The 141,105-nt window shown below is 43.9% G+C and overlaps 2 protein-coding genes across 7 annotated transcripts; one reads left to right on the top strand and one right to left on the bottom strand.

Annotated features, from left to right (window-relative positions):
* Positions 1-19,433: 19,433 nt before the first annotated feature.
* txn2 (thioredoxin 2) lies at positions 19,434-56,184 on the top strand. Of its 2 annotated transcripts, none has more exons than XM_072588472.1 (4): positions 19,434-19,679; positions 33,443-33,746; positions 49,326-49,449; positions 52,575-56,184. In XM_072588472.1, exons 2-4 carry the CDS (start codon positions 33,472-33,474, stop codon positions 52,683-52,685), a joined length of 510 nt encoding a protein of 169 aa, XP_072444573.1. In that variant the 5' UTR covers positions 19,434-19,679; positions 33,443-33,471; the 3' UTR covers positions 52,686-56,184. The 2 variants fall into 2 exon arrangements, with proteins under 2 accessions (XP_072444573.1, XP_072444572.1); XM_072588471.1 differs by lacking the exon at positions 19,434-19,679 and adding an exon at positions 30,212-30,434.
* A 13,276-nt stretch (positions 56,185-69,460) lies between these two features.
* foxred2 (FAD-dependent oxidoreductase domain containing 2) lies at positions 69,461-121,350 on the bottom strand. Of its 5 annotated transcripts, none has more exons than XM_072588467.1 (10): positions 121,254-121,350; positions 119,928-120,023; positions 118,317-118,871; positions 107,856-108,107; positions 101,979-102,254; positions 95,389-95,555; positions 86,957-87,122; positions 84,370-84,611; positions 76,562-76,732; positions 69,461-75,646 (listed from the first exon to the last, which is right to left on the bottom strand). In XM_072588467.1, the coding sequence occupies exons 2-10, from the start codon at positions 119,999-120,001 to the stop codon at positions 75,546-75,548; spliced, it is 2,004 nt and encodes a 667-aa protein (XP_072444568.1). In that variant the 5' UTR covers positions 120,002-120,023; positions 121,254-121,350; the 3' UTR covers positions 69,461-75,545. The 5 variants fall into 5 exon arrangements, with proteins under 5 accessions (XP_072444568.1, XP_072444567.1, XP_072444571.1 ...); XM_072588466.1 differs by having other exon boundaries at positions 121,199-121,318; XM_072588470.1 differs by having other exon boundaries at positions 101,979-102,116; positions 121,199-121,318.
* Positions 121,351-141,105: the final 19,755 nt, after the last annotated feature.

Here is a 141,105-nt window from a genome sequence, read left to right as displayed (position 1 = left end):
CCTATTTTACATCTCTGAGCCTTGAATGGCTTGAAAAGGTGATAGTTTGAATGAAATTTTCTGAGAGAGATGTGTGAAATCATCACTGATTCTGTCCACTCACTCACAAGATAAGCATGACTAATCTGTGCAGGGTTGGCCATATCACAATCCTTGCACATTGTTTTTAGCCTCAGTGTTGATCACAATAAAATGTAATACTTTAGCTGTAATCATCAATATTATTGTTTAAGGACCTGTGACACCAGAGACTATTTGTGGTCACAGATACAGTTGCTTGTGAGAGATGAACAATACTTGGCCATTGCAACTTTCATCCTCAGGATATTCAATTAGGATGCCCAACTTCACCAGACTCAATGGTGACAAAGTGGACACTTTAAGAGTGCAAGTGGACATATATTTACAGAAGTGCAAGAAACTTTACAACTTTGTTTTCCCCATGCCACCTGTGTACCATGAGTAGGATAAATTTCTTCCTTTCCCTCCCACTATGTCTACGTTCAATCACAACTTCCATAGCTGTGGTGAAGGACGTATCTTCTGTAGTTGGTCCTGCACGCCTGGAGGACTCAGCTGGTCCCGGGAGTATTTGAGCCTGGAGTAGCCAGATCCACTGAGCAATGTCTAGTCCAAATACAGGTAAACTGTCCTTGGCTTGGACATCTGCAGGCTATGACATCGCAGACAGGAGAAAGATCGAGTGGGTGGACATGTCTGCAATATCCTGAGAGGAAGCTTTTGGGATCCAGTGTGTGGCTCCTCCTTATTGGTGTCTACTGGCACTACTCTTATCTCCCTGAGAGGAAATTGGTACCTGGGATGAGGTTGAGGATCCTCCACTATTCATATTGCCATTGATATTGATCATCTAATGACCATAGTGATGAAGTGTGGGTCTGTGCACATATCTATGCAAACACTGTGGAGGCAGCCAAATGCATGAATGTCAGAACCAATGCAGCATTCAGAACCTCGGTGGACTCTTCCAACCTTTGATCCAGCTTACGAACTGCGTCTGAGAAACCTGTCAGCCATCCCTGTCGGTGCATTTTGACAAAATGGCCAAGACCATGAAATCATCTTCTACCTGGGACCAAGCAGATGCCTAGTCTCTGGCAATCCTTTCAGTGCCAGAGACCTGGACATTTCTTCCTCAACCAGCTGAAGATACATGTCAGTGATGTGCACATCAGATTATAACCCCAAGTCTAATAATGACAAAGTATCATCTGAGATGAAAGGTACAGGTGAAATCTTTGCTGGTGTATTATGTCAGCATTCTGAGAGGTGTAAATGGAGCTGGGACTTCCAGCACTGGCCACTTCTTAGCAGAGATTCCATAGGTGTCACTCGTGCCTGCATAAGAGATGCAGATTAGTTCTGTAAGTGGGGTAAAAGCTGGTCCAGGTTAAGAATGAGTTAGCACTGGTGTTAATGAGAGAGCTGCACAATGAAGTTCACTGGGTTGGTTGCTTCAGGTGAGCTTTGCATCTGCACATGAGTGGTTATGCTCTTCTCTGACCAGATCTAGCATAATCTCCTTAGATGGAGTGAGGAGCTTCATATCCACCATCCCACCACTAGCCTTTTCCCTCTTGGCCCATTTAAGAGATATTTTGTCCTGCAATTATTCAAGAGGAAGATTGATTATGATGGAAGTGGAGAGGCAATTGTGGTGATGCAGGGCAGGAGCAATGTCCCAATAGATTGACTAGGAAGCACAGAGAAAGGAAGAGTTAGTAATTTGGTGATGATGTGGCTGAGAGCTGAGGAGTGGATTTGATGCAAGCAATAGTGAGTGTGAGGTAGCAGAGAGAAGATGGTGGCACATACCCTTACGGAACACAGAAAATAATTTACTTTCTGCCTGCATCAGGACCAGGGATGGAAGTAACAGGTCCTGGAGTTCCTTATGGTCTGGGCTCCGGTCCCTAATCAAGCATAGCAACTCTGCCCCTAATCCAATCAGTCGGAAAGGCCCCCTCCCCACCCCTGACCTGAGCACAGTGGCCCCACCCTGATCCAAGCACAGTGGGAGTGACCTCTTTCCTGACCTCGATCTAAGCGTGGTATCACAGGCCCAACTTGAGCAGTGTTGGACACTGCACTGACCCAGAGCACCATCTCAGTCCAGAATGGCTGTGTCTAGTGTAACCAAGCAGCATGAAAAGATTGGCTTTCCTTCCTGCTAGGTAAAAACAATGACTGCAGATGCTGGAAACCAGATTCTGGATTAGTGGTGCTGGAAGAGCACAGCAGTTCAGGCAGCACCCAAGTAGCTTCGAAATCGACATTTCGGGCAAAAGCCCTTCATCAGGCACTTCCAGGTTCTTTTCCCCAAAGCATGGAGCTAACTTGCTTTTCAGGCTATTTTCTCAAGAATAGCACTGGAGTATCACAATGCGAAGGCCAGTTCTTGAAGTGGGGTTTAAATATAGTGCCAATGCATGAACATAGCAAAATCCTGGCAATGGCAGTCACTTCTGCCTCTCCTGTGGCACAGTTCCAACAGACAGGTGCCAAAGAGGCTAGTTACATAATTAATGAGATAAACATGGAACAGTACAGGCCCTTCGGCCCTCGATGTTGGACCAGCCATTTATTCTAGAGTGGAAGATTGCTTGAGAAGAGTCAACATAAGTCATGGCAGGCCAAGTGTCATGAATCTCACTTAAAAAGATACTTTCCCAAAAATGTGGAAAAATCAATTCAATGTCTTTGTCAGCAGTTCATAAGATTTCCAGTTAAGTAGCAACCACTTCCTTTACATTCAATGTTAACAGAGATCTTCTCCTTCAGAGGAATTGAATCCCAGCCACAAAACCTAAGTACAAGATCCACCACAAAACTTTGTCCCTGAAGGTACAGCGTTAACAAGGAATAGCCCTTAATATTTTGGAAGCTGCAATTATCAGTCCATGTGCTCAACAAGTAGGACTCAAATCTTCAACCTTTTGACTCAAGTAGCAAGAGTGGAACCCACTCAACCATTGCTGACTAACCATGAAAGACCTCAAACAACCATATTAAGTATCAACACTGAACTTCTAAACTGAAGTCCCAATTTGGATCTGATGTCAATTCATCTTAATATGAATTTGATCTCATTGTGCAAATGTTACTAGTTCTCATGAAAATTAACAGATTAAATTGTTTGTCAGTGTATAGAGAGCTTGAGTTATATTTCCCCATGAAACCCAGCTTGCATCATTGCTAGTTGACTAAAAAGCAGTGTTTTTACTAGTCCTCCCATCCCACACTACGGCCCAACCCATCCCAGCTGCTCCCTGCCCTAAAAAGGGAAAAATATACATAGCTGAAAGAACTTTGAGGGTGATATCACAACCAATGACAGGGCTGAGCAAATGACTTAGAAGCTACGGTTCCCAGCTGCACCAGGTTTGGAATGTGAGGAATGCAGTCAGTGTGTCATAGTAAGTCTTTAGCAGTCTGGGAGAGTCCTGCCAATGAGTTGTGTCAGAGGTTCATTACTTTTGATTTCTGAAATGATTGTTGTCAGTGGGAACAGTGTTCATGCAGAAGGAAACCACAGTCCCTCCCACATGTTGCACACGGCATACAGTCTTTCGACCATAAATGGAAGAAAATGCATTCAGTGTCTGCAATATTAGGCAAGACATTTGGATAATGTTAAAGAGGTGAATTTGTATCTTTGTTTTTGATCTACTAAACTATGTAATCAAAAATTACATGCAATTAAAAAAAAATCAAGGAAAAATGCTTTAACATCTGAATTTAAAACAAAAATTGTCATTTTTTTTCTTGCAGGTTTTGTATAAATAGTTGCCAAGTTATACAGCTGCAGGAGCACCTCAGCTGAGGCCTCTTTCTACATTCTAGTAGTATTGCTAGATATCTTTCTTACTGTTGTTAGCTTTCCCTTGTTCTGTTCCTTTTACACGTTCTTTATCTGTAATATCTGTATTATTCCCTGTTTCAGGTGGTCACAGAATTGTTACAGCACGTAAGGAATCATTTATGTAAGTAATTTAGATAAGAATACATAAGGCATGGTTAGTAAGTGGGTGTGGATGACAGCAAGATTAGTGGTCTAGTTGACAATGAAGAAAGTTACCTAAGATTACAAAGAGATCTTGATCAATTGGGTCAATGGGCTGAGGAGTGGTAGATGGAGTTTAATTTGGATAAATTCAAGATATTACATTTTGATAAAACAAACAAGGGTAGGTGGAATAACTGGACAGATGCTTGTGTCCCATCACCAAGTCATCCTTTATGTGTATACTGTACATAGGCTTTTACCAGCCAGCTCAGAGCCAGTCCCTAGAATCAGGAGACTCTCCGAATATCCTGTTTTTATCTGTTATCCAAGGCTCCATGATTGGCCCAGGTTAACAACCCCAATCAAGGATCTCATAATAACTACAGCAGGACATATACAACTAAAAAGAGTAGTGTTGTAGAATAGAGAGATCTAGGGGTTAAGTTTCTTATTTCTTTGATGTTTGTGTCACATGTAGACAGGGTGGACTGGTTGAACCAAAGGGTTTGTTCCATGCTGTATGACTCTATGGCTGTATGACATTATGATCTGGATCTCCCTTACTTTCATCTGTTTCAACTGCTCAATGAATAACTGGAGATTGGAGAAAGGTTCAAATTTATATGTTTTTTTTCTAAACAATCTGTTCTGAGACAATACTATGCACTTCTGGAACAGATTGGAGATGAGCCCAGGCCTCCCACCTCAGAGGCTTCCCACTACCACAGCATCACAAAAGTCCTGTATATCAGTTAAAATTTATAAGCTAACTTGCAATGTTTCGAAACACCCAACATGCAGCAAATTACCTTATAATACAGCGATTACAGTTGTCTAAGGTCTTTCGAACCTTGTAGCAACCTTGCAATGATGTCAAGGAACTGTTCCCCATTGGACATTAATAGCACAGAGTGGGCAAAATTTAGAGAGAGGCAAGAAACACATGGTTTGCGAGGCAGAAGCCTGATGTCTAGATTTATGAATGTTAGAAACATGTTTTAAAAAGCATGAGTAGACCTCCTAGCATTAAATGGTCGAATTAATGGAATAGTCTTTCAATAATGTAAAACATACCATATATACTCATGGATAGGTTGATCTCATATATAAGTCAGCACTTCATTTTAGCCACAAAATCTGGTATTTTTCATATACCTCATGTACAAGTCGACCTTAGTTTTTCAGGGGTCTCTTCCTGACTATCCATTAATATTTGTGATATATAGTGAGAAGAGTTTTTTGCTGTGAATGTCAATTTTTTGATCTAAAGTGTTTGTCGTATATGATTAACAGTTTCATGCTATTTATTTTGTTTTTACTGCTCCTCTGTTTTTATTTCATGAATTATGTGTTGTACAAATACCCTGGTAGATGGCCTGACCACCTGCTGTTATGCCTATTAACATTTGTACTTATGTGTAGACCTACATGCACTTTATGGTACTGATAACTGGAACACTGTATGATAGTACCATTCTACCACAGCAGGCAGAATAGAGACAATTATTTTGCAGATAAATATTCAGTAATGGCCATAATTATTTTCCCTTTTGTTGTTTATTATTTTATATAGAGATCTGGCTCTTTTATGTCAATTTTTTGACCCAAGCCAAGCATGAATTTCATCCCCTCGAAAACAATACCTTATGTGTAAGTTGATACCCTAATTTCAGCCTGAAAAAGTCTTCAAAACTCAACCTATACACGAGTATCTACAGTAATCAGAGCCCTATATGCCTCAGTGCACCATGCATTGTAGTACTTAATCTACATATGCAATAAATATTATTATAAAGATGCCCAAGCTTGAAGATAGCTCTTGACCTTACCTTCTCCTCAACCAATCTCTTTTGAACACAGACTCATGGATGTAGGCATAAAAACTACATAACAAAATAATTATACACAGAGCAGCTATTTTGTTCATAAAAGCACTGAAATTAATGACGAGTTTAAAAAAAGTATTGGGTGATATCAATTGAAAGAATAATTAACCTAAACAGGTTAATACAACATCCTATCAAGTAATTCACAACATTTTAAATATCTAATCTGAACCTTGGTTAAATGTTTTATCTGAATGAGAGTACTTCTATTGCTGCAAAATTCCTTCCCTGAAGTGTCAGATCAAATTAATCAAATACCAGCATGGAACTTGAACCCACAATGTACTGATTTCACAGTTACCAACCAGCCAAATTATTACTGCCAGCTTTGAAATTGAGTAATTTGAAGTGCTTCAATCAGAGTTTGTCAGCTGAGTATCGGTGAGACCAAAGTCATTCTGTATTTTAATATGTTACTGCATCCTTTTCTCAGTACTTCATTTTGGTTAAACCTGACATTGTTAATTTTTGGTGCTTTTTTCAACTGTGAACTGTGTCTTTAGCTTTAAAGATATCCTCCACTTCAGTCCCTGAAAGTCTTGAAAGTTGTTGAAAGTCTTTTTCCCCTTAACCCCAGCCATGGCACTCAATGCGTACGTAAATTTTCTCACCAGCCTCCACTTTGCATAAACTCCAAGTCAACTGGAGATCCATCTACTTTCACAATAAATCTCATTCACCAGCCATTCCTGTCTTATTGACTTCAAGGTCTTTGTCTTATTTTATACATCTGTCCATTATTCAGCCTTACATCCTAGCTCCCTCAACTCTTAAAAATTATTTTAAAAAATTAAGCTGGACTTCCCTGTGCTTTTCTTTCCTTCAGTCCACAGTCATAGCTAAAACTTTCAAGTAACAGCATGCTGTGTGGAGTTCTTTTGAGCATAATTGCTCCCCCACTTCTTATTATTCCCCCAGGTATTTTCCAACTTTTTTTGTTGGTGTCTGAATCTCTTGAGGAGTGTCTTAATATGTTTCAAATATTTAGTTAAAAGGAAAAGTAAATTGTTAACCTCCATTGAAGTGATAAGAGTGGTAATTGACCTTTGAGCTCTGAGCTGATGATAGGGAAATAATTAACCAGAATTCCTATTAAATCAGTATCCAATATTAGATCATGTGTGAGTGATGTCAGATTATGGCAGTAATCCCTTTTACTATGATTAGCCAGCCAACACACACACTGAAAAGTAGCCAGAATTAGAGCTACTTCTCTCTTTCTCTCACACATGCACTCACTCACATTCATGGGGAGTTTTGAGGAGTGGGTTAAAATCCTACCATAGCAGTTAATCGAATTTAAATCCAATTAATAGTTTATCTTTTTTTAACATAGTGTGTGGAGACAGATATGTTAAGTAGTGATTGACATGCCACCCATAGTACCACAAACACTTGCTGTGTTGTGTGCCAGCCAGCCCATCGAGAGCTGAGAGGCAGATAGTTAAGTTTCTCAACATGTCGTCATTTAGAAGCTGACAATATCTGGGTGCTAAGGACCACCCGCCAAGGACCACCCTTAGGCAATCCAGCAGCCAGAATGTACACTCTTCATGTAGGATGGAATTGCAGGGAGAGGGTAGTTCAAGGGAATCCGAGTCAAGGGGGTTAGCTTTCAGGAGGCATAGCTCCCCTTCCTGAATGGAACAACTGAAAACACTCCCTCAATCTGGTAAACAGATTACCCTGATTTTGCAGTCAGGAAAATAGCTACCTTTCTCACCTGCTGGGATGGCAGATGATCAGGGGTGTGGCAAGTTGTGGTCCTTACGTGACCATCAATTGACCACTTCAGTGCTGTAATTGGTGGGTGTCAAGAGGGACCTTCCCTACCAAAACATACATCAGGACCAACTCTCCCAATTACTTCCTTCTTGTCACTTTCCCTCCGCCTCTTACAGGGTAAAATTGCATCCTCAATGTCACAATAGTGATAATCAATTATCATTTAAAACCCATTTGGTTCACTAATGTCCTTTAGGGAAGAAAATTACTGTCCTTATCCAGTCTCATCTACATATGACTTCAGTCTCATAGCAATATGACTAACTCCCAACAGCTGAACAAACCATTCAATTCGAGGGCAGTTGGGGATGGGCAGTAAACGTCAACATTTCAATGAAAAAATAATTCAAGTAACCAACTCGCAGCAGTTACCTGCACTCAACCTGAATGGGTGGAGGCAGGGTGAGGCAGGAAAAAGAGCTGTTGTATACAGCTTGTACTGCATTACACTTCAGGGTGTGGGATAATTAGTGAATAAATAAAATGACTCATTGTCCAAGAAATTAAAAATGTCCATGTGATGAAACAATAAACATATGTGGTGCTGGTTTTTGTCAGTGTCTGCAAGGCTATCATTACATACAGGCTACACTAACCTGCAAGGTGACTTAGTTCTTGCCAACAGAAATATGATCCCAGTGGAGGTTTGTATAACTGTCTGACCACACCTTGAACTGAAGACGTCATTGTGGAAAGTTGAACATGTAGTTCCTATTTAGCTTATTTATATTGTTTATGAGGCAGGTACAGGCAATAAACGCACTTGCTGTATGATATTCTATAGTTAATGGCAGCTAATGAGCAGACAGGAAATTACAACGAAAATTAATCTTAAATAAATGTTATCAACATCCTTCACCCTACCTCTCATCACCACATTTCTTAGTGAGGAATGCTATGACTAACCCTTTGATGAAATCAATAAATCAACACAAACCAGAAATTGCCCTCTCTTTCATTTTCTCAGCTCTGTAATGAATGTGCTGGTTGCTGGCATGGCTATGCCAAGTCAAGTATATATATTTAATTGGGGTTTCATCACGTACCAAGAAGTTGATTTCTTCCCTGTTGTCACAGTAAATGCTTAAAACACAAATGTAAACTATATATAAACATTGGGGTCAAAAGGTGTGGCACTGGAAAAGCACAGCTGGTCAGGCAACATCCAAAGAGCAGGAGAGTTGACATTTCAAGCATACAGTCTTCATCATGAATTTTGGTGGGGTGGGCGGGGAAAACAAGGGAGCGGAATGGTGGGTGGGGCTGGGGGAAAGGTGGCTAGGAATGCGATAGGTAGATGAAGGTAGGGGTGATGGTGAAAGGTCGAAGTGGAGGGTGGAGCAGATACGTGGGAAGGAAGATGGACAGAAGGACAGTTCAGAGGGCAGTGCCAAGATGGAGGTTTGGATCTAGGATAAGGTGGGGGGAGGGGAGATGAAGAAACTGGTGAAATCGACATTGGTACCAAGCAAGAAGATGAGGTATTCTTCCTCCAGTCATCAGGTGGCTAGGATTTGGTGGTGGAGGCGGCCCAGGACTTACATGGATTTTGGGGGAGGGGGAGGGGGAGTTGAAGTGGTCGGCCACAGGACAGTGGGGTTGATTGGTGCATATGTCCTAGAGATGTTCTCTGAAACATTTCACAAGTCAGCATCCTGTCTTGCCAATGTGGAGGAGACCACATCAAGTACAATGGACAGTGGATGAGGTGTTTGGATGTGCAGGAAAATCTCTGTTGTATTTGGAAGGATCCTTTGGGGCCTTGGATGGAGGTGAGGCAGGAGATGTGGGCGCAGGTTTTACACTTCTTGCAGTGGCAAGGGAAGGGGCTGGGAATGGAGGGTGGATTGGTGTGGGGCATGGGCCTAATGAGGGAGTCTGGATTAGTGGTGCTAGAAGAGCACAGCAGTTCAGGCAGCATCCGAGGAGCAGTAAAATCAGGATGCTGCCTGAACTGCTGTGCTCTTCCAGCACCACTAATCCAGAATCTGGTTTCCAGCATCTGCAGTCATTGTTTTTACCTAATGAGGGAGTTGCAGAGGGAACTGTCTCTGTGCAATGCTGAAAGGGGTAGGGAGGGAAATATATATCTAGTGGTGGGGTCTGACTGTAGGTAGCGGAGGATGATGCGTTGTATCCGGAGTCTGGTGGGGTGGACAGTGAGGTTCGGGGGTTCTATCCTCATTGCTTTGGAGGGTGGGCTCAAGGGCGGAAGTGCAGGAAGTGGAGGAGATGCGCTGGAGGGTATTGTTGACCATGTGGGAGGGGAACATAGAACATAGAACATAGAAGAATACAGCGCAATATAGGCCCTTTGGCCCTCGATGTCACATCGATCCTAGCCCACTATCCTCCATATGCCTATCCAATGCCCGTTTAAATGCCCATAAAGAGGGAGAGACCACCACTGCTACTGGCAGGGCATTCCATGAACTCACGACTCGCTGAGTAAAGAATCTACCCCTAACATCTGTCCTATACCTACCACCCCTTAATTTAAAGCTATGCCCCCTCGTAATAGCTGACTCCATACGTGGAAAAAGGTTCTCATGGTCAACCCTATCTAAACCCCTAATCATCTTGTACGCCTCTATCAAGTCACCCCAAACCTACTTTTCTCCAATGAAAACAGCCCCAAGTGCCTCAGCCTTTCCTCATATGATCTTCCTACCATACCAGGCAACATTCTGGTAAACCTCGTCTGCACCCGTTCCAGTGCCTCCACATCCTTCTTATAGTATGGCGACCAAAACTGCACACAATACTCCAGATGCGGCCGCACCAGAGTCTTATACAACTGCAACATGACCTCAGGACTCCGGAACTCAATTCCTCTACCAATAAAAGCCAGTACGCCATATGCCTTCTTCACCGCACTATTTACCTGGGCGGCAACTTTCAAAGATCTGTGTACATGGACACCAAGATCCCTCTGCTCATCCACACTACCAAGTATCCGACAATTAGCCCAGTACCCCATCTTTTTGTTACTCTTACCAAAGTGAATCACCTCACACTTAGCTACATTGAACTCCATTTGCCACCTTTCTGCCAAGCTCTGCAGCTTATCTATATCCCGCTGTAACCTGACACATCCTTCCTCACTGTCAACAACTCCACCGACTTTCGTATCATCCGCAAACTTGCTCACCCAACCTTCTCGCTCCTCCTCCAGGTCATTTATAAAAATGACAAACAGCAATGGTCCCAAAACAGATCCTTGCGGAACACCGCTTGTAACTGCACTCCAAGATGAACCTTTACCATCAACTACAACCCTCTGTCTTCTTCCAGCCAGCCAATTCCTAATCCAAACCTCCAACTCCCCCTCAATGCCATACCTCCGTATTTTTTGCAGTAGTCTACTATGGGGAACCTTATCAAACGCCTTACTAAAATCCATATACACCACATCTACCGCTTTCCCCTCGTCCACCTCCTTAGTCACCTTCTCGAAGAATTCAATAAGGTTTGTGAGGCACGACCTGCCCTTCGCAAAACCATGCTGACTATCCCTGATCACATTATTCCTATCCAGATGTTCATAAATCCTATCCCTTACAATTCTCTCTAAGACTTTGCCCACAACAGAAGTGAGACTCACCAGCCTATAGTTACTATGGTTATCCCTAATCCCCTTCTTGAACAAGGGAACCACATTTGCTATCCTCCAGTCTTCTGGCACTATTCCTGTAGACAACGAGGACATAAAAATCAAGGCCAATGGCTCTGCAATCTCCTCCCTTGCTTCCCAGAGAATCCTGGGATAAATGCCATCAAACCCAGGGGACTTATCTATTTTCACCCTTTCCAGAATTTCCAACACCTCTTCCCTACATACCTCAAAGCCATCCATTCTAATTAATTGTGACTCAGTATTCACATCGGCAACAATGTCCTGTTCCTGAGTGAATACTGACGAAAAGTATTCATTCAGTATCTCCCCAATCTCTTCAGCCTCCACACACAACTTCCCAATACTATCCTTGACTGGACCTATTCCTACCCTAGTCATTCTTTTATTCCTGACATACCTATAGAAAGTCTTAGGGTTTTCCCTAATCCTACCAACTAAGGACTTTTCATGTCCCCTCCTTGCTGCTCTTAGCTCTTTCTTCAGAACCTTCCTGGCTACCTTATAACACTCAATCGCCCCAATTGAACCTTCATGCCTCATCTTTACATAGGGCGCCCTCTTCCATTTAACAAGGGATTCCAATTCCTTATTAAACCACGGCTCCCTCACACGACCCTTTCCTCCCTGCCTGACAGGTACATACTTCTCAAGGACACTCAATAGTTGCTCCTTGAACAAGCTCCACATATCAATTACGCCCTTGCCTTGAAGCCTACTTTTCCAAGCCACGCATCCTAAGTCATGCCTCACCGCATCATAATTTCCCTGCCCCCAGCTATAACTCTTGCCCTGCTGTGCACACTTATCCCTCTCCATCACTAGAGTAAAAGTCACCGAATTGTGGTCACTGTCCCGAAAGTGCTCACCTACCTCCAATTCTAACACCTGGCCTGGTTTGTTACCCAGAACCAAATCCAGTATGGCCTCACCTCTTGTTGGCCTGTCTACATATTGTGTCAGGAAACCCAACTGCATACATTGGACAAACACCGACCCATCTAACGAACTCAAGCTATAGCATTCCCAATCAATATCAGGAAAGTTAAAGTCCCCCATAATAACCACCCTATTACTTTCACTCTTCTCCTGAATCTTCCTCGCAATCCTTTCTTCTATGTTTCTAGGACTATTAGGAGGTCTGTAAAAAACTCCTAACAGGGTGACTTCACCTTTCCTATTCCTAACCTCAGCCCAAACTACCTCAGATGGCGAGTCTTCATCCATCACCCTTTCTACTGCTGTAATACTATCTTTGACAAGCAATGCCACACCTCCCCCTCTTTTACCACCACCTCTGACCCTACTAAAACATTTAAACCCTGGAACCTGCAACAGCCAATCCTGTCCCTGTTCTACCCATGTCTCTGTAATAGCCACAACATCAAAATCCCAGGTACAAACCCACACTGCAAGTTCACTTACCTTATTTCGTATACTTCTTGCATTGAAGTATAGACACTTCAAGCCATCTTCCTGTTTACAGGCACCCTCCTTTGAGATTGATGCCTAACCTCCCTACACTCCAGGTCCTGCACCCTAAAGCTACAGTCTAGGTTCCCATGCCCCTGCAGAATTAGTTTAAAACCCCCCAAGAGCACTAGCAAACCTCCCGCCAAGGATACTGGTGCCCCTCAGGTTCAGGTGTAGACCATCCTGTTTATAGAGGTCCCACCTTCCCCAGAAAGAACCCCAGTTATCCAGATACCAGAATCCCTCCCTCCTGCATCATCCGCCACGCATTTAACTGTTCTCTCTCCCTATTCCTCGACTCTCTATCACGTGACACGGGTAACAAACCAGAGACAACAACTCTGTTTGTTCTAACTCTGATCTTCCAACCTAACTCCCTGAAAGCCTTTGCAGTCCTTGAAGTTAGAGGCCATCTGGGATGTTCTGGAATAAATTGCTCTTTCTGTGAGCAGATGTGGTGGAGGCAGAGGAATTAGGAGTAAAGGATAGCGCTTTTACAGGAAGGGGTGGTGGGAGGAGGTGAAGTCCAGGTAGCTGTGGGAGTGAGGGGGTTTGAAGTAGATGTCATGTTGAGTCGGTCACCAGAAATGGAAATGGAGATCCAGGAAGGGGAGGGAGATGTCCAAGATGGTCCAGGTGAACTTGAGATCGGAATGGAAGGTGTTCATGATGTTGATGAACTGTTCAATCTCCTCATGGGAGCATGAGGTGGCATTGATATATATAAATGTCACCTTATGAGCTAATCTTGCTTTCTTACTTTCAGATAAGTGTTTAAAATTTATAATCTATACTCAACATATACCAAGAATAAGACCTATTTTGCATTTTAATCTTTTTGCATATCTTCTTCTGTCAGCTTGTCCTGCAGATAACCGGTATTACTCAAAAAAGCTTTGCATACACACAGCAGGTTCTGCAATTTTTATCTTCACCTCCTTCTTTCTTCCATTCCCCACCCCATCTAATGGTGCAGATGTAGTGAGAGCTGCTGGATCTGGATCAATGAGAGTTGCCTTTTCTCCTGTACCTCTGTACTACTGTTAGGGAATGAGGTCATTGAGAACTGAGCAGGAGGGGAAAGCTTCACTGATTTTGAAGTCATTCTTGACCAACCCTACCATGGTGGCAAAGTGGTTTGCAATGCCACTTCACAGTACCAGGGACCTGGGTTTGATTCCAGCCTTTGGTGACTGTGTAAAGCTGCACATTCTCCTTATGTCTGTGTGGGTTTCCTCCAGGTGCTCTAGTTTCCTCTCACAACCCAAAGAAATTAATCTCCATCTGCCATTCTTCAGCCCACAGCCCAGTTGATCAATATATATCACCAATTTTGTGTCATCCACAAACTTACTAACAATGCCTCGTCCAAATCAGTTATATAAATAACAAACAAGTGGTCTTAGTACCGATCCTTGTGGCACACCGCTGGTCACAATCCTCCAGTTTGAACAACAACACTCTACCACCACCCTTTATCTCTTACAAAATTGGCTTGATTGTATCTACCTGGCTAGCTCTTTCTGGTTCTTATGTGATCTAATACCACTAATCAGGCAACCATCTGGAATTTCGTCGAAGCATTTGCTAAAGCTTATGTAGACAACGTCTACTGCTCTGCCTTCATCTGTCTTATGGGTCACTTCAAAAAATTCAATTAGTTTTTGAGGCACAATTTCCCATGCGCAAAACCATGATGACTATCTTTAATCAGTCCTTACCTTTCCAAATGCATTTAAATCATGTCTCTCAGATTCCATCCAACAACCTACTCACCACTGAAGTCAGGCTCACCAGTCTGTAGTTCCCTGGCTTTTTCTTGCAGCCTTTCTTAAATAATGGCACAATTAGTCACCCTCCAGTTTTCCAGCACCTCATCCCTGGCTGTCAATAACATAAATATCTCTGCTAGGGGTCTTGCAATTTCTTCCCTAGTTTCCCACAATGTCCTGGGATACATTTGATCAGGTCCTGGGAATTTATTTCTGTTTATGCATTTTAAGACCTCCAGCACCCCTTTGACTGTAATGTGGGCTCTTTTCAAGACATCAGTATTCATTTCCCTTAATGCCCTAGCTTCCATGTCTTTCCACACAATAAATACTGACATGAAATATTCATTCAGAATCTCATCCATCCCCTGTGGTTCCACACATAAATGATCTTTAAAGGACTCTATTCTCACCTAGTTACTTTTTTGCCCTTAATATACTTGTAGAACCTATTTGGATTCTCCTAAACCTTATCTGCCATGTTCCCTTTGTGTTCTCCTAATGTCCTTCTTAAATGTACTCCTACACCCCCTATATTCCACAAGGGATTCACTCATTCCCAACTGTCTATACCTGATATATGCCTCCTTATTCTCGACCAGAGCCGCCTTACCACTAGTCATCCATTGTTCCCAAATCCTGCCAGTCTTACCCTTCACAGTAACAGAAACATGCAGTCCCTGAACTCTCGTTATCTTGTTTTTGAAAGGCTTCCGCTTGCTAGACATCCCTTTACCTATGGGCAGCCTCTCCCAATCAACCTTTGAAAGTTATGTCTAATACCATCAAAATTGGCTTTGCCCCAGTTTAGAGCTTTAACTTGTGGACCAGATCTATCTTTTCCAATAACTATTTTAAAACTAATAGAATTATGGTCACTGGTCCCAAAATGTTCCCCATTGATACCTCAGCCATTTACCTGCCTTACTTCCCAAGAGGAGGTTGAGTTTTGCACCTTCTTTAGTAGAGCTGTCTACATATTGATTGAGGAAGTTTTCTTGAACACACTTAACAAATTCCTCCCAACCCAAGTCTTTAATACTATGACAGTCCCAGTCTATGTTTGGAATGTTAAAATCTCCTACTATTTAACCCTATTATTCTTACAGGTACCTGCAATATCCCTACATATTTGCTCCTCAGTTTCTTAGTGACTACTTGGGGGGTGGGTTATCATAAAATCCCATGAAGGGGATCACCCCATTCTTATTTCTCAGTTCCACTCATATAGCTTCACTAGAAAATCTCCCAGGAATATCCTCTCTAAGTACTACCATGATGTTTCCCGTAATAAAAATAACACTCCCCTCCTCTTTTGCCTCTGCTTCTATTCTTCTATAGCATCTGTAACCCAGAACATTGAGCTGCCAATCCTGTCCCTCCCTCAGCCATGTTTCTGTAATAGCTGTGATACACTAGTCCTATGTTCCCAGTTCATCTGCCTTATCTGTCAGGCCTCTCGCATTGGAACAAAAATAAATGCAGTTTAGTTCATCAGTCTTCCCTTGTTCTTTGCCATACTCTTGCCTGACTTGTCTATTTAGCTTCCTCTCATTTAACAGCCTCAACCTTCTCTCTTGTCTCACTACTGTTTAGGGTGCCAACCCTCTTAAATCCTCCCAAGTAGCTCTCGCAAATTTCCCAGCCAGGATATTGGTCCATCTCCAGTTCAGGTGACCTCTTGTACAGGTCACTTCTACTGCAGAGGAAATCCCAATGATCCAAAAATTTGAATCCCTGCCCCCTGCATCAGCTCCTCAGCCACGCATTCATCTTCCTTATCCTCCTATTCCTACTCTCATTAGCATATGGCATCAGGAGAATATTATCTTTGAGGTCCTGCTTTCTATATTGTGTTTGGATATCCAATGAGATCAAGGGAGTTGAGGGTACATAAGAGGGTATCCATGTAGGAAACCCCTTTGCTGACAGAAAAATGGCACAGAGGGTACTTCTGAGAGAAAGTTCCATTAGTGGAACTGAGCCTCCTGTGTGATGTTTGGGGTCTGGTACAAGTGAGAAGTTCTGTTAAAATGATTGAGGTCAGCATGCACAACAATGGCTCATCTGCCTGAGCCAATTAGAATTGGGCTGAGCACCACATTCTTAAGGATCTTGATGGTTTTGGCAATGGGTTGGATGCTACTCAGGAATGTACTTTGTGCCAGCTCTTCCAGTGGCATTTGGCCCCTTCCTCCAACATCCAACACATCTTCAATTCTACTCACTTTGGACAACCCACATGCCCCCCTCCCCCAGCCACATAAATTTCTACAGATGGAGGTGTAGGTTCCTGAGCAGTGACTCCTGGACGTGCACTGCCAGTCCTGACTGAAAAAAACTGCAGGTGGCAGCACCTATGACCAGACCTTTATCTGTTCCTGGTAAAAGCTCTTGCAGATATATGTAAATCGCCTCCCAAATTAGTAAACTGGAACTGCAGGCTAAACAGTTGATGCAAGAAAAATACTGGGTGTGAGAACCAAGAAGACGTACAGGTCTCCATTCAGAGTCTGAAGGTTGAAAGTCATTGCTTAGTAAACACCATCATCTGAATACTATCCCAAAGTGGGAGACTCAACACCAGAGCAGACACACTGCATTTTTTAAAAAATTGACAAGCCACCTTTTTATCTTGGTGTAAAGTAACAAACCAGTATCACAGCACATCAACTATTAGTTTATTAGCGCACTCAACCCCTTCTCATGCAAGTGGCTCATGGCCAAAATTACTTAAGAGATATTGAACTTTCAAGTAAGATACGTCATTTTTGCTTATGTATAAAAGAACAGGCAAACAGAGGTGGTTGAAAATAGAATTCAGTGACTATTTGGAAAATTCCTGTGGGAATTACACCCAACATCAAAAGTTAATTGAATGTCAGCCTCAGAACAGATCAAGAAATTTCAAAGAAAACTTTCAAAGGAACAGCTACAATACAAAAACCTGAATCATCTTTGGTGAGTTTCATGATGCTTAAAATGTGATGTAAATGAAAGTAATCTGACACTGATGATTTGTACTTTGACTTTCCAAATGTTCCAATACTGCTTTAATAATGAAGGCTAACAATTTCCCAAAGACAGACATTAAACTAACTGATCTATAGTGTCATACGAGAATAGAACCTAAGTTATACCCTTAATCTGTCAAGGTTCCCCAATATAGATTCTCAGTCTAGCATACTTAAGGGTTGGAGTCCAGAGCTAATTTTTTAAAGGCTTGTTCTGCAATCAACAATACAGCCACGCTGGTATCAACTCCCAATAGAACCAGGTGACCATTTATGTTTCTTTTGATTGTTTCTAATTCAGAGGTTCGATTCCAGCCTTGGGCGATTGTCTGTGTGGAGTTTGCACATTCTCCCTGTGTCTGCGTGGGTTTCCTCCGGGTGCTCCGGTTTCCTCCCACAGTCCAAAGATGTGCAGGTGAGGTGAATTGGCCATGCTAAATTGCCCATAGTGTTAGGTGCATGCGGGAGATGGGTCTGGATGGTTTACTCTTCGGAGGTGTGGACAGGTTGGACTGGTTGGGCTGAAGGGCCTGTTTCCGCACTGTAGGGAATCTAATCTCAGCAGTTTAACTGTTCCAAATCAGATGTAGGTGGACTGTCCAGGGTGTGCACTCTCCTGGATACTGTCCTGTGAGTTCTATTACTCAATTTAGGCATAGTCTTTTGCTGTCTAGAGTCTGCATATTGGCAGTAACTACAATGGCTTGATGGCCAGATCCTGAAAAAAAGTGGTAACCGATCGGCTAAGACTTGGCTTTGTTTTAGGGTTTTGCTGTGGACTCACCTATTCCCTCTATTCAGGAAATGTCCTGAAGGAGGCTATGCAATTGTCTTCACTCAAGTGGTGTTCCCCAAGCTTAGTTGACCTAGTGAGGGTGTCCATTTCCATTGGCATACCCTGTAACTCATATGCTCCATTTGCCGCATTTTCCAATGATAGCCAGTTGTCGTGCCTGTTTGAAGTCCAGTTCGGCTTCAGCTAGTAAGCGTTTTTGCATGATTACATCATAAATCCCACATATAAACGATCTTGCAGCATCTCATTAAGGGTTAAACCAAAGTCACATGCATCTGCTAGCCATCTTAATCCATGAAAAAATCTGATTTGGATTCCCCTGGTTCTTGAATTGCCGAGTAAAACCCATAGCATCTCAGAATTAGAGTAGGCTTGAGGTCATAATATTTCCTTAACTAAATCCATCAACTCTTCAAAGATTTTAGTATCTGGTGCCTTGGGAAACATTAGGCTCCTATTAAGTGAAAAAGCTCCTGGTCCACAAGCTGCCCCAATGTCATTTGCCAGGGAAAAGTAACCACTGACACGTTTGTTTATATCTGTCGGCCAGTGCTCCTGACTGGACCAGGTTAACAGCCCCAATCAGGGATCTCATATTCTGTGAGGTTCACCTGGCTGACCTTGTTACAATCATTACACAGCTGAAGATGGTTGGACACTATACTGAGGAATTCCTGGAGTTGAGATGACTGCTCTCCAATGATAGCCACCATCTTCCCTTGTGCCAGGTATGACTCTAACTTGTAAAGAGTCCCATTTTGCCAGGAGTCCTTGCTGCCACACCTGGCCTTGATGTCAAGGACAGTCCACAGTCACGTCACCCTGGAATTCAACTCTTTTGTCCATGTTTGAACTAAGCTTGTAATGAGGTGAGCAGGGCTGAGTGGCCCCGACAGAACCTGAACTTAACATCAGTGAGAAAGTAACTGCCAAGCATGTGTTGCTTCTTAGCACTAACAATACCCTCCATACTTTATTTATGATCAGCAGGAGACTGATGGGGTGGTAACTGACCAGGTTGGATTTGTTCTGCTTTTTGTGTATAGGACAATCCTAGGCAATTTTCCACATGATGTGGGTTATGACTTGGACTCCAGGGAGAACACGTCTGCTCCTCTTTAAAATAGCGCTATGGGATCTTTTACGTCCATCTGATCATGCAGGTGGAGTCTTCGTGTAACATCTCATTCAACCAGCAGCATCTGGCAACACAGCACTCCTGCATTATTGTCCTAAATTATGTGCTCAAACTTCTAGAATGAGATCTGAGCCCACAACCTTCTGACTCAGAGGTGAGTGTACTAGCACTAAGTTATGACTGACCTTTAATCCTGCCTTAAAACTACAAGTGTAATCCACTGAATGTCTGTGTTTCTTTTGCAGTACAGATCTGAATACAGGTTTCCTCTTTCTGTCATTTTGCGATTTATTTTTCTATTTCTCTTGAATTGCAAGTTTTCCACTATTTCTTAATTCACACACTGAGCACATTAACCTATCACTTGGTTTCTGCTGGCATTTTCTATCTATACCATTTTACCATTCCAATTCTTCGCTGTTCTATCCCCAAGTTGACAAGAGTTCCATGGGCATTGTAACATCTTCTCAAAGTTGCCTTCTTTCAGTCATACTGGCAAGTTGGATATTCAACTATTTCACTTTGCAGTTGCCGTGAAATCTTTCCTGACCCCTCTCAAAGTTCATACACAACATAGTACTAAATATCAATCAGCATGAGAAACTTTTCTCCTTTATTCTTTATTAAGATGTGAATTTTGCTGGGAAGTCTGGAATTTGTTGTCATTTCCTAAATCTCTCTTGAACTGAGTGGCTTGCTAGGCAGCTAGGCCTATTCAGAGAAAAGTTAAGAGACAATCACAAGGGACATGGAGGCCAGGTAAGGATGGTGAATTTCCACTGCCAAAACGCATTAGAAAACCAGATGAGTTTTTTACAATTAACGATTGTAATGGTGACCACTCAAGTGAGGCTAGTTTTACTTTCCAGATTTTATTAATTGAATTTAACTTCCATCACTGCCCTGTGGGTTTCAAATCTGTGTCCCCAAGACATTATTCTAGATTACTAGTCCAGTGACACTATCAAAGGCTATTGTCTCCCCAAACCCTGTCTCAATTTTCTCTCTGTCTTCATCAGGTTATCTGAGTATAATAGCAGCCTGCCACTATTCTGATGTGGGTTCAAATAATCTACATCAATGGCCAATGGAAGCTTTTTCTGAAGTGTCAGAGTTGGATGAACAACAACCTCATCTCTGAGTCCATTTAGCAGCAGATAGATAGCAAAGGTGGTTCAGTTGGTAGCATTCTGTCACCTTTGTATCAGAAGGTCACGGGTTCACGTTTTATTCAAAAAACCTAAGTACAAAGTCAAGACTAGTCCTTGTGGAGTGCTGAAGGATGCTATACTGTCAGAGGAGTCAAGCAGGAGGCTTGAAGAGTACAACAAGCCAGGCAGCATCAGGAGGTGAAGGAGTCAACATTTTGGGTATAACCATTTTTCAAGACTGAAGAACAGTTATACCCAAAACGGTGACTTCTCCACCTCCTGATGCTGCCTGGCTTGCTGTACTCTTCCAGTCTCCTGTTTGTCTACTTTGGATTCTAGCGTCTGCAGTTTTTTTTTGTCTCAGAGATGCTGGCTCATTAAACCAAAGCTCCATCTGCCCTGTCAGGTGGATGCAAAAAAATCCCAAATCCTCCTCTCAAGGACAATTGCCAAAACCTAACTTTCTGACTCAGAGGCAAGAGTACAACCAAAAAGGCACATCTGCCATGTTGTGCTCCTGCTTGTAGAATCTTGCTGTGCATCAATCAGCTGTAACTTTTCCAACAATACTGCAACAAAAAAATGCTTAATTGGCTATGTACTGAGGTCATGAAAGTTATTATATAAATACAACTTCCTTGATTTCTTTGCAGTCCTATGTGCTAACAAAAGCTTCCTGGCAGATTCATGCAGCATTCTACTTGAGTAAACTTCTTTTTTAGGAATTGGAGCGCCAAGAGTAACTCCAGCTGGCTTACACTGTGGGAAGCTGTGGTAGGTTGGAATGTTATAGTTGATGCACTGAGAAAAAAAAGGTGCAGCCCACAAACTGAGGCATGAATTGTATGGAAGAGCTAATGAATTCCTAAAGCCAGAGACACTCCCTGGAGCCTGACAGGTCTGCACAAGACAATGAGACTGAAATCAAAGTGATGTATCTATTCTGAATGCAGCTCACGGTTAAACTGATTCACAGGATGAACCACACATTATACAAATGTTTAGATTTAATTTAGTTTACATATAAATACATTTTACACATATGTTAATCTATTTATATTCCATTATAAGATCTTGAGGCTTGATGTGGAGTTCATCTTTTGTACAAGGGCTCTTTAAACATAGCTCCAACGCTTCTGCAAAGTGTCACTGCTCTGGGAACAACAACGATAACCCCACAAGAGTCTATGTTTCAGGCATGGCACAGCCAGAAGTCCACACTCCAGACAACATATCCGCCAGAGTCCCTGCTCCATTCACCACCATCACCACTAGCGACAACCTGCCAAGTTCATGCTCCAGACCTCCCACAGTCTGGTATCCTCACTCCAGGAAGTGCCACCATTGCAGCCAAAGACCCACCAAGTCCCTGAGCCCACACTCCAGGCCTACTGCAATCAGAAGTCTTTGCTTTGGGCACTGATACCCCACAACAGATGTCTTGCCAAATCCACGAGTCCACATTCCGCCCACAGCCAGGATTCCTCACTCCGGTTACTGCCACTGCTGCAGCTGATACCCCACCCACACCATTCTGGCTTCCCCACGACATTAGAAGATGAAAAGGAAGAAAGAGAAAGGAAAAAGTCAAAAAAGGGGAGAGAGACAGAATACAACCAGCCTGGTGCGGACAGGTTCAGGAGCCTGAACACTACCTAATGTGCTGGTGTTGCCGTACCTGAAGACATGTCATTACATAAATAAATAGGCATAGATTAGGGAATATCTGTTTCAAGATTTGAAACAGAAGAGGGGAAAATCAGGAAACAGATTTGATTGACCGAACAACTTGTGGATCTGGGTGACTGGGATTCTATCAGGAGTCTGTTTCAGAATCATTTCATTTTCTCTTTGAATTCCCCTGCTGGGAGGATCATTTGCTTCTCAATGGCACCTTGGATACTGACAGAGAGTGCAATGTGAAAATGAACTATGATTAGCACTGCTGCCTCACAGCGCCAGGGAACTAGGTTCAATTCCGCCTTCAGGTGACTGTGTGTGTGGAGTTTACACACTGTTACAAAGGTGTACTGAATTTTAAGAGAGTTGAAAAGCTAGCAAGGACTTAGAGAAGCACAGAGTCCATAATAAGGTAACAATATAAGACTTGGTCAGAACAGCTAGCACTGGCTGGGTTGCTACAAAAACAAATTCAAATTTGGCCAATCAGTTTAAATTATGCCCCAAGATACCAAACTCCAATCAAGTTTGAATTTAGTATTTTGACAATATAAAACCAATGAAACAATCCGATGTTTTGGAGTATAAGTATCAGACATTTTAAACAGTTAATCACAGCAGCAAAGAGAACTGCCAAGCACCAACAACTAGAGAGAGGCTGCTTGCAGAGATATCTGCTCTCTTAAAGGTACCTTTATTTATCAACAACCTGTGATATAGAATCCCTAAGAAGAAGAAATGAAGACAGAGGAAAATCTATGGTGGACACTCGCCAAACTGACTGGTTTTGAAATGTGATTATATTTTTTGTAAATCGTAATCAGGATTTTTATCAGACCAGTATTGTAGAGGACATGGTAAAAGATAGGTTTAGAGGAAGGAGTTATAAATAGTTGCAAGTTAATTATTCTGTTAGACTTTTAAAAAAGTTGTTAATTTTTACTTTAAATAGTGACTTTTGGGTTGGTTCTTTGCCTGTCAAATTTTAACAGATTACAGCATGGGGGTGAATATTTTCTGTGTGGCTAGTTTAAATTAGCAGAAGGGTTTACCCCGTGTCATAGTAGTTTGAGTGCTTGTCGCTTGGATTTGAAAAGTTTGGGGCCTTTTTTCTGCAATTTGAACAGGTTTAGGCAGATTTAAATAGATTTGGTGTATGAGAAAGCCTAATAGATTTAAACGCTTGCAGGTTAGTGTCCTAGACCTTTAAATAAAACGTAGGTAACACAATTTGTTTAATTTCTGTGACTTGTGGATGATTAAATTAAAAGTGAAAGAAATGGCTCTAAAAATTGCTAAAGAGGTTCTGGGCTTTGAAGACGAATCTCAAATTTGCCAAGAATGTTTAGAAGGAAAGAAAAAGGCCTTCCTTTAAGAATTAGCAAAGAAGTTAGATTTGGGTTTAACCAAGGACAAAAGTAAAGCTGAAATTGTAACGGAATTACTCAAACACTTCGGTGTATCAAAGAAACAGACAAGTGCAGTAGTGGTAGAAAACTTAAATTAGAATTGAGGAAAATGGAGTTAGAAGATAAACAGAGAGAGAGAGAGAGAGAGAAGGTTCTTCGCTGAGCAAAGAGAGAGAGAACATTTGAACTTGAGAAGTTGCAACTTAGTCAGCAAAGTCATCAGGATGGAGACTAAAAGAGAAAGTAGTGATATATATAAATATGTCAAAACTATGCCACCTTGTAATGAGAAAGATGTTGAAGCCTTCTCTATTTCATTTGAAAAACTGGCGAGGCAGATTGAGTGGTCCAAGGATTTATGGGTAGTTCTAGTTCAGACTAAACTGGTAGGCAGAACTAGTGAGGTATTTGCTGCACTGTCAGATGAGGGGTCAAGAGATTATGAAGAGGTCAAACAGGTGCTTATAAATTGGTACCAGAAGCATATCGACAGCAGATCAGAAATTCAAAGAAGGAACCAGGTCAAACTTATGTTACATTCGAAAGAATTAAACAGTCATTTTGATAGATGGGTGCGTGCTTTAAAGATAGATAGGACCTATGGGGCTCTAAGATTATTCTGCTGGAAGAGTTTAAAAACTCACTTCCAGAGATGATAGGAATTCATGTAGAGGAACAGAAAGTTCAGGAAATGAGAAGGGCAGCAGAATTAGCAGATGAATACATATTGGTGCATAAGACAAGCTTCTGGCCAGAATTTCATCCTGTGAGGGACAGAAGTTGGGAGAAGGGGAGATCCTACACTATGAAACTAAAGAGTAGAGAACACTGGTAAGAGTTTACTTCAGGTTTTAAAAAAAAGATGCCCAAGAGGGTGGAAAGGAGGCGAAAGGTCTCAGTTGTTTCTGTTGTGGTAAAATGGGACACAAAGTCATTGTGCTACTCAATAAAGAAAGGCACTGTGGGAAAAGATGTGGTAAAAGAACCTAAGCCAGTGGCCTTAGTGAAGGTAGTAAAGGAAACCCCAAGAAGAGCCAAGGAGCCTAGGCAGGGGCTGGGTATGGAGTTAGTACTTGATGTCTACAAAAAAATTGCCTCTGTGGGTAAAGTTTACTCAGAAAGAATGGCAGAGAAGGACAAGAAGTTATAATTTTGAGAGATACAGGATCTAACCAGTCACTGATTGTAAGGGATGAGTGAATATGCACTCTTTCTGATCTGTTACCCAAAAATATGGTCATTTGTGGTAGAAATATCCTGGTATTTTCCCAGACTGTGTAGTAATAAGATCCCACTATCATAAGTCACAGAACGAAGCAAAAACTAAAGAGAAAGATGAAGAAGTTGAGATTCAGTTAGCGGACACCCTGTTTGACGTAATGGTGCAGGAAAAACCTGAACAGGCAGATGGTCAGACAAAAGTGTTTAGTCCTGAAAGGCTAAGGGTCTTGCAACAGCAAAACAAAACAATAAAAGATAAATATGTGGATGTGTACTCTGAAAAGGAGGCACAGAATATTCCTGAGGGTTATTATCTGAAAGATAGAATCCTAAGACAGAAATGGAGACCAAGCAGGTTAGTGCAGAGGAGAAATAGGCCAATGTGCACCAGATTGTGTTGCCGGTAGCATACAGACAGGAGATGTTACAGGTAGCACATGAACTACCTGAGGAGGTCACCTAGGGATACGAAAGACTCAGGCTAAGGTACAAAAACATTTTTATTGGTCTGGAATGTACAAGGATGTGGTTAACTTTTGCCATTTGGTATCATACATGCCAAATGGTAGGTAAGCCACAAGCAGTAATAAAAACCAGCACCTTTGTCTCCAATTCCCGCATTTGAAGAACCTTTCACTCCGGTTATAATTGATTGTATAGGTGCCCTATCGAGAACTAAAAGTGGGAATCAGTACTTGTTAACCATAATGGATATGTCACCCAGATTTCTGGAGGCAATTCCATTATGGAGTATCAAGGCAAAAAGAGTGGTCGAGGAGTTAGTAACTTTCTTCTCATGGTATGAGCTACCCAGTGAGGTTCAGTCAAACCAAAGGTCAGACTATACTACTAGGCTATTTAAGGAAGTTATGGATAGCTTAGGTATACAGCACTTTAAATCCAGTGCGTATCATCCTGAATTCCAGGGAGCTTTAGAAATGTGGCATCAGACCTTGAAGACCATGTTGAGAGCATACTATCAGGATTACCCGAATGACTGGGATAAAGATATCTCATTCATATTGTTTGCCATTAGAGATGCCCCAAATGAGTTTACTCAATTCACTCCCTTCGAGTTAATATTTGGGCACGAAGTGAGAAGCCCTTTTAAAATTAATTAAAGAAAAATTGACAGCGCCAAAGTAGGAGATCTTACGCTTAGATTATGTATTGGAGGTGAGGGAGAGATTAAATTGAGTTGGTGAGTTAGTTAAACAGCACCTAAAGAGTGCACAGCATACAATGAAGCAGGTGGCAGATAAAAGCTCTGAGACTTTAAATAGTGATTTTTGGGATAGTTCTTTGCCTCTCGAATTTTAACAGATTACTGCACGGGGTGAATCTTTTCTGTGTGGCTGGTTTAAATTAGCAGAAGGGTTTAACCCATGTCATAACAACACTCTCCCTCTGTCTGCATGGGTTTCCTCCGGATGCTCCGGTTTCCTCCCATAGTCCAAAAATGTGCAGGTTAGGTGGATTTGCCATGCTAAATTGCCCGTAGTATCCAAGGATGTGCAGGTTAGGTGGATTAGATATGGAAAATGCAGTTACAGGAATAAGGTAAGGGGGTGCGTCTAGATGGGATGCTTTTTGAAGGATCAATGTGTAGACTTCGTGGGCTGAATGGCCTGCTTCCAACAGTAGGGATTCTATGATTGTCCTCAGAACAAACTCCCAATGCATTTGTGGTGAGACACAAACAACATTAACAAAGGGTTTCCTCAATACAGTCTCGGTATAAACTCATGGAAGCTGGGGAACCTGGGGAAATAAATAGTGATGTCTTGAAAAGAGTCCACATTACAGAAGAGAAGGTGCTGGAGATCTTAAAACACATAAAGATAAATAAATGCGTGGAACTTGATCAAGTGTATCCCAGGACAATGTGGGAAGCTAGGGAGGAAATTGCAAGGCCTCCAGCAGATATATTTGTATCATAATTAGTCATGGGTCAGGTGCTGGAAGACTTGGAGGGTGGCTAATGTTGTGCCATTATTTAAGAAAAGCTGCAAGGAAAAGCCAGGAAACTACAGACCTGTGAGCCTGATGTCAGTGAAGGTAAGTTGTTGGAGGGGATTCTGAGAGACAGGACCTTCGTGCATTTGGAAAGGCAAGAGCTGATTAGGGATAGTCATTGTGGCTTTGTGTGTGGGAAATCGTGTCTCATGAACTTCATTGAGTTTGTTGAAGAGGTGATCAAGAAGATAGTTGAAGGCAAAGTGAAATTGATTTGATTCATTATCGTCACATGCACTGAGACACAGTGAAAACTTAGTTCTGCATGCTAACCTGACAAATCATACCTTACAGAAGTATAACAGAATAGAATCATAGAATTCCTATAGTGTGGAAATTTGCCCTTCAGCCCAACAAATTCACACAAACCTTCTGTAGTGTAACGCACCTAGACCTATTCCCCCACTGCTTTACATTTACCCTGACTAATGCACCTAACCAAGACATCCCTGACATTATGAGCAATTTAGCACGGCCAATTCACCCAACCTGCACATCTTAGGGTGGCATGGTGGCTCAGTGGTTAGCACTGCTGCCTCACAGTACCAGGGTCCCAGGTTTGATTCCAACCTCGGGCGACTGTCTGTGTGGAGTTTGCATATTCTCCCCATGTTTGCGTGGGCTTCCTTTGGGTGCTCTGGCTTCCTCCCACAGTCCAAAGATGTGCAGGTCAGGTGAATTGGCTATGCTAAATTGCCCATAGTGTTAGGTGCATCATTCAGAGGGAAATGGGACTGGGTGGGTTACTCTTTGGAGGATCGGTGTGGCCTTGGATCGAAGGGCCTGTTTCCACACTGTAGGGAATCTAATCTTTGGATTGTGGGAGAAAACTGGAGCACCTGTAGGAAATCCGACAGTCACCCGAGGCTGGATTCGAACTCAGGTCCCTGGTGCTGTGAGGCAGCAGTGCTAACCACTGAGCAGGATAATCAGAATAATAGAACAGCTTGCAGAATATAATGTTACAACAACAGAGAAGATGCAGATAAAGATCAACTCTAATATCAAAGAGGTCTATCCACAAGTCTGGTAACAGGAGTGAATAAGTTGTTCTTAAATCTGTTAGTACATGTTTTCAAACTTTTGTATCTTCTGTCCAATGGAAGAGGGTGGAAGAGAGTATAATTGCGGTGGGAGGGGTATTTGATTAGGTTGGCTGCTTTCCCGAGGCAGTGGGAAATGTAGATGGAATCAATTGAAGAAAGTCTACATGGACTTTAGCAAGTACACAACAAGGTTCCACATGGTGAACTGCTTTGTAAGGTTAGATCACATGGGATCCAGGAAGAATTAACCAATTGGATACAAAATTGGAGATGATAGGAGACAGTCAGTGATGTTCAAACTGGAGGCCTATGATCAGCAGTGTTCTGCAAGGATATATGCTGGGTCCATTGCTGCTTATCATTTATGTAAACAATTTGGATGAGAATATAGGAGGCATGGTTAATAACTTTGCTGATATACCACCAGCAAAAATTAGGAATATAGCAGACAGTGAAGATAATTATCTAAGACTACAATGGGATCTTTATCACCTGGGCGGTAGCCTGAGGAATGGCAGTGGAGTTTAATTTAAGTAAATGCAAGGTGTTACATTTTGGTAAGACAAACCAAGGCAGGACTTCACATTTAGCGTTAAGGCCCAGGGAAGTGATAGAATCCCAAGTGTAGAAATATGCCCTATGACCCAAGTCCACACCGACCCTCTGAAGAGTAACCCACCCAGATCCATTCCCCTACACTATTACCCTACATTTAACCCTGACTAATGCACCTAACCTACACATTCCTGAACACTATGGGCAATTCGAGGGCGGCACGGTGGCACAGTGGTTAGCACTGCTGCCTCACAGCACCAGAGACCCGGGTTCAATTCCCGCCTCAGGCGACTGACTGTGTGGAGTTTGCACGTTCTCCCCGTGTCTGTGTGGGTTTCCTCCGGGTGCTCCGGTTTCCTCCCACAGTCCAAAGATGTGCAGGTCAGGTGAATTGGCCATGCTAAATTGCCCGTAGTGTTAGGTAAGGGGTAGATGTAGGGGTATGGGTGGGTTGTGCTTCGGCAGGGCGGTGTGGACTTGTTGGGCCGAAGGGCCTGTTTCCACACTGTAAGTAATCTAATCTAATCTAAATTTAGCCTGGCCAATTCACCTAAACTGCACATCTTTGCATCGTGGGAGGAAACCGGAGCACCCAGAGGAAACCCATGCAGACACGGGGAGAATGTGCAAACTCCACACAGTCACCCAAGGCTGGAATCAAATCAAGGCCCCTGGCGCTATTGCTAATCACTGAGCTACCACGCCATCCAAAATCAACAGAATCTTAGCAGGCAGTCAGCCCACTGTGGTTGTGCTGTCTCTTTCAGACGATTCACCCTAACGTCTTGCAGATCCCCCAAATCCTTGTGTAAGTTTCTATTAAACATCATTTGGCATTATCTCAACAGAGGTACAATGATTTTTAACAGAGTAGATGAAAAATCCAGTAAATTTGGATTGAGATGAAGTTAACATGGGACTAAAATCAGCCACAAACACTAGGCATAATAATTAATTACCCCAGATGGGACTTGAAACCACAATGCTTGGCTGAGGAAGTTAGTACCTTGTCCACGTACTGGACATCACAGATAGTGCTAGAGAATATTGGATTCAAAATGTTAACTCTATTTATCTCTCCAGATGCTGAGAGACCTGCTGAGTTTCTTCTATTTTTATACTTTGTATAAGGAGATTATCACTTAGCTCTGGATATTTGTATTTATTGTATAAAATGACAAACTATTCGCACCTTATGATTTTATTTTTAACAGCTTCTAGCTGTTGTTGTTAAAAATGTACAGTACATATTTTGTTGTTACCTGATAAGCCACTCTAAGGTTATGCTAAATCAATGCATCAGCCACAAGTTGGGTCAAAGCAGCAGAGGAGAAAGTGGAGATCAGAGCTGAAAATGTGTTGCTGGAACAGCGCAGCAGGTCCTGATGAAGGGCTCATGCCTGAAACGTCGATTCTCCTGCTCCTTGGATACTGCCTGACCTGCTGCACATTTTTAGCTCAAAGCAGCAGAGGCCAGTGGGCAAGGTCGAGTGATACACCACGTGACAGCCGGTTAACCACGCCCACGGACTCCTTCACCAAGCTGACGGGCACCTCACTTCCCCGCCCCTTCATCCCCCAGCCTTCCCCGCCCCTTCATCCCCCAGCCTTCCCCTCATTTTAGCCGACTCTTATCCACCTAACCTCGTGGCCTTCCTCGCACAGAGATCGAAGGGAATAAATCGTCGGCCCACTCCATCCCTAAACAAAGGAAGAGATATATGTGCGGTCGCGCCAACTCAAATACCGCGAAGACGCTCGGGAAGTTGTTTCCAGGAAGTGACGTAAATTGAACCGGAAGGTCATTTAGCCTCGCGTGGAAGCTAGCGAGGTGAGAGAGAAATCTAAAAGAAAAATTTGGGGAGGGAGAACGCGAGAAAAGTAATAAAAGTAGAGGGAAGGAGACGAGACAGGTGGTGGTGGGGGAAGATATATATATATATAATGGGAGGCGGTGATATTGTGGTTATGTAACCGTATGGTCATCCAGGTTAATATCCTGGGCACTCTGGTTGTAATCCTGCCATTGGCATTGAGTGGAATTCAAATTCAATTTATATAGTCTGAAAATAAATGATGGTGTTCGTAACGATGACCATCATAGGTTACGTAATTATCACGAACTGTCATAACCCAGTCAGTGACCTTCGGGCAATGTCAGTGATTCGTCTGCTTTGAAATACGTGTTTCTGCAAATCTATAGGAATGTAGTTGTCTTTTTGAATGCCTTGAGGGAAGGCAAGGTATATAACTTGGTGTGTGTGTGTGGAGGGAAACCCAGGGAGAGTGGGAGGGAAGGTCTGTGTTGGTTTGTAGAGAAAGTTAACAATTGCCCATTGATAGACGACTGCAGTATAGGAGTGTTAAAAATGATTTCCAGCCTTTTGGACTTTTAACCGTCATTTGGGGCAATCTGGGAGTGGGAGGGAAAAAATTCAGAGTAGTTGTGGAGTGGTTCAAATTGCTTCTTGCTCTTTCATTGTAATGCAGTGACTCTGTGTGCATTTCTCCCGAAGGTATAACGTGATCGGCTATAGGAATTCCAATGAGATTGCATTGTAGCTAAACACTTTGAGCAGAATAAGCTAATAACTGTCCCTATATAATAAGGAGTAAGTGAGGACTGCAGATCAGAGTTGAAATGTGTGCAGGTCAGGCAGAATCTGAGGAGCAGGAGAGTTGAGGTTTTGAGTATAAGTATTTAATTCAGGAATTCCAGCACCACTGTTTTCAACCTTGTATAATAAGGTCTGATGTGGGAATGTGCAGCCATCAGAGAACAATGTTCAGTGCTATTTGAGAGTCCTCAGATACTGAAGCTATCCATGTCCAAATGCAATATGACTTGGACAATATCTAGGCTTGGGCCAAAAGGTGACAAGTAACATTTGTGCCACACAAATGTCAGGCAATAGCCATTTCCAATAAGAGACAATCTAACCGCTGTTTCTTGACATTTAGTGGTATTACCATCACCAAATCCCCAACTATAAGCATTCTTGGGATTATCATTGACTAGAAACTGAATGGGACTCCACATAAACACATTCTCTACAAGAGTGGGTTAGAGGGTAGAAATACTGCAGTGAGTAACTCATCTCCTGATTCCCCAAACTATTAAGGACAAAGCAGCTGTTGAATGCACCATATTTGCAAACATTCTGTCCCTCCGTCACAGCTACAAGATGTCCTGCAGAAATTTGCCAAAGATCTTTGGACAGCACCTTCCAAACCCACTACAACAAGGGCAGCAGTTACATGGGAACATCACCACCTGCAAGTTCCCCTCCAAGCTACTCAGTATCCTGACTTGGAAATAAATTGCTGTTCTGTCACTGTCTTGCCCCAACCCCAATGGCATTGTACATTTAACACATGGTTTGCAGTGGTTCATGAAGGCAGTTCACCACTACCAACTCAAGAGCAGCCAGGGATGGGCAATGCCCACATCCTACAAGTGAATAAAAGTGGTGTGCTTCTAGGCATCTCTGATATTTTGGGCACACAGGTAGGTCCAATTATTTGTCAAACCCTGATAAATTGCTTTTTTCCCTTTCCAATTGGTTGAAGAAGTGGTAGGTTCCAGTTGACCTCAGTTGGAGCAGGGATGGCCCACTGAATAAACCTCCATTCTCAATTTTAGCAAGAGACAAGCTGAATCCTCGATCTGTGATGTCTTTATTTATTGGTGGATTTTTTTTTCCCAATAATGGAAAGTTCAGAGTGGCTGCTTACTCTGTAACCACTGCATGACGGGCAGTAATGCCAGTTTTATGCCTTTTGTTCTTTGTATGTTACAAATTGTTTGCACCTGTCTCTTTTAATGCAGAAATCAGATGAAATCTGAGAATTCTCTTCACCAGAAGATAGTGGAGATTGGGTTTTTATATTTATTTATTCATTGAAGAAATAAACAGATGTTTAATTGATGAGATTTAAGGGATATGAGGGAGGTGCATGTGTGTGTGCAGTTGGCGTACAGGAGAATGGAGTTGAGACCATAGCCAGATCAATCAAAAAAGTATTGATATACACCTCACCTGAAGTCCCACGCTCTTATAATCTCTCTTCACATTGTCCTGCACCATTGCCCTAGTATGTCTTTGATATTCAAATGGTGGTTAGGATTAATCCATGTGATCCACTTGATTGCCTTCCCCTCCATGGAATGTTTCTTGTCCTCACAAGTCAGCAGAAGCTCCAAGCTTCAATAGCAATGCCATGATGTGAATTTGTACAGGCTGTTGAAGCACAATTATTTTTATTAAGTTTCTGTAATTCTGATCACTTCCTACCCTGTAATAAACCATTTTGAGTGACTAAGTCCCTGGTCTGAACCTTTCTGCTGTTCTGGATTGGAGAGACGTTGATGGTCTGCACTCAGCTGGCTGTGTCCTTAGCTGGGATGGTGTTGATGCATTGCTAGGGCGCAGTTACATAAACACAGAAACTGGGTTAAACCGTTCAGCCCCTTGAGCTATCACCAATGTAGGGTAGCCCAGAATATGTTCTGTTCAGTGATGTACCAAGCACCATATGAACTGCATTTTCATGCAAGCAGCTTTTAACTGCTGGCATAACTAGCGCCACTCATACTCTGAAACAAAAAAAAATCTAATTTGAGGTAATCTGACACCGAGTAGGTATATAATCTGAGTGTGTTACTGATCAGAAGGAGCATTCCTTGTTCCACAGATTAATACATTTTGTTCAACAATTGTGTAATGCCGTAAGTTTTGATCTATTGAAATATTCTCCGGGCCTTGTCTTGTTACATGTTTATAGTGAGGTAACTGAAAGCTGCTGCTGTAGTTCTTCAACATTTGAAATTATTTGCAGGTTCTGACACTAACCAGCTCCTTTTACCGATGGCTCAAAGGCTCTTGCTGAGGAGACTCGTGTGCCTGAACCTGAGGAAGTCCTGTGGCTCATTGTGCTCTCCACCCTCAGCTTTGTCGCCCAGCCTGAACCATCTCTCCTGGCATAACAAGCCTCCCTTCCTACATCGAGCAGGTTCACCTTTCTCCAGAGGGTTTTGTGATTCTCCAGCCTGCAGTGATACTTTCAATGTACAGAACAAGACAGATTTCACTGATCGAGTCCTGAACAACAACAAACCAGTTCTGGTAGATTTTCATGCAAGGTGAGTTGATTTTGTTTCATTTCCTGATGGGTTTCTGCAGCTTCATTACATTTTGGGCAATACTTACTAAAGTGGTCATTGCCTAGCTGCAATGGGCTGCCTTGCAATGAGAAGCATTGCAACGGAGACAAATTCTACCCTCACATTGCACCCTTAATATGAGATTTCATGATGACAGGAGGTCATTCCTCCTCCTTTTCTTCCCCTCCTACCCTCCTTTAGAAATTTCGAGGCAATTGCTAACTCATAGTCAGAGATTTGCTAACTCAGCAGAGTGGGTATTGATTCTGTTGACATCTTGCTTCACGTATCTCCATTAATTATTTATAAAAACCTTCTATAGTCTTGGGGGAGCTATATGTTAATGCCACCTGCGTTGACTTCTGCCAACAATTTTTTTTGTTCCATCTTAAACAATTTGTTTACCTTTGCAATGGTTTAGAGCAACTCCACATGTAATAATTACTCAATCATGCCAACCAGGTATGGGTCTTTGATTTGTGCTGAGCTCACAGATCAGAGCTGAAGTCTCAGTAAGGATGAGTTCACTGGCCACTTTGAGGCCAGGATTCAGAGTTTTAGTAAAGGAATTGAATGAGATGGCTGTGTTCTAGAGATGGAACTCAATTATGTTTTAAGTAGAGCCAAGAGGTAGTGTGCTGCTGGGCTTAACCGAGCAGACAGATGCTAGAGTTGTGCAGTGTAGCTTCATTTCTATGAAGAGAGAAATCATTGGTCCATCATTGCTGTAGTAAAAGCCTTGAAGGTTTTTAAACTTCTGTTGAATTTTTTATATCCTCCTCTGCTCTGAAGAGGACATCAACTTCTTTAGTTCTCCACACAACTGAAGATCCTCATTCCCTCATACTGTTCTCATAAGCCTCTTCTGCACTCATTCTAAGAACTGGGTATCCTTCAGAGAATTGTAAAATGAATTAAAATTTCCAAGCAGTTTTTTTTTAACTGAGAATCGGGGCCCAAAGGAGTTAGTCATACAAAATGAAAACAGACCCTTTGGTTCAACTAGTCCATGCTGAACATAATCCCAAACTAAACTAGTCCCACCTGCCTGTTCCTGGCCCATATCCCTTCGAACCTTTCCTTTTCATGTACTTACACAGGAACCTATGCCTTTTAAGTGGGGGGAAGCAAAGCAAGGCAAGGCAAAGCAGCCAGTTAGAGCAAGGTTGATCCCATGAGCAAGAGAGACAGGATCCATGAAGAACTGGTGCTGAGCATGACTCTAGGTTGGATTGCTGTCAGCTAGATGTGGGTACTGCTGTCTGCTATGGTTGGTGGGGTGGGGTGAGAAGAGAAGAAGTGGAGAGGCTGTAAGAGAGGGACAAATGAGGCCTGTGAAGGCTCAAGGGAATCCAAGAAGGAGCTTCACACTGGGTGGCAAAGGAGGGGGCTCCAAAGGGGCAGCCTCAGAAGGAGGCTACAAAGAACAATGGACAGTTTTAAATCTGTCAATGGAATTCCGAACTATGTGTGAACCAAGAAAAGTTGAAATCATTGAAGTAATGAATTAATTGAAAATAAATGTGGAATCTCTAGCTTATAGCTATGCAAGATCAAGAGAGGAATGTAAAGGATATTATTATAGTCAACGTGTCAATTGTTAAAGTTAGACCTGAGAATGAGAGGAATGATATTATTAAGCTAGTCAGGGTTCAGAAGAGATTTACCAGGATGTTGCTGGAAATGGAGGGTTTGAGTTATAAGGAGGGGCTGGATAGACTGGGACCTTTGACTAGAACATGAGGTTGAGGGGTGACCTTGTAGAGGTTTATAAAATGGTGGGTAAGATCAGCTGAATGGCAGGTGTCTTTTCCCTAGAATGGGGGATTTCAAGACTTGGGGTATATTTTTAAGATGAGAGGAGACAGGTTTAAGGACATGATGGGCACTTTTTTTTACACAGTGGTTCATGTGTGGAATGGATTTCTAGAGGAAGCGATGGACGCAGTTAGTTACAATTTTGAAAAGACATTTGAATAAATACATGAATAAGGAAATATTTGGAGGGATATGGGCTAAGTGCAGGCAAGTGGGACTAGTTTAGTTTGGGATTATGGTCAGCATGGACTGGTTGACCAAAGGGTCTGTCTCTATGCTGTATGGCTGTAGGGCTGAGGGATTGCAAAAAAATCTGAGAATGCTTTCCTTGGAGCTAAGAAGCTTTGATGAAGATGTTTTGAAGGAGAAAGTGAGGAGTGCAGATGCTGGAGATCAGAGCTGAAAATGTGTTGCTGGAAAAGCGCAGCAGGTCAGGCAGCATCCTAGAAACTGTTTCCAAAAGCTAAAAGATTGATAAGGTGAGACAGGTTTAACTTTAAATTGATTGGCAAAAGAATCAGAGGCAACATGAGGAAAATGTTTATATAAACAGGAGTTGGGATTTGGAATGCACTTCAGCCCTGAAATTGTGGCAGATAAAGATTTGAATGTGTTTAAAAGAACATTTACTAGAGACTTGGAGCAAAAAGAAAAGGAAAGAGTTAGAGTTGGTGAGGATTCTTGATGAAGAAAAATAGTAGGACTGAACTGGATTTCTCTTTGAAAGAATTAGCATTGCCTTGATGGGCTGAAAGGCCTCCACTGTACCACCTCATTATATTGCACCCAAAACACAGCACAAAGGTGCACAATAGTTAAAAGGGTCAGAGTTGGAGATAAGGGACCTGGAAACAGAAGTGGCAGAGCACAAGATTTCTCTCCCTAGAACTACATCTTTTACAATTTAAAATATTCAGTTGAGTATATGTTCCGTATGATCCTCCTCTCATCCATCACATCTAATTCTCTTTCCATATCCATCAATCCCATTCTCCCTATTGTATCTGTCTGGTTTCTGCATGAATGTATTTTATTCTCCCACATTGGTCCATCTTCAGTTTTAGGTTGCCCGAGTATGCATTTCTCCAGAACTAGTTACTTTTGTGATGTACAGTTAGGATAAACTGATTGGGCAAGAGTCCAGGGCAGTGGAAGATTTGAACTGGCCATCATCACCAAGGAACTGGTTTCACTGAATAGTGGTCACTTGATACAATAAATGCAACATTGGGATGATCCAGAGATCAGCTTGCAGGGAGGATGTACCTTTCTGATAGGGTTTTTGACTCCACTGTGATGCCAGCTGTGGTTCTGTTGTTGCCTCTGAAGGTTGTCTATTCAAATTCCACATCAGAAACTTAAGCACTTGACATTGGAAAGTGGTATTGTGGGAAATCTACCCATTTGAGGGGCAGTCTTTTAAATGAGTTGTGAAATGAAGCCAATATTTTATTCTCAACCAAGTTCATTCAATCAGCACATGCAGTCATTATCACACTTGTATGTGGGAAATTGCTAATGTGCGAAATCAGCCTTGCTGCAGCATAATTACAACTGGGATAATGTTTCATTGGCTGTAAGACTCCTTGGACTATGCTGAGGGCAGGAAAGAGACTATATAAATGCAAGTTTTTTTTGGTGTGGGATCAGAGCAGTGACAGCACAGGAGGATGACACTTGGACTTAGGACCAACTGTGGAGGTAAATGGCATTTATTTTTTACTTGTCCACATTTTTGTGGGTCACTTGAAAGGAGCAGGAGGCTTTATCTGAGACAACTGAACACAGTTTCATCTCAATACTGTCAATAGTCAGTGCACACAAAATAATATATTGGTTATGAATTTCCATGTCTTCATTTCCACACCTGTGTACACAGACTCAGTTGAGCACCCATTTATGATGAGTTTAATTTATTTGAATGTTTTGGGTTTGTACCTCTGGCAATCAGGCAGAGAGCATCTCTGCACTAATCTGGATTCTTGCAGTACAGAGAAGGAGGAAGAGTCCTTCCAGCCGTAAAAGCTGGAATTTGATCTCTGGGTGTGTTTTCATAAACTGTTGATTTCAGGTGCTGCTATGTCCCTACCAGGTTTAACTCCAATTTAACCATACATGGCATGAAAACTGTGTCACCCCATTGCCTTTGAAAGAGTGGGTGTGAACTGTTCCCACAGTGTGCTACTCAGTGGGGAGTTCCAGGTTTCAACCCAACACCAATTCAAGCAATATATTTCCAAAATAGATGGCAATTATATTCCTTTGAACTCTATTCCTCTCCACTGACACCCACAACTCCTTTGCTTGTAAATGTCATTGGCTAACTCTTAAACTAAGTGTTATCTCCCCTTAGTCCAGTGACAATTTGACTTTGGAGTCTCATGGTCAACTGTGAACCTGGTCTTGGCTTTTCACACACTGATACAAATAGGATATGATATTTTGGAACTGTGATCAGTGCTGCATAAATGAAATGTTTTATGAAAATGATGTGCTCTTTGCCTTGAAGTCACCTTTGTATTCATTCTTTGAAAGAACTATAACATTGAAGAATTCCTTAACCCCTCAGCATTTCCTTTACTTTGACAGCCAGGTGTGCTTCCAAGCCAAGCTTGAGAGTATACTAAATGCAACTACTTTGCACTGCACCTGAATTCCACTCTGGCCTTCTTTCAACCTCATTGTCATATTTAACCTTCTCAATTTTTTTTGTTCAACTTTGTCAATTCAAAGACATTGCAGTGGACCACAGTCCATTTGCTGTGGGATGTTTTCTTCACAACCAAATTGAAAAAGTTATATGAACAAAGTGGGAATGTCCAGTATGTGGCACAGTGCACTGGGAATGGTTGCTGAGGTGTGCCACTATATGATTCTGAACTCAGACTGTAAAGTGGCCATCAGGACAACCTGCTGTGTCTGCCAGTTATAGAGTTTACAGCACGAAAACAGTTCCTTCAGTCCAAATTGTCCACACTGATCAGAGATCCCAAATTAATCTATTTCCGTTTGCCAGGGCTTGGTCCATATCCCTTTAAACCCTCCTTGTCATATCCATCCAGATGCCTTTTAAATGTAAATCTACCAGCCTCTACTACTTTCTCTAGCAGCACCTTTTGCATAAAAAGCTTGCCCCTAGGTCCTATTTAAATCTTTTCCCCTCTCATCTTAAACCTATTGTCTCTACTTCTGGACTTCCCCACCTCAGGGAAAAGATGTTGTTTATTTACCATATTGATGCCCCTCATGTTTTTATAAACTTCTATAAGGTCACCCCTCAGCCTCTGACGCTCCAGGGGAAACAGTCCCAGCCTATTCAGCTTCTCTCTATAGCTCAAACCCTGACAATATCCTTGTCAATATTTTCAGAACCCTTTCAAGTTTCACAACATCCTTTCAATAAGAGGGAGACCAGAATTGCACACAATACTCCAAAAGTGCCCAAACCAACAGCCGCAACATCACCTCCCAATTCCTATATTCGATGCTCTGACCAATAAAGGAAAGCATAATAAGCGCCTTCTTCACTATCCTATCTATCTGTGACTCCACTTTCAAGGAACTATGAGCCTGCACTCCAAGATCTTTGTTCAGCAACACTCCCCGGGATCATATCATCAAATGTATAAGTCTTGTCCTGATTTTCCTTTCCTCCTGTCTCCTCGTGACAGTTGTGGTTGTAATTGTACGAAAAGGACACTGTACCCCTTTTGAGTCTCCCTTTCCTTTACTGGTGTAAAGTATTCTATTCCTGTGAAGATAGGGAACGCATGCATTCATGTAATGCCATTCACAACCTCCAGAACTTCCAAAAATTCTCCTTCGCAGCTCATGGGATTACAGTCACTGTTGTGTTGTAGAAGACACGTGCACAAGAAAATTCCTCAAATAGCAATATGATAATCATGTAATCAGATTTTTATAGAAACGCTGAGAAGCAAGAATAGGTCATTCAGGCCTTCAAGATTGCTCCCTCGCAACTCCTCTCAATCACCTATGTTTCTCAAAGGTCACCTTTCATCTTCTATACCCAAATGGATATAAGCTCCACCTGTTCAACATTTTTTCTAAAGAAAAGTCCTTTGTGCTGGGATGAATCAGGTGAATCTTCTCGAAACTATTTGAAATTTATATTGAAGTATCTATTTTCAAATAAGGAAAACAAAGTTGTACACAGTACTTGAGATGCAGTCTCATCAAGACTGTGCAGCAGCATTAAAATGTCCCTACTTTTATATTGCATTACCTTTTTGATAAGTACCAACAGTCCATTTTACTTCCTAGTCAGTTACACCTGCAGACTAACTTTCCACAATTCGTACACCAGAACACTCTTGCCAAATGGGCGGCACGGTGGCACAGTGGTTAGCACTGCTGCCTCACAGCGCCAGAGACCCAGGTTCAATTCCCGCCTCAGGCGACTCTCTGTGTGGAGTTTGCACATTCTCCCCGTGTCTGCGTGGGTTTCCTCTGGGTGCTCCGGTTTCCTCCCACACTCCAAAGATGTGAAGGTCAGGTGAATTGGCCATACTAAATTGCCCGTAGTGTTAGGTAAGGGGTAGATGTAGGGGTATGGGTGGGTTGCGCTTCGGCGGGGCGGTGTGGACTTGTTGGGCCGAAGGGCCTGTTTCCACACTGTAAGTAATCTAATCTAATATCTAAAATCTAATATAAAATGGTCAAGTTTATATTTCAATACTCCATCTGCCAAATCTGTATCCATTTACAGATTCTCCACCTCATTTCAATACCTCCTACCAATGTTGGTGTCATTGGGAAATTTAACTATTATGCTAAATTCAACACAGTTCAACACACCTGTCTCAGGCATGCAGCAAAGGTCAGCACAAGTTGGAAGAACAGCACCTCATTTTCTGCTTGGGAACTTTACATCGTTCTGGACTCCATATCAAGTTTTAGAGGTTGAATCGTCATCTCCCATGTCCTTACCCCAACCCCTACATGCCAGGCCTTGTTATCACATGAATAAGGTGAGGACTGCAGATGCTGGAGAGTCAGTCGAAAATTGTGGTGTTTGGAAAAGGTCAGGCAGCATCCAAAGAGCAGGAGAGTCAATGTTTTAGACATAAGCCGTTCATCAGGAATGTGGAGGGGGAAGGGGGCTGACAGATAAATAGGGAGATGAGGGCTAGCTCCCAGCCCCCCCTATTCTCAGCCCCCTTCTCCCTCCACATTCCTGATGAAGGGCTTATGCTCAAAACAGTGCCTCTATTCCACACAACCCATTGTTAGCCAGTAATAAACCCCATTAGTTATTCATTCTTCTAGACTGATCATTATCTACTCCTTTGTCTGTCCAGCTGTTCTCTTTCTTTGGGCTCTATCTCCACTATTTATTCACGCTTTTGCTCATTCCCCACCCCCACCCCAAAAAAACCATCTACATAAAACCCAAACATTTCCTAGCTACCATCTTTTCTGAGAGGGGGTCACTGGACCTGAAACATTAACTCTGATTTCTCTCCACAGATGCTGCCAGACCTGCTGAGTTTTTCCAGCAGTTTTTGTTTGATTTCTGATTCCCAGTGTCCACAGTTGTTTCAGTTTTGATTTAGCTACTGTGTTTGCTCCCTTCATCCATATCGCTGAAATAGTTGAGGACCCAGCACTGATCGCAGCAATTTGCTAGTTAGAGCTTGCTAACCTGAAAAATAAATTTATCCCTATTCCTTCCTGTTAGCTAACCAATCATTTATCTGTGTTTAATATATTAGGTGATACACCATTTGCTCTTTTCATATATAGTGAACTTTGTGTCACTTGTTAAATGCCTTTTGAAATCCAAACACACCATATCTACTGGTTCTATGTTATCTATCTTGTTCTTTCTTCAAAAACTTGTGTTAAATTAGCTCAACGCAACCTCCCCTTTACAAAGATATTGTAACACAGATGAAATTACGATTTTCTTAAGTATCCCCTACTATTACTGCTAAATCACAGATTCTGGCAATTCCTAATTCGCAGTTTTTGGTTACCTGATGTACAATTTCATGCTTCCTGTTTTTTTCCCCTTTTTTTTAATAAAGGTGTTATATCAGTTATCTGCTGGGATCTTCCCAGAATCCATAGAATTTTGCAGGATTTGATTATGACTGCAACCACTTCTTTTAATACTATAGGATAGAGATCATCTGTTAGACTTTAAGTCTAATCATTTTCCTAGCAGTTTTTTAAACCCCTGGTGGTCATTTTAAGCACCTCTCTTCCATTCATCTCTTGATTTTTTTTTTAAAGTATTTTTGGGAAATTTCTCAGTCTTTTGGGAAACACAAAATACCTGTCATCCATTATTTCCTCATTTTTTGATATCAATCCTAAGTCACTGTTGAGGACCAGCACTTAGAGTCATAGAGATATACAGTACGGAAACAGACCCTTCAGTCCAACTCGTCCAGGCCAACCAGATATCCCAATTTCACTTGCTTTAGAGTTTTTTCTACTGTAAATACTTGTAGGAAGTCTTATTATTTCTGTTTATCTTACTAGCTAGCTTTCTCCTGTACACTACTTGTCTCTTTTAAAAATAAAGTATTCTCAAATCATTCTATGCCGGTTCTTAAACTCTGACTCTCCTGCCATTAATTGATGCAGGTTTGTACTTTTTCAACTTTTATGTAATCTTGAACTTATTTAGCCATTTAGTTATGTTATTTAATTAAGCTCATCATTTAGTCAACCTCCTCAGAGTCTTTCTTTCTCACTGAGATAAACCTTTAACAGTTGTAATGTAATTGTCCCTATTTTGTTGTGATCATTGTAGGTAAATATTAGTCAAAATACCAAAGAGAATATCCTGCTATTGTCATGGGTGTTTCTATGTATACCTGAGAGAATAGATAGGATCTTGTTTTTTCAATAAATTCATGTAAGGTGTCATTGACACCATCAGCATGTACTGCCTATTTCTGATTACTCTGAAAAGCTGGTGCTGAGCCATCTCTTCGAACAAACGTATTGCTGATGAAAAGTGAGCTGTCAAAGCTTTTAGCCTTGCACTCCTCAGCATGGAATCGCAAGAAGGCAAATCTCAAAAAGAGCAGTTTATATTGAAGGAGATGAGGGTGCTGCTTGGTGGGCACTGATTGGTACACATGTGGACGATTGGACCAAAAGGTCTGTTTCTGTACTGTAGAGCTCATTGACTGTTTGTTATTGGAGCTGCAATCATCCAAGCAGTTGGAGAGTATTCTATCACACCTGATTTGTGCCTGTTAGATGATAGACAGGCTTTGCAAAGTCAGCAGGTGAGTTACTTATTGCAGAATTCCTAGCTTCTGACCTGCTCTTGTTGCGACAATATTTATATAGCTGGTCACAGTTTCTGATAACTCACCAGGGTGACAATGGGGTATTCAGTAGTGACAATGCTGTTGAATTTTGTGGAGCAGTGGTTAAATTGTTACCTCAGAAAGATGGCAATTTTCCAGCACTTATGTAGCAAGTAACATTCACAACACCCATCAGCCCAAGCCTGAATGTTGTTCATGTCATGCAGTCTATGGGCACAGACTGCTTCATCATCTGAGGAGCTTGAATGGATAGAACTCCGCAAACATCAGCAAACACTCTCTATATCTAACTTTGTTGAAAGGAAGGTCGTTGAAGTGACCTTCCTAATGGTTGGGCTTGAAAAAAGCCCTGAAGGTATCTTTTCAGAATGTCCGGGAAATGTGATGCTTGACCTTCAACAACCACAACTATGTTTTTTTGAACTAGGCATGACTTCAACTTTGAGAATGCTCTCTCTGATTCCTATTGACGACTTGTTGACCCACAACATCAAATGCTGCCTTGGTGTAAACCGCAGTCGTGCTCACCTCGCATTTTTTGAGTTTTTTTTCCCCAGGTTTGGATCAAGCTGATAATCAGCTCAGGAGGCAAACAGTCTGGCAGAACCCGAACATGCATTGTTGAGCAGGTTACAGATATACCCCGCTATCCAAAACCAGAGCATTCCCAGGAAACCTTTTCTAAGTCAAAAATGGCATAAAGTGAAGGTGCATGATTTATTTGGGAAAAATTTACCATTTCTCATAAAAGTGAAAATCCTCTTTGGATTCGTGAAAACAGTGTAGGTCTTTTGTAAAAGCAAAGTGGCATATATTGAATGTTTGAAAAGCAGGGGATACCTGTATTGATGTGTAAATTTTGCTTGATAGTTCTGTCTGTGGACTCGTCCTTTACTTGCTTATATTTGAGAGTAGACAAGTTAGGTAGTAATTGGTTCGATTGGATTTGTGAGCAGAGCACGTCTGGGTAGTGTTATAGCGGTACAGGATCTGCTTAGCAAGGAGGATGGCTAATTTTGGAGCATGCCATTTTAGCAATACAACCAGGATGTTATCAGTGGCTTTGCTGCAAACAGTGAACTCAACAGTTTCTTGATACCTCATTAATCAAATTGGCTGGAATCTCAAATGGACCAGGCTGGGTAAGGGTGGCAGCCTTTCTTTACTTAAAGGAGCAAACAGTGCTTTCATTAATAATGCTAATTTCTTTTTGTTTTAGAATTTATTGAACTAATTGCTATGATGAGATTTGAACTCTTAGCCGGGTCAGGTCTCTGGATTTCAAGCACTGTAACATTACCTCCAATACTTACATTCCCATGCCTTGTCCTGAAAGGAGGCAATCTCAGCAGTGTCATGCTGCCTCAGTACCGTACCCTGTCAGCATAGATGTGTTCAGATCTCTAGAGGGATACTTGAACCTCAGGCCTTCTCCCTCAATAGGGAAGCGCTACTCACTGAGTCACAGCTAATACCAGCACAGAATGCAAGACTTTTGCGATCAGTACTCTTGCAAGAATTGTAAGACACTGTCCATTAACAATTGTTTACTTTTAAGTCCATAAGACATAGGAGCAGAAGTTGGACCATTCAGCCCATCAAGTCTACTCCACCATTCAGTCATGGTTGATAAGTGTCTCAACCCCATTTTCCTGCTTTCTCCCATAACCCTTGATCCCTCTTGACAATCAAAAACCTATCCATCTAAGTCCTAAATATGTTCAATGACCTGGCCTCCACAGCCTTCTGTGGCAACAAATTCCATAGATTCATCACACTCTGGTTAAAGAAGTTTCTCGTTTTTTTTTCCATTCTAAAAGGCCTTCCCTTTACTCTAAGGCTGTGTCCTCTGGTCCTCGTCTCTTAGCAATGGAAATATCTTCCCAATATCTACTCTGTCCAGGCCATTCAGTATTCTGTCTGTTTCAATTAGATACCTCCTTATCTTTCTAAACACTATCAAGTATAGACCCAGAGTCATCAAACATTTTTCATATGTTACACTTTTCTTTCCTGGGTCCATTCCTTGGCCTGTATTCTCATGAACCTCTTCTGAGCACTCTCTAGGGCCAGTACATCCTTTCTGAGATTTCAGGCCCAATACTGCGCACAATACTCCAAATGAATGTAAATAACTAGTTCTTATAGACAGCAGGATATTCCTGCCAGGGCTTGCTGAGCAAGTTTATTCAGGCTGAATAGCCACTATATTGAAGTATTGAGGATTTACAAATGCTTCTGAATATTGTGCAATGAGTTATTGCATTCAGAAGAGGGCAGAGGGCTGTGGTGTGTTTTTTTTTCAACTTCCTGCAAGCCTGGAGATTGTGTTAATGAAAAAAAGAAGTACAATATCTTGCTTGGAAAGATTTCAATATTTCCTACCTGTTTTGTTCATGTAAAATGCACAGAGTTGTATCCAAGTGAAAGGAGGAAGTTTGAACAGAAACAGAGGAAGTACTGATCCTTTACCTTAATTGTTGCTTGCTTTTGGCTGCTGATTTTGTGAATGTTCATGTTCGTCCAGATGAGAGATGTTCCTGTTAGGAAACAAAATATTTTCAGCAGTTACTGTTGTGCAGTCCCAGAATAATCATGCTGTGGGTTTGAAGCTAATGTAAGCTCTTTAAGCTGTACAAAAGTGGATAAATCCCCATCTTTCACTACAGCTGAACTACCTTTTGAAGTGGAGTTACCAGGTGAATGCTAATTAAAGTTAGAGCATTTTAAACTTGGTTCTTACTGGGCTGCACTTTCAATACTGGATTTAATCCATTTTATAATTAATTGTTAGGATGTGAGCCTTGTTGATAATATTGCCATTTGTTCCCAAACCCTAATTATCCTTGAGATGGTGGTGATGTCTATCAGTGTCATTGATACCATTAGTGATGGAGTTGCAGAATTTTTATCCAGAGATGACAAAGGAATGACACGATATACCCATGTCTAGAATGGGGAGGAGAATCTTGAAGATTGATATTCCCATGTGTCGTCCTGTAGTTCTAGGTGATGCAGTAATGGGAGGTGCTGCTCAAGGTTATAACATAACCTTGGCAGGAGAGCATGAAGACACACTCACTGTACATTGGTTTGGCCTGCATTCAGAAGCTGGTGGAAGTTTGCTTACATCACTTTATGATGCATCCCAGGGTCCAACCCAATCCATAGGAAATCTTCCTTTAACATGGGAAAATTGCGTGTTATTCTTATTTAAGAAAGTTGGGAGAGGAAGAAGGAAATTAATAGGTAAATAAGCCAGATATCTGTTGTCAAGAAATTACTAGCGTATGTAATTGAGGAGTGAGGTCTTGTGTCACAGTGGGAAATTTCTTGTACCTGAGCAAGAAGTTCCACGTTTAAGTCTTAGACCGTGACCTGATTGTCGACTTTATGAACACCCCTTCCTTGGTAATGAGATTGAGTATCAACCTGTGAATCCTTCCAACAAATGTCAGTGGCAGGCAGCAAAAGCAGAAGAGATTCCTAGTCCACTGTGTGTTGGCAAGGGAGTTGGAGTCTCCACTATCAGTACCAGTGGTATATGCAAACAAAATGCATGTTGCCATAGCAACCTGGACTCCCTGAATGAACTGTAATGCACTGCAATCTTAAATTAAGGTGGAATGCTCATGTCTTAAATTTTTGTCAGCTCCAAGACAGTCAGCATGGATTTGTAAATAATAGCTCACACTTGCAAGTTTTTGAAGATGTGACAAAAATAGCAGACAAGGCGATATCTACAGATCTGATTGATATGGACCCCTGAGACATTTAATACAGTGTCTCATAAGAAACTGTTAGCTAAAATTTAAGTTTGTGACATTGAGAGAGATTACTGAATCAGTTCTGAGATTGGTGGAGTGGCAGGAAGCAGTAGAGGGGATAAAGTTGCAGGTAGTCTAATTGGTAGGATGTGACTAATGGTGTCTTGAAGAGATTTATGTTGGGATCTCCATTATTCATTCATTTTTATTAATGATAATGGGTTAGAAAGCCATGTGTCCAACTTTGATGTAAATAAAGCATTACAAGCTGTGTAGTTAGCATATAATTTCAAAGATACTAATGGATTAGGTGAACAAGCAAAACAGTGAACTCAGTTTCAGTACAGACAAGTAACTTTAGACCCATAAAGGAATTTTTTAAATGGTGAAAAGCTAGAAGCAGTGGGAAGTCTGAAGAATCCTAAGAGTTTATAAACACAGACCATTAAGTTGTCATGGGCAGATACAAAAAAAAATCAATGCCTCTTAGAATGCTGGCTTTTTATGTCTCGTGGAATACAAAGAGGTAAAATTGATGCTTCAACTAAACAAAACCTTGGTTCAACCACATCTCAAGTAATTCAGCAGTTCTGGGCATAATTTCTTTGGATATATGATTTTGGAATGAATGCAGCATAGATTTGCCAGAATGCTACATGGAATCCAGCAGCTAAACTATGAGAAGACATTACACAAATTTGGAGTTTATTCCCTGGAATTTAGAATTGTAGAGGGTAACTTAAAGTTACCCTCCCTGTTAACCTCTCATTTACCTACAACATATTTCTGCCATGCGTTTACCCACTCAGTCAACTTATCCAAATCACACTGAAGCATCTCCGTCTCTATCTCAGTCACCCTGTCACCCAGCTTTGTGTAATTTGCAACTTGGAGATATTACATTTTAAATCATTAATACATACTGTGAATAACTGGGATACAAGCATTGATCTCTGTTGTACCCTACCAGTCACTGCCTATCACTTAGTAAAAGTCAACTTTATTCTGACTCTTTTATATCTTGTTTGCAGACCAGTTTTCTATCGATGTCAGTACACTCCACTTGATTCTGTTTTAATTTTTACATGCTAATCTCTTACTGGGACCTGATCGAAAGTCCAAGTAAACAACATCTAGTGGCTCCCTCTTCCCAACCCTGCCAGGTAAATTCTCTAAAATTCCAGTAAATTCATCAAACATGATTTCTGTTTCATAAATCCATGTTGACTCTGTCCAATCTTGTTATGATTTTCCAAGTGCTTTGCTATTAAATCTTTTTATAAAGGCCTCAAACATTTTCCCCACTACTGATATCCGGTTAACCAGTCTTTTTTTAATCTCTAACTCCTTTTTTTTAATATAGCAAGTTTACATTAGCTACCTTGCAATCCGTAGGAATTGTTCCAGTATGTATAGAATCGTGAATGTTGAGCACCAATGCATTTGCTATTCCTAGGGCTACTTCCTTCAGTACTCTAGGATAAAGGTTAATGGACCCTGGGGATATAATGGTCTTTAATCCAATCAATGTCACCAATACCATTTACCTGCTAATACCAATTTCTTTCAGTTCCTCCCTCTTACCTGTGTTAACTGATTATTTTTGGAACTTAATTTGTGTCCTCCATTGTAACGATATAACCAATTCTAGTGACAAATGAACATTTACATGAAATGCAAGAAGTTCCTATAAACTGTATCCTAAATATGAGTGGACTCTTGAGATTTGATCTCTAAGTGTTATGTCTTACTGAGGTAGCACACTAAGTTAAATTGTACTATTCTTGGAATCATCACAAAAATTAAAAATTCTAAAAAGTATGCAAAGATTCCCCAACTTACCTGTTTTTTTTTCAGACCCAGAGATTGACAAAAAGCGTAGGCCAGGTTTCTGTACTTAACAAGAATTAGCGATCCGTGCAAGTAATTAGACTGTGAACAGGTAAACAGTTATGAGGCATCTGCAGATAAGCCTACTAATTAAAACTTTAATCTCCATATAAACGCCTGTTTACACGCATAGCAAAAAACATAGGTTGTGGGCAGTGGGAAAACTGGTAAAACAGCTCAGTGGTTCCTGTTCATAAGGGTTATTGAGATAATTCTTGTGCTGGTCAAAAGTCTGCTTCTCAGTCATCCTTCTCCAGATGCTTCCACTGGTCTGCCGGAGACACAGTGACTGTTTCACTTAGCAAAGGTCTCTTAACTTGTTAAAAGTTGCATATCACAGAAGATGCTGGAGGATAATGAACCGATTTTATTTAGTCTTAAAGTGGCTCACTGCAAAGAACAGAGAAAGAGAGAGTTCCTGAGCTGCTCATGGCCAAAGGTTTCACTGTATCTTGTTTACAGCCCCAATCTGCCCAGCTACCTGAGCTAATCACATAATTGTTTGCAAGCAGGAGACCTTTTATCGTTGGTTTGTAGACTAATGACCAGTTAGCAATCTGCTACTTTTTTGCCAAACAAAGACAACCTTTTGTCTCAAGTTTGTCTGCAGCCACAGCTGTAACCCAGTTATGCAAGCTGTGTTCAGAGTATCAAGTTACTTCTTTTCAAAGTATGCAGCAATCCCTGGTTTTAAAACTGTTATCAAAAATAAAAATACACAATCTTTACAAAAATAATAAATATTAACTTGTTTCTGTTTGCTCAATCAGTTGGTGCAAGCCTTGCCACACTCTTGGACCAAGACTCGAGAAATTGGTGGCGAAACAGAAAGGGAATGTCATAATGGCAAAGATAGACATAGATGAACACACAGACCTTGCCATGGAGTACCAGGTATGAGCATTACTGAATACTGTACAGCAGGATTTGATTGAGAAATCCACCCTAACTCTTCCAATCACTTATGAAATATAGCCTGAATTTTAGCAACAGAACAACAGGATAATAAATGTATAGGATATAATGATCCTTGTGAATACCCAGCGTTTCCTGAGGTAACAATGCTTCATTAAAGGATGAATACTGCCTTTTGCCCCCAACCATCTTTGGATTTTTCAGCACTTTCTAACTGACTTCCACATTTCACCCAGACTCACTGAGAAAATATTCTGGCATGTTTAAATGTATATGTACAAGCAAGGGATCACAGTTGGAGAAAATCTGATCTTGAAGAGTAGTAATGCTGGAGGTTACAGAGATGGGGAAAGGTGAGGCCATGACGATATTTGGAAATGTGGGTGGGAATTTTTAAAGTTGAAAATGCTTAACCAGAAGCCATTGTAGTTCAGCGAGTACAAGGTTGATGGGTGAATGGAATTGGAGTGACTTAGTACAGGTGCAGCACAGTTTTGGATTAGCTCAGCTTTTTTTGGATCAGATGCTTTTTAAAGAAGAGAATATTTAAGGAAGGCAAGTAGAGGTGAAAGTGAAACAACTGGAACTAGTCTACCTGCTGTAGCAGTTCTGACTCCCATTGTTTTGAGTGTTTAGGTTTATTCAGTGATTTCAATTCATATCTGTCACACAGGATGTTGAATTAGTTGATTACAGGAACACCTAGGAACTCACCTAGTGTATCATATGTGTCTGAATAAAGCCTAAGTTAGCATCTCATGCCAGACAGAGAGAAATCTGTTGGGTATTCATATTGAATATTTTGTGCTCCATTGTACAGGCTTTCTTAAACTGCCCTCCCTATTCTAACTGCACCTTATCTAACCTAAATACACAGCATCTGTGCTTTCACAGTTGACTGTCTTGAGTCAAAGCTTTCTGACACACCCGAAGCAGCTAAACAGACATGGTACAGTCCAGTCTGTCAATTTGTGTCTCGCCTACATCCCTGATTTGAACACACTGTAAATCTGGAAACAAATCTTTGACCTGAACTGAATTCATACAAGTTAAGGGACAGAGTGAGGCATCAGTGATTGAAAAATGTCAGTTTTATTTTTGTCATGCTGAACTTATGTTTGGGACTGTTGAGAGACCGTGTGTGAGTGGGGTTCAGGCTCCCATTGCAGAAAGTCAAGGTGTACTTCCTTGACTTTCTACAGCAGAACTTAAAGCAGCTTTGAGAATTGTAAAAATCAAAAAGGTATAGAATGGAATAAAACAATACAAAAAGAAATCATTTGACCCAACATGTGTTTGGAGGTTGTCCAATTAATCTCTCAGTTTATTCTCTTCAGCCCTGCAACTTATTTTCCAAGTATTTATCCAAATACCTTCCATCTCACCCCACCACCCTTTCAGAGAGTGCTTCCAGGCAGATTTTGAAATCCCAAGAATGTGGTAAATACTGAACTTCAGATTTAACTCGAAGATATCAGACAAACTTGTAGTGTACTCAGTAAGCTAGTGGGAGGTTAAAGTGATAGGCCAGTGTGATTTTACGATGCTTCTGTACCTAGAAAAGGTTACAGCGGCCACCATAAACACAGACAATGTTTCTTTTCTGCCTGCGTTCATTTATTTCTCTCTATTCCCCAACCAGTCGGGAAGCCCATAATATTTTGGCTGAACGATTTTAGGTTGAAATGTCTAATCTACTCCCTGAGAAGGAGCCAAGGATGAGAGTTCCTTAGGGGCATTTGGTGACAGACAATCTCTGGAACAACCTGGAGAAGCACTCTACACAGCACAACTGGAAGCCTGTGCCCTGTTTCATTGTTTGTGTGACGTTGGCGACTAATTGGCTTGGGTTAGTGGTACTGTTTTCCTGTGGATTTTGAAGGTTACAGGTTAATGCCTTGCCCAGGGATATCAGCTGGCAGCATTTTGCCACTGAATGAGTGCTGCTTATTGCAGGACTTGTTCCTTAAGTGAGACATTTTTTTAAAAAAAGTTCATCCTTTTTGTTCAAATGCTTCAGTGGGTGTGAATACATGTACATACCCTCTGATAACTCTCCCCCTACCCCCACCCCCAACCGTAGCAAAATTGGTTAAGCGATGTGTTACCACAATTTCTGTCATTAGCATTCTGTGGTACACCAGATGTCTATTGTTAGTCATTTCTTGTGAAATGTTTTGAAAGATACTAAGAATATAATTGAGTTTCTACTATCTCCGGCATTGGGCTAGCAATGTTCCCCTTCCACATCAGTCATACAAAGACACTAGAAATTCAGCAGTTGTTCTCCTTGGAACAGAATAGCTTTGAATAAAAATGTATAAAATCATGAAGGATTTTAAGCAAATTAGCCAAAAATAGTTTACACTGGCCATGGAGTCAGCAACTGGAGGATAGAGTTTAATGTGCCTGTTTTCGTGCTATACATCTCTGACAATGGAACCAGAGGAAGGTGAGAAGTTTTACTTCAATGAATTGTCATGATCTAGACTGCGCTGTCTAAAAGGATGCTAGAAGCACATTCAAAAGGTAACTGAGGTTTGACTAAATTTGAAGTGGGGATAAATTGCAGATTAGAATAGGAACTAATGGGGCAGCACAGTAGCTCAGTGGTTAGCACTGCTGCCTCACAGCTCCAGGAACCTGGGTTCAATTCCCACCTTGGGCGACTGTCTGTGTGGAGTTTGCACATTCTCCCTGTGTCTGTGTGGGTTTCCTCTGGGTGCTCCAGTTTCCTCCCAGGTGAATTGGTCATGCTAAATTGCCCATAGTGTTTGGTGTATTAGTCAGGGATAAATGCAGGGGAATGGGTCTGGGCGAGTTACTCCCTGGAGGGGCGGGTGGACTTGTTAGGCTGAAGGGTCTGTTCCCATATTGTAGGGAATCTAGTCTAAACAGCTGCTATGGGCATAATGGACTAAATAGTCTGCTATGCTGAATTATTCTGTGATTTCTCACCAAGTTGATATCTGCTTCTGAGCTGCTGATTAACAAGAAACAATTCCTCTGTGACCTAATATTTACAGTTTCATTTTCAAACTTACAGCTGCATGAATGAAAATATGTAATTTGTATGTTTTTTTTCCCCCTCCAATGATTTGTAGGTGACTGTGGTCCCGACTGTAATCGCTATGAAGAATGGGTGTGCTGTGGACAAATTCATAGGTGTCAAAAGTGAAGATGAGCTGGAAGCTTTCATCAAGAAACTGCTTTGATATTTTCTGGACTGATGGCCTGTAAAGGTTTTTTAGGATGCCTGTGGGGTGACTGTCGCATGATTCTCCATTCTCCAACCAACTGTTCCCTCTGTGTTTTGTAAAGTAGGCCAGAGATGCTACTACTAACCATCTGTGTGACTGAAAATCCTGTCTCTATCTACACACACGCTAGTAAATCTTGCCATAACTGAGACTGTTGTCTCCTGTTTTTTTCTGAAATCTTTAGCCTCAAACAAAACAATCTATTCCATCTATCTTGTGGTGACCTGCAGCCAGTAGAACCTCATTGTGACAGTACCATAATTTCTTCTCTCGACTCTGCTGTATCTACAGTACTTTAACTTCAGAAGCCAATGCGTGACCTTCACTCCACTCCACACTCTCTGAATCATATTTGCCATCTCCCCGCATCCACTCCCTCCGTATCTCCTGAATGTCTGAGAGGTGCTTTATGTTCTGTAGCCTACACTTGCACTGTACTTCAGTGCCAGTATCTCATACCAGAAAGCTGAGGTTGAGGAGTTCACTATCAATCACAATTGATGACCTGATTTACACTGAACACTAAGCACCAAGAAGCTGAGAGCAGCTGCAGGGCAAGAGCAGAAATGGCAAGTCCTGATAGCTGACTTATATAGATTAGCAGCAGGAGCTAGAAAAAATAATCTTCTATTGTTTATATTTTTTTTAAATCTCAAAACCTGTTCTAGCTCAGCCATCAGGAGAGAGTCCCATTTGACTCAGTGACCTGGATACGTACAAAACTCTGTTCCAGATCCTGCAGTTTCTTTGGATAATTTTAATTGTAAATCTGTTTCCTTTTGTCTGGTCTGGGAATGGGTCAACAAACAGTCACCAAGTGTTGCTTAAAATGAAATTCTGTATTCTCTATCAATCGTGGTAAGTTCTGCTGCTCAATATTGCCTGACAAAATGAGCAAGAAATTAGGGTTTGACAAAGGTATGCTAATGAAGACAATGTTAGAATTATGATTATAAGCACCACAAAAAAGGCTTTTTATTGGTGATCTTGCTTCATGATCTGTTGTAATAAACTTATTTTCTATGTGCACTTTCCTCACCCACCCCAAAAACTGTGGCCCCTGGCACATGCTGTGCTTCTTTTTGTCTGTTGTATATGAAGGAGAAGTGAAACTTGGGAGGGGAAGAAGGTTGTCCTCCCCTTCTCTGTTGTTAACCTGGCAGGTTTCCCAGGTGGTTACACTCGAGTAGTTTGAGAGAATTGAGAAACATAAACTTTGCCTCTTTCCTCCCTGGCATAGTATGTGTCATGGATCCATGAATAAATCTATAGGAGATACAGGAAGCAGTACTAGACCACCAGGAACAGTGATCCCCAGTTCGTTCCTTCCTCTGTTTAGGTCTTGGATGGAACCACAACTCAGCCTCTATCTTGGGGATAGGAGGAAAATAGATAAAGCCAGTGACCGCTGTGCTTACAGTCTGAGCATATCCTTGAGGAATGGCAATGTGAACAATGCTGTGGGTGATGGCTTAACCTGAAAATGTACCTCTTTATGCTGACGACACAGCAGTTAAATCTCCCAGTACTGCCCTCCTCGTTTGGCCATCCACAAGCACTTTTAATCTGCCAGTCATCATCTGATTTAAGCAGTATACAATCCTGGATTATGTCCAGTGCAATGAAACTGGGAGTGTTCTGATGGAACCAACTGATTCTAATGCAGAGTCGAGTAAAGTTGACACAATTTGTTGTTTATAAAACTCAATATTGATTAAAGGAGGAAAAGCAGCCTACATCAAGTCCTGGTTCCATTGTTTTCCTTTGCACTTTGCTTAGCAGGTTCTGTCCCTCTCCTCAGCTCAGTTTGTAAGGGATCAGTCTGGTGATTTCATTTGTTTCCCTCTGCAGGCGCTAACAGCTTAGCGAGTGATCATATCTACATCCTGCCACACTGTGCTTAATTAATAGAGTATTGTCCTGCTGTATTATGCTGCAGAATAATGAAATATAATCAGTCTTGTCAACAAAACCTGAGATAAATTAATGATTCAGAATGCCTGAATAAAATGCATATTTCCAGAAGCTGGTAGTCAGCCATATTTCAGTTTAGTGGAGCTTTCTGCCCAAGTCTCAAGTCAAAATGATGTTCAAACTTGGCCCATGAATGTACAGACTGCCATGTTTTAGCTAATTTAGCTTACTGTAACATACTAAAAGTTATAAAATGGTGGGCTGAGACCTTCACTATATTGCTAGATGGAACTCACTAAGATTATAATCTTTAATACAGTATTGGAGTATCTTACAAGTTGGAAAAGTCCTTGGTTTTAATCTCCCCATGTCTCCAGAATAGCAATAATGAATCAGTAAACCGAGCTTGGCAAACTCTGGGGATGGCCCAGGATTGCAATTAATTTATTGGTGACCTTTTGTTGATTAGTGAAATAAGGGAAGAATCCAGCTTGACTGCATAATGCCAAGAGATTTCTGGCAGTCCCCTGTAGAAAATATCTGTATTAAAGGAACTGGAGATGGAAATGGGCTTTTTAAGAGGGACACGTTCTATTGTGGCTTTAAAACTTTGGTTCGCCTGATCACCAGTGCTTTGAATGATATGTACTGATGTTTGTGTAGGTAAAATTGGACTCCATTCAAGTGTATGACTGAGAGGAATAGTGGCCTCTGGCTCAAATACAGTTGAGGGGAGATCCAAGAGTCAGTAATGGACCAGGGCAGAAGCCAGTTTTTGATCATCTCCATGGTGAGCTGCTTAGAGAGGGGACTGGAGTGACTGTATTTTCAGTGTTTGAATTTAGCCCCTGTTCAGTTCTTCCCAGATGTCCTTTAGTTAATTTGGTGCAACAAGAATTGTGTTCCTTTGTGACTGTTTGCTTTAACACCAACAGATGTCTCAGGTCCAGTGTTTGAAAATGTGGTGTATTCTCTGTAGTTTTGGATGCTTCCCTTACCAATTTAAAAATCACACAACACCAGGTTATAGTCCATCAGGTGATTGAAGGAGCGTCGCTCTGCAAGCTAGTGTGCTTCCAATTAAACCTGTTGGACTATAACCTGGTGTTGTGTGATTTTTAACTTTGTACACCCCAGTCCAACACCGGCATCTCCAAATCCCTTACCAATGATCTGGTAGTCACCATGTTTAACCTGTGAATTTTAGACTTTTCTATGAACTGTCTCAATCAATCAAGCAGATTGTTTCCAACAGTTCCGGCATCCTTCTGATGTTCTTTCCCAACTGGCATCCACTTCTTCTTCAATGCACAAACTCAGACTTTTGTTACCAGTAGAAGATTGCCTTTTGCTATAATCACATGGTTGATGAAGGGCTTAGAAGGGGTTTGAGGAGTTAAGGATTTTAATCGTCAAATTGAGCTTCTTTACTGGTGATTCGCATAGTCTCACTTTGTAACTAAATTCTGAATCGAATTTTTTTGGAAATGTTAAATCTTACTGCCATGAAACAGTATTATAAATAAATTCTCACAGCAAATTGATTGTTCCCTTTTTTTTTGTGATGTCCTTTCATCCTCAATTAGCACTTGATTCTCTGGGGTGTTATCTGATCCAAGCTTAGATGAAGATGGGTTCCTAACATGGTCTTTAAGCTTTGTAGTTCTGGATTAGCACAGGAAAACCAATGGACGCAATCCAGATCAACAATAATTTATATTACACTTGGACAATATATTCTAAGAATAGGGCAGCAAGTATGTGGGAATATTGCCATCCTGACTTGGAAATGTATCACTGTTGTGTCCAAGGGCAGTTATGAATGGGTAATAAATTCTGGCTCAATCAATGAATCCTACATCCCGTGAGTGAATGGGGAAAACGATATGGGCTCAGTTAGTTGGATAATCTGGCTTACAATGCAAAGTGATGCCAGCAGTATGGCTTCAATCCCTGCACTGACTGAGGTTACCATTGAAGGACTCTTTCTCAACCTGTCCCCTTGCCTGAGGGGTGGTGACCCTCAGTAAATCACTGCTAGTCATCTCTCTAATCAGAGACCTATGGTCTGGTAGGACTATATCTACTTTACCTTTTATAAAATAGATGCTTCTCAGAAGTGACAGCAACTATTCTTGTAGTTTAAGTATCAATATAGGTGACAAAAGGACTTAGTTAAATTTGAAGCAGTACTTTGGGAAAACAAAGACTTGCATTTCTGTAGCACCTTTCAATGTCAATGCAGTTTTAATGTTGCACAGAAACACTTGTTGAAGTATAATCATGGTTGTTGGAAACAGCAGTCACTGTTGGTAAAGCAAACTCTCTCAAATTGCCAATGTGGCAAGCAGGTAACATTTTGGTGATGACTTCAGGGATAAGCATTAACACATTCAGTGAGGTTATCTCATGTTTTATGGACATCATCTCTTCCTGTAAGTTTAATGGTACTCCAGTGTAACACTTCTCACATGATACCATCTGAGGGCCATGGGAGGAGACTGGGTGAAGTCAGTGCAGTTGCTGCTTAAAAGTTTGAATGGAGGAAATAGCTCTGACGTTTATAGGCTGGTGGTAAGATGAAAATGCTGGAAACACTGCAGAAGTCAGATCAGGCAGTATCTGCAGAGAGAAATTTGGATGAAAGATGGAGCGAGGCTACACACCAGTCATGATCTGAATAAAAGTTGCATTTGTGTCTAAAGGTGTCTTGTGCCTATGTTGATTTTGGTCCAGATAATATTTATCTGAATTCAGATGGAAAGTATTGGAGACTCCAGATCAGCACCCTGCCCAGCCTAATTAGTGAAGTTGGTCAATGTATGATGTCCTGGCTTACACAGGAACTCCTTTACTTGAAAATTCAATCACTAGACTCAAAAGGTTGATCTGGTGCCAGTTGTTTTTACCAGGTTTGCACACACTTTGAATTCCCAAGACTGACTCTGATTTTTATCTGGCTGAGGCAGAGATGTTAACAAGACCGGGCGTGTACTGGGCTGACTAGTGTATTCGTTGTTTGGATCAGTGACTCTGAAACTTAATCATGAGACTTCATGTAAAAATCTCGTCAAAGGGCTGCTGGAAGATTGTTCTGACCCTGGCACCTCTACCAGTCACAAGGAAGTGACTCTTCCAGTGTTGTTCAAACTGAAATCTGGAAAGCATGCCTTTTGAGTAACAGCAATGTTAGCTCAATGTTGCTTCTCCCATTTGCAGCAGAGCTTATTCTTATCACAAAATCATTACAGGAAGTGAATGAGTGATTTCTACAGTAGGATGATAAAAACAAATGACCTCAGCCAGTAGAGAGGCTCATTCTAATGGGATTTCAAGGTCAATTTGGTGAATGGCCTCTGGGATGTCATTCAAGAGTATCCATATTTAACCACTGAATAGTAATATGCTGATTGGCTGTTGTAAATATCACAACAAATTTTGATTCTAATTTAAGTTTGAAAAATAAAACTAACTGCCTTTTGCCTAAATGGGGACAAAAGTCAATTGTCATAGCTATCCTATTTTCTGGGCTGAGGCCATTCAGTCATCATGGGAAAAGGTTTGAAACCAACCCATCCCTACACTGAGTTCAGAACAGAATCACCCCTATGTTTATCATTGTACCACAGGTAATTATGGAGATTTCTTGTATGGCAATGAGGTTTAATCTGCAAGTGGGAGTTACCTAGGGATTTCAAGTTTGTGTCCCTTTTCTGCTTCCCCAGTGAGAGCATAGAATATTACAGCGCAGTATAGGCCCTTCGGCCCTCGATGTTGCACCAAACTGTCATACCAATCTGAAGCCCATCTAACCTACGTTATTCCATGTACATCCATATGCTTGTTCAATGACGACTTAAATGTACTTAAAGTTGGCGAATCTACTACTGTTGCAGGCAAAGCATTCCATACCCTTACTACTCTCAGATATCAGATGTAGTTTCTTTACTCAATCACCCCTCAATTTAAAGTTATGCCCCTCGTGCTCACCGTCACCATACTTGGAAAAAGGCTCTCCCTGTCCACCCTATCTAACCCTCTGACCCAACAATAAAAGGAGAGTTTATTACACATCTAAGAATGCAATAAATAGCTCAGTGGCCACCTCTACATGACCCATCGCAATCTATCAAGCATGCAACATATCTGTCTTCAGAAATTATTCTCTTCACACTGTTAAGATTCTTCCCATCATTATCTGTAGCTTCTGGACTCCATCAATAGACTTGAGCAGGCTGCAGCATGGCAACTGATAGGTAGCAGGTCCAACGTTGTTTGCTTGTTTCAAACCTAATGTTCTTGAGCAACGCAAACTATGACCATCAATGGAACTTTATCATCAGTTATCTAGAGGCAGATAAGAACATAAAGAAAAATAAATCCAGGAGGATTCCCTTCAAAACTGCTTCCCAATTTTTTTTATATCGCAGCCAAACTTTGACCTCAAATCCACATTCCTGTCTGATCTTGCCCCCAGCTCTCTTTTGAGTCTCCAAACGTCTAGCTCAGTCTTGAACATAGTCAACAATCGATGATTCACAGCTCTCTCAGAAATGAAAATTCCAAGATTCACAACTCTCCAAGTGAAGAAATTTCTCTTCACCTTGGTCCTAAATGGTCAACTCTTTATTCTGAGTTTATGAATATCTGGTTTTATATTTCCCAGTCAAGTGAAACGCCTCTCAAATGTTTAACTTGTCAAGCTGTCTTAAAATCCTGTGTTTCAATAGGATCATTTCTCTTCTAAACTGCAGAGTGCTCGTGAAAGACCCTTACAATTCTAGCAAGACTCTTACTTGTAGCCCAGTTAGAGTCATAGAGTCTTGGAATAAACACCAATATGCAATTTTCTTGTTAATAAGTTAATTTAATCTCGATGTTAACTTGTTGTTTTTAATCTACAGATTTCTCTGAACAGATTTCATAAGTTTATCATTGTTTAAAATATGTTCAGCTTTTCTGTATTTCCTGACAAAATGAACATCCTGACGTCCCACAAATGCAAGCTCAGGGTCAATTTTAATCAGCTGTCTATATTCCTTTGCAAATTGCCTGTTTTCATATTACAGCTTACCTCGCCCTTGGATTTGCATGATCAGCCAATATGGAAATATTACAAGCCAGTCACAAATCCTCTGACAAGCTTCTCCATACCTGTAACAGAAAACTAATAGAATGGTGACTGATTCAGGGGTGCAAGTTCCCAGGCAGTTACTGTCATGGGTTCAGTCCCTGGAACTTTATTCCCACAAGGTTATGGTTCTCCAGGCACCAACTTTCACCAGAGGAATGGTTCCCCAGGCACTGGCCCTCACCAGGGGCACTGACCCGAGGCACCAATTCTCACAAGGAGAACAGTTCCCCAGGTACCAATTCTCACCAGGGGGACAGTTCCCCAGCAACCGACTCTCACTGTGGTAATAGTTCCCAGGCACTGATTCTCATCAGAGGAATGGTTCCCCAGCAACCAACTCTCATCGGAGGAATGGTTCCCCAGCAACCGACTCTCACCAGGGGAATGGTTCCCCAGGCACCAACTCTCACTGGGGGAACGGTTCTCCAGGCACAAATTCTCACAGGGTACAGGATCCTCATTCATTGTTTCTCACTGAGAAAACGATTCCCCAGGCACCGACTCCCACCAGGACTCAAATCTATGAGCTTCGACTTTGGGGTTCAGCTCCATTGAGGTCGATCCTGCTGATGTGTAGTTACCACTATCTCTCCAGAGCTTCAGCCAGTTGGTAATACCATGTGTACACCTTGATGATGAATACCAGTTAGCTATTTGACTGCAGAGGCATTCTGCTCAAGCTCGCCCAATCTTTGCTTGAGCTGGATATATCCCAGATGAAGTCAATAGTTGGGAAGTAACAACAATTCTGGTCGATTTGTCCCTCTGTTGCCCTGGCAATTCTGAAATTACATCAATGCCTGTGAGCACTGCGCTTAGCACAACACAACTCAGCCATTGATGAATGTGTCTGTCAGGGTCAGCATGCCCAGTGGTCAGAATTGAGGAAGCTGTCTCGAGGATTAGATGTCCAAACCAATGCAGAGAGTTCAGCTCACTCCATCTGCAACAGGCTGAAACAGACTGAGATTTGTAGTCCCAAGTTCTCTCATTGTACAGTGTGAGATCAATCCAGCTTTCACTCTCACAATACGGTCTTAACCTAAATCTCTGGCAGGAGGAAGGTATGCATGGCCTTTGGGACTGACTTTAGACAGAGATGTAACCAATGGTGAAACTGTGATACGATTCACGGGGGAGTAAAAGCAGTCACGGGCTGGCAGGTAGAAGCAGCACTGAAGTAGTTTTCCCCCAGTATTCACGAGGATCCCATTTATTTTTAATCTTCATTTTTTAAATAGTTGTCCTTAGGATGTTGGCAACACTGGCAAGGCTGGTTTACAGCCTCTCCCTAGTTGCCCTGAGGCTAGAAAGATGAACCAGACTGTTTGAGACCTGAGTCACACCTAAGCAACAACAGGGAGGTCACCTTCCATGAAGGACAGAGTGACCGAATTGGGTTTCTGTAACAATCCACAGCTTTTGTGTATGTGTAAATATCTTGGTACCAACCCAGGTTTATTAAATTCAGTTTCACATGTTCCCACGACAGGGATCGGAACTCATGACGCTGCCTTTCCAAGGCTGTTAGTTGGCACCATGGGTTTTCTGTGCCCCAGTCTGTGCTATGTTAACAATTCAGCAATGAGGGGGGCATTGAAATTGAGTCAGGGCAGTAGGAGGGGTTGCTAGTCAGAGCTTCTGTTCTAAGCTCACTCTTACTGTCTCCCAGTGCGGCAGAGGGTAACATGATAGCAGGCAGTCAATGAGGGAAGGTGTGGTGGATGTTAGAAAGGAACAAGCCTAAACACAAACACTGGCACAGCAGCTAGAATTAATGACATGCATTTCTGGACAAGACAGAACAGGAGGTTTGCAGTTTCTGGCTAAAAATCTTGGAATTTCAACATAGTCGTGCAAGCTGTTGCAGTTCCCCAGGTATTCGCCATGTATTTGAAGTTGACACCTATCACTGGATTGTGGTGTCAACTAGACAGCAAAGGCCATTGCGGATACTGTTCAACTGCACAGGGCATCACAGACCTCAGCCGTCTACCATCTCTCTGAGTCAGGTTCAGCAGACAGTAATCAGGTGGGGGATCTCTGGTTAGTCACTGCCACTCTGGCCCAGAGTGAGGTGTAAGAAACATTTTGCTCCCTCTCCAACTGAACCAGCAGTGTGACCATTTGTGCCAAATGGCCTCCTCTTGGTTTTATTATTGGTTTCTATGGAAAAAGTAGGAATAGGCTAAAGGAATCATAGGGAATGGGGAGAAAATGGGAACAGGGCACTGTGTTGGATGATTAGACATGATCATATTGAATGGTGGAGCAGGCTCAAAGGGCAGAATGGCCTACTCCTGATCCTTTTATCTTTGTAGCTGTTCTTACTAGCTTATTAAGCCACAAGGCATAGGGCACAGATGAAGAAATGATCCACAGAAAAGGGAAATGGAACAAACTCTCCCTTATGACACAGAGTGAGAGACAAAGAACTGCCTGCACAAGTAACACTGAACTCATTGCAAAAGCAATCTGATATTGCAACCTTCAGCAAATATACTATGGCTTCAATAACTTGGTTGTATATCATCACTAACTGACTGCAAATGCGCCAACACACACACAGACATAGACACAGACACAGACACACACACACACAACTGACTGTACGTGCTGTTACAGACCAAATCCCCTCAAAATATTTTAAGCAGGTAGCCTAGATCCTAACTTTTTCTTTTTTAAAGGCAAAGGCAAAGTGCTGTGTTCTAGATGCAATTCGATTGGTTGAATTACTCAACGTAAAGCAAAACATAGTCTACTCAACAACTACAACTTAGAAGAAAGAAGAAAGAAGAACACTATCGGAAAACTTAACAGAGTAATAGATCAAGTAACTATTACTAATTAACTGTTCCAATATAATAGCATCCTATAAACACACCCTTTGGGCAAAAAGGCTAATTCAGAAATCAGGCTCTGTCACATGCAATGCCCACAATGGGAAGAGAAGCCCCAGTTTCCAGCTGTAATTGAGAGAGGGGAAAATTAGCTCCTATATCTTCAAAATTCCAACAGCTTCTGCTGATTCTAAAAGCTAATAAAAAAAACAAGAAATCCTGGAATATGAGAGCAGGCCACACCTATCCAGACTGCATCTATTGTTCCAACCTTTTAAAAATCCCAAGGCCTCACAAGCTACTTACTGACTCTCCAACTAGACTGCTCAATATCTCTGCCTTACAATCTCTCTTCAAGAAAAACCAGGACAAAATAACCTCTTAAAGTCACAATGCATGGCGAAGCCTTGACAAGATCTATATGGACTTCAGTAAGACATTCGACAACACACCTTTGAACACTGACTGCATACACATTTTAATATCTGACTGTACATATACTGTACAGGACATTGGTTAGGCCACTTTTCAAATACTGCATTCAATTCTGATCTCCCTGCTAGAAGTATATTGTGAAACTTGAAAGGGTTCAGAAAAGATTTACAAGGATATTGACAGAGTTGGAGGATTTGAGCTATAAAGGGAGGCTGGATAGGCTGGGGCTGTTTTCCCAAGAGCATCAGAAGCTGAGGGGTGACCTTATACACGTTTATAAATTCATATATAGGATATGATTTTATAGGGTAAATAGACAAGATCTTTTCTCAGGGTGGCAGAGTGCAAAACTAGAGAGTGTAGGTTTAAGGTGAGAAAGGTAAGTTTAAAAAGGAACATTAGGGGCAACTTTTTCACGCAGAGGGTGGTGCGTGAAAGGAATGAGCTGCCAGAGAATGTGGTGGAGGCTGGTACAATTACGACATTTCAAAGGCATCTGGATGGTGAATGAATAGGAAAGGTTTGGAGAGAGATGGGCCAAATGCTGGCAAATGAGACTAGATTAATTGAGGATATCTGGTGAGTTGGATCGAGGGGCCTATTTTCATGCGGTACAGCTCTCTGACTCCATATACACATATTGTAACTGCATATACTCTCCCTCGATAACAAACTGTACATATACACACACACATAGAACTTTAATAGTAGTTTGTGCATACACACATTCTCAATAATTGACTACATATACTCACGTTTGAGAGAGAAGCAAGGGCTGCTGGGTAGGTCCGTTTTTCCCACTTAAAAAGGGACTTTCCTTGTGAGTCGGTCTTCATTTTGAACAGAGCGGTGAGGAGAGAGGATGGAGAGAAGCAAGGGCTGCTGGGAGGTTTTTAAGTGGATGAGATCTAAACCAGAGCCCTACACCGTAGGGCCTCCCTCCCACCCACCTCCTCTAACTTTACTAAGAGTTTTCAGGTTTTCTCTTTATTTTTCTTTCCTTCTGTTCCTTATTTAGTCCTGTGTGGGCTTTCAAATTAGCGGGGTATGGCTGTTGCATGTTGGTTTGAGCAGTTGCATGTTCCTCCTGCAGAATGTGGCAGGTGAGAGACACAACCCATCTCCATCGATCATATCTGTGGGAGGTGGACCCAAATCCAGCTCCTCGAAAACTGAGTTAGGGAACTGGAGCTGGAGCTGGATGAACTGTGGATCATCCGGGAGGCTGAGAGAGAAATTGAGAGGATGAACAGGGAGGTAGTCATACCTCAGACACAGGATTAGGACAGCTGGATTCAGTCAGGGGGAGGAAAGGGAACCAGCAGGGATCCCCTGTGGCTGTTCCCCTCAGCAATAAGTATAACTGTTTTGGATACTGCTGGTGTGGACGGCCTACCAGGGGAAAGCCATGTTGTCAGGTCTCTGGCACTGTGGCTCAGAAGGGAAGGGGGGAGATAGAAAAGCACTCGTGGTAGGGGAGTCAATTGTTACACGGATTGACGAGACTTTTCTGCCCAGGAACAGGAAGGCGGCACGGTGGCACAGTGGTTAGCACCGCTGCCTCACAGCGCCAGGGACCTGGGTTCAATTCCCGACTCAGGCGACTGACTGTGTGGAGTTTGCACATTCTCCCCGTGTCTGCGTGGGTTGCCTCCAGGTGCTCCGGTTTCCTCCCACAGTCACAAAAATGTGCAGGTTAGGTGAATTGGCCATGCTAAATTGCCCGTAGTGTTAGGTAAGGGGTAAATGTAGGGGTGTGGGTGGGTTGCGGGTCGGTGTGGACTTGTTGGGCCGAAGGGCCTGTTTCCACACTGTAAGTAACCTAATCTAGGACTCCTGGAAGGTATGTTGCCTCCCCAGGTGTCAGGGCCAATAATTGGATGTCGCCAATCAGGTTTACAGGATTCTGAAGGGGGAGGGGGCGCAGCCAGAAATTGTGATACATATTGGCACCAATGACATAGCCAGGAAAGGGATTGACGATCTGAAAAGTGACTACAGAGAGTTAGGTTAGAAGCTGAAGAGCAGTACGAGTAGAGTAGTGATCTCAGGTTTGCTACCGGTGCCACAAGATAGTGAAGTGAGGAACGGTCAGCGAGTGCAGCTTAACGCATGGCTGCGAGGCTGCTGCAGGAGGGAGGGCTTCAGATATTTAAACCATTGGGATACCTTCTGGGGAAGGTGGGACCTGTACATGGAGGATGGGTTGCACCTCCATGGAGGGGCACAAATGTCCCGGGTGGGAGATTTGTTTAGGACATTTGTTTGTGTGGTTCGGAAGGGTTTAAATTAGTTTGGAAAGGGGGGTAGGAAGCAGAGCTATATATCTGAGAGGGGGTTAGTTGTAGATGGGGCAGTGACAGGATGTAGTGAATCTATAGGGAAGGTTTTTCATGTGATGAAAAGAAGAGATTGGTGGAAAAAGAGGAGGGGGTGTAGCATTGCTAATCAGAGAGTGCATCACAGCTACAGAAACAAAGGTTATCAAGGAAGGTTTGTCTACTGAGTCGGTATTGGTGGAAGTTAGGAACATCAAGGGAACAACCACCTCACTGGGGACTTTCTACAGACCTCTAATAGCAGTAGGGAGATTGAAGAACTCATAGGCTGGCAGATTTTGGAAAAATGGACATGTAGCAGGGTTGTTGTTATGGGTGACTTCAACTTTCTCAGTATTCCCAATACCTCCTTAGTGCAGATGGTTTGGATGGAGCCGTTTTTGTCAGGTGTGTTCAGGAGGGTTTCCTTACTCAGTACGTAGACTGACCGACAAAGGGAGAGGCCATTTTGGATTTGGTGCTCAGCAATGAGCCAGTACAGGTATCAGATCTCGCAGTAGGATAATACTTTGGTGACGGTGACCACAACTGCCTCACATTTACCATAGCCATGGAGAGGGAAAGGAGCAATTACCATGGAAAGATATTTAATTGGGGAAAAGGAAATTATGACACTATCAGACAGGATTTGGGAAGTACAGATTGGGAGCAATTGTTTCACAGAAAGGGCACAACAGGCATGTGGAGACTATTTAAGGAGCAGTTGTTGCGAGTGATGCATAAATTTGTTCCTGTGAGACAGGCAAGAAGGGGTAAGATTAAGGAGCCTTGGATGACGAGAACAGAGAAGCTTCTCGTCAAAAGGAAGAGGCAGCTTATGTAAGGCGGACGAAGCAAGGATCTAGAATAGCTTTAGAGGATTACAGGATTACTACAAAGGAGCTCAGAAATGACTGAGGAGAGCCAGGAGGGGGCACGAAAAAGGCTTGGCGGGAAGGAATAGAGAGAACCCAAAGGCATTTTACTCATGGGTGAGGAATAAGAGAATGATCAGAGACAAGGTAGGGCCGGTCAGGGATAGCATAGGGAAATTGTACGTGGATTCTGAGCAGATAGGGGAAGCCCTAAGTGAGTTTTTTGCTTCAGTTTTCACTAAGGAAACGGACCTTGTTGTGAATGAGAACTTTGAGGAGCTGGGAAATAGGCTTGAACAGATCCAGATTGATGAAGTTGATGTGCTGGAAATTTTGGCAAACATTAAGATTGGTAAGTCCCCAGAGCCAGACCTGATTTATCCCAGGCTGCTCTGGGAAGCAAAAAAGGAGGTTGCTAAGTCGCTGGCAAAGATCTGTGCTTCCTCACTCTCCACGGGAGTCGTACCGGAGGATTGGAGGGAAACAAATGTTGTTCTTCTCTTCAAGAAGGGGAATAGGGAAATCCCTGACAATTACAGACCAGTTAGTCTTACGTCTGCAAGAGTTTGGAAAGAATTCTGAGGGATAGGATTTATGACTATTTGGAAAATCATAGCGGATTAAAGGCAGTCAGCTTGTCTTTGTGAGGGGCAGGTCTGATTTGGCTTTCTGGATTCAGAATTTGTTGGCTGACAAAAGGCAGAGAGTGGTTGTAGATGGAATGTATTCTGCCTGGAGATCAGTGTTGAGTGGTGTTCTGCAGGGCTTTATTTTTGTTATTTCTCATACCATCTTTACTGGATCCCTGGGATGCATTTCATCACACTGGTCTACCTTTAACTCCATTAGCTTGCCCAACACTCCTCTTTCGCGACAGCGATCCTTCAGATTACATTAGATGATTAGATTCCCCACAGTGTGGAAACAGGCCCTTCGGCCCAACAAGTCTACACTGACCCTCCGAAGAGTAACCCACCCAGACCCATTTCCCTCTGACTAATGCACCTAACACTGTGGGCAATTTAGAATGGCCAATTCACCTGACCTGCACATCTTTGGACTGTGGGAGGAAACCGGAGCACCCAGACACAGGGAGAATGTGCAAACTCCACACAAACAGTCGCCTAAGGCTGGAATCGAACCTGGGTCTCTGGCACTCTGAGGCAGCAGTGCTAATCAATGAGCCACCATGCCACTGTTCCTGGGTCCTCATCTACCTTTGTCTCTTTGTCAATTACTGGCATGTTATTTGTGTCCTCCACTGTGAAGACTTACACAAAATTCCTGCTCAGTACCTCAGCTATTTCCTCATTATTAAATCCCCTCTTGGGCCTCTGCTCTTTGTAGTTTTTATAAATGACTTGGATGAGGAGGTTGAGGGGGGGGGGGATTAGTAAATTTGCCAATGACACAAAGGTTGGAGGTACCATTGATAGTATAGAGGGCTGTTGCAGGCTGTAGCGTGACATAGACAGGATGCAGAGCTGGGCTGAGAGATGGCACATAGAGTTCAACCTGGATAAATGCAAAGTGATGCATTTTGGAAGGTTGAACTCAAATGCTGAATATAGGATTAAAGACAGGATTCTTGGCAGTGTGGAGGAACAGCGGGATCTTTGTATTCAAGTGCATAGATCCTTCAAAGCTGCCACCCAAGTGGATAGGTTTGTTAAGAATGCATATGGTGTTTTGACTTTCATTAACAGGGGGATCGGGTTTAAGAGCCACGAGGTTTTGCTGCAGCTCTACAAGTCCCTGGTGAGACCACACTTGGAATATTGTGTCCAGTTCTGGTCACCCTATTATAGGAAAGATGTGGAGGCTTTGGAGAGGGTGCAAAGAAGGTTTACCAGGAGGCTGCCTGGACTGGAAGGCTTGTCTTACAAAGAGAGGTTGACTAAGCTTGGACTTTTCTCTCTGGAGAGATTGAGGAAGAGACGTGACCTGATCGAGGTGTACAAGGTAATGAGAGGCATGGATAGAGTCGATAGCCAGAGACTTTTCCCCAGGGCGGGACTGACTGGCACAAGGGGTCATAGTTTTAAGGTGTTGGGAGGAAGGTACAGAGGAGATGTCAGAGGTAGGTGCTTTACAGAGAGCGTTGTGAATGCATGGAATGTGTTGCCAGTGGTGGTGGTGGAAGCAGAGTCATTCGGGACATTTAAACAACTGCTGAGGACATGTGCATGGACAGCAGTGAATTGAAGGGTGCAGAGGTTAGGTAATTTTATTTTGGATTAGGAATAATCCTCAGCACCACATCATTGGTCGAAGGGCCTGTTCTGTTATATGTTCAACAAATGACTGCATAAACACACCCTTAATAACTAACTGTATATACAGACATAACTCCTTAACAGCAGTCTGTGTATACACACCCTTAATAACTGATGAAACACTCAGACCCACAACTGAAGACTGCACTTACACAAAGATCGAGTCACAATCTTAAGAATTAAATCTATCCCAAAGCTGTTTTGAAAGCAACAAGCTGGAAGAGTCGATGGGATTGTTACAATTCACCTCCCACCCCCTTTATTAGTAGGAGCAGCAACCTGCCCTATTTAGGAGGCAGTGTTAGAGAAACAGCTGCCAGTGGGACGGATGGCACTGGATGCTAAGGGGGAAGAGGATTAGGTAGGGGAATGTGAGGGCCCCACTGAGGAATAGTTTCCAGACGTGCACAGGAAGTCAAGTCACTTGAATGATCAACAAGAAGGGACTGCCAGCAGGCATGGAGTTAAAGCCAGCCAGATTCAACACTGTGGTAGACACAGGGGAGATATTTTGTGAAGCTCTTTATGGAACTGAGTTACTTTGTTTAACAGATTCAGAAGGTTGTCAAGGCGAGGGAAGGTATCCGCATTGTTTGTATCATGAAAATATTACCTATTGGGTAAAACAGCCGAGATCCTAAGCATTCAGGATTTGAAGCCATATTCCGGTTATGATATAAATTCTCTCGTTTTCCACATAAACCTGTACAAGAGCAAGAACTGAGTGAGATGTGAGTGGACTTGTCACATTCCTGTTACAGCCTGTGGTGGGTTTTTCACAAAACAAAGCTTCCAGTTAGAAACATCTGACTGAGCAGGGCTGCAGATTTAATGTCGCAATCCACATAAAGATTTTGAAAAAGGGATTTAACTTTCCAGTTAACAGCTGAAGGAAAAAGGTTTAAAACCTTTACCCTAACAAATGAGCAAAGGCACTATTGACTAAACAATGCTTTATTTTTGTTGGTAACTTACGCTTTAAATCACAGAGTGGAATATTTCACTTTTATACTTATCATACGACACACTCTCCATAGAATCACATTCCTTACAGCAACCAGTCCACAGCTGCTCCCGGCAGATGGTAAAGTCTCTTTTTCCAGCTTTGCCAAACAGGAATTTCAAGAGAGCATCTCCAAGCAGTTTCCTCAACTTTCAGAGTTTCTTATCTCCACATCCAACAGTAAAGCCTGCCTCTTCCCCTCTGGACATGCCAGGATGAATAACTCAGGAATTTTGATTACCAAGAGAATGAAAGACTATCAGGGATGTAGAGTTTAAGTTTACATGAGATTGGCCACAATCTTATTGAATGGTCTACAATTGTTCCTTATTTAAATGAATCCTTCGATGGCTACATCATGGAGCTCTCCATTCCTTGGTGGTCAGCTGGAGTACTTCATAAAAGGTGAACAGGTTTTCCGCTCTGCTGACCACACAGTACTGGATTTATAGGGAAGCCTGTCGTCTGATCTTAAAAATGGCTTCCTCTGTTGTCTTCCCCATGGCAACAAGAAGCATATTAACTTTGCATCCAGGCAGAAATACTGATTATTCTTAACCCTAACTCTTTTTTAAAATTCAAATATGCAGATGACATTAAACTTATAAACTGCGAGGACAGTTCAAAAGGACATTGGCAAGTTGGTGGAGTGGGGAGATAGGAAGCAGATGACGTTCAATGTAGAGGAGTGTGAGGTGATGCACTTTGGTAAGAAGAATATTGAAAAACAATATAAACATGGACAGCACCATTCTAAAGGGAGTACAGGAGCAGAGGAACCTGGGTGGATATGTGCACAGATCATTGAAGGTGCAGAGAGCAGTGTATAAAGGCAACACTGTCCCCAGCTTTATTCACTGAGTACTACTGGATCATAGAGTACTAGAGAAGGGAAGTCATGTTGAACTTATATAACAGACTGCAGTATTGTGTACAGTTATGGATGTTATATTTCAGGAAAGACGTGAACTGATTGGACAGCAGGCGGAAACAATTTACTAGAATGGCTCCAGGATTGGGAAACTTCAATTGAGGTAAATTGAAGAAGGTAGGACTGCTTTCCCTGGAAGAAGGCGGCTGAGAGGGATTTGATGAGGTTTTCAAAATCATTAGTGAGCTGGATAGAGTAGATAGTGTGAAAAGAAATAAGAACGAGGGGGCATAGATTTAAAGTGAGGTACAAACAAATTATGTGAGAGAAATCTTTTTCACACAGCAAGTGGTTAGGGTCTGCAATGCACAGCCCGGAAGTGTGGAGGAGGCAGGTTCAACTGAGGCATTCTGAGATTAGATTCCCTACAGTGTGGAAGCAGGTCCTTCGGTACAATATCTCCAGACCGACCCTCTGAAGAGTAACCCACCCAGACCCATTTCCCTCTGACTAATGCACCTAACAATATGGGCAATTGAGCATGGCCAATTCACCCTAACCTGCACATCTTTGGACTGTGGGAGGAAACTGGAGCACCCGGAGGAAACCCACGCAGACACGGGGAGAATGCACAAACTCCACACAGACAGTCGCCTGAGGGTGAAATCGAACCAGGGTCCCTAGTGCTGTGAGGCAGCAGTGCTAACCACTGAGCCACCTGGAAAAGGAATTGGATGATTAGTTGGATTGCAATGGTGCGCAGGGACATGTGGGAAATGCAGGAGATTGGCATGAGATAACAGAGCTGCTGCAGGCCTAACGGAACATAAAGGGCCTCCTTCTGCACTGTAATCACTTGGTGATTTGGTTTTACACTCTCTGCCAGTGGCAAACAAAATCTTTGAAAATTCTCTTCCCAAGAACGTTGTTGATGATTCATTATTAAATATGTTGAAGGCTTAGAGGGAGCGAGCAGCGAAGTGGGGTTGAGGCTGAAGGTCAGAGTGAGCACAGCAGGCTCGAGGGGCCCAATGGCTTTTGCGTTCTAGTATTCTTGTCCTTTAGAGTCTTGCTTTCCTCCTGGAAATCTTGGAAATTTTCAGCCTCAATGCATTCTCAGTAAAGCTCAGATCAGGAGTCACCCCCTCCTCTGTTAGAATTAAACTGCAAACCAGGCCATTCGGCCCATCCCCCCTGCACTGGACCTTCACAAGAACTCTCTAAATAACATTACAGCCCTGGGGTCCTTACACTTTTTTAAGCATATATGTAACTTCTGTCCCAAAATTATTATTAAACCTTTTCACTTGGACATCCCTGCTTCACCACTGGCAACTATCCCTTCAGTTTCCTTCCCTAAACCTCTCCTTCTTTAAGATCCTCTTTAAAGCAGACCTTCAGGGAGACAACTTCAGGGTTGTGAGGAAAGAATCTAGGGTAAGTCAGTCAAAATAGCTGATTTTCTTTGAATAAGCTTTATTGACCACTTTGTGCTGATATCTCGCTTTCACCCTGCTTGCCAGTCACACTTGTGAGTTCATGCCAGGGATACAACACAATAAAGGCGCTACAAAAAATCCAAGTTGTTGTTGGATGCGGCAGACTCTCAGCCCATGTCCTCCAGATCATAACTTGCTGGGGTTTTTTTTGAAAAAAACACCCTGTCGCCAGATATTTTGCTTATTAGCTTTGAACAATGGGAACCAAACCTCCTGTCAGTGAGATCAATTTTCTTTATTTACCCAGTTCAAATATTTGCAGTCCATAATCCAGGAGCCCAGAGGTGGGACATAGTGAGGAAAAGGGAACAGACTGCAGCACTGATCAGACAATAGGCTGATTGTCTTGGGCTATCAGCAGTTCAAGATTTTAATTTACCCTCGTCTCCAAACCAAGGTTAAAATCTCACTGGAATGTCAGTAATAAAGCAGGTCTGAAGTCTGACCCTCTGACGTAGCCCAGCAATCTTCACAGGTCACTTTATCTTGAGTTAAATATTGATTTAAGAAAAAAACCCTTTTCGAACTGCAACACAGGATGGAGTGAAATGCACAGCTGCCCATTTCTGTCTAACTGTTGGTTAGTCAGCAGTGGGATCAGACTGCACTGCTGCTGCGATTCAATTTGAGAATTAAAACCTTTTTTCAAGTTAAATGAGCCCGTTAAAATATGTAACATGTTAATTTCTAGATTAGAATGTGTATAGAAGTCACATTTTCCCTCTAAATGTGGCGTTAGAGCGAGAAGTCTAAGCCAGCTCTCTGGCGGAATTTCCTAACCCTTTGACCTCTTCACGCCTAGGCTCCTGACATCCACAGTTCGTTAAACTGAACAGATTGATTGTGGAAAATCACAAGAATAGATTTGAGTGTTCAGTCTCTATTTATTCCCATTAATTCTCAATTTAATCAATGCTTTCCTCTGCTGTAGGGTCTGATAAACTGGCTTCCTTTTCTGTAGCCCCCACCCTCTGGATCAGATGAAAACCTCACTGTCCATTATGAAGCACAGTAATGTAAAAGTGCCAATGCAGGCCATTCAACCCATTCTGTTCGGCTCAGCCCTCGGAAAGAATGACCCAGTTAGCCCCATTCTCCACTGCTCTTTTCCCATAGACTGTAAACCGTTCTCCTTTAAATTCCATATTGAAAATGACTATTTAATCTGCTCCTACTCCATTCCAGATCTCAATAACTTACTGTTAAAAAGTAATCTTCCCTCTGACTCTTAAGCCATCATTACAAATGCAATAAACTGCATAGGTGCAAGGTAGGAGTTTGGGGAGTTTATGATGTGAAGGTTGAAATGAGGAAATCAATGTCAGGACTTTAATGTTCTGTGGTTATGGAGGAGAGGAAGTGTTAGAAGAACAACTGGACCAGGGCTCAGGGACATAATATGTTCCTCATTATTAAACTGCATGTTGTGTTGATATAATACCTTACATCATGTCATTGTTTAAACAAAACCTTGTGGGAAAACTGGCACATTTTGTTGACTGGAGCCTGCAATATAACCCGTGGGCAGGAGAGTCAGTGCTGAGGTCTCAGCTGCAGTTACAAGATCACAGGTTTACAAAGGCAGATCCCATTTTTTGATATGAACAAAGGAACCTGTGGTGAAGGAGGTTGATACAGGAAGTGTGCAGAGTGATCACAGAATGTATGGCTTGTGTGCAAATGCAAGCTTTTAACGAGGTAACAGTCCCAAGACTGAAACAGATAGCGACCTGATCCTTACTCCTCACCAACCTCTCACTCCCCCCAAATGCAATGTACCTCTGCTGGGTTACAGTTGCACAGCTCCCCTCTCCCCACACCAACATCCCTTCGAGGTACCCAACACAACTACACGGGGCAGCCATTAAATTCCATCCTCTCCTCACAACAGTCACAGCGCGAGTTTCCCCACAGAGCTATGTATACTAAACAACGAAAACAGGCACTATCCACTCGATTACGCACTGGGCTCTGCTGTGCTGTAGCAGCTGCAGTTATATTTATTTGTTAGACATTACTTAATGTCTGAAAATTATTAAAATGGAGTCAGGGCAGTCTGACCTTAGCTCCTAGTCTTCCCTGCCCAAGTCTGTGGGGAAGGAACAGGGTCAGGTACAATAGGCTGAATGGCCTCCTCCTGTGCTGTGCCAGTCTAAGAGGCTGAGTGAATTAATGATCTGTGACTGATGCCGAATGTATTGTTCTGCACAAGTGCACACTTCTGTAACTGACATGGCCACCTGAAGTCATCTTCACTTCCTCAGTTTGTCAAACCACCAATGATTCATATCCTGTTTAGAAAGACCTGTAATCCGAAGATTTTCCCCATTTGTCAGGATAAGCAGCTCAGCAGCATCACCTCCAGCAACCAAACGGCATTACAGTCTCTCATGAACCGCACATTAACAGATTAATACGAGGAGGCCATTCAACCCCTCGATGATGTCCATTCTGTTCGGTCACAGATCTGCACTTCATTTCTATCTGCCATTGCTCCATATTCTTGACAAAACAATCAATCAGTCTGAGCCCTGAAGGCGTTGAGGGCTGCACGGTGGCTTAGTGGTTAGCACTGCTGCCTCACAGCGCCAGGAACCCAGGCTCGATTCCAGCCTCAGGCGACTGTCTATGTGGAGTTTACACATTCTCCCTATGTCTGTGTGGGCTTCCTCCCACAGTCCAAAGATGTGCAGATTAGGTGGACTGGCCACGCTAAATTGCCCTGTAGTATTAGCCATAGGAAACGCAGGATTACAGGGCATTGGAGGTGTGGGATGCTGTTTGGTGGGGGGGGGTGGAACAGTGTGGACTCGATGGGCCATATGGCTGCATTGACACTGTTGGAATTCTATGGTGGTGGTGGTGGTGGTGGTCATAGTACAGGGCGGTTCCATTCAGCAGAACCTTTGGCCTGCACTAACAGGCTGGTGTTTCTCCATCACAACTTTCATCAGGAGACCCAGGATGTTCTGAAGTACTGCACAGCCAATGGTGTACACCGACTCAAAGTGTCATCATTGCTGTAATGCAGGAACCGCAATGGCACAGCAAGCTCCCACAAGCAGCAAAAGAAATGAGCCAATTGCCTGTTTATTAAAATCAGGTCTTGCCAGAAATGCAGACTAACTTCTTGATTGCAGGAATGCTTTCACATCAGTGCAAGTTTTGACTGTGATTTTCAAACATTTAGTGGGCCATTTTGTGAAGCTGGAGGGGGTGAGGTGTTGTGAGAGTGGTTTGCAGAAAGTCCTGATATCAGCACTAGTGAAGGTTTAAGCGTGGCCTGGGACTTTTCAAACACCAGCTTAATCATTCGAACACATTATGGAAAGCATTTAAAACTGCAGCAACCCTGACAATTGTCACTGTCACCTCAAATTCACTAATTACTGACAGACACGTTTCATATGAATATACATCACGCAGAAGTTATTATTTACAACCTTTGTACTTGGCAGCAGGGATGCCTGCGTCCTGGTACCATTCAGTCCAGTACCTCTGTGTGCACACTGCCCTCACTCGGATAAAGGGCACGATCTGTCAGGCCCACACAGTCAGTCGCCAAACAGTTTCACACGGCCCTGTCGCTCAGGTGCTTGGTCACTGTGGACACTGTTGCTGGAATGCTGGCTCACCACTGCAGAACCTTATCAAAAGATCTCAACGTCCAGCAAGCCCTGCTTGTTCAAGTAACCATGGCGGCAGAAAGGTGGCACGTGTGGATTGGTCAAAGCAAATTTGAAGCAGGATTCTGCAAGGAAATGGAAGCTCATTAGAAGCTGAAGCTCTCCACAAATTCTGCAGCCCCTGCGCTCAAAATACAAACTCTACCAATCAGTTACAAAGAAACAAACAAGCCTACATTCAAGTAGCGCCTTTCACAACCCGAGCATGCAACCAAACACTTCATGGGTAATAAAGATTCTTAAAGCGCACTTTATTAGTGAATGGAATAGTAGCGGTGTCAGTCATACTGTCTGACCTGGTGTGAACACACCGCACAGGCCTGAACCACCGTCGGCTCACTCCCTCAATGCTGAGGAGCTTTCGGCGAGGCCTGGAGGTTCCATAGTGGGAAGGGCATGGGGAAATGGTACAGAGTTTCACAACTTCTGGTCTGGCTGGGACAGTGATGCACTTCACACTCAGAGGTTCAGACACACAGACTAATAGTGCTGGAAATGAAGGAGGTACAGAGTATAGGAGTGAAAGCTTATCCCCCAGCAAACTAGACAAAGCAATGACTCTAAACAGTGAGTATTATGTCGTCCAGCCCACTGACTGAAGTCTACGCCACAGCACCCAAGTGATATGGCCTAGGGACTCCAGCTCCATGATGGGGCACGGCAGCACAGAAACTCTGAGCTTCGGAGTGCAAGGATCCAGGTTCTGTCCTCTTAATTCATCAGAGGCAGACAGCTATGGTGGCGAAACCTATAATCAATCACAGAATCACTGGATTCGTCAGAGGTCTGGAATTCAGGTCATGGAGAGTTCCAGATGTGAAGTGGTAGCATCTCACTTGGAGCAGCCATGGGGCCCTTGCTACAGGGACAGCCAGAGTAACGGAAAGAGAAAGGGGTGGTTCCCTACCAACAGGAGAAAGGCACCTCCATATTGAGATGCTCCTGCTCAGCAGGACACTCTGTACAAGAGGAAGTCACACCTGCAAAGAAGCTCCTGAGGTCAGTGTCCAGACAATTCTCTAAGAAGCGGCGCAGAGGAAGGATGTGAGCTTTGGCAGCTGTCCAGTCAGTCAGGAAATCTTCCACAATGTGATGGATGTAGTACGGACGGGGCAGAGGCCATAATTTTGGCCTTTGCGTCATCTCAGTCTCTGAAAACAAGCACAGAAGTACAGTCTACAATCTGGCATGTCCTAGCCAGCCATAAACAGGCCTATTCACTGCTCTCTGCACAGCCTACAGCCTACCCTCCTCACACCTGGACCTACACTATTACCATCGAAAGGAACATTCTGTGCTACTCTGTTTGTTCTGTATGGACTCACACTGTTGCACATATATTAAGAGGGAAATTTGGCAGGGAAATATTGGCATAATGATAACTTGATTAGACTAGTAATATAGAGCCCACACTAATACTCTGGTGTTCAAATTCTACCATGGCAGCTGATGGATTTTAACTTCGATAAATCAGGAAAATAAAGCTGGTCTCAGGTGCCATTCCACAACCATCAATTGTGAAGACCCACCTGATTCACTCATGTCCTTTAGCGAAGGAAACTTGCCATTCTTACTTAGTTTGGCCGATAAGGAAATCCAGACCCTTAGCAGTGTGGGTGACTTTTAACCTTCCCCAGAAACGGCTGAGCAAGGCCCTCAGTTGGATGGACAAATACTGGTCTTGCCAATGATGCCCACATCCCACGAATGAGTTTTCAGAAGACCTGCTCTACACTCTCTACAGCCACATAGGTTCCTCTTACTGTCTACATGTTGACTTTCTTTTAAGATCAGCTAAACCTTTGCTCTTTCACTGTCACTGAACTCAAAATCAGGAAATCCAAAGATGTGATCTATAGACCAGCTGCTGTTAGAGGGCTGAGGCACACAGCTGGAACAGATCTCACAGGCTGGGACCTTTTTCACTGGAGCATAGGAGGTTCAGAGGTGGTGTGATAGAAATTTAGATTAGATTAGATTCCCTATAGTACGGAAACAGGCCCTTCGGCCCAACAAGTCCATACCTACCCTCAGCAGAGTTACCCACCCAGACCCATTCCCCATATTTACCCCTGATTAATGTACCGAACACTATGGGCAATTTAGCATGGCCAATTTACCTTTGGATTGTAGGAGGAAACTGGTGCACCAGAAGGAAACCCACAAAGACACGGGGAGAATGTGTAAACTCCACACAGACAGCCGCCCAAGGCTGGAATTGAACTCAGGTCCCCTGGCGCTGTGAGGTAGTAGTGCTAACCACCGATCCACTGTGCCACCCCAAAATATAAAGTAATGAGAGGTAGAGTTGATGGTAGCTATTTTTTCCCTAAGATGGGGAATTTCAAAATTGAAGGCACATTTTTAAGATGAGAGTTGAGAGATGTTAAAAAAGACATAAGAGGCAAAATGTTTTTTTACACAGAGGGTGGTTCCCATGTGGAAGAACCTTCATGAGGAAGTGGTTCATTTGGGTACAATTACAGTCTTTAATAGACATTTGAATGATACATGACTAGGAAAGTTTTGGAAGGATATGAGCTAGGAACAGGCAGGTGGGACAGGTTCGGTTTGGGATTATGTTTGGCATGTTGGACTGAAGGGTCTGTTTCCATGCTGTATGACTCTATGATTCTGTGAAACGCTAATTGTTTTGTGCTCAACTTATTGGAGTTTCTCCGGGATTCCTCATCACCAGGTTCAGCAGCTTTTCCAAACAGTCGTGAAACTTCCCTTTCTTATAAAATGTTATAACTGATATTGAAGACAGTAAGGACCGCAGATGCTGGAAGCCAGAGTCAGTAGACATGAAGCTGGAAACGTATAGCAGACTCGATAGAATCCGAGGAGCAGGAAAGTCAATGTCTTGGACAAAAACCCTTTGTCTGGACTGGGGAGAGGGAGGGAGCCCAGAAGTCCAAAGATGTGCAGCTCAGGTGAATTGGCCATGCTAAATTGCCCATAGTGTTAGGTAAGGGGTAAATGTAGGGGTATGGGTGGGTAACGCTTCGGCGGGTCGGTGTGGACTTGTTGGGCCGAAGGGCCTGTTTCCACACTGTAATGTAATCTAAAAGTCTACAGAGGGAGGGGGCGTGGGGGTGGGGCTGGAGGAAGGTGGTGGGATGGTGATAGGTGGGGGGTGATTGTGATTGGTCAGTGGGAAGGGTGTAGTAGATCGGTGAGTAGGATGATTGACAGGTTAGATTGGGTCAGGGAGGTGAGGATTCAGTGATTGGTGCGGTGGTAAGTGAGGACAGGTGGGACTAGATTGGGTTAGGATATCTGCTTGGCATGGATGGGTTGGACTGATGGGTCTGTTTCCATGCTGTATCTCTCTATGACTTAGGGGACTGGGGTGGCACGGTGGCTCAGTGGTTAGCACAGCTGCCTCACAACGCCAGGGTCCTGGGTTCAATTCCCGCCTGTCTCTATGGAGTTTGCACGTTTTCCCAGTGTCTGCGTGGGTTTCCTCCCACAGTCCAAAGATGTGCAGGCCAGGTGAGTTGGCCATGCTAAATTGCCCACAGTGTTAGGGATAAACCTAAGGTAGGGGAATGGGTTTGAGTGGGTCCCCCTTTGGAGGGGCGGTGTGGACTTGTTGGGCCGAAGGGCCTGTTTCCACACTGTAGAGAATCTAATCTAATCTACCCATATTATTGGGGGAGGGAGGCAGGATGGCGGGAGATGGAGGAGATGCGGTTTTGGTATCCTTAATCGCTGAGGAGGGGAAACCATGGTGCATTAGGTACGAGGACATCTGGGATGTCTTGGAGGGGAATGCCTCATCCAGGGAGCAGATGCAGCAGAGGCGGAGGAATTGGGAGTATAGGCGAGCATTTTGCTGGAGTTTGGTGCTTGTGCCAGCTCAGGTTCTCTCTCTCCAAGACCTGCAGAGGACCTGTACTGTTCTTTGTTCTCCGAAGGGTCCACACTCTTAAAAAATGCTTTTTCTCTGCTCTGGGAGGAGGTGCAGTTGAGGCAGTTTTGGGAGTCAGTAGGTTTGAAAAGGATATCAGTGGTGAGTCAGTTTCCAGAGATGGAGACGGAGAGGACCAGGAATGAGAGGGAGGTGTCAGAAATGGTCCAGGTGAATTTGAGGAAGGGGTGGAATGTGTTGGCAAAGCTGGTGAACTGCTCGAGCTCCTTGTGGGAGCAGGGGGCAGCATCGTTGCAATCATCAATATCGCAGAAGAAGAGTTGAGGGGTGGTGTCGGTGTAGTTGTGGAAGAGGGACTGTATCCTACACAGAGGCAAGCATGGCTTGGGCCCATGGCTATTCCTTTGGTTTGTAAGAAGTGGGCGGAATCAAATGAAAACTTGTCGAGGGTGTGGACCAGTTCTGACAGGCGAATGAGAGAATGAGTGGAGGTGGACTGGTTGGGCTGACAGTGATCCTGGTGAAGGTCAGAGATGAGGTCAGGATACTGAACAGTTGAGCTACGTATGGGAGAATTTGGTGTACTTCTGGTCCTTGAAGTCTGATAGAGCAGAGAAAAAGCATTTTTTAAGAGTGTGGACCCTTCAGAGAACAAAGAACAGTACAGGTCCTCTGCAGGTCTTAGAGAGAGAGGACCTGAGCTGGCACAAGCACCAAACTCTCCCATACTTAGCTCCACACACAAACCTCCTCAACCAGTCAGCATCCTGACCTCATCTCTGATCTTGACCAGGATCAGCCCGGCATCAATGACCAGCCCCAGCCCCAGCCCCACGCCCTGCAGGGTATTCACCGTCCCCCTCCACCCACCCACCCACACCCCCCCCCCCCCCCGAACTCTCCCTCACTGTGGCTGAATGGTCAGTCCTCAGCAAAGGGCACATCATCATACCCCTGCACCCACATATAAACAAATTCCACACATGCCATGATGCCGAGCTCTTTCTCCTCCGCCTCCACACCTATTTCTTTACGGGAATCCAACCCACCCGCTGATGGTCCCTTCTCATGCCTCCAGCAAACTCCATCCTCCTGGATATGCCCATGCAGCCTCCTACCCTCCCTTGACCTTTTTATCTCATACTGCCAATGCAACATCAACCATTTGGATCTCTCCACCCCTCTCACTTACTCCAACCTCGCCCCATCAGAACACACAGCCCTCCAATTCCTTTGCTCCAAATCCAATCTCACTATTAAAGGGAAGCATGGTGGTAGTATGGCGTACTGAGCTTTACATCACTGAGGCCAGACACCAACTCTCTGACACCACCTCCTACCGTCCCCTCGATTATGACCCCAGCTCTGATCACCAAGCCATAATCTCCCAAACCAGCAACAACCTCATCATTTCAGGAGATTTGCCATCCACAGCCTTCAACCGGATTGTTCCCCAACCCCGCACTGCCCATTTCTATCTCCTACCCAAAAGCCATAAACCTGACTGCCCCAGTCGACCCACTATCTCTGCCTGTTCCTGCCCCACCAAGCTCATCTCCTCCTACCTCAACTCCATTTGGTGGAGGGCGGCATGGTGGCTCAGTGGTTAGCACTGCTGCCTCACAGCACCAGGGACCCAGGTTCAATTCCCACCCAGGGCAATTGTGTAGTTTGCACATTTTCCTTGTGTTTGCATGGGTTTCCTCTGGGTGGTCTGGTTTCCCCCCACAATCCAAAAGATGTGCAGGCCAGGTGAATTGGCTGTGCTAAATTGCCCATAGTGTTAAGTGCATTAGTCAGAGGTAAATATAGGTTAGGGGAATGGGTCTGGGTGGGTTACTCCTTGGACAGTCGGTTTGGACTTGTTGGGCCAAAGCCTGTTTCCATACTGTAGGGAATCTAATCTAACTCCCTACCCACATTCGAGGCACAACACATGCCCTCCAAAACTTACAATTCCCCCACCGCCAATACCTCATCTTCACCATGGACATTCAGGCCTTTTATACCCACATGGAGGGCCTAAAACCCCTCAGCTTCTACCTCTCCCATAGGCCCAACCAGTCCACCTCCACTCATTCTCTCACTCGCCTGTCAGAACTGGTCCTTACCCTCAAAGTTTTCATTTGATTCCTCCCACTTCTTACAAACCAAAGGGATAGCCATGGGCCCCCACATGGGCCCAAGCCATGCCTGCCTCTGTGTAGGATACATGGAACAGTCCCTCTTCCACAACTACACTGACACCACCCCTCAGCTCTTCCTCTGCTAGGCAAAAGAGAGGATTGCAGATGCTGGAGATTAGAGTCAAGAGTGTGATGCTGGAAAAGCACAGCAGGTCAGGCAGCATCCGAGCAGCAGGAGAATCAACGTTTTCGGAAAAAGCCCGTCATCCTGATGAAGGGTATTTGCCCGAAATGTCAATTTTCCTGCTGTTTGGATGCTGCCTGACCTTCTGTGCCTTTCCAGCATCACACACTCTTCCTCTGCGACACTGATCATTGCATCAGTGCTGCCCCGTGCTCCCACAAGGAGCTCAAGCAGTTCACCGGCTTTGCCAACACATTCCACCCCTTCCTCAAATTCACCTGGACCATTTCTGACACCTCCCTCCCATTCCTGGACCTCTCCGTCTCCATCTCTGGAAACTGACTCACCACTGATATCCTTTTCAAACCCACTGACTCCCAAAACTGCCTCAACTGCACCTCCTCCCACCCACCCTCCAGCGAAATGCTCGCCTATACTCCCAATTCCTCCCCCTCCACCACATCTGTTGCCAGGATAAGGAGTTCCAATCCAAGACATCCCAGATATTCCGCTACTTTACAGACAATTGTTTTCCATCCTCAGCAATTAAGGATGCCCTAAACCGCATCTCCTCTATCTCCTGCACTTCTGCCATCAAACCCCCTCCCCCAATAATAAGAATAGAGTCCCTTTAGTCCCCATTTACCACTGCACTGACCACTGAATCCAATGCATTACCCTCCAACATTTCTGCCACTTACAATCAGACCCAAAAAGATATTTCCTTCCTCACCCATCCGCTTTCTGCATAGATTATTCACTCTGCGACTCCCTCGTCAACTCTATATACCCCACCAACATCTCCATCACAGTCAGTACCTTTCCCCGCAACAGCAAGAGGTGCAACACCTGCCCCCCTCCACCTCTTCTCTCACCTCCGTCCAAGGCCCTAAACAATGCTTCCGGATCCAACAGATTCACCTGCACTTCAACCAACCTCATCTTTTGCATCCATTACTCCCAATCTGGTCTCCTCTATATCGGAAAGACCAAATACAGATTTGGGAACCCGTTCACAGAGCATCTGCACTCTGCATGCATTAACCAACCTGACCTTCTAGTTGCTGTCATTTTAATTCCCCCCCCACTCCCCCAGCAACCTGTCCATCTTTGGCCTCCTCCACTATCACAGTGAGGCCAATCAGAAATTGGAGGAACACCACCTTATATTCCACCTGGGAAGCTTACAGCCCAATGGCCTCAATATCAACTTCACCAGCATTATCCCACATCTAGCCCCAGTCCTCCTCCTCGCCTCCCTGACTTAATCTAACCTGTCAATTTTCCTACTCACCTATCTGCTCCACCCTTCCCACTGACAATCACAATAACCCCTCACTTGCATCAACCTACCACAATCCCAACTAACCTCCCCCCAGCCCCATGCCCTTCCCTCTGTAGACTTCTGGGCTCCCGGCCCCTTCTCAGTCCTGATGAAGGGTTTCGGCCCAAAACGTTGACTTTCCTGCTCCTCAAGTGATGTCTGATCTACTGTGCTTTTCCAGTTTCACATAACGGATATTGTTATTATAAATCGAGCTCTTGGCTACATTCATAGGGGCACTGAGTACAAGAGGCCTGGGTTCAAGTCTCACCTGTTCGTGAGGTGTATACTGACATCTCTGAGCAGGTTGATTAGAAAACATTACAAGAGCAAGGAGATGATGTTGAACTTTTATGGGCGGCACGGTAGCTCAGTGGTTAGCACTGCTGCCTCACAGCACCAGGGACCCGGTTTCAATCCCAGCCTTGGGCGACTGTCTGTGTGGAGTTTGCACATTCTCCCCGTGTCTGTGTGGGTTTCCTCCAGGTACTCCGGTTTCCTCCCACAATCCAAAGATGTGCAGTTAGGTGAATTGGCCATACTAAGCTGTCCATAGTGTTCAGGAATGAAATAGCCTATATTTACCCCTGACCTAACCTACACATCCCTGAACTCTATTATAATTGGGTAGGGGAATGGCTCTGGGTGGGTTACTCTTCAGAGGGGCAGTGTGGACTTGTTGGGCCAAAGGGCCTGTTTCCACACTGTAGGGATTCTAGGATTCCATGCTTGTACAAGAGACTTGTTAGACCTCAGTTGGAGTTGTGTGTACAGTTGTGGGTACCACATTATTGGAAAGATGTGAATGCACTGGAGACAGAATTACTAGAATAACTCCAGGAAAGAGAAACTTTAGTATAAAGATAGATTGAAGAACTTGGGACCGTTCTCCCTGGAGAAAAGGCGGCAGAGAGGAGATCTGATTGAGGTTTTCAAAATTTTGAGCAGGCTGGAGAAAGTAGGTTGCGTGAATTTGCTTCTAATTGTAAAATAAATTAGAACATGACAGCATAGATTTAAAGTGATATGCAAATGAAGCCACGGTCGTGTGAGTAAAACGTTTTTCACATAGCAAGCTGTTAGGACAGGGAATGCAGTGCCTGGAAATGTGGTGGAGGCAAATTCAATTGAGGCCTTCAAGAGGACCATGAGTATTTTTCTGAGTATAATGTGATGCAGGGAATTGGGGAAAAAGCACCATAATAATTCCGTGATTCTGAGTATAGAATTGATCCTGTCTTTTCAGGGAAGGAGATGGAATAGAGTGAACCACTAACCTGTCGGGAGACGTTTATAGAAGTAGATGACAGGGTGGAGGAAGTTTGAGAGCCACGCATGTCTGGGCTCTCCCACTGAACGGCTGGGATGGAAAACATCAGCTTCTGGTCTGGAAAAGTTGCTCCCATATTCCAGGTTGATAACAAATAGCCCATTTGCTGCATTTCTCCCAGTGTTTTCCTGAAGATGTGGAAGCGCTCCAATTGGATACTCTTCCAGGTATTCAAACTCTGTGGCATTTCTGCAAATAAACGGCAGGACAGATGTTAGCAGCCACAGGAATGTCCACTCAGTATGGGATGCATATTTTGCTCCTCGTGACTTTTCTGTGGGGCATTTGCTATCGGCGTAACTGAGATGATAGTGCAGAGGCTGCGTAACGGGCTGGTTACATGCACTGTATAGGCAGCGTGGGCAATAGTTCCCTCTCTGTACAGCAACAGCATGATGTGGGCAACATTAAGCCACTTAGACCCACGATCAAATTGTTCAGAATTTGCAGATCTCAAACCAAGGCTCAGTGTTCTGGGTTAAACAGGGAGGAAATCAGCTAGCTCTCCCAGCCCTGATCATTATCCTGTGTATACCATGGACACTGACTGAGACCAGGTTCAAGCCACCATAACATAAGACAAAGGGCCCAAAGTCAGCCCACTCGAGTCTGCTGTGCCATTCAATAAGATAATAGTTGAATTTCCACTTTGTCTTTAATCTCTCAATTAATTCAGGGCCCAGGATTCTCCTGATCTTGCTTTTGAGCATATTCATCACCTGAATATCCACAGTCCTCCAGAGCACAGAATCCACAAACAGTCTAAGTGAAGAAATCACTGTTTAACTCTGTCCGAAGTCACAAAACCATTAAAAGGTTGGATCACACTGTCATGCTGCCTATGGATGAACAGTCCCATGATGTTCTCTATCAATACCCACACTGCAAATGGAGATAACCTGGGTGAGGGATGGATAGGGTAAATAGACAAGGCCTTTTCCCTGGGCGCAGCAGTCCAAAACAAGATGGATACATTTAAGTTGAGAAGGGAAACATTTAAAAGGGACCTACAGGGCAACTTTTTCACACAGAGGGTGATGCATGTATGGAATGAGCTGCCAGAGGAAGTGGTGGAGACTGGTACAATTACAACATTTAAAAGGCATCTGGATGGGTATATGAGCAGGAAGAGTTTAGAGGGATATGGGCTAAATGCTGACAAATGGGACTAAATTAATTTAGGATATCTGGTTGGCATGGACAAGTTGGACAGGAGGGTCTGTTTCTGTGCTGTACATTTCTATGATTCTAATAGCAGACAGTGGAGATGGAATTATGCCCTCTCTCACAGGGTAGTGAATGTCTAGAATTCTCTATCTCAGACAGATGCAGAGATTAGAATACAAAGAGAAGGTAGATAGATTTTTGAAATGTCAAAGAATTGAGGGCAACAAGGAACTGGAAATGAAAGAGAAGTTGAGGGCTGAGATGAGTTAGCCATGATCTTTTAGATGGATTAGCCATGATCTTGTAAAACGGCAGGCAGATCGGAGGGCCTGAATGCCTACTCCTGCTGCTTTTCTTGTGTCCTCTGGTGAGGGGAGTAAATTAAACAAAGGCAAACATTGTGGTGTTAGGAGAACTGACCTTGGAACAGCTTTCTCTGTCATCAAGGCGAAAGTGGGCACTGCAGATGCTGGAGATTAGAGTCAAGATTAGAGTGGTGCTGGAAAAGCACAGCAGGTCAGGTAGCATCCAAGGAGCAGAAAAATCGATGTTTCGGGCAAAAGCCCTTCATCACGAAATTTCAAATTTCCTGCTCCTTGGATGCTGTCTGACCTGCTGTGCTTTTCCAGCACCACTCTAATCTTTTCTCTATTATTACCCTAATGGATACTCAATTACAAGCTGACAGTCAGACTTCTGAAGGTTTCTATTTAATTCCATTAACCTTCAGTCATAGTTTCTGTTTGGTTGATCCATCTTCTGTTGCTACTATCCTGTTGTGTCAGTATCACCAGCCAATGATACATCAGCGTTATCCAATAATGATATCTAATTCAAAGATTGTATAAACAGTAGGTAACAGAAACAGGAAGTACTGGAGAAACTCAGTGAGCTGGCAGCATCTGAGGACTGAGAAATAGAGATAATGTTTCAATCCAATTTGACTCTTCTTCGCAACTCCAATAATGGTAAATAAACATACACATTTTAAACCTGAACCCAACTGACCAAGGAAACTAGGGAATGTAGAATACAGTTCAACATTCTCATGAGATGCCAGCTATATCTTGTTAGCTGATCTCAGTCTAGGAGTTGCAAGAACTCAGTATCACCAGGTTAAACTCAGCCAATTTTACTCTGGTAATAATCTAGGAACCTTATGTTGGAAAGTATATGGATGGGTAACAGTGGGTTTAGGGGTAGGATTCAATTCAACCCAGTGTATCACTGGGGAGATCATCCAGGGGAGCATGATATAAACCACTGTGACACGTTTTACTGGATGTGAAGGGAACAGCTTGCCATCTTGGAGACTGTGAATACTACACGGAGTCCAACTAGATCTCTTAATGTGGAGGCTCACTCACTTCTGTAGCAGCACAATATCAGCCAGGATGCTGAACATCTGATAAAGACCAGAGGCCTCGTTGATGCGCTTGATTATGGTGTTGGTCAAATGGGAGATGGGCAGCGTGGTGGCCGGCCAGGAAGTACCATGGTATCGGTGCTCCAGGAGGTGATGAACAGCACGGGCTGGCAAGAGACAACCAGAAACCACAGGTTATAACGGCAGCATGACAAGACACGCACCACAATCTGACCCGATAACCTGGGATCAGTCATCGCCCCATCTTCCAAACTCTGTATGCATAACTCATCCAAAATAGCTGCCTCACACCAGGTCCCTTTTACTGACTTACACTGGCTCCTGGTCTGGTAAAGGTTCCACGTAAAAATTCTCACCCTTATTTTCAAATCCCTCCATGGTCTTCCCTATCTCAGCAATCTCTTCCATCTCCACAATTCTTCAGGTGTATCTCCTCACCCTCCAATTCTAACCTCTTGCACCCTCCTGCTTCTAATCACTCCACAACTGGTGGCTATTCTTTGGTTGCCAAATCTCCAAGCTCTGGAATTTCCGCACTACATTCTCCACCTCTCTGCCTTTAATGTGTCCTTTACATCGGTCCTAATATATCAAATATACATGAAATATGAAGATGATGGATTTTGACTGAGAACTGGGAGACAGTCAGCATTATGGTCCAGACCAGACCTCCCCCACCAGAATATTATAAGGAGGGAGCACAGACCCTAGCTTTTATATTTATTTAAAGCTAAGTGGAAGGTGCTGTGTTTCAGATGTGATTGGATTGGTCAACCAACAGGCTTTAATCAAAACACACTTTATTCTTACAACACAGTTACTACACAAAAAGAAAAAAAAAACTGGCATAACTTTATATTCTTAACAAGACAATGTCAGAGTTATACAGCAGGGAAACAGACCCTTTGGTCCAACTCGTCCACGCTGACCAAACATCCCAATTTGACCTAGTCCCATTTGCCAGCATTTGGCCCAAATCCTCTAAAACTCTTGCATTATTTCACCACTGATCATCAAATGTTCCAGTAACGGCAGCATACCACAAACACACCCTTTGGCAAAAATGCAATTCAGCAAAACAGTTATAGCTCTCGTGTGCGCTCTCTTTCTCCAGTCCAGAAGAAAGAAACAATCTGCCCTTTTTGATTTTTTTAAAAGGAAGCCTCGCTGTCTGAGACTTCACTTTAGCAGCTGAGAACTTGAGCTTTTCACTCAGCACCCAGTATCCCAACTCACTGAAAACAAAACTAAAAGCCTTCCTAGATCTGAGAGAGCCCGGACCCCGGATTACTTTATCTCATTTCAAAAATCACCGAGAGATAACTCCAAGCCATTTACCAACTGCCTGTCTGAAGGAGACTTTTTGGCAGCACTGTGACAATACTGCAAGACCAATATCACAGAATAAATTTCTTAAAGGCACAATAAATTACAGTACCTGACAGTCATGACCTCTGGGCACTAATTGTTAAGAGGAAAATTGGAAAGAGGCAAGCAAAAACAATGTGTTTAGTGGCCAAGAAAAGGGTCTTAAGAAAGTAAAGACAAAGAAACATACACCCTCTCAGCCCATTCTCTTCCTCTGTAGTATACATGGCAGAGACTGCAGTACCAAAGTAGAAGCCCTGAGCCACAATAGATGATAATCAACACAGAGCCGATCGCTACAGCTCAACCACTGTCTTTACAAGGCAAATGGCTGCCATTGTACCAAATGCTTGGTCTAAGGGATAGATTTTAAAGGGGGGAAGGGTTTGGGAGAGAATTCGAGAGCTGAAGCACTGAAGATACAACTGCCAATGGTAGGGTGATGAAAGTCTGCCATGTACAAAAAGCCAGTTTTGAAGGAGTGCTGTGAACTTGGCAGTTTTTAGGGATTGAAGTGGTTACAGACAGCAGGAGAGACAATGTCCTCCGGGGCATATGTAAACAAGAATGAGGATTTTCAAAAGAGTTTTTGCCAGTTTAGGAGTCAGTTTAGGTCAAACAGAATCAGAGTAATAACTTGGTGTAATATGAAGACTGTCGAATTTTAGATGAGCTCAAGTTTACGATGTTATAAATTGGGCAAGGACAGCAACTCCATACATACTCATCCTCACCTAGATTCTTGACCAACACGAACAGGGCAATTTCTTTGAGAGCCTTCGCAACCACAGGAAGTGACTATAATACAGAGCAGCATTCGAGCCAGTTAGGAGCATAATTGACACAATTCATCTCCAATCAAGAGAAGATGCTCTCATGTAAATATGGAGGAGATTACTGGAGGCAGTAGTCAGGTTCCTAGTTTCTGTTGCCCTGGGTGTTAGTCAAGTATTCCAAGGTAGATGACTTGGATCAAACAGAAGGCTCTAAGTGAAGTAAATGTTCTCTCTCTCACACTTCACTCCACTGACTGCCTATATTCTAAAGCCAAGTCTGAACTGCAATGAAGCTTAATGCATTAAGCCAAGTTTGTAATCATATTTAAAAAGACCAAGTTTTTTAAAAAACGACACTTCTGAAACCAAAGATCCGTGGGAAGATTACCCTGAATTTTATTATTACTTTGTTGCATAAACAACCTTACACATGGTGAACACTCTCCAATGACCTTATACTCTGCAAAATATTAACTGAGGATGTAACAGCTTATGCAGTGTCCTGAAAGTGTCCATTTACAGAAAATCAACTGACAACACTGAGTCAGCCAAGGCTGGTCTTAAGGCAGAATTTCCAGCTGTCTGATTTTGCCACAGTCTGTTCAGCCAGCAGAGAACATCTATTCAAGAAACACACTACAGCAATTAGACATATATAGCAAATGGAACTCATGAATGTAACCACATAAACGTTTTTTTATAAAGGCAAAGATCTTTCTCCAGCAGAGTACAGTGATTGGCAAATAATAAAAATAACAAAAATTAGGGACATGAAATCAATCTCAGCCACTCTCTAGCTATATGCTCCCCAGAGAAGGTCAATGCCAGAATTACTCAGTCTCCCAGCCTGGGTGGAAATACTGCAGCCATGACCTGCAGGCAGGAATTCATATTACGGCAGAGCTATGCCAGCTTTGTACTGCTTGAAGCCTCAGGGGCAACGACATTTAAATGTTTTCCATTTACAGTTAATTATTACTGACACCAAAAATGTCTTGCCCTGGTTTCAAGTTTAGCCACCAGTATGACAATAACATCAATCACTCTGTTGTGTGTCAATTACAAGTTACCTTTAATTCTGTTATTTAAGTAATGTCACAGATAATAAAATACTAAAGTAGTTATTTAAACTTTATTGCATTTAAATCCTTTTTCCAAGGGATGGTTAGCTGGTGTTAATAGGGCAGCATGGTGGCTCTGTGGTTAGCACTGCTGCCTCACAGTGCCAGGGTCACAGACAAAATCCCACCGAGTTCGGACATTTTCCCCGTGGGTTTCCTCCGAATGCTCCAGTTTCCTTCCACAGTCCAAAGATGTGCAGGTTAGGTGGGTTGGCTGTGCCAAATTGCCCACAGTAATGAGGGACGTGCAGTCAAACTGAATCAATCATGAGGAGATGCAGAGTTACAGGATTGGGGGTGGGTCTGGGTAGGATGCCCTTCGGAGGGGCATGTGGGTCTGCCGCCAAAAGGCCTGCTTCCACACCAAATGGATACCCTGATTCTTTTAATTCCTTTATAATTATCTGTCCTTGTGTTTTACATCGCATAACAGAGTTTCTTCCGGAAAGAGTTATTGCTGAGTCTTTCAATCCATGAACAGTTATTAAAGATTTGTGGTTTACATTGTCACAACTTTCTAAATCCCAAGGCCCATGAACTTGAAACAGGACTTGCCCCAAACCAGCATTGTGGGTCTATTGACAGTAAATGGACTCATGCACTTTAAGGCAGCAGCTCGCTACAGTACCACCAACTGACGAGCAACTGGGCACGGACAATAAATGCTGCCCCAGCCAGTGACGCTCACATCTCATGAGTAAATTTTTAAAAGCATGTTTTATCCTTGTTGCATCTGGATTCTCTTTTCCAGTACCATATCATGGCTTCCAGTTCCACGTCAAGTTAATTTAAACTCTCTCGAATAAATTTAGCCAATCATCCACATGGACATTAATCCCAACTCAACCATCCAGCCTGTATAGGTTCCAGCTCCTCCAAAATATTCCCTGTGTTTCAGGAACTTAAAGCCCTTCTGTAATAGCAAGAGAGAAATCAGAAGTTGTTTTCTTTAAAGTAACTAATTTCTTTCTTAAATATTCTTAAAAATTGATATTATGTGGATTTACACGATGCCAGCCGATGATAACTTTTGTAAAGTCCAGATCAGCAGTAACAAGAGGACTAAAGCTTACATTATCCTCCTGGAGTATCCCACTCCTTTCACTGACTAGAAATGGCAGCCAAGCCAACATGAAGGAATAGTGGACAAGATGTCTGCCTCAGCCAGTTTTGAACAAAAGAAACCATCAAAACCCATTACTGCTTGACTTTATGCTAATGACTCCATAAATACCTTTCACAAACAGAACAGATTTTGGACAGGACATCAATAAAAACCTGGTTAGCTGAGGGATTAAGCTCAGATAGGTGGCATGGTGGCTCAGTGGTTAACACTGCAGCCTCACAGTGCCAGGGACCTGGGTTCAATTCCCACCTCAGGCCTCACCACTGAGCTACTGTGCCATATGTGTTTGAATAAACTTCCATTTACAGATTTTTAGTTTAAACGTACTTTGTTAGTCTACATGTGACAACAGAACTGGAAACAGCTCCTGCCTAGTGATGTGACTGTATTTCTAAACTTAAACTCTCAAAAGTCTGATTTCTGGAAAGAATCCTGTATTTTGCCTGTGAAGAGCAAGAGTTGCCATCTTACAATTTCTGTCCCGTCAACTACAATTTAACTGCAAAAGGCAGTTCTGAGCAAGGTCAACTGAAAGAACCTCCACTGGATAGTGATTTATTTAACTCCTAATTCACGTGAATAGTTTCTGATATCTCTGATTTTAAGCAATTTATAACTTGTTTCCTTTCCTTTCTTTCCTAATTGTGTGCGCGTGCATGTCTTGTGAACCACTCTTCCAGGTTTTGAATGCAGGATGAACTCCTAAAGAATTTGTTGTGGGTCATTTTCAATTGGACTTTACAAACAGGGTTTGGACAAACAGAGAATGCCTATTTTTTAAGGGGAAAGAAAGTTCATAAAGAATATTAACCACTTACAAACAGAAGAGGAAGACTGCCAAAAATAATTCAATTCACCTCATATTCTTGTCCGTAACCACCATACTCTCCGGCATCTTCTCTCCAGCTGCATAATCAGCTCCATCCTCCTATTTCAATACTGACTAACATGAGGCAAACCCCCGGTTCACTAGCTCATTAAAATTCACCTGCTGGACCAGATCCCAATTCCTATCTGTGTCTTTGCTCCAGTATGATTCATTCCCCACCTCTTGCCCCTGCCAAGAGTACTCTGTAGACCTCTATTTGAAATCATTGACCCAAACATTAAGAATGCAATGCATAAACTTGGAAAACTGTCCTTAATTACTATTGCTGCCACCCTCCCCTCAGGGAGGTGCTCCATACAGATTAGTTTTGGTTGAGAAATAAATCTTAACCAGATCATTGTCTAGTGTAGTACCGAGGGTGTGTTGCACTGTCTTTCAGGTGAGACATTAAAACAGAATGTCATCCTTTTCAAGCTGACCTAAAAGAGCCCAAGGTAGTACAGAGGAACCTCGGTTATCCGAAAGACATAGGCAGGGAGTATTTCGTTCGGTTAATTGAATTCCAGATAATCAAATGCTGGATAACATAGTTTAGCCAAGCACCGGGACCTTGTGATCTTGCCAGATAATTCAATATTCAGATAATGGAGGTTCCTCTGTATTTTAAACAAGAATGAGGAGCTTTCCCCAGTATCCTGAAGGCAATATTTTTATCCTTCAACCTGACCTGGAAAGACATGGCAAAGTAGTAACACAGTGCTCTAGGGATGTGGGTTCAAATCCCACAATGGCAGCTGATGAAATTTAAATTCACTTAATGAATCTGGAATCACCTATCTAACCTATACAATTACTATTTCAGGTAGTGAACTCCAAGTGTTACAATCTCCAATGGGAAAAGGCTTCTGCTGCTCTTTTACTTAATCTCTGCTATTTAACCAAACTTAATTTAGTTTAAAGATCATGAACAGAGATACTTCCATTTCGGGGAGTTCAAAACTAGATGATTCAACTATAAGATGCTCATTAGTTGTCCAACAGAGATTCAAAAGAAAACATTTACCAGCAAGTGGGTAGAATGAAGAATTTGGATAGAAAATTGGCTGTAAAATTGGATAGTAAAATGGCAGAATTTGCTGATGACACCAAATTTGGAAGCATGCTAAACAGTGAGATAGATACAAATTGACTGCAAAAGAATATAGTGAGTAAAAAAGGGTGGACAAGTAGGAGAAAGAATTTAACACACAAGTGTGGGGTGATGTATATTGGCAGAAGGGATACAGAAAGGTAATACAAACTTAATGGCCTAGTTCCAAAAAGCACACACAAAGACAGAAATATGCAGAGACATTTTACTCTGCATTACAATATCCAAGTCATTTACATACATCAGAAGCAGCCATGGTCCTGTTGACCATAACTGTCTACCATCCTGCAGTTTGGCAAAGCGACCATTTGTCACAACTCATTTTCTGCCCTTAAGCCAATTTTTTATCCAGATTCTTCATTCTACCCAGTTTCTGGTGAAATGTTTTTTTCTGAACCACTATTGAACAATTAATGAGCATCTTATAGTTGAATCATCTAGTTTTGAACTCCCCGAAATGGAAAGATCTCTGTTCATGATCTTTAAACTAAATTAAGTTTGGTTAAATAGCAGAGATTAAGTAAAATAACAGCAGAAGCCTTTTCCCATTGGAGATTGTAACACTTGGAGTTCACTACCTGAAATAGTAATTGTATAGGTTAGATAGGTGATTCCAGGTTCATTAAATGAATTTAAATATTTGAAAGTGGCAGGATATATTGAGAGCATGGTTAGTAAAACACATGGAATCCTGGACTTTATTCATAAAGGCATTTAGTATCAAAGCAGCAAAGTTATCCTGAACATTTATAAGACTATAAGATGTAGGACTAAAAGCAGGCCATTCGGTCCATCAAGTCTGCTCTCCCATTCAATTAGATTATGGTTTACCTGATAATCCTCCACTCCACTTTCCTGCCTTTTCCCATTATGATTCCCTGATTGATTAAAAACCTGACTATCGCACCCTTGAATATACTTAAGTGACATGTCTAAGACCAGACGGCAGATGTTTGAGGTGGGGAGTAAACTGTTCAGTGGGGATCAGACAGAAAATGTTTTCACCTAGAGGGTGGTAAAAATATGGAACATGCTGCCTGAAAGGGTGGCATAGATACTCTTGCAGCATTTAAGTAGTGTCTTAAATACTTAAAATGCCTGGGATAGTAGGCTACGGACCAAGTGCAAGTGGAGGGGATTAGTACAGTTAGTTATTTGTAGGTCAACATAGACATAGTGGGCCAAAGGGCCTGTTGTATGATTCGATGACCCAGCCTCTGAAACCCTCTCAGTAAAGAATTCCACAGATTCACAATCCTCAGAGAAAACAATTCTCACCATATAAAGCTTTGGTTTGGTCATAACTAGATTATTACATCCAGTTCTGGTCAGAACATTTGGATGTGACGACCCTTGAGAGACTGCAAAGGAGATTTAACAGAATAGTTTCAAGGATGGAGGATATTAGTCACAAGGTTTAGTTGGGAAAGGTGAGGTTGTGCTCCTTGGAGATTGAGGGAAGATTTGGGAGAGATGTGCAAGATTTTGACAGGTTTAGATAAAGCAGACAAAGAAAAAACCGCTCTAAGTAGCCGAGGGTGCAAGGACTAGGGAACACAGAATTAAAGTTTAGGTAATGAGATAGAAGTAGAATGTGAAAAGATGTTCTGCAACAAGTGGGAATGACAGGGAATTAATTCTTTATAAAGATGGTGGAAGCAAAGACAGTCAATGATTACAGAAGCAAATTGGATAGGCACTTGAGGGAAATAAATTTGCTAAGTTGTAGGAATAGAGTAAGGAATCGGGGACTGACTGATTGTGTATAGGAAGCTGGCAAGGACTCAACAAACAGAATGATCATCTTCAATGCCATATTGACTCCATGATGATGATGACCAAAAGCAGCAGTTGAGAAACAGAATAGATGGACGTCTGGAAAACACACCTTAGAACATAAGGGAGAAAGGAGTAGAATTATATTTTCATTCAGAAAGATGAAGTAGAGTGGGAAGAGGCTTAGTTGAATCATTTACACCTGGGGTAGTCCAGTTGGGTGAAATGCACCATTTCTACTCATGGACTTTCTTGAGGCGGCTCACCTGTATAGCGGAATCCATGGATGAACCCACCGGCTGATTTCCTGTAATCGATGGAATGACCAGCTGTCCCAATAATAAACATTCCAGGCAGGTTTCCCGATTCATACGTGGCCTTGATCAATGGATATTTGTTTGTGCGGCCTCGGCCCCTCTGAGGTTTGGTAAGACTGTTAGAGAAAACATCAGCAGCGATGAAGGAAAGAATGTTTGTGTTGTCTTCATCAATTTTTTTATATTCCTTTACATCTTAAAGATGGCGCCACCTTGTGGGAGCTTTGTTTCTTGAGCTTCAGCCAGTCCTCCAGCAGCAGGCCCATTGGTTGAGGGCAGCTGGGCTGCTCAGCTGTGAAGGGCATCACAGCTGGATTAGGCCCAAACTTACTCATTTTGAGCAAAGGCTGCCAGCAGAGTGATCTGGAGCAGAAGCCCTAGCTGATTCCACCCGCTGCCCCCCAACAACCCCTAGTCCAGTGTTGGCAGCAATGATAGCATCTCAAGAAGCTGATTGGGTTACTCAGCACAGATTGAGTGAACCTGGCACCTTCCTTGTCCCAACAGCTCATTTTCACATGAACTTGCAGCAACTATAACACGGATTTACTGGGAAACAAGTGACAGATATACCTGCAACAAAAGGAGAAAATACTAGAGAATATGACAGTGGAATAACATTTTAAAAGGAAATAAACAAGGGGAAGGTATAGATGGGAAAACCCACAGGAAAGCAAATAGGATGTGCACAAGGCACTTGCTGCACGTGAACAGTTAAACAGATGGAGCCATTCAGCTTCTCGTTCCTGATCTAGCCACGAGTCAGTGAGGTCATGGCTGATTTCATAGAATAACCATTGCCCCATTTTTTTAAAACCACCCATTAGTGAACAGAAAACTATTAACCTCAGATTTAATAGGAACAACTGATTTAGCAACAACTGTGATTTGGGGAAATGTTCCAAAATTCAACCACCATTAATGTGCATGTATTTCCTAATTTCACAGCTGTAAGGCCTGACTCTAGGTCAGCTGGGTAAAAACAATGACTGCAGATACTGGAAACCAGATTCTGGATCAAAGTGGTGCTGGAAAAGCACAGCAGTTCAGACAGCATCCAAGGAGCAGGAAAATTGACATTTCGGGCAAAAGCCCTTCATCAGGAGTACATTCCTGTATTCCTGATGAAGGGCTTTAGCCTGAAACGTCGATTTTCCTGCTCCTTGGATGCTGTCTGAACTGCTGTGCTTTTCCAGCACCACTCTAATCCAGAATCTAGGTCAGCTAGGTCTCAATTCCCCTCAAACAGATAAACAGGGTTGACCCTCTTTTCCCATTTAAAACCACCACAGCTGGGTCACCCCTTCTAAATTTCAGGGAATTCAACCTTTGTTTGTGCAATAATTTCTCATCATTTCAACTTTTGAGGTCAAATTTCATTCTGGTCAATCTATGCTGCATTTCCTTCCAAAGCCAATATATCTTACTGTTGGCGTGTTGTCCAATCCACCAAGTTGTGTCTAACTAGGGTTAACACAGCTAAAGCCAGCCTCGACACCCACCTTCAATCAAGAGTTCTTTTGCATTTCTTTGCACCACTTGCTAATGACCTATGTACAGAGGAACTTTGATTATCCAACATTCAATTATCTGAATTTCAGATTATCTGGACAAGATCACAAGGTCCCAATGCTTGGCTAAACAGTGTTTCCGGCATTCGATTATCTGAAAAAAATGCTCCCCGCTCGTGTCTTTCAGATAATCAAGGTTCCTCTGTACACTGACCCTTAAGTCTCTTTGCAAATGAATGGCTCATTTCATTTGCACGGGCTACAAACATTCACACACACAGGGCTCTGCTCAGTGTAGGCAAAAGGCATTTGTGTATACATTGCATTTCTTTCACTGAGAGAAGGTCATGAAGAATGCCAATCCTTTCTGCACTCATCATGACATGACCTGACCAATTCAAATCTATTACCTGAGGTTAATCTGTTAAATAAAATTGACAATTAATAGATTCAACTACATCTCTATGCCAAACATTCAGCACCCTCTTTTGTACAAATTGGATCTTCCTCTCAAAGTCTACTTTCTTGCATTCTTATCCTGACGAGCGCAAGATAAAAAGCTTCAACTTTCTGTTTCTTTCAAGTCATCTTTCGAAAGCTCTGAGATCTGGTCTCCTCACATCTCAACAGGATGAGCTCACAAATCATTGCAGGTAGCAAAAAGCATTTTAAAAAAGTGAAATGGAATAAAGTTTCCAAGTGGAAATAGGCCAAGCAGGTTTAGGAAACAGAGGAGATGGCTCTTTGGCTTTCAAGGTGAGCTGACTCGGAGACTTCTTATTCTTGCTTGTGATATCTACATCATGTGCAAGGCCCCTTAAGGGGGTGGAAGTTCCTCTTTTTGAATCTCTGCAGTCTAATTGGTATTGGCACACCCACAGTTCTATTAGGGAGTGATTAAAGCATTCTAATCCAGTGGCAGCGAAGGAATGCCAACATAGCTGCAAGCCAGGGTGGTCTACAGTTTGCAGGTAGTGGTGTTTCCATGTGTCTACTGCCCTTGTCCTTCTAGAAGGTAAATATTGGTGGGTTGGAACATCCTACCAAAAAAACCTCGGTTTGTTGCTGCATTACCCCTTGTATATGGTACATACTGCCACCAGTGTGTTGTAGTGGAGGAAATAAATTTTTAAGGTGGTGGATAGGGTGCAGTTAAGCAGCTTGCTTTGTCTTGGATGGTATTGAATTTCCTTAGCGTTGTTAGAGAAGCACACATCCGGACAAGCGGGAAGTATTCCATTACACTCCTGATATGTGCCTAGTAAACGGTCAACAGGCTCTGGAGACTCGAGCGATTAATTCATCATAGAATTCAGTCTCAGACCTGATCTTGTAGCCACAAAAGTTTAACAATCAGGACATTGGAAGTGAATGATTCAGTGACGACAATGTTGTTGAGCATCAAGAGGATATTTCTTCTTACTGGAGATGGTCACAAATATTACTTACTACCTCTCAGCCCAAGACTGAATGCTATCAGGGTCTTGCTGCATGTATTGATATCTGGACAGTCACAAATGATACTGAATATGATGCTTTATCGGGAAAGATGTGCATTTCTGACCTAATGGTCTTTGATGAAGCAGCTAAAGATGGCTGCCTTGAGGAACTCCTGCAAGCTGAGATTCCAACAATCACAACCATCTTCCTTCGTGAAATGTATGACTCCAGTGATGCTCCAGTGTGTAATGGTGGGGTTATGGTCTAACAGACAGGTGGTGTTGCCAAGAGACTGGGTACAGCTTTGACCCGTTAAAGGAGGCTTTTCTGCCTTTTTATAGCAGTACTATCTGACAGCTAGTTTAGTCATGAAATTGGAATTTGAGCCCACAAAATGGAGCATTTCTAATTCAAAAGCAGACAAATGGGGGATCCAAAATGGCGGCGATTCAGCAAGTCTGAGTCTATAGTGCTCCTCCCAAGACCTAGGCAAAGTGGGCCACCCTCCTCCACCACACTCACCAAATCAATTAAAAATAATTTTTATTTAATGTAATTAGTGGTTTAGTACTAAATTTATACAGTTCAGTCTTCTGTAAAAATGACTAGGGGGAAAGGAGCCCACAGTTCTCAGCAGACAGGAGTCCCTCCCCCACCTTCCCCAGCTGCAGCAGAGGCGTCCGCAGCCGCCCCAGGGGACTTACCTACGGTGGTGAGCCTCGCGGAAATAATCGATGTGAAGATCGATGCTTTCATAGAAGAGCCCCGAAGTCGATGGAATTCATTCTCGGCCACGTTACAAAAGCACGGCCGAGACATCGAAGAAATTGAATGCCGAGTCGGAGGGGCGGAGCTAAAGGCCGCGACCTCCGAGGCCATTGCAGAATTGACCGTGGATCGGGTCCGGACTCTCGAGCAGCAAATCCGGACCTTAGAGAATCACATTGACGACCTCGATTCTCGAGGTCGTCGAAAAAATATTTGTTTGCTGGGCCTTCCTGAACGGGAAGGAGGAGGCCAGCTTACAAGGTTCCTTGAACAGTGGCTTCTGCAGTTATTGAATCTGGAGGCTGGATCAGGCCATGTAAGGGTAGAATGGGCCTACCGGGTTGCAATACGCGGGCCCGGCTCGAACCAGCGTCCCTGCCCAGTCCTGTTCCAGCTGCAGAGCTATAAGGTGAGGCAGATACTCTTGGACGCCGCCAGAAATCTTGGGAAAGATCCACAAGCCATGACTCATAAAGGATCCAAGATTATGTTTATTTCAGGACTTTTCCAGCTTTGGTCCGAAAGAGAAAGGTGTTTGATGAAGCAAACAAGTGTTTAAGGGATTTAAACATTCAATACTCCTTGCGCTACCCAACTATACTACGCTTTAGTTTTTAACTTCGGATCACTGGAGAAGGCCAAGGAACTTTTGGACTCTCTTACACAAATTATGAGTTAATTGATGTTGTTTTGCCCTACCCCCACCCCGGTTTACCCACCCCCCCTTTTTTTGTCCTTTCATTATCTTACTGTTTAATATTATCTCCGGGGGTGGGAAGAAGGGTTTATTTATTCATCCTTTACTTAGCAATTTCCTTTCCCTTTTTTTTATATTTTATATATATAGGCCAGGGGGTCTAGTTAATGTAGATGGGGGGGAAGGTGGCTACCTTATCTTATTTTATCTTTGTCCTTGGGAGCAGGGTTGTTTTCCCCTGTTATCTTGTGTTAATATATTTAATTATTATTTGCTGAGACTGTAATTTTATAGTCATATATGTTCATATATGGTATTAACATTACCAAATATATCCAGGTGTTGGTGTGGATGGGGGGAGGGTGGGGTGGGGGATAGGGTACTCACTGTTAGTTCTAGTTCAGTAGTATACTTGAATTTTCTTTATCTTATCGTGGGGTGCCTGGGTCAAGGGTGGGGCACTGGTTGGGAGAGGTTAGGGTGGGTTTTTTGGAAAGGAAGTGATGCCCCCTGGGAATAAGGGGGAAGATCTCCATTTAAATACATTTTATACTTTTTTTTACTATTTATAAATAGTTTTTTTATATATTGATCTGAATGTACTAAAGAGCTTTTATTTTTGTGAATTTTATATGCTCCATGCTCGGGATGTTTTGGATAGATACAGGTTTTGTTGTGATCTGATGTTAACACATTCCGAGCATGTATATTTATGTGTTATCTGTTGGATTTTTTTTTCTCTTGAATAATGTAAGAATTTTAATAATACACTCTGTTTAGTTGTAAGTTAGATGAGTAGTTAGTTGAGTTTTGTCTTTTTTTTTCTCTTGGTATTTCTGTTTTCTTGTTTGATAGATTTTGGTTATCATTTATTTAAGATTTAACCGTATATCAATGTTTATACTTGGGTCTTTTGTTTAGTTTTCTTTTGTAAACTTGTTAAAACATGTTAAAATTTTCTATAAAAATATCTAAAAAAAAAAGCAGACAAATAGCAAAAGGAGTGACAAGGCCAATCATCAACTGACAATTTCCAAATAATGAGAGAAAATAAGAACTCGCAGAAGGGATCCAGGGTGAACAAGGACGAAGAAGGCAGAAGGGCCAGATGTTAAGTAGTAGTAGGTGTGAGGGGGAAAGTGTATAGGTGCGGGCAAGGGAGCGTATGAGTGACGCACACAGGGAAGGTGCTGGGAGGGTGTACAGGGGTGTGGGGAGAGAGGACTTTAATGGTACAGCCAGCTTGAGAGTCAGGAAGGGAATAATGCTGAGGATGAATCATTTAGGTCCAGGGAAATTGTGTGGGGGGACACAGTGGTTAGCACTGCTGCCTCACAGCACCAGGGACCCAGGTTCGATTTCAACCTTGGACGACTGTCTGTGGGGAGTTTGCATATTCTCCCTGTGACTGTGTGGGTTTCCTCCGGGTGTTCTGGTTTCTTCCCACAGTCCAAAGATGTGCAAGTCAAGTGAATTGGCCACACTAAATTACGAGGTAAAAACAATGACTGCAGATGCTGAAACCAGATTCTGGATTAGTGGTGCTGGAAGAGCACAGCAGTTCAGGCAGCATCCAAATAGCTTCGAAATCGACGTTTCGGGCAAAAGCCCTTCATCAGGAATGGGCTTTTACCCGAAACGTCGATTTCAAAGCTATTTGGATGCTGCCTGAACTGCTGTGCTCTTCCAGCACCACTAATCCACACTAAATTACCCATAGTATTAGGGACATTGGTCAGAGGGAAATGGGTCTGGGTGGGTTACTCTTCGGAGGGTTGGTGTGGATTTGTTGGGCCAAAGGGCCTGTTTTCACACTGTAGGGAATCTAATCTAATCTAATCAACAAAGTGAAAAGAAAAATGGGATATGGAGAAAAGTTGGGCATTTAAGAACTGTTGAACATTTGGGTCCTCACTCCCTGAAAGGTTTAGGACTAAATTATTAAAGTGAAAGGATAAGACAAAGGATGAATGATTAAATAAAGGCAAGATGATAACTCTGAAATGAAAGTAAGGCAATACTGGAGACAGAGGTTGAGTGTGTAAATTTTATAAAGGAAATGATAAACAAAAGTTGGTATCAGCATTTCCTAAAAGTTTGAGGGACAGTGCAATTATACTTACTTGTTAAAAATGGAAAAGTCAAAATTCCACCCCAAGCAGCGGATGACACGGTCATAAGGCTGACGCACTGAAAAGTTATCAGCCTCATCCACTGATAGGAGGCGCTGGTCATTGAGTACATCCTGGGATGCATTGTTCCTGTCAAAGTGAAATCGCAGTCTTAGATGCAGCTTTCCCTTTCTGTCTTGTACAATAGCAATATTGGCCAGGTCTCCTTCCAGCAAGCCATCCAGTGATTTCAGCTGGTACGTATCCAGCATGGCATTATTCACAGCCCTGAGGAGCACACAAGAGTGAAACATTAAGAACTGAAAGCACCAGGTTTCTTTGACCTACAAGCACCTAGTGGGGTTAACCGCTCAGGAAACTTCCAAATCTGCGGATCTCGCGAAATCTAAGGAAGCAAAGCAAATGATGATAAGCAGCAACACATAAAACAGCAGAGACAGATCAACTCACCACGACGTGTAAAACAGAACTAATTATCTCCTCTTTCATCAGTGGAGGTAGAACTTGTACATTCAAGTGCTCAAGAAATAATGACCTAATGGAGAACTCCCCTTTTTAAACTCAAACATATATTCATGATGTGCATGAGAAGATGGTGGTGTTGTGGTAACAGCACTTGACCAGTAATCCAGAGATAATCCAACTGTGGCAGCTGATGGAATTTAAATTCAATCACTAAAAAAAATCTAGTCTTAAAAGCTAGTCTTAGTAAATGAGCATGAAACCATCATAAAAATCCATCAAGTATATTAATGTCCTTTAAGAAAGGAAATCTGCAGCTCTTAACAAGTTTGACCGACGTGACTCCAAACCCAAAGCAACGTGGTTGTCTCTCAATTGCTCTCTGAAATGGCCTTGCAAACTACTCTGTTCTAAGGCAATTAGGAATGCCAGCATCACTTACATCCTTTGTTTGGTAGCACAGAGCTTGAACATTGCTGAAAAAATATAGTTTATCAAAACTTTTCAACTTGTTCTTATCAGGACAATTCTCAAGAAACACTAATATAAAGGGAAAACAACATTTACACCAAATGAGAGGAGGGAATGATTGGTAGAGGCGTCGTTGCTTTAATCAACAGAATTGGTGACTGCCATTCTCTTGGCAACATCTTGACCAATCAAAGTCAATCTGCTTGGCTTAATATTTAAACAAAGCTTGGCAGTGAGCTGTCAGTTGTTAGTTGGTGTACTCCAAGTGGAAATGTCTCTACCTTGACATGCTGTGTCTTTTCAAAGAATAAATTAATATACATAGTTATTGAAAAATTGCAATTTTGAATTCCTTTGAGTTTATTTGTTCAAAGGATTCATTTAGATAGACATTTATTTTTGGTGGAAGAATCCATAACAAGGGAGGTTTAATCTTAGAACTCAAGCTCAACTATTGCAGTATGTTGCTGGGAAACAGTTTTGCACAAAAGGTAGCGGCATTCCCTCCTCCAAAATGCTGTGAATGTTGGGACTATTTAAATTTTCAAGACTGGCATTGACAGATTTTTAGGGTATCAAGGGCTACAATAAATTGAAGTAGAGGTTAGTCATGACATGAGTAAATGAATAATAAAAGAGAGCTCAGTGAGCCAAGCTACTTCCTGCGTACAACTAGTCTGAATTTTATGTTGTTTTTAGTTGAAAGGATAGGAGATTTTCAGAAATTTTCCTTCATTTAAGAAGCACAGAATGTTACAAAGGAAGACATTTGTCCCATCATGCTTATGCTGGCTCTTCAGAACAGCTTTCTCATCAGCTTTACGTCCACTCCCCTTTCCCCTTAAATCAACAAAGATCATTTTGTTAAAGATTTATTTAATTCTGTTCTGCAAGTTATTACTGAAACTGCTTTCACATTCCTTCCAGGCAGGACACTTTAGAATTAGACAACATGGAACAGAGGGAGAACTAGCCATTTGGATACAGAACTGGCTTGAAGGTAGAAGACAGAGAGTGGTGGTGGAGGGTTGCCTTTCAGACTGAAGGCCTGTGACCAGTGGTGTGCCATAAGGATCAGTGCTGGATCCAATGCTTTTCATTATTTATGTAAATGATTTGGATGTGAGCATAAGAGGTATAGTTAGTAAGTTGGCAGATGGAGTTTAATTTAGATAAATGTGAGGTGCTACATTTTAGAAAGGCAAATCAGAGCAGGACTTATACATTTAATGGTAAGGTCCTGGGGAGTGTTACTAAACAAAGAGAAATTGGAGTGCAGGTTCATAATTTCTTGAAAGTGGAGTCACAGGTCAATAGAATAGTGAAGACAGCATTTTGTATGCTTGCCTTTACTGGTCAGAGCTTTGGAGTGTAGAAGTTGGGAGCTCAAGTTGCAGGACATTAGTTAGACCACTATTGGAATATTGTATGCAATTCTGGTCTCACTGCTATACGAAGGATGCTATGAAACTTGAAAGGGTTCAGAAAAGATTTACAAGGATGTTGCCGGGGTCAGAGAGTTTGGGATTCAGCGAGAGCGTGAATGGACTGGGGCTATTTTCCCTGGAGTCTCGGAGGTTGAAGGGTGACCTTACTGAGGCTTATAAAATCATGTGCTGCACGGATAGGGTAAATAGACAAGGTATTTTCCCGAGAGTGGGGGAGTCCAAAACTAGAGGGCATAGGTTTAAGGTGAGAGGGGAAACATTTAAAAGGAACCTAAAGGAGAAACCTTTTCACGCAGAGGGTGGTAAGTGAAAGGAATGAGCTGCCAGAGGATGTGGTGAATGCTGGTACAATTATGACACTTAAAAAGCATCTAGATGGGTATATGAATAGGCAGGGTTTAGAGGGATGTGGGGAAAATATTGGCAAATGGGACTAGATTTATTTAGGATGTCTGGTTGGCATGGACAAGTTGGACCGAAGGGTCTGCTTCCTTGCTGTATATCTTGCTCTCTAACTCAGTGAATAGGATAAATTATCATTGCCTCTCTCATTGTTTTGCCAATTCCATTACATCTGCACCCTCCTCCTGTCAGTAGAAGTAGTTGCTTCCTCCTTGCTCTGTCAAACCCCTTATAATTTTCATCATCTATACTAAATTTTCCCCCACCTCTGCACTGCCGTAAGATCAATCCCAGCTTTTCCAGTCTCTCTATAGAACTATAGTCCGTCATTCTGGGAAATCCCTGTCACAGTCACTGAGATCCTTTCAGAGATGTGAAGCTCAAACCTGGACACATTACTTGAGCAGAGGTCAAACGAAGTGATCCTTAATCACTTTGGACAAAGGAAATAGAGCAGGGTAGGCCATTCAGCCCCTCGAGCCTTCACCGCCATTCAACTTGACCCGTGGCTGATCTTTTACTTCAATATCATTCTCCTGTTCAATCCCATTTCCCAATTTATGGGGGAGGTGGTGGAGTAGTAGCATTGACGAGTAAACCAGAGAGTCACACAAACGATTATGAGTATCCTTACCCAGAGGTGAAGAAGGACACCACATCTGGGACAACACATCCATCCTAGGGCAGGCTAAACATAGACACGCCTGGGAAATCCTAGAGACCTGATATTCAAATCAGAACTCCATCAATGAACACATCGATTTGGACCCCATTTACCAACCTCTGAGAAAAAGAGCAGGAAATGATATCACCCACCCTAACAGACCAAGACACATAAAGAGATAGCGGGACAGAACATCTGTGCCTCACCGGAGGCTTGCTGATTATGTTACCTCGCATGGTGATGAAACATCTGAGAACAAACCAACCAGCTTAGGGAGCAAACTTACAACGTAAACACTTTAGGCATATGAGTTTGAATCCTAGCACTGCAAATGGTGAAATCTAAATCAAAGAAAATCTGAACTAATACTGCGCACAATTCTTCAGGTGTGGTCTGGCAAAGGCATAAGAAATTATAATATACATTGTAAATTGAGACATTGTTTTTATATTCAAAGTCAAAGATCCCAACAATTGATTTAACAACAGCCGTACCAACTGGTCCAGCCACTTTCGAAGTTTTTGGTATGTAAACACTTCAACCTTTCTTCCCTTGACTTGGTGCAACAAAATTGTGCAGACTGAAATTCAGACAATTATGCCACTGTTATTTGTAAATATCATAGATTTACTTCAGCCTATCATTGTACATGATCTGTGAAGCAGTCAAGCTGATAACCTCCTGTCATGCTCCTTGCACCAGTGGCGCCATGGGAACCAGTCTGCCCTCTCCATTTCATCTAACTTTGTCAACATAACCTTCTACTTTCTGTGTTTATCTAGATTCTTCTTAAAAGTTATTCAGCTCTGTGGCAGTGAGTTTCACATTCTCACCTCTCTCTGGGTAAAGAGGATTCTCCTGAATTCCCTGTTGGATTGATTAGTGGCCATCTCGTGGGCCCAGGATTTGATCGTGCCACTTGTAGAAAGATCTGCTCTACATTTACATTCTGAAACTCCTTCCCAACCTAAAGCCTTCCAGTAGCAATAACTAGTGGGGATCTCAAGTCAAAATCCTGGCTGTTTTTGCTTCACCAACAGGCCATTTTCAACAACTTGCATTTATGTAGCATCTTTAATGCAGTAAAATGTTCCAAGGTACTGCTCAGGCAAGATCAAACAGCATTTGACCTGGAGCATTATATGGGGATATCAAGTTCAGTGGCTAAAAGCTTAATCATTGGAGGTAGGCTTTAAGCAGATATAAATGAGTGGGTTGTCTTCTTAGGAATAATTAGACAGACAAGGTTTGTTTCCATTGGAGTTTAAAAGAGAGGGGTGACTTGATCCAAGTACATAAAATCCTGAACACTTTTGACAAGATGGTCATGATGAGTCCAGACCCAGGGAGCATTGTATTTCTTGGGACAGAGGTGAGAGTGCGCACGCGAGAGAGAGAGAGAGAGAGAGAGAACACGCGTGAGAGAGAGAGCGTGCGCGTGTTAATTTGAAGCTCTCTTCCTCAGAAGGCACATGCAATGAATTTAGGTGGAGGTAGATACACTCCTGGAAGATAAATCAAATATTATGTACAAGCCAAAGATTATGGGGGTTAATGGAATACAAAACACAAACAGATTTATTGAATCCTACAGAGGCTCAAAGGACTGAAAGATTAGGACTTCACCAGTTTCCTCATTTCCCCTCCCCCCACCTTACCCCAGTTCCAACCTGCCAGCTCAGCACCATCCTCATGACCTGTCCTACCTGCCAATCTTCTTTCCCACCTATCCGCTTCACCCTCCTCTCCGACCTATCACCTTCATCCCCACCTCCATCCACCTATTGTACTCTTAGCTACCTTCTCCCCAGCCCCACCCTCCTCCCATTTCTCTCGCCACCCCGAAAGCTCCCTGACTCATTACTGATAAAGGGCTTTTGCCCAAAACGTTGATGTTCCTGCTCCTCGGATGCTGCCTGACCTGTTGTGCTTTTCCAGCACCACTCTAATCTTGACTCTGATCTGCAGTCCTCACTTTCGCCCGCTCAAGGGGCTGAAAGGCCTACTTCCACACCTAATTTAGATATTCATATAAGTCTTGGGGTAGCCAGGTAGATATGTTTAAGGTTTTGATTCCAACGCTTCGAGTTAAACAATTGAAGGCACAATCACCAGAGACCAAAAGACACAAAAATTGAAGATCACAGAGATCTAGCAAGGTAGCAGATAAGGTTCCCTCTGTTCCCAATGCAGCATGTTCCAAATTCAATCATGTGACACATGACCACTGTTCCTTTTGTGATATTCATCTGTCCATGTATCTGTCTGTCTGTTCCAATCGTACAATTAAGGGTGAAGCCCCCCACTGATGAAAACACCCAGCACTGAAAGGTGAAAGGGATTCTTTGAAATCTCAATCAGGTCAGCTATTACGATTGAAGCTAACACAAACAGCAGAGTTAAAGGCAACATATGACTTACCGGACATCTCCGACATAGTGAGTGGCCCAGGCGAGCCGCAGCCGGGAACGGCCCAGCATGTGGATAAAGTTAGTCACTCCAACAATGTTGTCTGCCGTCTCAAATGCAGCGTTGCCCCTGCCCAGGATGAGGACTGTCTGCCCAACAAAGTTGGCAGGATCCACAGAGACGCTCTCGTAGCCCTCGACATGTTCAGAACCTGGAAAATCAGGCTTGTTGGGCACCCACATTCCAGTTGCAACTAACAGGACACTAAAAGGAAAGGGGGAAACAAGAATGATCAGCTGGCCATTAAAACAAAGGGCTGTGTGCCCCTCACCTGACAATCTCTATCACTCAGCAGTGCTCTTGAATAACATATCTGGCAGTACACAGACCAAGGACAAAGCATGCTGTGAGGCCAGGATGGTAGTCACTTACAGCTCAAGGCTGGTAGCATGAACCACAACTATGAAAGATGTTTTTACAGTCAGCACCAATTTATGGAAGACTTGGGTTTAGAGGAAATAAAAGCATGTATAGGCCATTCGACCCATTGAACCTGTTCTGCAATTTAAACCGATTATGCCTGATTGCTGTCTTGAACATGCTGAACAATAGAGCTCCCACAGACTTCTTGAGGAGAGAATTCCAATCATTTCAGACCCTCTGAGTGAAGAAATGTTTCCTCACCGTGGTCTTAAACAGCTTACCCTCCTCTAGTGCTGTACCTTTGATTCAAGATACCCTGCCAGGAAAATATCCCATGTACAACAACCCTGTAAAACTTTTATATGCTTAATGACATCATCTCTCAATCTTCAAAACTCTAGTGAATACAGGCCCAGTTTCCTTGATTGCTCCTCGTAAGACAATCCTCCCAACCCTGGTGAACTTCCATGGCCTTTTCTATGTCAAGCACATCCTTACTTAGATAAGGAGACTAAAATGGTGTACAGTATTCCAAACGTGGTCTCACTAAGGTCCTATACAACTTCAGTGAGGCACTTGTATTTCTGTACTCACAACACCTATAACCTAGTTCGGTTCAAAGTCAGTGACATAAATTAAAGGACTTTATTTTTACCTGAACTGATGCATCTCACAATCCTGGACTACGTGCATGACAAAACACATCCAACTGTTGACATCTTTCTAACCACTTTCACTCTGTGATACAACCCAGCTCAGTGTTAAATCTGGTTAGCACTTCCCTGAGCTAAGAAATTCCTTCCTCCTCCTCAAACTTGATAGAGTGGCCAGGGCCACTCAGCTCCTGATCGCTTTACAGCCTTGGTTCAAACATGGATATAAGAACTGACTTCCAAAGGTGAGGGAAGAGTAACAGCCCTTGACATCAAAGCTGCATTCGACTGAGTGTGGCAAAAAGGAGTCCTAGCAAACTCGGAATCAATGGGTATCAGGTGATTAGAGTCATAACTGACACATAGGACGATGGTAGTGGTTGTTGGATGTCAGTCATTTCAGCTCCAGGAAATTTCTGCAGGAGTTCCTCAAAGTAGTGTCCCACGCCCAACCATCTTCAGCTGCTTCATCAATGACCTTCCCTCCATCATAAGGTCAGAAGTGGGGATGTTCACCAACGATTGCACAATGTTCAGTACCATTCATGACTCCTCAGACAATGAAGCAATCTGTGTCCAAATGCAACAAGATCTGGACAATATCCAGGCTTGGGTTCAAAAGTGGCAAGTAACATTCATGCCACACAAATGCCAGCCTATAACTATGACCAATAAGAGACAATCTAACCACGACATTCAATGATGTTACCATCACTGAAACCCCCCATTACCAACATCCTCGGAGTGATCATTGATCAGAAACTCAACTGGACTCACCACATTATTACAGTGGCTACAACAGCAGGCCAGAGGATAGGGATACTGCGGCGAGTAACTCATCTCCTGACTCCCTACCATCATCTACAAGGCACAAGTCAGGCAGTGTAATGGAATACTCCCCACTTGCCTGGGTGGGTGTAGCCCCAACAACACTCAAGAAGCTTGACACAATCAAGACAAAGCAGTCTGCTTGGTTGGCACTACATCCATAAGCATCCACTCCCTCCATCACCAACGCTCAGTAGCAGCAAGATGCACTGCAGAAATTCACCAAAGATCCTCAGACAGCACAGTGTCATAGAGACGTACAGCACAAAAACAGACTCTTCAGTCCAACTCACCCATGCCAGCCAGATATCCCAAATTGATCTAGTCCCATTTGCCAGCACTTGATGCATATGCCTCCAAACCCTTCCTATTCATATACCCAGATGCCTTTTAAATGTTGTAATTGTACCAGCCCCCACCACTTCCTCATTCCATACAAACACCACCCTTTGCCTGAAGAAATTGCCTCTTAGGTCCCTTTTAAATCATATCCCTCTCACCCAAAATCTATGCCTTCTGGTACTGGACTCCTCTAGTGTGAACATAGGAGATATAATTAGTAAGTTTGCAGCTGACACCAAAATTGGAGGTGTAATGGACAGCAAGGAAGGTTATCTCAGAATACAACAGGATCTTGATCAGATAGGCCAATGGGCAAGGAGTGGCAGATGGAGTTTAATTTAGATAAATGTGAGGTGCTGTATTTTGGATAGGCAAATCAGGGCGGGATTTATATACTCAATGGTATGATCCTGGGGAGTGTTGCTGAACAAAAAGACCTTGGAGTGCAGGTTCATAGTTCCTTGAAAATGATTCACAGGTAGATAGGATAACGAAGACGACGTTTAGTATGCTTTTCCTTATCAGTCAGAACACTAAGTATAGGAGTTAGGAGGTCATGTTGCAGCTGTACAGGATACTGGTTAGACCATTGTTGGAATATTGTGAACAAGTCTGGTCTCCCTCCTACAGGAAGGATGTTGTGAAACGAGAAATGATTCAGAAAAGATTTACAAGGATGTCGTCATGGTTGGAGAGTTTGAGCTGTAGGGAGAGGCTGAATAGGCTGGAACTGTTTGCAAGGTTTGTAGCTCAGGTTGAGGTTTAGGGTGTAGGTTTGCTCGCTGAGCTGTAGGTTTGATATCCAGACGTTTCATTACCTGTCTAGGTAACAGCATCAGTGGCGACCTCAAAGTCGAAGCTGTTGTCTCCTGCTTTCTATTTATATCTTTCTCCTGGATGGGGTTCCTGGGGTTTGTGGTGATGTCATTTCCTGTTTGTTTTCTGAGGGGTTGATAGATGGCATCTAGATCTATGCATTTGTTTAAGGCGTTGTGGTTGGAGTGCCAGGCCTCTAGGAATTCTCTGACATGTCTTTGCTTAGCCTGTCCCAGGATAGATGTGTTGTCCCAGTCGAAATGGTGGTTTTCTTTTTCATCCGTGTGTAGGGCTACGAGGGAGAGAGGGTCGTGTCTTTTTGTGGCTAGCTGGTGTTCGTGTATCTTGGTGGCTAACTTTCTTCCTGTTTGTCCTACATAGTGTCTGTGGCAGTCCTTGCATGGAATTTTGTAGATGACGTTGGTTTTGTCTATGGGTTGTACTGGGTCTTTTAAGTTTGTTAGTTTTTGTTTGAGAGTGTTGGTGGGTTTGTGTGCTAATAGGATTCCAAGGGGTCTTAGTAGTCTGGCTGTCATTTCTGAAACTTCTTTGATGTATGGTAAGATGGTTAGGGTTTCTGGCTGTGTTTGGTCTGCTTGTCGTGGTTTGTTCTTGGGACTGTTTCCCTGGAGGTTGGAGGCTGAGGAGTGACCTTACGAAGGTTTATAAAATCATGAGGGGCATGCATAGAGTAAATAGACAAGGTCTTTTCTCTGGGCATCTTCCAAACCCACAACAATTTCCATGTAGAATGACAGATATATGGGAACACCATCATCTTCAAGTTTCCCTCCAAGTCACTCACCATATATTGCTGTTCCTCCATGGTCACTGCTTCAAAATTCTGGAATGTTCTCCCTAATCGCATTGTGGGTCATCCCTCAGCAGGTAGACCGCAGCGGTTCAAGAAGGCAGCTCAAAACCACCTTGTCAAGGGCAACTAGGGATGGGCAATAAATGCTGGCCATCCAGTGATGCCTGCATCCCACAAAATGAATAAATTTTAAAAACTGACTGAGGCTAAAGGCATTCTTGTACAGGACCACAAAACACAGCATCCCTTTCTCAATGTGAAAGGAATCAATCATGCTTCACTGGGTAGCATCCAGTGATGGCCTCAAGGTGCTGTACTGTCAGAGTACTGCCCCCTCAGGAGAATATAGAAGATGCCATCTCACTATTCAAATTGTAGGGGAGCTTTGCTCTGATGCATTGGCCAATATTGCACACAGTCTCCCTTTTAGGGAGGCGACATTTTATCACACAAAGGCTGTGCAACTTTGGAGTTCAGTCTCAGAAGGCAGTGAAGTTGGAATCATTGAGTATTTCTAAAGATGAAGGTAGATTGATTCCATTGCCTAACAAGAATCAATGTAGAGGATGATGGGAATGTGAAATCCAGAACAGCCAATATCATAATGAATGATAGTGCAAGCTCAAGGGGCTGAGTGGCTTACTTTTGTTCCAAATTCATCTGTAATATTTATTCCTCTACTAATATTGCTAAAATGCCTTAATTGTTCATTACTATGTCATTGTTTGTGGGAACTTGCTATGCACCAACTGGCAGCTTGTTTCCCAACATACAGCAGGCACTGCAATTCAAAAGGTTGTCTGTAAAGCATTTTGGGATTGTCTGAGGTTATGAAATGTACAAATAAATAAAAGCATTTCTTTCACTAGCTTTTTCAACGCTGTATGGTTCTCTAGCCAAATTGATGTATGGAGCTGTGTGAGAAAAACAAGTCTTCCCAGAAAATATGAGGGTGAAGAAAGACTGAGGGTGGGTGAACCCATTCCCTTCTCTCAAATTTTGCAGTGAACAGTTTAGACACACCTTCAATTATAACTGCTTCTCTGCGGAGTCAGCAGCCAACAGTGGCATATCAATTATGTCAGTGACCTAGTAATCCAGAGGTCCAGGCTGATACTCTGGGGTTACAGGTTCAAATCCCATGACGGTAGCTGGTGGAATTTCAATTCAGTTAATGAGGATTTCTGGAATTTAATACTAATCTCTCAAAAATGGTGTAACCATGAAATCATCACTGCCTCCCATAAAAGCACTTATCTGGGTCACTAAAGTTCTTTGGAGAAGGAAACCTGCCATTCTTTCCTGTTCTGGTCCACATAGAACTTCAGGCACACAGCAATACGGCTGAGTATTCACTGCTCTCTGAAATGGTCTAGCAAGTCTCTCCATTATGTCAAATCACTACAGAAAAGTTAAAAATAAATGACATCAGATAGACCAATCAGGATCAACCCAACCACTGGAAACGACAAAGGCATATTCAGCCCTGACAAACCTGCAAAGTCTCCCTTACATCTGGGCATCTAGGTTACATGGACGAGCCACCTCGGCCCGCCTCCAGAAGTCCCCAGCATCACAGATTCTCATTTTAGCTTTACAAGGTGCTAGTGAGGCCACACCTGGAGTACAGTGTGCAGGTTTGTTCTCCTTACTTAAGGAAGGATGTACTGGCACAAGAGGGAGTGCAGAGGAGGTTCACTAGATTGATTCCTGAGTTGAGGAGTTTGGCTTATGAGCAGAGGCTGAATAGATTGGGATTATATTCATTGGAATTCAGAAAAATGAGGGGTGATCTTATAGAATCATATAAAATTATGAAGGGAATCAATAAAATAGAAATAGATTGGATGTTTCCACTGGGAGGTGAAACTAGGACAAGAGGGCAAGATTAGAGGATTAGAGGAAGCAGGTTTAGAACTGAACTGAGAAGGGACTTCTTCACACAGAAGGTTGTTAATCTATGGAATTCCTTGCCCAGGGAAGTAGTTGACTTCAGCAATCATGTTTAAAGCTAAGGTACATACTTTTTTGAAAAATAAAGGAATTAAGGGATATGGTGAAAATGCAGGTAAGTGAAGCTGAGTCCATGAAAAGACTAACCATGATCTTATTGAGTGGCAGAGCAGACTCGAAGGGCCAGACAGCCTACTCCTGCTCCTAGTTCTTATGTTCTTAGCCAATATGATCCACTCCAGAGGAAAAAGACACAGGTGAAGATGCTGGATACCTCAAAGGCAATAGGCTCTGACAACATTCCAACAATAGTACCCTCAGATAGCAGGACAGGACAAGTCCAATTAGAGTAGGTAAAAACAATGACTGCAGATGCTGGAAACCAGATTTTGGATTAGTGGTGCTGAATGAGCACAGCAGTTCAGGCAGCATCTGAGGAGCAGCAAAATCGACGTTTCGGGCAAAAGCCCTTCATCAGGAATAAAGGCAGAGAGCCGCTCGGATGCTGCCTGAACTGCTGTGCTCTTCCAGCACCACTAGTCCAAAGTCCAATTAGTGTGTCTAAGCTCAATCAAAGAGATGGGAAGTATCATATCCAGTGTTACAAGCAGCGTTCACACAGCAATAACCTGCCGACAGTCGCTCAATTCCAGTTCAGCGTAGAACCCTAACAGTGTGGAAATGGGCCAACTGGTCCAAGAGGTACACACTGACTCATCCCCCAACCAATCCCTGTAACCCAGCATTTTGGCTACTACATGTAACCTACACATCCCTGGACATTATGGACAATTTAGCGTGGCCAATCCACATCTTTAGCCCAGAGACCTGGGGTGAATGTGCAAAGTCCATACAGACAGTCTCCTGAGGCTGGAATTGAACCAGTATCCTTGGTGCTGTGAGGCAGCAACGCTAACCACTGAGCCACTAAGTGGTTCTGCCAGGATTATTCAGCTCCAATGTAAACAAAGTCCTCACCAAATATGGACAAGAGCTGAACTCAAGGTGGTATGACAGCAACTGCCCTTGACATCATCAAAGTTTCATTTGACCGAGTGTGGCATCAAGGAGCCCTAGCAAAACAGAAATCAGTGGGAATCACGAACAAATGCTAAATTGCCCGTAATGTTAGGTGCATTAGTCAGAGGTGGGTTACTCTTCGGAGGGTCGGTGTGGACTGGTTGGGCCGAAGGGCCTGTTTCCACACTGTAGGTCATCTAATCTAAACAAAACTCTCCACTGGTTGAGGTCATATTTAGTCCAAAGAAAGAGAACCATGGTGGTTACAGTTCATTCATCTCAGCTCTAGGTCATCTCTACAGACGTTCCTCAAGGGCCAACTATCTTCAGCTATTTTATCATTTGGCAGGAGTGAGATGTACATCAATGACTGTGCAATATTCAGCAACATTCACAGCTCCTCAGATACTGAAGCAGTCCATGTTCAGATGCAGCAGAACTTGGACAATATTAAGATCTGGGCTAAGAAATGCCAAGCAACATTTGTGCTATACAAAGTGTCAGGCAATGATCACTGCCAAAGAGAAAATTTAATTATCTCCCAATGTTATTCAACAGTATTGCCACTGTTGAATTCCACCCACGATCAACACCTCCAGGATTATTATATTGACAAGAAACTGAACTAGACCAGTGACATAATTACTGCACTGACAAAGGAGGTCAAAAGGCTAGCAATTTTGCAGTGAGTAAGTCACCTATACCATTAAAGCCTGTCCACCATCTACAGGGCACAAGTTGATAATGTCTTCTCAATCAGTTTCTTAAAATTTGTAAATAGATTGTTAAGGTTAAAAGCATCAACTGGTGGATATTTATTGTCTTTGAGCACATATAAGTAGGGGACAGACATGACACTGGATCGTTGAAGGAGAGCTGCATGACTAGGCAAATCAATAAACTCTCCACCCTGTTCTATTTTGTTTACAGTCACCATCTAAACTGGTGTAAACTTACATAAGCCAGGACTGCGATGGAATATTCAGATCCACCCCAACCACTCCCACTGGCCTAAATTAGTGAGGCTGTGCAAGATGCATTGCAGCAAATCATCAAGGATCCTTCAACAGCACCATCCAAAATAACAGGCTCAATCACTTGGAATTATAAGGGTGACAGCGCATGAGAACACCATCATCCACAAGTCTCCTTTCAAGCCACACACCATGCTGACTTGAAACAATATGGCCACTTCCTCACTGTCACTAGGTCAATGCCCTGGAACTTCCTTAATAACAACACTTACATAAAATTTTGCATGGTTCAAGGCAGTGGCTCACTACCAACTTTTCAAGGGTTATTAGAGACAGGTAATATATACTAGCCTTACTAGTAACACCAGAGTCGAAAAGTGTGGTGTTGGAAAAGCACAGCAAGTCAGACAGCATTTGAGGAGCAGGAGAATCAACGTTTCAGGCATAGGCCCTTCATCAGGAATGTTTGGGGGGGTGAGAAGGGGGCTGAGGGATATATAGGAGGGTGGGGATGGGAGTGAGGTAGCTGGGAAGGCAATAGGTAGATGTGGTGAGGGGTGATGGTGATAGTTTGGGGAGGTGGAGTGGGTAGGTGGGAAGGAAGATGGACAAATAGGACAGTTCAAGAGGGTGGTGCCGAGTTGGAGGGTTGGATCCAGGATGAGGTGGATGGAGGGGAGATGAGAAAACTGATGAAGTCTCCGAAGAGCAGGAGAATCAACGTTTCAGGCATAAGCCTTTCATCAGGAATGTGGGGTGGGGGTGGGAGTGACCTGCTGCGCTTCTCCAGCACCACACTTTCTGACTCTGGTCTCCAGCATCTGCAGTCCTCACTTTCTCTTACTTGTAAAACCAACAAGCCATGGAATAATAAAACATTGGTAAGGCATGGGTAATATGAGACAGTATCTAACAAGTAAGGGAAAAACAATTCACCTAAGAGAAGAAATAATTCCTGGAATTAGAAGTTAAAGGGATGTATTAAGTGGTGCCTTTAAGATTTTGAAAGGAATCAATAACATAGAAAGGGAGAAAAATCTTTCCACTGGTCAAAGAGTCTGGACATAGGGAATATAACTTTAAAATCAGAGCCAAATCGTTCAGGAACAAACATCAGAAGCACATCTTCATGCAAGGAGTTGTGGAAATGTGGCATCTCTCCCAGAAAGAAATCACTAGATACCAGCTGAATAATTTTAGATCTGCAATCAACTTTTGCTAGAAAAGGAGATGAAGATATATGGAGCCAAAGCAGGTAGATCCGATTGGAATACAGATCGGTCATTGTCCTGTTGAATGGTGATGGTATGAACTCCACAAGCTAACTGGCCTCCTCCAGTACTTAAACAGAAGCTGCAGCAACCTCTCCCAATAAAAGCCATTTCTTTTTCTCCAGTAGACTCATTGTGGGAAAGTCACATAGAATAGTCACAGTGCAGAAAGGGACATTCAGCCTGTTGTCTGTGCCAGCTCTCCATAAGGACAACTCAACTAGTCCCAAAGACATCGAATCAGAGACCATTTGGCCCATTGAGTCTGCACCGACCATCCAAAGGCCATCCAACCCAGATCTTGCCCCCACCCTTTTCCCACAACCCCACATTTTACCATGGCTAATACACCTAGCTTGCTCATCCGTGGACACTACAGAAGGATTGAGCATAGCCAATCTACGTAACCTGCACATCTTTGGACATCTTGCAGAAACCCACACAGATGGGAAGAATGTGAAAACCAAACCTGGATCCCTGGCACTGTGAAGCAGCAGTGCTAACTACTGAGCCACCATATCACCCACAAAGTCCTGGTCCTTTTACCCCACGGTTCTGCAAATCTTTTCTCCAGACAAGTAACCAATTTCTCTTTGGAAATAAGAGCTATTCCTAATAAATGGTGGAATGTACCAAACAGAACATCCCTTCTGCTGTTTGCAACACACCCAGCACTGACCAAACTCAACTAATACAACATTGGATATGATTCCATGTTTGGACAGTGCTTACCTAACAATCCCGAATGTGCTAAGGACTACATTAATATCCATTTAAGATCATCAGTTGAGTTCATAATGTGGCTCACTTAGACATACCAGAATCTATATATATCAGACTCAGCTTGCCCATCATCAGCATCCTTTCACATGCAATATAACTTGCTACCCCCTCTGAAATCTGACATTCTTGAATCTGTCCTGATGAGCACAAGATGAATGATTTTGATAGCACTTCCTTTTTTCAGGAAAGCTCATTTCTCTTTCCAAAACCCCAGTTGAATCTGCCTCAGCCATACTCACACGCAGCAGAGTTGAAATATTAACCAATGGCTATGAAAAAAGAAAGCTTTTCCGCAGGTCTCTTTGCTTCTTTTAGAACTCCCCATAAATCTCTCTCTTCTGGTTCTCAACCCTTATGTCAATGGAAAGGTTCTCCATATCTGCTGTCTCTGGATTTCTCATGATTTTAAACACATCTATCAAATCTCATCTTTGAGGAGAACAATCCCAGTTGCTCTGATCTATCCACAGGAATGAAACCCCTCACTCCTGAAACCATTCTTGTAATGTTTTTCTACACTCTCTCCAATGCTTTTATATCTTTCCTGAAACTCACTACTACCAGCATGATCTGACACTGTTAGGGTGAAGACCTACCTGCATCTGTAATGATAGTCATTCTGATCTGTCAAAAAGAAGTAGTGTCCATTCCAGGCCTCAGGATGCTTCTCAGCCTCAATCCACATTATCTCAGTGTTGTATCGAACCTTCAGGTCAAACCTGTTTGTAAAGTTGTTCAAGTAGTGCACCATGGTGTCAGCATGAGGAAAGAAATCTTTGGTGTAGTGTTTGTACAGTAGATTGTCGTCATGGCTGAGCAGAGAGTTCCAGTCATGCCGGAGGTTAAACTCTTTGTTTTGCTTCCCAGTATATTGCTTGTTAATACTTATGAGCTTCCGGTGGCGGGGATAACGTACAAAGAAGCTCCCAGAGAGGTTGCTGCGCTCAAAGACCAGGTAGTGTCTTTGGGACTGCTGTAGAAAGTACGCCATCTGCAGGCCACCTGGACCTGCACCAATTACGCAGTAGTCAATGTGTAGGTAGTCTGTTGGTGCAGTTGCATGGGAAGAGGCAAAGGTGATACTCACGATGAGTATGGCGAAAGTAGAACCCATCCATGATTTTGACATGTTGCTCCTGGAGTATTGGTACCTAATCAAAATAAGAGGCAGACACTCACTTTGAAGCAATTTATTGTTAATCCCAGTGCAGTTCAGAGAGTGGTCCACTGTCGGAGGGGTTTCCAGAGACAGCATTACAGTGTCAGAGGGGCAATGCAGAAGGAACAATGTACAAGTTGAGGGACTGTTCAGAGACAGTGCTGCAATGTTGGTGGGGGAGTTCAGAGGGACTGTCACATCGTCAGAGAGACAATTCAGCATTCAGCACTGCTGGAAGGACAGTTCAGAGGGAATGCTGTAATGTTATAAGGATAGTTGAAAAGGTACACTTTTTAAAGCTGCAGGAAGTCTGCATATTTAGAAGGGCATTACTGAAAGAGTGCGACATAGTCTAAGCGGCAGTACTACGGATAAGTATTGAGAGTGTGTTGCACTGTCTTAGGTGCCATTTTTTGAATGAAGTGTTTCCATCTACTTCACAAGTGGAAGCAAAATAATCCATAGCCACTATTTCGATATCTGTTAGATATAACTAAGCTGGACCTCAGTCTAACATCTGAACAAGGAGGTGTCATTCACCACACATTTAAAATTGCACTTAAATCTACTGATCTACCTTTAATCTATTTTTCAAATTTACTTTAGCCAGTCTTGCATAATACTATTATAACTGCCCTTATTTAAATTTGAAAACAGTCTCTGGGCCATCCTTCTCTCCCTCAAAATGAATGTAAAATTCAGTCATATTATTGCTGCTACTACACAGATGCACCTTCACTAAGGGATCATTAGTTAATTCTACCTCATGGCGAACTTCAGTGATGGGCCAAAAATACAGTGAAAGCCACAAAGAACTGGGGAGTTGGGCAAGTGTGAATAGGCAGTGTCTATGTAAAACACTGGAAAGGTGGAGACCAGGGATTATGATAAATGTGGGGGTAAGAGTTTTATTGGGGGAGGGAGTATGGTTGATAAGAAGAATGGTTAAGGGGCGGACTAGAATTTGCAGTTCATTTTAACTTTCCTTCAAGCACTGAAGCACATTGGCAGCAGTTTGTACCATCTACAAGATGCACAGCAAACTCACCCAGCTCCTTCAACAGCACCTTCCAAACTCGTGATGAGTATGGCGAAAGTAGAACCCATCCATGATTTTGACATGTTGCTCCTGGAGTATTGGTACCTAATCAAAATAAGAGGCAGACACTCACTTTGAAGGAATTTATTGTTAATCCCAGTGCAGTTCAGAGAGTGGTCCACTGTCGGAGGGGTTTCCAGAGACAGCATTACAGTGTCAGAGGGGCAATGCAGAAGGAACAATGTACAATTTGGGGGACTGTTCAGAGACAGTGCTGCAATGTTGGTGGGGGAGTTCAGACTCGTGATGTCTGCTACCTAGTACTGTACAAGGCCACCTGGCACACAGGAGGCACCTGCAAGTACAGCTGCAAGTCACACTGCATCGGAGTTGAAACTATATAATTGTTTCTTCACTGTTGCTGGGTCAAATTCCTGGAACTCTCATTCCAAAGGCATTGTCAGTGTCCCCACACCATATGGATTGTAGTGATTGAAGGCAGAGCATCACTATATTTTCCAGGCAATTGGAGATAAGCAATAAAGGACAGCTTTGACAGTAACGCCCAATGTACCTGGCCTTTTAAAAAAAGCAAAAGACGAGCAAGGTCACAAGTCCCCAAGCACAACTGGCCCAAGCAAAAACTTCACTGGAATTGAAATGAGAATAGAACTAAATAACCTTGGTCAAGCAAAAGGAAAGGATAGCAATGGACAAATGAAGAGATAGAGAGGCAAAACTAGGTACCAGCTATACATAGACACAAATATTATCACATGCCCAGCACTGCACACATCAGGATGAAAACCACACCAGGGTAAATACAACCAAACAGGAGAGGTGTGGCTGCAGGCTTCATTCACTGGACTGGAGGAAGAGGAGTCAATAAATACCAAAGGAACACTATTCTGTTCTTATGTCCCATTCACTGTGTTTTCTTTCTGGGTGGGAGTTATGAGGGGATTGTTCAAGCATCTGCCCCCAACCCAGCAAGTCTGAGAAAGAGGACAAAGTTAACAGAGGAATGAAGGGCACTGGGATATAAATTATGGAATTAGGGGCAGAAACCGGTCTAAGTCAGCTGCATTCAAGCCTCTTCCCATACCTTTTCTTCACTAAGTCTATCATTATAAACCCCCTCTACCATTATCAATTCCTCTTTTCCCCATTTGCCTGACTAGATCCCCACTAAATACATCCACACGATTTCCTTCGATTATTCCAGAAGGGGGATGATTAGAAGCCGATGGAGCTGGGAATCATGGAACGGAGATCCTGACCTGGGCGAAGGCCCCGTATCCAGGCTCAGGTGACAGTCGGTGCCCAGCGACCTACCGCCAGATCGCGGCTCCTCTCCCGGGACGTTTACCTAGGCCAGTCTCCCGGGGCAACCGTGCTTCCGTGCGTCACTACGTCCCAACGCAACCCTACGTATGTGCGTCACCACGTCCAAGCGCAACCCCGCGTCAGCGCGTCACCACGTCCCAGGGCGACTCTGCGTCAGCGCGTCAAAAACGTCCAAGCGCAACCCTGCGTCAGTGCGTCACCACATCCAAGCGCAACCCTGCGTCAGTGCGTCACCACGTCCAAGCGCAACCCTACGTCAGTGCGTCACCGATGTCCCACTCCCTTAATCACATGGGACAATTGAGCGTCACAGCGTCCTGAAGACGTAGGCCCTGACTCTTCGTGGGTGGGGAGCCCAGGCGCCCCAGCGAGGGATGAGGTCACGCACGTCCCCTAGCGGTGGATTGGGTGTATTACTAAAGGGATTGAAGTAAGTTCAGACCGTTCGGCCCTTCAAAGTCATGTTTCAATAAAAGAAATAGAATACAGACAGCAACAGGAGCTATTTGGTCCTTTGTTTTTGCGCTGGCCATGTAAAGGAGCAATGAATCCGGTGGCTCCCACCTGGTTTTTCCCTGTAACCCTGCACATTTTCCTGTTAAGAATACAATCCATCCTCAAAGCCTTGATTAAATATCTCTTCCCCACACTGAGATAGGACATTCCAGATCCTCACTGCTCCCTACATTACAACGTTCTTCCTTGCATCACCATTGTTTATTTTGCCAACCATATCAATCTATAAAGTTGGGATCTTGACACTTCCAACATTGGGAAAACTTACTCCCCATCCACTCAGTCCAGACCCCTCCTTGACTATGACCACCTCTATCAAGTCTCCTCTCAACCTTATCCTTAAGGTTAAACAGTTCAATCTTCTCCAATCTACCTATATAACTGTAGTCCTTCTGGTCCTTATTTAAGTCCCTCACATTCTTCCTAAAGTGTAGTGCCTCGAATTAAACCCAACATTCTTCCAGAAAATATCGCAAATACTCAGCAAGTCAGGCAGCAGCAGAGAGAAACAGAGTGACAGTTTCAAAACTGGTGTAAAGTTTTCACCTGCTGGGGATGACGGGGTGGGGGTTGTATTTGGTGAAGGAGAGAGGCAGAGGGGGAAGGGGTGCAACATGCAGAAATTCAGGAAGTTAGTGAGATAGATGTTGGAATTTTACAGACAAAAGGAGTTGGCACCCACTGGACTTTGTACAATACTTAATGGGTACAGGGTGGATCCAATCTTAATAAATAACAATGGAATTTATAAAACACAAAGTCCATGATTAAGATAATTAAATATTTTTTTATTGGTTTTGTGATAAAAGAATATTGCAAGTTGATCAGGTGATAGTCACAAAATCATAAAGTTATACAGCATGGAAACAAACCCTTTGTTTCAACTTGTCTGTGTTGACCAGATATCCCAAATTGATCTAGTCCCATGTGTCAGCATTTGGCCTAAATCTCCCTAAACCCTTCCTATTCATATACCCATCCAGGTGCCTTTTAAAAATTCTAATTGTACTAGCTTCCACCACTTCTTCCAGCAGTTCATTCCATACACACACCACCCCAAGAGGCCACTTAGGTCCCTTTTAAATCTTTTCCCTCTCACCTTAAATCTACACCCTCTTGTTTACCTTATCTATTCACCCTATCCGTGCCCCTCATGATTTTATAAATGTCTATAAAGTTAGCCCTCAGCCTCCGATGCTCCAGGGAAAATAACCCCAGCTATTCAACTTGTCCCTATAGCTCAAACCTTCCAATGCCAGCAACATCCTTGTAAATCTTTTCTGCACCCATTCAAGTTTAACAACATCCTTCCTATAGTGGGGAGACCAGATGAATACCAAGTTTATTCTCAAAAGCCAGTGAAGGAAAGTTGAACATTTTGACACACAAGTGAATTTTCATCAAAATTGTCAGTTGTGTCATTCTTGCAATTTACTGCAGGAAAAAAAAATTAGACAATGAATATGTTTCTCAAAGGAATTTCACTAAAGGAACACATCCAATTATGAAGAGACACCGTGTAAAATGAAGGCTCGTGGGTGCGGATATATGGATATTGGGGCTGCAGATGAAATCTGGCTGAAAGGTATTCAACAACTCTATCATTGGAAAATTACCACTCAGAGTCATACAGACCATTTGACCTAACCAGTCCATACCAGCCATAATCCCAAACTACACTAGTCCTACTGCCTGCACTTGGCCCATATCCCTCCAAATATTTCTTGCTCATGTCTTTATCCAAGAGTCTTTTAAACATTGTAACTGTACCCGAATCCATCACTCCTTTTGGAAGTTCATTTCACACACAAACCACTCTCTGTGTAAAAAAAAATTGCGCCCTCATGTCCTTTTTAAATCTTTCTCCTCTCACCTTAGAAATACACCCCCCCAGTCTTGAAATCGCCCAGCCTAGGGAAAAGACATCTGCCATTCACCTTATCTATATCCCTCATGATTTTATACAGTCACCCCTCAGTCTCTTATGCTACAGCTGAAAAAGACCCAGCCTCTCCATTTAACTCAAACCCCATTAGTAGAATCCAGCAGAGACCAGAAGCAAACCAGTTCAGGCCAGTTCAATCTTCATCCGGTCTGAACTGCTTTATTTTTATCACATGCACATTCTGTGCCGGGAGTACATTGACCTTTCTTCTGTGCACACATTTTGCTGATTCATTAGTTCTTGGCCTTCATTTGCTGAGTCAATAGTGGCTGAGCAAACTTTGCTGAGTCATGGGAGCCGAAGGTCCCACAGCAACAAGAAGCTGCTGATTGGTCCCTAATTTGTGTTGTGTCACTGTTTGAGCTCGGGCATTTTGTTGCAGCCTCGGTCACGAGCTGTTTTTGACTGATGGCTCGTTTTTGTCATGTTACAAAACTAACAATCACTGCAACAACAACAGCACATTGATATAGCAGCTTTCAGACAGCAAAGCACTTCTTAAGAGACTTAACTAATTAAATTTGAGACCAATATGTGGTGAATAAGTATTTAAAAAGTATACAATTCTAAAAGGAATGCAGGACCATAGGGACCTGGGAGAAAGAAAACTGTTAAGACTGAATTCTAGGCTTTGTGAAGGGCAGTACAGAGACAAGAGTAGGGAGATTATGATGAACTTATTTAAAACAGCAGTTGGACCCAGCAGGAATACTTCCTCACACAGCGAGTGGTTAGGGTCTGGAATGCACTGCCTGTAAATGTTACAGAGACAGGTTCCACTGAGGATTCAAGAGTATAGTGATGGTATGATGAATGAATGAATGAGCTTCATTGTCATGTGCACACAAATGAGTGCAGTGAAACAGTTGCAATATTGTCGCTTATGGCGCCATCTGAGCACCAAGATACCTCGATACAAAATTGAAAGGATAATAATTTAAAATCCTGCATAAGAGTTAAAAAGGAAAAAAACTACACCATTTACAGTCCTTTCACCTCAGTCCATGCCGGCACCAAGCCTCCAGACAGCACCAGTCAAAACTCCAGACAACGTTAGCCTTCAAAGGTTGAGTCCTCGCCTCCCTGCAATGGCCTCCAGTCCAGACCCACCACCAGGACTCGCCTCCTGATCCAGCCTGGTCTGGGATTAGCCTCCCGCATCGGCCTGGTCTAGGACTCGCCTGTTGCTCCGACCTGGTTTGGGAGTCACCTCCCGTACCAGCCTGGTCTGGGTCTCGCCTCCTGCTCCGGCCTGGTCAGGAACTCACCTCCCGCACCAGCCTGGTCTGGGACTCACCTCCTACGCTGGCCTGGTCTGAGTCTTGCCTCCCGCACCGGCCTGGTCTGGGACTCGCCTCCCCCACCGGCCTGGTCTGAGTCTTGCCTCCCGCACCGGCCTGGTCTGGGACTCGCCTCCCCCACCGGCCTGGTCTGGGACTTGCCTCCCGCACCGGCCTGGTCTGGGACTCGCCTCCCCCACCGGCCTGGTCTGGAACTCGCCTCCCGCACCAGCCTGGTCAGGGAGTCACCTCCCACACTGGCCTAGTCTGGGACTCGCCTCCTGCACTGGCCTAGTCTGGGACTCGTCTCCCGCACCAACCTGGTCTGGGATTCGCCACTTCCATTCCTCTCCAAGTAAGTTTAAAGGTTAAAATTTAAAAACAGCACTCAAGAAGAGGAAAAAAATGGGCAGAGCAGAGGACCTCCAGCTTATGTGTCCTATTGTGCCACCATCTTAGATTGTAACAAGGTCAGCCAGGTGAGTTCCCTGATTGCAGCTGTTAGCCTGGTCCAATCAAGGAGCCCTGGCTGACAGAGATAAACAAGATTGTCATAGGTTCTATTCTGAGCGTTGTCTCAGAGGGAGCTGGATTAGTGTCAAAGACTCTCCACATGTAAATAACAAGTGACTTGGTAACGGGATACTGGCCTCAGGGGAGTTATTTCAGTGACCATGAGGGAAAAGCAAACTCCTGAAAAAATTCAGTTGCAACAGTCATCTTTGAGTTGAGATCACCATTTCAGGCATCATGTCATTATTTGGGAAACTTGACTTGTTCACTTCTGTCATTGAAGAATGACCCCAGTATGTGGAAAGAATGTGGAAAGTTTTTTTTCCAGGGCAAATGACATTGGGGCAGGTGAAAAGCAAAAAGTAAGTCTCTCCTGACAGCTTGTGGACCCACAGCTTTCTCGGTTATTAGGAGCCTAACTTTCCCTGAGGCACCAGATTTGAAAACCTTTCAACAGTTGATGGATGTAGTTAAAGAATATTATTATACTAAGCCTCATCTAATTCTGAGATGCTATTGGTTCTACTTGGCAATTTGAGAACCAGGGGAATCCATATCAGGATTTTTGACTGGGTTAAGATGGCTTGGCAGAGGCATGTGACTTTGGTTTAACCCTTAATGAGATGCTGAGAGAGTGTTTGGTATGTGGGATTAATGATGTAACCATGCAAAAGCACCTACTAGCTGAAGTCCAACTAGATTTCAAACAGACACTACAACTGGCTATCATTGGAAAATACACCAAGTGGACCATATGGGTTACAGTGTATTCCGATGGAAGTGGACACCCTCATCAGTCTAGCTGAGCTTGGGGAACACCACTTGAAATGAAGGCAATTGCGTAGCCTCACTCAGGACATCTCCTGAACAGAGGGACTCCAGGTCAACCCCCAGCAAAATCCCAAAACAAAGCCAAGCCTCAGCCAAATGGTCAAAATTTTCTTTAGGATCTAGGCTGGCAGGCCATTGTAGTTGCTGCTGTACGCAGACCTGAGATAGCAAGGGTCTCACTGGACTCAAATTGAGCAAGAGAAGCCGCAGGCCGGTATCTAGGAGAGTGGCACCTTGGAAAGTCCACTTACACTTGTACAGACATAAATTTGTAGTAACACTGGACCATTAACTCCTGCTAGGTCTACTTAAAGAGGGCAAGGCAGTGCCAGCCAAAGCTTCAGGCTGAATTCAGTGGTGGGCTGTGTTTCTAAGTGTGTATAATTACAAGTTGGAACACCATCCAGGAAGCAAAGTACCAAATGTGGATGCATTGAGCTGCTTCCCGCTGGCAGACACATCACCGCTGGAAGGTTTTAAATTTTCTGGATACCCTTCCATTCACAGCTGACAATATTGGACACAGAAAGACCTGGTCCTGGCAAAACCGAAACAGCTGGTGGTGATGGGGGGAAAGCAAAGCGCCATCAGAACCAGAATTGAAATCTTGCTAGACCCAGAGAGACCAGATCACAGTAGAGGATGACATGTTATTATGGGGAGCAAGAGTGATAGTCCCAAGTAAAGGTCACTGCCAGATTCTGGCTGAACGCTACCAAGGGTTCTCCAAAATGAAGATGTTGGTGAGAGGTTACGCCTGGTGGCCAGCATTGGCCACATTGATGGGGCACTGCCCAGAGTGCCAACGAGGTCAAAGATTACCATCAATAACTCACCCACACCCCAGGGAATGGCTGGGTAAACCCTGGACTCAGTTACACGTTGACTATGCTGGTCCTTTCATACTCTCGGTCATTGGGGATGCCCATTCAAAGTGGCTGGACATGCATTGAGTTCATTCATCAAGCATGGGGACTGTGATAGAAAAGCTGTAAACATCTTTTGCAATACACAGACTCTTTGAAGTGTTGTCACATATAACAGGGCATCATTTGCCTAAAGTCGAATGGTATTTATCATACAAAGACAGCTCTATCCGTCCACCATCCAAAGGTCTGGCAGAAAAAGCAGTCCAAACTTTGAAGGCAGGCTGAGAGATGCAGCCTGCAGCTTCACTAGATACCAAACTGTCCCAGTTTCTATTGGATTATAGGACCACCCCTCACACATGGGAAGGAGAGTCCTCACCAAGTTAAATCTGACCTGGGTGGGGAAGGTGAAATGGCATTAGGAACACCAATGTCAGACACAAGACTCTGCTAAGCGAGACAGACTATGAGACAGTTTACTTCAGGGATGGTGAAGGAACCATGGCATTGGCCCTGCATGAGTAAGAAGCATGGTCGATGCGAGGTCAGGTCCAGTGACGTATATAGTTCAGGTCGGTGTGATGGTCCTGAACAAGCATTTGGACCATATGAAAGCTGCAAACTCTCAAACAGCGTGGGAGAAAACACGCCCAGCTCTTTGACAGTGTTTCCGACTGCTCCAGACCTCATGGTTCTCCGTCTCCATCAAGCATTGAAAATGCCTCAGAATCTGAGTTGGAAATAGCAGATGTTGCTGCTTTGATGCCCTTGCTGACCGAAGAGGAGAGTGAAATTCTTCCAAGACACTCCGGGTGCAAGAGGCAAGCTACTGTGCGTTACAGATATAAACAGGAGTGTCAGCGGTTCTGTTCACTCTGAGGGCTGCCGCTGAAGGAGCTGCATCAGTGTCAAGGACTCTCCACACGAAAATGAAGGGTGACTTGGTGACGGGATACCAGCCTCTGTGGAGTTATAGAGGGCATTGCATGCTAAACAAAGTGCACAGATAGGGGGAAAATATAGGAAATTGGCACAGAGTGAAAATACTCAGAGACGGTGCAGACATGATGGTCCAACACTGTGCTCCATCAGACCCCAGGAGAGTGAAGGAGGACCCTCAGAGCCCAGAGTTGCTCAGACCAGGACCAAAAACCTCAACTTATATAATCCGACTTTAAAACTCAGTCCCGATGATTCACTCCTGGTCTCTCCCTCCATCATCCCTGACCCGCTACTCTGCAGTGTGACATGTTTCTACATAGTGGCACTTTCAAGCATCACAGCTTTGTCAAAGAGGTTATATGTTTGGGTTTCTTTGGGTTGGTGATGTCGCGACAGGAAATGACATCACCAACCCAAAGAAACCCAAACATATAAAAAGAAAAGCAGGGATTATCACAGTGCTTCGCCTGGAGGCCCACTGAAGATGTTATCTAGTAGGGTGACCAAATGTCTAGAAATGAACCTTCCATCTCAGTGAGTAAACCTACATCCAGAACCTCAACCTGAGCTACAAATCTTCTTAAAACTTGATTCAGTCTATCTTTATATATTAGATCTGTCATCCCAGGAATCAGTCTGGTAATCCTTTACTGCACTACCTCCATTGCCAGAACATCCTTCCTCAGATAAGGAGACTAAAGCTGCTCATAATAACGTATAACTGCAGCAAGACAACATTACAGGAAATGTAGAGCCAATATTGAATTGAACAGTGAACAATTTTGTTAGTCCATTTCTTTGGATGTTGTTGTATTGGGAACATGGCTTTTATTAATTACAAGTCTTAAAGGGAAAGAATATAGTTGTTGCCAATTAGCTTTGGCCTGTTGCCCGGTTTAATTTGCCACACTGACTTTAGGCTGACTTGCCTCACTGCTCATATACCATAGATCTATTGAGACAACCCTTTGCCCAGATAGGAAACGCTAGGCTCCTAATAACTGAAAAAGCTGTGGGTCCACAAGCTGTCAGGAGAATTAGTCGTTGCTTTCCATATGTCTAAATGTCATTTGCCACAAAAAAAAAACATTCTTTCCACTTACTGGGCCCAATCTTCAATCACAAGTACAAATGAGTTAAAATTCACAGATAATGGCATGATGTCAGAAATGCTTATCCCAACTCAAAGACAATTGTTGCAAGGGTATTTTTTGTCTCTCATTTCCACTGAAATAACTCCACAGAGGCTGGTATCCTGTCACCAAGTCACTCTTTATTTACATGTGCAAGGTATGTGACACTGGTCCGGCTTCCTTATAGCCAGTTCTCAACGTGTCAGGATGTCTGACACTTCTGTTTACATCTGTCAGCCAGGGCTCCCTGATTGGACTAGATTAACAGCCCCAATCAGGGAACTCATAATCTATGAGGTCCACCTGGCTGACCTCATTCCAAACACTACACCTTTGACAATGCAGCAGTCCTTTAGTACTGACCCTCCAACAATGCAGTACTCCCTTGGCACTGAATCTCCAACACTGCATCTCTCACTCAGTACTGACTCTTCAACTGTGAAGTGCTCCCTCAGCACTGATTCTCCAATAGTGCAGTGCTCCCTAGTACTGAGCTTCCAACAGTGCAGCACTCCCTCAGCACTGACCCTCGGACAGTCTGGCACTCCCTCAGCACTGACCCTCTGACAGTGCAGCACTCCCTCAGCACTGACCCTCTGACAGTGCAGCACTCCCTCAGCACTGACCCTCCGACAGTGCAGCACTCCCTCAGCACTGACCCTCTGACAGTGCAGCACTCCCTCAGCACTGACCCTCGGACAGTCTGGCACATTCTCAACACTGACCCTCTGACAGTGAGGCACACAATCAGCACTGACCCGCTGACAGTGCAACACTCCATCAGTACTGACCCTCTGACAGTGCAGCACTCCCTCAGTACTGACCCTCGGACAGTCTGGCACTTTCTCAACACTGACCCTCTGACAGTGCAAAACTCCATCAGTACTGACCCTCTGACAGTGCTGCACCCCCTCAGCACTGACCCTCTGACAGTGCAGCACTCCCTCAGTACTGACCCTCTGACAGTGCAGCACTCCCTCAGCACTGACCCTCTGACAGTGCAGCACTCCCTCAGTACTGACCCTCCGACAGTGCAGCACTCCCTCAGTACTGATCCTCTGACAGTGCAGCACTCCCTCAGTACTGACCCTCCGACAGTGCAGCACTCCCTCAGTACTGACCCTCTGACAGTGCAGCACTCCCTCAGTACTGACCCTCTGACAGTGCAGCACTCCCTCAGTACTGACCCTCTGACAGTGCAGCACTCCCTCAGTACTGACCCTCTGACAGTGCAGTGCTCCATCAGTACTGACCCTCTGACACTGTGTCACGGTCTTAATACTGATGCTCTGACAATGTAGCATTCCCTAAACACTGACTTTCCGACTGTGCGGCCCTCCCTCAGTACTGACCCTCTGACAGTGCAGCACTCCATCAGTAACTGACCCTCTGACACTGTGGCACAGCCTCAATACTGACGGTCTGACAATGTAGCATTCCCTAAGCACTGACCTTCTGACTCTGCGGGTCTCCATCAGTACTGACCCTCCAACAGTGTGATATCCAGTAGTGGATGCAATACTCCAGTAGACGTTGATCCAGTTTGATCAAAGTTCATGTTAATTCCCTCTCTGTTAATCCTGTGCCTCAATAAAACCCAAGGTGCATTAACCACTTTCTCAAACTAATGTGCCACCTTCAACAATTTGTCTTCTTGTCTTTTTTACATTTTGCAGGGAGTGAAACCTCTCTGAAGCCAAGTTGAACGTTGGAATTGAGCTGCTAAAGGCCATGAAAAATGTGTGTCTCCAGCCTAGCCTCAAACCAAGTAGATAAAGGTCAAAAGGTCTCGTTTCCCCACGGTCTGTTGTGGAGTTGAACTGAATAAACCTGGTGATTTGTGAACGCATGCCAGAGAGGAATGACCGAGAGAAACCTACCAGCTTGTGAGGAAACCCAACAAGTGTCGTCTGTGGAAAAGAAACTGTTGTCCCTAAGTGATGGACTGAACGACCTCCTTGTCTATCATGATCTAGTGACTCTACAATATCTACCAGGAGCTCACTGACAGGGTTCCCTATTACTGTTGCTACATGCCCCATTTAATTCTGACAACTATAGGATTAGACTACCTTGAGTGGGTGATAGTGACTGGTTCACTCAAAAATAACCTTGCTTTATATAGTGCTTTTCACTAGCATTCCACATCTCAAAACATGTTCCAGCCAATGAGTGTTTTGAAGTGTTTTAAGTATCAGATTCACAGCAGCCCAATTAGTAACAGCAAGTCCCCACAAGCAATGCCATTATGACCAGGTTAATCGGATTTTGTGATGGTGCTTGAGGCATCAGCAGGAAGTCCATTGTTCGACCTGGAAAGTGTCCTTTCGCCACCTCCCCCTTCCACCTACCACCTGATGAAGGAGTGACGCTCTGCAAGCTAGTGTGCTTCCAATGAAACCTGTTGGACTATAACCTGGTATTGTGTGATTTTTAACTTTGTTACACCCCCTTCCCAGCCCAGGAAGGAAGAAGGGACCCTCAGCATTATATGTCTCACCTGAGAGATCGCAGACAGTGCTGCCGTCTACTGGACCATCCAGCCTAGATTATTGTGCCAGAGCCTTAGAGTGGGCCTTAAATGCAGACTATCATCAGTTCTCTGGACTACATTGACTACTAAGTGTTTCTTAGCTGACTCACTGAGACAGTTGGTTGACTATGATGTTTTGACAGGTTTTGTGGTCAGTTTATCTGGCCTGCAGCATTCGATTTAATAATGAACTGGGGGGAGCATATTAACTTCCCACTTCCAGGTTATTCCAGCTCAGAACTGCTTCACCACATTCAAGTTGCCTCTGACAAACAGCAAGCCAAAAGACAAGGCAGTTTCAGTCTTTGTCATCGGGTTATACTCATGTGGGGAATGACAAGGGAATGTGACCAGCGTTTCCTTCCTAATTCGAGTGCATCAGCTGCCTGAGGGTGAGGGCTGAAACAGGATCTGGACTTAACTGTCAACCCTTCAACAATGAACGACAGATTTAAGAATAGATCTCATAAGACCTTGTGCTTCCATACAGAATAGAACAGAACACAAATTTATTGTCATGTTTACTTCTACATGATAAATACAGTGAAACATTACCCCACCACTACACTGACATCAATGACAGAAGTCATACATAACAATAAAAAAAAGTAAAACGAAGGCAAATTTCATCATGGTTCAGTTAACAACTCCTGGGCCCTGGGAAAGCTGATTAAGGAAAGATGGAATACCTGGAGCACACAGTGGGGATGAGACCGCCATTCTGGGACAAGACTGCTATGCCAGGCAATTGGAAGTCACCGCCAAAGAAGACCACAATGTCAGCCAAGACCGCCACTCTTGGACGAGACCACCTGGAAGGCTGCTGGAAGACCTGAAAGCTGAAGATGAAGAAGATCTCCACAATGGGACAAGATCACCATGCCAAAGAAGACAGCAACACCAGGAGACCACCTCTTTTCCTCCTTCAGGCACCTAGGCCTAGCCATGGAGCTGGAGCCTCAGCCTGGCCTCAAATCTGGGCCCGGGGGGAATAAGCCTGGGTGGGACCTGCTCCTTGAGTGGAAACAACAACAGCAATTGCCGTAACTAAAAGTTAGTCTCATGGTGACCCATGACATTATTGTCATTTGCTGTAAAACCCAATTGTTTGTAAAATTGTTGGAAAACAGTTCTGAAGAAGGGTCACTGGACTCGAAATGTTAACTCTGATTTCTCTCCACAAATGCTGCCCAGTTTCTCCAGCACTTTCTGGTTTTTGTTTTGGATCTTCATCATCTGTGGTTTTTTTGTTTTATTATGTTGTAAATCCCATCTGCTTCACTCATGCCCTTTTAAGAAAGGAGATCTGCTGTCCTTACCTGATCTGGCCTACATGTGACTCCAGACCCACAGCAATGTGGTTGATTCTTACCTGCTCTCCAAAATGACTTTATGGAGACATACAGATTGAGGACAATTAGGGATGGCTAACAATAATCAGCCTTGTCAGTGAAGCCCACATCTTATGAAAGGATTTATGTAACAAAGCTTCTTTCATGGTGTTAGGGTGTTCCTGTGCTTTACGGCCTATGTAGTATTCTCTGGAGAACAATTTTAAAGGATTGTAATAACATGCAGTCTGTTTGCCCACCGATCCCAGCCATTCCAAGATGGCAGCAGAGTACACTTGAGCCAGAGCTCGTCTGCTTTGTCCGTTTCCTTTCTTTCTCTCCCTTTCGCATCTTTTTCCTCTTCTTTTCGCCTCCCATCCTTGGGTGGCATCGGCAATGTCCAGGGTGAAAGCCAGCACAGACTCCCAGCCTCAGCTTGGACTCAAGACATTTGGTATGCGTGCCTTTATTGGTCCGTGCATTGAGTATAGGAGTTGAGAGGTCATGTTGCGGTTGTACAGTACATTGGTTTGGCCATTTTTGGAATACTGCGTTCAATTCTAGTCTTGCTGTTATAGGAAGATAGTTGTGAAACTTGAAAGGGTTCAGAAAAGATTTAAAAGGATGTTGTTACGGTTGGAGGGTTTGAGCTACAGGGAGAGGCTGAATCAGCTGGGAATATTTTCCCTGAAGAATCGGGGGCTGAGGGGTGACCTTATAGAGGATTATAAAATCATGAAGAGTCTGTCGGTGTGCTGTATATCTCTATGACTCCTGGCCTTAGCCTCAGTAGTCTTGAACTCTCAGCCTCAATGGGGATTTGAACTCCCGCCCACATTATGTCCTTGAACTCCCGCCCACAGTGTATCCTCCAACACACGCCCACAGTATGTCCTTGAACTCCCGCTCACAGTGTGTCCTCGAACAGCCACCCACAGTATGTCCTCGAACTCCCACCCACAGTATGTCCTCGAACTCCCACCCACAGTATGTCCTCGAACTCCCGCCCACAGTGTGTCCTCGAACTCCCACCCACAGTATGTCCTCGAACTCCCGCCCACAGTGTGTCCTCGAACACCTGCCCACAGTATGTCCTCGAACTCCCGCCTACAGTATGTCCTCAAACTCCCGCCCACAGTGTGTCCTCGAACTCCCGCCCACATTATCTCCTCAAACTCCCGCCTACAGTATGTCCTCAAACTCCCGCCCACAGTATCCCCTCGAACACCCACCACAGTGAGTCCTTGAACTCTCGCCCACATTATGTCCTCGAACTCCTGCCCACAGTATGTCCTCGAACCATTGCCCACAATATGTCCTCGAACACCGGCCCACAGTATTTCCTCAAACTCCCGCCCACAGTATTTCCACAAACTCCCACCCACAGTACGTCCTCGAACTCCTGCCCACAGTACGTCCTCGAACACTTGCCCACAGTATGTCCTCAAACTCCCGTCCATAGTATCTCCTCGAATCCCCGCCCACAGTGTGTCCTCGAACTCCCGCCCACAGTGTGTCCTCCAACACCCACCCGCAGTGTGTCCTCGAACACCCGCCCACAATATGTCCTCGAACTCCCGCCCACAGTATGTCCTCGAACTCCCGCCCACAGTATCTCCTCGAACACCCGCCCACAGTGTGTCCTCCAACACCCGCCCACAGTGTGTCCTCGAAAACCCACCCACAGTATGTCCTCGGACTCCAACCCACAGAATGTCCTCGAACTCCCACTCACAGTGTGCCCTCGAACTCCCGCCCACAGTATCCCCTCGAACACCCACCACAGTGAGTCCTTGAACTCTCGCCCACAATATGTCCTCGAACACCGGCCCATAGTATTTCCACAAACTCCCGCCCACAGTATGTCCTTAAACACCCGCTCACAGTATGTCCTTGAACTCACGCCCACAGTATCTCCTCGATCTCCCACCCGCAGTACGTCCTCGAACACTTGCCCACATATGTCCTCGAACACTTGCCCACAGTATGTCCTCAAACTCCCGCCCATAGTATCTCCTGGAATCCCCGCCCACAGTATGTCCTCGAACTCCCGCCCACAGTATGTCCTCGAACTCCCGCCCACAGTATGTCCTCCAACACCCGCCCACAGTGTGTCCTCCAACACCCGCCCACAGTGTGTCCTCCAAAACCCGCCCACAGTGTGTCCTCGAACTCCCGCCCACAATATCTCCTCGAACACCTGCCCATAGTATGTCCTCGAACTCCCGCCCACAATATCTCCTCGAACCCCCGTGCACAGTATGTCTTCGAACACCCGCCCACAGTGTGTCCTCCAACACCCGCCCACAGTATGTCCTCCAACACCCGCCCACAGTGTGTCCTCCAACACCCACCCGCAGTGTGTCCTCGAACTCCCGCCCACAATATCTCCTCGAACTCCCGCCCACAGTGTGTCCTCGAACACCTGCCCATAGTATGTCCTCGAACTCCCGCCCACAGTATGTCCTCGAACTCCCGCCCACATTATCTCCTCAAACTCCCGCCCACAGTATGTCCTTGAACTCCCGCCCACAGTATCTCCTCGAACTCCCACCCACAGTGTGTCCTCGAACCCCCGACCACAGTATGGCCTCGAACACCCGCCCACAGTATGGCCTCGAACACTCACCCACAGTATGTCCTTGAACTCCCGCCCACAGTATCCCCTCGAACACCCACCACAGTGAGTCCTTGAACTCTCGCCCACATTATGTCCTCGAACTCCCGCCCACAATATGTCCTCGAACTCCCGCCCACAGTGTGTCCTTGAACTCTCGCCCACATTATGTCCTCGAACTCCCGCCCACAATATGTCCTCGAACTCCCGCCCACAGTGTGTCCTTGAACTCCCGCCCACAATATGTCCTCGAACTCCCGCCCACAGTGTGTCCTTGAACTCCCGCCCGCAGTGTGTCCTTGAACTCCCGCCCACAGTATCTCCTCAATCTCCCACCCACAGTACGTCCTCGAACACTTGCCCACAGTATGTCCTCAAACTCCCGCCCATAGTATCTCCTGGAATCCCCGCCCACAGTGTGTCCTCCAACACCCGCCCGCAGTGTGTCCTCGAACACCCACCCACAATATGTCCTCGAACTCCCGCCCACAGTGTGTCCTCGAACACCCACCCACAGTATGTCCTCGAACTCCCGCCCACAGTGTGTCCTCCAACACCCGCCCACAGTGTGTCCTCCAACACCCACCCACAGTATCTCCTCGAACCCCCGCCCACAGTACGTCCTCGAACTCTCGCCCACAGTATGTCCTCGAACTCCCACCCACAGTATGTCCTCGAACACCCGCCCACAGTGTGTCCTCCAACACCCGCCCACAGTGTGTCCTCCAACACCCCCCCACAGTGTGTCCTCGAACCCCCGCCCACAGTGTGTCCTCGAACCCCCGCCCACAGTGTGTCCTCGAACACACACCCACATTATCTCCTCGAACCCCCGCCCACAGTATGTCCTCGAACTCTCGCCCACAGTATGTCCTTGAACTCCCGCCCACAGTATCTCCTCGAACACCCACCACAGGGAGTCCTTGAACTCCCGCCCGCAATATGTCCTCGAACTCCCGCCCACAGTATGTCCTCGAACACCCACCACAGTGAGTCCTTGAACTCCCGCCCGCATTATGTCCTCGAACTCCCGCCCACAGTATGTCCTCGAACTCCCGCCCACAGTATCTCCTCGAACACCCACCACAGTGAGTCCTTGAACTCCCGCCCGCATTATGTCCTCGAACTCCCGCCCAAAGTATGTCCTCGAACCATTGCCCACAATATGTCCTCGAACACCGGCCCACAGTATTTCCTCAAACTCCCGCCCACAGTATGTCCTTAAACACCCGCCCACAGTATGTCCTTGAACTCACGCCCACAGTATCTCCTCGAACTCCCGTCCACAGTATCTCCTCGAACTCCCGCCCACAGTATCTCCTCGAACTCCTGCCCACAGTACGTCCTCGAACTCTCGCCCACAGTATGTCCTCGAACTCCCGCCCACAGTATCTCCTCGAACTCCTGCCCACAGTGTGTCCTCGAACACTTGCCCACAGTATGTCCTCAAACTCCCGCCCACAGTATGTCCTCGAACACCCGCCCACAGTATGTCCTCAAACTCCCGCCCACAGTATATCCTCGAACACTTGCCCACAGTATGTCCTCAAACTCCCGCCCACATATGTCCTCGAACACTTGCCCACAGTATGTCCTCAAACTCCCACCCATAGTATCTCCTCGAATCTCCGCCCACAGTATGTCCTCGAACCCCCGCCCAGAGTATCTCCTCGAACCCCCGCCCACAGTGTGTCCTCGAACCCCCGCCCACAGTGTGTCCTCGAACTCCCACCCACAGTGTGTCCTCGAACACCCGCTCACAGTAACTCCTCGAACATCCGCCCACAGTGTGTCCTCGAACCCCCGCCCACAGTATGTCCTCAAACCACTGCCCACAGTATGTCCTCGAACTCCCACCCACAGTATGTCCTCGAACACTTGCCCACAGAGTGTCCTTGAACTCCCGACCACAGCGTGTCCTCGAACACCCGCCCATGGTGGGTGGCACGGTGGCACAGTTGTTAGCACTGCTGCCGCACAGCGAGGGACTGACTGTGTGGAGTTTGCACGTTCTCCCCGTGTCTGCGTGGGTTTCCTCCGTGTGCTCCGGTTTCCTCCCACAGTCCAAAGATGTGCAGGTCAGGTGAATTGGCCATGCTAAACTGCCCGTAGTGTTAGGTAAGGGGTAAATGTAGGGGAATGGGTGGGTTGCGCTTCGGCGGGTCGGTGTGGACCTGTTGGGCCAAAGGGCCTGTTTCCACACTGTAATCTAATCTAATCTAATCTAATCACAGTATGTCCTCGAACTCCCACCCACAGTGTGTCCTTGAACCCCCGCCGACAGTATGTTGTTGAACTCCCGCCCACAGTATCTCCTCGAACACCCGCCCACAGTGTGTCCTCAAAACCCTGCCCACAGTAAGTCCTCGAACTCCCGCCTATAATAGGTCCTCGAACTCCCGCCCATAATAGGTCCTCGAACTCCCGCCCACAGTATGTCCTCGAACACCCGCCCACAGTGTGTCCTTGAACCCCCGCCCACAGTATGTCCTCGAACCCCGCCCACAGTGTGTCCTCGAACACCCGCCCACAGTATGTTCTCGAACACCCACCCACAGTATGTCCTCGAACTCCCGCCCACAGTGTGTCCACGAACTCCCGCCCACAGTGTGTCCACGAACTCCCGCCCACAGTGTGTCCTCGAACCTCTGCCCATAGTATGTCCTCGAACCTCTGCCCATAGTATGTCCTCGAACTCCTGCCCACTGTATGTCCTTGAACTCCTGCCCACAGTATGTCCTTGAACTCCCGCTCCAGTATGTCCTCGAACCCCTGTCCGCAGTATGTCCTTGAACACCCACCCACAGTACGTCGTTGAACTCCTGCCCACAGTATCTCCTCGAACTCCCCTCACAATATCTACCCGAACACTCGCCCATAGTGAGTCCTCAAACTCCCGCCCACAGTATCTCCTCGAACATCCGCCAACAGTATGTCCTCCAACTCCCGCCCACAGTATGTCCTCGAACACCCGCCCACAGTATGCCCTCGAAAACCCGCCCACAGTATGTCCTCGAACACCCGCCCACAGTATGCCCTCGAAAACCCGCCCACAGTACGCCCTCGAAAACCCGCCCACAGTATGTCCTCGAACACCCACCCACAGTATTCCCTCGAAAACCCGCCCACAGTATGCCCTCGAAAACCCGCCCACAGTATGTCCTCGAACACCCACCCACAGTGTCTTCTTGAACTCCCGCCCACAGAATGTCCTCGAACTCCCACTCACAGTGTGTCCTCGAACTCCCGACCACAGTATGGCCTCGAACACCCGCCCACAGTATGTCCTCGAACACCGGCCCACAGTATCTCCTCAAACTCCCGTCCACAGTATGTCCTCAAACACCCACCCACAGTATGTCCTTGAACCCCCGCCCACAGTATCCCCTCGAACACCCACCACAGGGAGTCCTTGAACTCTCGCCCACATTATGTCCTTGAACTCCCGCCCGCATTATGTCCTCGAACACCGGCCCACAGTATCTCCTCAAACTCCCGTCCACAGTATGTCCTCAAACACCCACCCACAGTATGTCCTTGAACCCCCGCCCACAGTATCCCCTCGAACACCCACCCACAGTGTGTCCTTGAACTCTCGCCCACAGTATGTCCTTGAACTCCCGCCCACAGTATCTCCTCGAACACCCACCACAGTGAGTCCTTGAACTCCCGCCCGCATTATGTCCTCGAACTCCCGCCCACAGTGTGTCCTCCAAAACCAGCCCACAGTGTGTCCTCCAACACCCGCCCACAGTATCTCCTCGAACACCCACCACAGTATGTCCTCGAACTCCCGCCTACAGTATGTCCTCAAACTCCCGCCCACAGTGTGTCCTCGAACTCCCGCCCACAGTATCTCCTCGAACTCCTGCCCACAGTACGTCCTCGAACTCTCGCCCACAGTATGTCCTCGAACTCCCGTCCACAGTATCTCCTCGAACTCCTGCCCACAGTGTGTCCTCGAACACTTGCCCACAGTATGTCCTCAAACTCCCGCCCACAGTATGTCCTCGAACTCCCGCCCACAGTATGTCCTCGAACACTTGCCCACAGTATGTCCTCAAACTCCCGCCCACAGTATCCCCTCGAACACCCACCACAGTGAGTCCTTGAACTCTCGCCCACATTATGTCCTCGAACTCCTGCCCACAGTATGTCCTCGAACCATTGCCCACAATATGTCCTCGAACACCGGCCCACAGTATTTCCTCAAACTCCCGCCCACAGTATTTCCACAAACTCCCACCCACAGTACGTCCTCGAACTCCTGCCCACAATACGTCCTCGAACACTTGCCCACAGTATGTCCTCAAACTCCCGTCCATAGTATCTCCTCGAATCCCCGCCCACAGTGTGTCCTCGAACTCCCGCCCACAGTGTGTCCTCCAACACCCACCCGCAGTGTGTCCTCGAACACCCGCCCACAATATGTCCTCGAACTCCCGCCCACAGTATGTCTTCGAACACCCACCCACATTATCTCCTCAAACTCCCACCCACAGTATGTCCTCGAACTCCCGCCCACAGTATCTCCTCGAACACCCGCCCACAGTGTGTCCTCCAACACCCGCCCACAGTGTGTCCTCGAAAACCCACCCACAGTATGTCCTCGGACTCCAACCCACAGAATGTCCTCGAACTCCCACTCACAGTGTGCCCTCGAACTCCCGCCCACAGTATCCCCTCGAACACCCACCACAGTGAGTCCTTGAACTCTCGCCCACAATATGTCCTCGAACACCGGCCCATAGTATTTCCACAAACTCCCGCCCACAGTATGTCCTTAAACACCCGCCCACAGTATGTCCTTGAACTCACGCCCACAGTATCTCCTCGATCTCCCACCCGCAGTACGTCCTCGAACACTTGCCCACAGTATGTCCTCAAACTCCCGCCCATAGTATCTCCTGGAATCCCCGCCCACAGTATGTCCTCGAACTCCCGCCCACAGTATGTCCTCGAACTCCCGCCCACAGTATGTCCTCCAACACCCGCCCACAGTGTGTCCTCCAACACCCGCCCACAGTGTGTCCTCCAACACCCGCCCACAGTGTGTCCTCGAACTCCCGCCCACAATATCTCCTCGAACTCCCGCCCACAGTGTGTCCTCGAACACCTGCCCATAGTATGTCCTCGAACTCCCGCCCACAATATCTCCTCGAACTCCCGCCCACAGTACGTCCTCGAACTCCCGCCCACAGTGTGTCCTCCAACACCCGCCCACAGTGTGTCCTCCAACACCCGCCCACAGTGTGTCCTCCAACACCCGCCCACAGTGTGTCCTCCAACACCCGCCCACAGTGTGTCCTCCAACACCCGCCCACAGTGTG

The sequence above is a fragment of the Chiloscyllium punctatum genome, chromosome 18 (genome assembly GCF_047496795.1).
Source record: "Chiloscyllium punctatum isolate Juve2018m chromosome 18, sChiPun1.3, whole genome shotgun sequence".
Lineage (NCBI taxonomy): Eukaryota > Metazoa > Chordata > Chondrichthyes > Orectolobiformes > Hemiscylliidae > Chiloscyllium > Chiloscyllium punctatum.
Note: the sequence above shows the minus strand (reverse complement) of the source record. Positions and strands in the feature narration are given on the sequence as shown.

Bases quoted from the DNA above. Each gene is read 5' to 3' on its own strand.
- txn2 (XM_072588472.1), top strand. From the start codon at position 33,472: ATGGCTCAAAGGCTCTTGCTGAGGAGACTCGTGTGCCTGAACCTGAGG. The intron at 33,747-49,325 runs GTGAGTTGATTT...TTGCTCAATCAG, and splicing joins CTGGTAGATTTTCATGCAAG to TTGGTGCAAGCCTTGCCACA. The intron at 49,450-52,574 runs GTATGAGCATTA...AATGATTTGTAG, and splicing joins ACCTTGCCATGGAGTACCAG to GTGACTGTGGTCCCGACTGT.
- foxred2 (XM_072588467.1), bottom strand. From the start codon at position 120,001: ATGTCAAAATCATGGATGGGTTCTACTTTCGCCATACTCATCACGAGT. The intron at 102,255-107,855 runs GTAAGTCATATG...TGTGCTCCTCAG, and splicing joins CACTATGTCGGAGATGTCCG to GGCTGTGAATAATGCCATGC. The intron at 87,123-95,388 runs GTGAGCCGCCTC...GTCTCTTGCCAG, and splicing joins CCATGGATTCCGCTATACAG to CCCGTGCTGTTCATCACCTC.